The sequence below is a fragment of the Elgaria multicarinata genome, chromosome 13, assembly GCF_023053635.1.
Source record: "Elgaria multicarinata webbii isolate HBS135686 ecotype San Diego chromosome 13, rElgMul1.1.pri, whole genome shotgun sequence".
Lineage (NCBI taxonomy): Eukaryota > Metazoa > Chordata > Lepidosauria > Squamata > Anguidae > Elgaria > Elgaria multicarinata.
The window spans coordinates 23,440,754-23,582,213 of record NC_086183.1 but is presented as its reverse complement, the minus strand read 5'-3'; the positions used below and the strand labels follow the sequence as shown (position 1 = coordinate 23,582,213).

Genomic DNA, 141,460 nt, shown 5'->3' with positions numbered 1-141,460 from the left:
GCCCTTTGCTTTTACCCGTGGAAAAGTTACATTGCAGTAAAATTACATGCAACTGTTAGGGAAATTCCCCTCACCTGATAGTGAAGGAACGACTTCACAACCAGTCCAGACACAGAGATTCAAACAGATGGAGAAAAACTCTCTCTCCATCATTCACGTCAGCATACTTTTATACTCATCAAAGTGTCTGTGATGAAGTCACACTTTTCCCTCCTGTGACTGATCACAAGTCTCATACATGTTCCATAAACAGAAACCCATTCTTACATAAAAAATGCCATATTTTGGCAGCCTATGACCAGTACAAAATGTGCATTCTGTTCTTTATAAGCACCTCAAGGAGAAATAGGAATTTCAGAGTATGCTCTGACCCTTCAGAAATGCCTAGTCAGAGGGATCTAGATGGTAAATAAATTAAACAATGCACGTCCTCCAAGTCTATGTTGCTCAGCCTGGTTCCTAAACACAAGTGGAGTGCTTATGCAAAAAGTAACACGTAATCCTGGCAGATAAGCATCAAGAGATCAAGACAGCCTTGGAGCTTTCAGTATCTTGTTGTCTTTAAAGGCACGAGGGTGGGGGCTAGAGGGAAAGTGTCAGGAGTGTTTTTGAGCAATTTATTCACATTAAATTGAGGGGCTTCAATTTGGGGCATTTTCAGGATTCCCATTCACAACTTTTCCAAGTTTGAATATGGGGCAGGAACCCAACAGGAATGCAAGGTCCTGTTGATAGGGCATTTCATGTGATCCCTGCCAAAAAATCTCTGTAAAATTTTAAAGTGAAGTTTCAGTTGAAATCTTCTTTTTACGACAGGAGAGATGGAACTCTTTCCACCTGCACGTCCGAATTGCAATATCGGAGAAGTTCTCACACCTCACATTCTGGTGGTGGGCAGGAACAGAAGCAAAGAGGGATGGAATGAAGGGTAGAGGGGCAGAACCAAAACTACATGTTGTAACTGGTAGCTTCAGGATTTCCAGTTTATAATCTTCTTTTATTGTGAAGTACTCCCATACATCCTGCTTTAATTGTGCTATAAAGCCAAAAGATGTGCAATATCTAGGTGCAGGGAAAGTCTGGTTCTTCAGGGCATGCAAAAGCACATCGCTCATACTACAGCATGTACTTTCATCCCTTGTTTTGAATCCGGTGTTCTGTGGGTGTATTTTCAAGGGGCAGAATTGCTGATGAATGAAAGGGGTGTGTCTTGTCTCCAGCGGGTGTTTTTAATTGCCAATTCAAATCCTTCCTACTCCTCCTTCCTCCATCTTAACTCATCCATTCTCACTTTAAAAGAAATGTGGGAAATGCAACCTCCTTGCCAGCAGCACCCTCATTTTTAAAGATAAAGAAATCCAAATTGGCACAGTAGTAGGTATTAAGGAGAGGTTTTAGCATGCCGAATTTGAACCAGATTGGGTCATCCATTGATTTGTTAATGTTTTTTTTTACATTTCTTCCCTCAAATCCGTTGGAGTTTATATTCTGTTAGCGCGGAGGAACTTAGGATCACATTTCCATGCCTTTGAACATCCGAAACTGTGCATCTTCATTGTGATTTACTTTACTCAAAAGTAAATCCCATTGATTTCCACTGCTTACATAACCTGCTGCCCCTTGGTCTGTGCTTGGAGGGGAGAGAAACGGTGAAGGGTGGTGGAAAGATTTCCCTTCTTTCCACACCTGGGAGCTTTTCATAAGCAGGAGCCATGGAGGTAGGGAGGGAGGGATCCCCCTCTTTCTGCGCCCTTTTCCTAAGCACAGACCAAGGGGCAGCATGTCATGTTAGCAGCTGAAATCAATGGGATTTGCAGCAGCAACCCTCACCCACATATATACAAATCCAGTAGACTGGACAATGAGGGAGGAAAGGAAGATCGGGGAGGAAGATACTCTTTAGTGTTCTGCGTTTTGTTTTGTTTTGTTTTTACAATGGGGGGTCCAGTTTTTATTAGGAGCCCCCACACGGGAAAGGATAGCTTAATCCTCTCACTAACTGTGATTTCCCTCTCAATTTCTCTGTCATTGGAGGTCCTGGCACTGCATTTGAAGTCTCCTCCTCCGTACCCTGGGAGTTGAGATGGCCACTCCCTACCTCGCTTCACTCCCCCACCCCAGCCACCCACCCCATTTCCCCCCTTTTTAAAGTTGCAAAAATTAAGATTGCAATCCAAGGGGCTCTAATTTGGAAATGCATTCCATTGAACTCAATGGGATTTATTTACTGAGTAAGCCTGCAAAAGAGTTGACTGCAGTCTTATGTAACGTTCTATTTTGGTGTTCAGTAACAAGAGAAGCAAAATCCAATCCCTGTTAGAGGGGGAGTTGTCCCCACTTCAAACAACCAATAAACAGTAGGAGGAGGTACAAAGAAGATCTGGGGGGTGGGGATAAGAACTTGTGTGAGTGAACTTCAATGGATCTCCCCAATGTGCTACAGCAGAGGTGTAAGTTTACAAGTTTTCATATGCTATATAAGCACTATATAAGCAAAATGAGATAACAACTCGAATTATCCCCTACAGCGCTAAACTGGCGTTGTTGTTGCTAAATCACACCCTGGGTAGCGGCTCTCCTAAGATCCGTTGCAAAGGGTTTAAGGGGGGAAATGTAAAAAAACATTAAAAATCAATGGATGATCCAATCCGATTCAAATTTGGTATGCTTAAAGCTCTCCTTAATATCTATTACTGTGCCAATTTTGATGTAAGCATTTGTTTAATTTTTCTTTAAACATATCACATTCTGCCCCAGTGGCCACTCGGAAAACAACAAATGATTTATCCAAAAACTACTAGCAAAATTTCTCGATTCTTTTCCCTTCATAGCACAATTAAAGCAGGATGCATGGGAGTACTTCACAGTCAAAGGAGATTATTACCTGGAAAACTTCAGAGTACTTCACAATAAAAGCAGATTATTAGCTGGAAAACTTTGGAGTCCTTTGCACGCAATTCACAGTGATTGCACAGTATAATGCTGGTGTGATGTAGCTCTGAAAGTTCTTCCTGCTAGTAGCCTCAGGAGAGGCATTTTTAAAGTTTTTGAAATGAGAGGAAAACTGCAAAAACGGGGAAACTCACAAATAACTAGTGGCGAGGGGAAAGGGGTGGTGGCCTTCTGGGGAATTGCTGAGGACAACAGTGGGCTTCTTGCAGGGACATATTTGGTCCTCGGGACTACTTTTGGAAGAGTTGGACAGCCATGCTCAGCAGCAAGTCCTATGACAGTACCTGCAGGCGAGATCCCAGGACAAATGTCCACCCCAAGCATTCATGTAGAGCTCTATCAGACAAGTGTTTTAATGCATGCTTGTTACTGGGCACTCTCGGATTTTTGTGGGTCCCTCTCAAAACGCTGTCTACCTCCCACGTGCCTCCCCACCCCTTTTAGCCTTTTTCACGTAACAAAAACACATCCCAGTAAGTCTGACTTGATTTTAAAGGTGGAAGTTGCCACTGCTGTGTGCAGGAGAAGCAGTGGGATCAAAGCGGCCCACTGAATGGGCCACATGCAGGTTGTTTACTTCCTCTTTCAAAAGAGGAAATAATGAGGGACAAATGCGCAGGCGGAGAAGCAATGGAATGGGATTTTCCTCCTGTGTGATGATGCTCATAGTCAACTTGCCCATCTGGGCCTTGGACTTCTTTGCTGTTTTTCCTGTAGTGGCAAAATTAAGATAAAGCTTGGAATGCACAACAGAAAGGTGCTAAGAGGTAATGAAAAGTCGAGACTCAGTGTGGCCACCCATTGCTACCCGGACACTGCCCGCACCACCAAGAACAGCTGTGCGAATTTCACTGTTGACATCATGATGCTCAAATTGAACAAACCTGTGAAGTACAGCAAGTTCATCGCTCCTCTCCGCCTGCCCACCGTCTCTGTCTCCGTGGGAGCAAAATGCAGGGTCCAGGGTTGGGGCACAACCACAGTTCCTAACAGTAAGAATCATCAACAGCTCATAATTCTCTGCACACTCAGGCACATTGTCTCCATAGATGTGGAAAGCGCTCCATGAAATGTTGCCCTTTGGCTGGTGGGCACGGTTGGAATTTTGAGACTGTCGTAGGTGCTCTTACAAAATGGCTGCCATGGGGAGGGCCCGACCATTTATAAAATGGCTACTCTGGTGGGCATCACCCATCACAAAACTCTAGTTTACCAGAAGGTAAACTGGTGGAACTAAAATAAAATAAACTAGTCCAAGAACCGAATTACAAGGCAGAGGTGGGGTCTGAGCAACAAAACGTTAATCCATTCTTTTACATCCAAATAAACATGGTGCTGGAGATCAACAGCTCATTTTGCATCATAACAGACTCATTGTTTAATTTTTAAAGCACTTAAGAAATGAAATAAAAAGCAGGAGGGGCACAGAGCATGGTGGGTGCATGCAGAACAGGGGCTCTTCCGCTGAGCCATAGCCCTCTCCCAGGTTCAGTGGGGCCACTCAGCAGGACTTCCTTAAAGCTCACCAAAACGCTGGAAGGGGCATTGCACAAGGCCAGATTTTTTCACACAGCTGCTCCCATACACAGCAAACAAGACCCCTTGCAAGCATCTTACTGGACCGTCTCGCCCTTTCCTTTTGGTTTTCAGTGACTTATCCTGCAGTTCCTCATTGCGCTGACGTCAACATACAAGAGAAACGCTTGTGTGTGAAGGCTCACCCAGGGTGGAAAATGACTGAACACATATTATGTGCAGGAACTTGGAAAGGATGCAAAGGAACATGCTGGGTAAGGAGATTTTTCTGTGGTCGGAATTCCTTTCACCAAGCCCAAAATTGCAACCAGGTTACATTGGACCAGGCTGAAGACTGATGCATCATCCATAAAGACAGCAAAGGATGGCACCAGTATGCATATGCAAATTGTATATAAATTATATGTAAATTAGCATATGCATAATAAAGTTTAATACATTCTAAATTCACAGTGTACATAGTTCAGCGAAGTCATATGTTCTGTACACATACATAATATACACAAAGTGTAACATTTAAAATACAGTTGTACTTGCATGTGCTACCCTTCGCATAGTACATGCTAAACTAGCATTGTACACAATATGATAAATTCCAGTAAATTACACACTATTGAATATTGTAAAGAGTATATGTTTCTGTACATACAAACCTTTCTTTAACAAAAACAACAATACAAAGATGGTGGAAGGGAACCTAAAACCCTAGGTTGTTTGTTTTCTTCTTCCCCTGCCCACTCCCTCCTCATATCCCAGATGCCTTTGTGGCATTACAATACTAACCACCCTTTTCCATAACCTGGAGAAACAACCCATGAACAACCCACAATTCTGGACTCACATGTAATGACCATCCATGATTGAAACAGCCTGTCGTTCACAACCAGACATGAAACCACAGGTTCTCTTCCTGGGTTGTTTGTGGTTGACAAACCATGGTTTGTTAGCCTGACAGAGTTCACACACCATGACAACCCAGAATTTAACAACTCATACGATGAATAAATTATGGGTAAGCATTACCTGCAAGCCAGGTCACTATCGAAGTCGAAGCCATAACTATATATTTTGTGTTTTGTTCTTTCAATAGGGTGATTCTGGTGGACCCCTTATCTGTGAAGGACAAGTCCAGGGTATTATATCTTATGGTGAACCAGTTGGGCCTCGCATAAATACTAAGGTCGACAACTATCTCAACTGGATCCGTGGTTTTTATTGACAAAGCACAGATAGACCTGCTCCCTCTGACAATGGATTACTAGTAGAACTCTCTTGAGGCACATCAGTGGGAAGGTGGTGGGGAAGCTACTAGCTGATATCTTTTTTCTTCATTCCTTAGGCCACAAATGTAGGCACACATTTTCCTGACAGTAAGCTTCATTGAGCACAGTGGGACTTTGTTTGGAGTACATGTGCATAGGATGGCACTGTGCAATGCCATGGTTTTGCATCCTCAAATCCCAATGGGATGCATGTTTACTTTGAATAAGTCTCACTAAACAGAATGAGTGAACAAGCATAGGTTTATGCTCTGAATTATGTCTAACGAGATTCTTAGGGTGGCTATTTCCTGCCAAAGCACTAGAATCTTGAATCCTCTGATTACACAATAGTTTCCCTGTGAATTCCTACTCTGAAAGCTAATAACTGAAAAAATAAAAATAAGAAAGAGACTCCAGTATTTCTAACATCTCATTGTATAAACACCTACCTCTTGTCTTCTTATCCTGTGGGCTTGACAGTACTGGCAAGGAGCAGCTCAACTTCACCTCCAGCAGTCGAAACAGGCTCTTCCAAAAACAGGACGTGAATTGTGAGCCTCTATCAGAAACTATTCCCTCCAACAAACCATGCAAATGGAACATGTGCTGTATGAACAACTCCTCCGAGGCCTTGGCTGTCGGGGTGCCTGTGCATGGTATGAAATGAGCCATTTTTTAGAACAGGTCTACCACCACCAGAATGGTGGTATGCCCTTCCGATGAGAGCAAGTCTGTAATAAAATCGAGGGACACAACCTTCCATGGTCCTGACAGTGTGGGTAATGGGCACAACAGTCCCACGGGCCTCCCTGTCTGGTGCTTCACCTTGCAGCACATCTCACAGGACTGTACGTACTGCTCCACATCCGCATGCACCCTCGGCCACCAAAAATACCAGGTCAGGAGGTGAAGGGTTTTGTACAGCCCAAAGTGTCCCGCTGGCCTACTGTCATGGCATTGGTGCAGGATCTGTGCCCCCAGCAGTCCTGAGGGTATATACATCCGGTTCCGGTGTAACAGGATGCCATCCCGCACTGAAAAAGGCAATGAGTGCTTTGCCCCTGCCCAGACAACTTTCCGTACATGCACTTGTGCAAAATGATCTTGCCCCTGCTGTTGCTGTAGTTGGGGTAGCACTGCAGGGGGCAATAGGGCTGCCAGAAAGTTTTCAGTTTTCAGCCATAACAGGGTCGAAAACGGATCCTCCTGCCTGGAATCTGCATGTTCCGGTTTTCTGGAGAGTGCATCCGCCTGCCAGTTCTGAGAGCTGGGGATAGATGTCACCTTGAAGTGGAAATGTGAGAAAAAGAGGGCCCACCGGATCTCACGCTGTTTCAGTTTCCGTGCTGTTTGTAGATTCTCCCAATTCTGGTGATCCGTCAGCACTTCTACAGGGTAACGGGCCTCCTCCAGCAGGTGATGCCATGTTTCAAAGGCATCCTTGATGGCGAGCAGTTCCTTTTACCAAATCGTGTATTTCTGCTCTGCCGGGGTAAGTTTGCGGGAATGGAACGCACAAGGCAAAAGGGTCTCCCCTTCCCCCAGTCTGCAACAAAACTGCCCCAACAGCCATATCTGATGCATCGGCCTCCACCACAAATGGGGTCTGCTGATTCAGGTGTTGCAGGATGGATTTCGCAGTGAACTGATTCTTCAGTCATTGAAACACTTGCTAAGCTTCTGGACCCCACCGGAACTTTTTCCGACCACATAGCAAACACGATCGGGGCCACCTCCCAGGCAAACTCAGGAATAAAACGGTGGTAATAATGGGCAAACCCCCAAAATTGCTTAACCTCCTTTGCCAAGACACGATGGCTGACATCTTTACGGAGTCCATCTCTACGCCCTTAGGTGATATCCAGTGCCCCAGGAAGTCCACCATTTCTAGATCAAAAGCACATTTCTCCAACTTGGCGTAGAGATGGTTTCCTTCAATTTTTGCAGTAGAGCTCACACATGGGACTCGTGAGCCCAAGGGCTAGCTGAATATATTAAAATGTCATCAAGGTAGATAATGACAAAGCGGTCTAGATAATCTCGGAATATATCATTCATAAAGTGCTGAAAAATTGCGGGCACATTGCATAATCCAAACGGCATGACTGTATATTCAAACTGGCCATATCTGGTCTGAAATGTCAACTTTGACTCATCCCCCTCTCATACTCATGTTAGACAAGTTCTTTGCCCTTAGGGACGAGATCCAATAAAGCTCCCAAGCACGACTCCACACTTTCAATGACAGAGGGTTCAAAAGCGCTTTATTGATTTTAATCAAGATCAGAGTGTCTTGAAAGCGAACAGTCAGACAGAGAAATTGGGAATTCAGCACAGCATTTCAAGCCTGAAAGGGGCAGTGCCCTGCAGAAGTATTAACCAATCAGAACGTAACAATAGAGCTTTCTTATCTTCTGCTAAACAATCCCTTTGCTTACAGTAAGTTACAGTAAGCTAACTTTATGCCTGGAGCCGAGGCCACTGTTTTAGTTAGATAAGACAGATACAAGAAGACACCCTTGAAAACGCCCTCGGGTACCTGACACTTCGCCTGGTGTATAATGGCTACTTCACAGCTTCCTTTGGAAAATGGAGGCACCTGTGCTAACATTTCACCCCTTTAAAGCAATTTAAAACTCAAGCTTGCTAACTTCTTCTAGGTCATCCATGGCTAAGGCTTCATAATGCAAATACATTTGCTGGTGGATTACAGATTTTGCAAGATTTTTCAAAAGAGACAAAATACAGGGAAGACAAAAAGCAAGGATAAACAAAATCATTACAATCAGGCACAATGTAAGAAATCCTTCTTTTAACCACTCCAGATTGGGTAACCAACTAGTGAGCCATCCAAATAGATCATTAGTGGGTGGTTATCCAGTTTTATTAAAGACTTGTACTGCTTCTTTTATTTTCTTTACATCTGTTTCAATTTTACTCTGTTCATTTACATAAAAACAACAAGATTGGTTAAGCACAGCGCACACACCATTTGTTGAGCTAATAATAAATCTAAAGCCATTCTAAGTTAGCTAACTGTAACTTATTGTGAGCAAAGGGATTGTTTAGCAGAAATAGAAACTATTCCATCTGACAAACCATGCAAATGGAATATGTGCTGTATGAACAACTCCTCCGAGGCCTTGGCTGTTGGGGTGCCTGTGCATGGTATGAAATGAGCCATTTTTGAGAACAGGTCTACCACCACCAGAATGGTGGTATGCCCTTCCAATGAGAGCAAGTCTGTAATGAAATCAAGGGACACAACCTTCCGGGGTCCTGACAGTGTGGGTAATGGGCACAACAGTCCCACGGGCCTCCCCGTCTGGTGCTTTGCCCTGTGGCACATCTCACAGGACTGTACGTACTGCTCCACATCCGCATGCACCCTCGGCCACCAAAACTCTTGAAACACTTGCTGAGCTTCTGGACCCCACTGGAACTTTTTCCAACCACATAGCAAATGCGATCGGCGCCACCACCCAGGCAAACTCAGGAATGAAATGGTGGTAATAATTGGCAAACCCCAAAAATCACTAAACCTCCTTTGCCAAGACGTAATGGCTGACATCTTTACGGAGTCCATCTCTACGCCCTTAGGTGATATCCAGTACCCCAGGAAATCCACCATTTCTGGATCAAAAGCACATTTCTCCAACTTGGCTTAGAGATGGTTTCCTGCAATCTTTGCAGTAGAGCTCACACATGGGACTCGTGAGCCAGAGGGCTAGCTGAATATATTAAAATGTCATCAAGGTAGATAATGACAAAACGGTCTAGATAATCTCAGAATATATCATTCATAAAGTGCTGAAAAGTTGCGGGCACATTGCATAATCCAAACAGCATGACTGTATATTCGAACTGGCCATATTTGGTCTGAAATGTCGACTTTGACTCATCCTCCTCTCGTATCTACACCAAATTATATGCTCCCCATAGATTGAGTTTGGTGTATATAGTGGCATAACAGAGCCATCCTAGGAGTTTTGGGATAAGCGGCAGTGGGTAGCTTATCTTAGCTGCTGCTTGGGATGTAGATGGCCAAATGAACCCCTGTTTTAGGTTCTTCTCCAGGAAGTCCCTCAGAGCAGCCAACTCCGGTTCAGACAGGGCATAAATATGGCCCGCTGGTATCCTGGCCCCAGGAAGCAAGTCGATGGCACAATTGTACGGCCGATGGGGTTGCAAGTAACCTGCCTCCCTTTTATTGAATACGTCTGCAAATTCCTGGTACTTGGCTGGCAGTCCCTCAAGCAGGTCCTCCTGAGGCCCTTTGAGAACAGCACTCACTATCCCCAACCAACAATGAAGGCTGCAGCAGTTCAATTCAAAGACGACCTACCCTTAAGGCCACATGATGCAGGGGTCCTGCAGGGGTCCTGCAACATCAACTATGTCATTCCAAAGACCACCAGAAAATGAGCTAGTGCCACCACCAGAAACCAAATGTGCTCCTGGTGTTCCTGGATCTCCATAAGGGCTCCATAAGTTCCATACCCATAAGGGCTCGGGCTCATGCGTCACCAAACCTGAAGCTAAAGGCCTCCCATCAATCATCTCTATATTGAGGGGCATGGCCAGTGGGTACACTTGAAATCCCTGTTGCTGTGCAAAGCCCATGTCCATGAATGTGCTGGAGGCCCCTGAATCCACCACGGCCATGGTCTGGACCGGGGGTTGGCCTGGCTGATACATGGTCACCAGCAGAGCTAGGGGCTGACAACAGTGGTGAATTGGAGTCTCAACTGATGGGCCGCCTTTAGAGCTGGGGTTGCCGGTTTCCCGACACTATGAGGCGTGGCCATCTGGCAGGGCAGGTTTGAGCAAAATGCCCCTCCTGCCCCCAGTAAAGACACAGGCCTCCCTGTTGCCGACGCTCCTTTTCCTGCACCAAGAGGCAGGGCTGGGCCCCACCCAGCTGTATAGACTCCTCCTCCCCAGACTGGAAACTTGGTGCTGGCATGACTGCTGGCTGCCCACGGCCTGCAGGGGTGACTGACTGGATGGTGCGGGTTTTTTTTTTGCCAACTTACGGCTTTCTAGGTGCCCATCAATGTGTAGACACAAATGGATGAGTTCCTTCAAATTCCCATGCCGGTCCAAACTTGCCACTTCATCCAGTGCAACCCTTCCTGAAATTGGTCCATCAGGGCTGCTTCATTCCAGGTGAGATCCACGGCCAGTAACCAGAAGTGTCTGGTGAGCCATCAAACTTCTCCGGCGGGGCAATAGGACACTTATGAGAAAGTGCCAGAGCCGGAGGAGGTGGAGAGGGTCGTGGCTCTATCTGCGATACCTGTGTTTGCAACGCCATCACCATAGCAGCCAGTTGGTTAGTTTGCTGCCTTAACACTTGGTTTTCATCTGCAAGTGCCTCCTCCATTTTTTTGGCTAGCGAACACGATCAGGAGGCAAGGCGTGGAGACACAGTAGCTACTGGAGGGATGAAAGGTGTTCGCTACACCAGACCAGCGGTTGGCTTCTCCCTTTTCAAGCCCTGCAAGTATGACCCCACCAAGATACCGGCTGTGCCTCATTCCTCTACACTTTGACCCAACCCCCTACTAAAGCTCAGCGACTTTTCCCTGCCTGTTCTGCAGGTGCATACTTCGTCTGACCACCTGCATCTGTTCTGACCTTTTCCTACATCTCCTTTTGTGGGGGCTGGGTGGAGGAAGAGACTGACTAGCCTGTGGCTCCTCCACGGGACCTGCATCCGCCTCCATTGCACGATGCCCTTCCATCTGTGCTTCGGTCTCCAACCCGGCAGTGGGGGAGGAAACACCCTCTACCTCTTATAAGTTTGCCTCCTCCTCTGAGGAGGCTTCCTCAGGTGCAACTCTAAAAGGTGCACAGAAAGTACGGTTCTTCCAGTCATGCGAAAGCACATCGCTCAAACTGCAACATGTACTTTCATCCGTCGTTTTGAATCCGGTATTCTGTAGGTGTGTTTTCGAGGGGCAGCTAATGGCAACTACTATTTATTTTTCATCAGACCAGTTTAACATGTTCTAAAGTTTCTGTTGCATTTCAGAATCATTTGACATTCAGGATCATTGAGGTTTATGCAGCGTTAATACCTCTGCAGTTCTAGTACCTTAGCCTTAAGTGCTATAAGTGCATACAGTCTCTTCCTTTAGCCCTTTCTGCTCAATTGTGATCATCTGATTGTACAGGCAATTAGTTTGCTGTTGGCATAAAAGACTTCAACGTGGAGGTCTTTTCCAATAGGAACCACAGTATTTGTGGATATTATTGCAAAAGGTATGTTTCATTTCTTCTATATATAAAAGCTGTTAATTTATATTTACTTATACCTTATAGATGAATGATTTGGTAGAGTGGTGGTCCTGTCCCCCGCCACAGCTCCCATTTAGTTTTTCAAACTTTCACAGGTTTTCTTTATTACTGAGCAGTGGATTCAATGATGCAGATATTTAAAGGCTTTTTCTTTGGGTTGCTTTGATTAAGAAGGGGGACCATATGGAAAGGAGGAGTATCTTTAATAGTTGAATAGAAAAGGGAATTTCAGCCGCGTCATTTGTATGCATGCAGCACCTGGTGCAATTCCCTCTTCATCACAACAGTTAAAGCTGCAGGAGCCCTACCCTCTTTTGTAGAGTGACCAGGGAGGAAAGAACTACCCTTCTTCCTACATTGCTCCTTTAAGAGCAAGCTCCGAAAAATTTTTAACCAAGTTATCTGCCCAAGGCTGTACAATAATTGTGGCATGATCTTCTTTCGGAATACCTCTTCTGTGGGAGCAACCAAGCTCCCTCCATGACATCTGGAGAACCGTAATAGAGAGTGAATAGAGTGGGAGGATTTCAACTTCACTGTAAGCAAGTGTGGCTTTCAGGACAATTTTGAATTAAAGTTCTTAATATATGTTAATGTGATTTTTATCTTCATATTCCAATTGTGTTCATTATTTTACTTTTACTTTATATTATCCATTTTTAACCTATTTAACTTATTTATTTTAGCTTATCCTTTTACATATTTTTATTATGTCAAATTGTGATGTCTTATCACTTTTTGCAATAAAGATTTCATAAAACAATTAGCCCCAGGCTGTAGGCATTTTCTGGTGTAAAGGTACTAGCGAAAAAGTCCAGTGAAGGATTGAGCAGCTGTGGACACTATTTCTTCTTGGGCATTTGGCAGAGACAAACTGTGGATGGGATTGGGGATTATTTACCTGCCCCACATCACTCTATTGCCTCATTGATTTGTGAGAAGTTCAGAGTGCCTGACATTTGGGGAACGGCGAGGCCAGATCAGACAATGTGAAGAGAGGAACCCTAACCCGGTCCAGAAAGTGGGGATTGTTTATCCAAACCAAACAAAGACAAACTAGAGAAAATTATCACCAAGAACCTCGGTTTGATTAAGCAATGCTGTTTCTCATGTTTGCCTGGATTTGGGGAAAAGAAGGCACTGGGAATGATTGATTGTATGCATTCTCACAGGAGATGCCAGATTGGCAGACATGAGTGTGTCAACCCATGGGGGATATAATAAAGGAGTTGAGATTAGCATTTTGTGCTCTGTTGTCTTAATCGCTGAACTTATTCTGCACTTCTAAACTACGTAGGGACACTTCGCCAGGCACATCTGCTGCTATGGAACCTTCCAAACTGCTGGCTTTCTTTCTGTTGCTGCTGCCGACTTTTGGTAAGAGCTGGCATTTTGATGCAATCTGACCAGAAATTTTGGAAGGCTGGGGGATAGTGGGTATGCATCAGTTTGGCTTCCACTTCTAACTGCATTTGTGTTAGATGTGTAGCAGTTCTCTCTTTATGTGTGTAAGTCACCTGTATTGTTGTCTGAAGAGCATTGCATGTGACTCGTTACATTCTGATTTTCCTTTTCTTGCGCATGATATGGATGCAGATGGGCTGTTGTGTGCAGCTTATGCTAGAGAGATGTGTAAAGTGTAGTGCTGAAACATATTTTAAACTTCTTCAACACTGAATGGTCACACAGCAAACCCACATGTGAAGTAGCCTCTCTCCTTAAAGAATGAAAGGGATAATTGAGTTATTTGGGAGAAGTGATTTTGGAGGTATTGCTATCTCTGTTGAACAGCATTGGTGCCCATCCCAGTGGGACAGTGAGCTTTCTTGGTCTGTGTTGCAGTGTCAGCACACCGTAAGCGGGTCCTTGGAGGCGAGGAATGCAGTGAGACTGAACATCCATGGCTTGTGCTTCTCTATACCTCTAAAGGCCCCTACTGTGATGGAATATTGATTGATTCTAACTGGGTGCTCAGTGCTGCTCATTGCTACGAAAGGTGAGGAATATCATGTCAAGGCACTGGTGAATATGTCTGGGATCCAGTTTCAGATCTTGGGCATTGTTTAAGGTTCATTCATCCATGACCAATAGTGACCATGGTGTGTGTTCTGAAGAGCTCTGGCCTTGAATGCAGCCTTTTGCTTTTACCGGTAGAGAAGTTACATTGCAGTAAAATACATGCAACTGTTAGGGAAATTCCCCTTACCTGATAGTGAAGGAATGACTTCACAACCAGTCCAGACACAGAGATTCAAACAGATGGAGAAAAACTCTCTCTCCATCATTCACATCAGCATACTTTTATACTCATCAAAGTGTCTCTGATGAAGTCACACTTTTCCCTCCTGTGACTGATCACAAGTCTTATACATGTTCCTTAAACAGAAACCCATTCTTAAATAAACAATGCCATATTTTGGCAGCCTATCACCGGTACAAAATGTGCATTCTGTTCTTTGATAAGCAGCTCAAGGAGAAATAGGAATTCCAGAGTATGCTCTGACCCTTCAGAAATGCCTATTCAGAGGGCTCTAGATGGTAAATAAATTAAACAATGCACGTCTCCAAGTCTATGTTGCTCAGCCTGGTTCCTAAACACAAGCGAAGTGCTTATGCAAAAAGTAACACGTAATCCTGGCAGATAAGGATCAAGAGATCAAGACAGCCTTGGAGCTTTCAGTATCTTGTTGTCTTTAAAGGCACAAAGGTGGGGGCTAGAGAGAAAGTGTCAGGAGTGTGTTTGAGCAATTTATTCACATTAAATTGAGGGGCTTCAATGGGGGCATTTTCAGGATTCCCTGTCACAACTTTTCCAAGTATGAATCTGGGACAGGAACCCAACAGGAATGCAAGGTCCTGTTGATAGGTCATTTCATGTGATCCCTGCCAAAAAATCACTGTAAAATTTTACAGTGAAGTTTAAGTTGAAATCTTTTTTTATGACAGGAGAGATGGAACTCTTTCCACCTTCACACCCCAATTGCAATATCGGAGAAGTTGTCACATTCTGGTGGTGGGCAGGAACAGAAGCAAAGAGGGATGGAATGAAGGGTAGAGGGGCAGAACCAAAACTACATGTTGTAACTGGTAGCTTCAAGCTTTATCACACCAGCGTTATACTCTGCAATCACTATCAATTGCGTGCAAAGATTTCCAGATTATAATCTGCTTTTATTGTGAAGTACTCCCATACATCCTGCTTTAATTGTGCTATAAAGCCAAAAGATGTGCAATATCTTGGTGCAGGGAAAGTCTGGTTCTTCGGGGCATGCAAAAGCACATCGCTCAAACTGCAGCATGTACTTTCATCCCTTGTTTTGAATCCGGTGTTCTGTGGGCGTATTTTCAAGGGGCAGAATTGCTGATGAATGAAAGGGGTTTGTCTTGTCTCTAGCGGGTGTTTTTAATTGCCAATTCAAATCTTTCTACTCCTGCTTCCTCCATCTTAACTCATCCATTTTCACTTTAAAAGAAATGTGGGAAATGCAACCTCCTTGCCAGCAGCACCCTCATTTTTAAAGATAAAGAAATCCAAATTGGCACAGTAGTAGGTATTAAGGAGAGGTTTCAGCATGCCAAATTTGAACCAGATTGGGTCATCCATTGATTTTTTAATGTTTTTTTACATTTCTTCCCTCAAATCCATTGGAGCTTATATTCTTTTAGTGCGGAGGAACTTAGAATCGCATTTCCATGCCTTTGAACTTCCGAAACTGTGCATCTTCAATGGGATTTACTTTACTCAAAAGTAAATCCCATTGATTTCCACTGCTTACATAACCTGCTGCCCCTTGGTCTGTGCTTGGGGGGGGGAGAGAAATGGTGAAGGGTAGTGGAAAGATTTCCCTTCTTTCCACACCTGGGAGCTTTTCCTAAGCAGGAGCCATGGAGGGAAGGAGCCTCCAGGCAGGGTTAGGGGATTAACTTTACTCAAAAGTAAATTGCATTAATTTCAACTGCTAATGTGACCTGCTTCCCCTTGATCTGTGCTTGGAAGGGAGAGAAACGGAGGGAAGGGGGGATGGAAAACTTCCCCTTCTTTCTGCGCCCTTTTTTCTAAGCATGGACCAAGGGGCAGCATGACATGTTAGCAGTTGAAATCAATGGGATTTGCAGCAGCAACCCTCACCCACATATATACAAATCAAGTAGACTTAACAACGAGGGAGGAAAGAAAGATTGGGGAGGGAGAGACTCTTTAGATCTGTGTGTGTTTTTAACCATATTCCACTATAAAGGAACACGTTCCGTATGGTAGGTCTGTCAGAGGTGCTCTTCAAAGGCTGGTAAGTTTCACCCAAATGTCTTGTCAGTTTCAAGCAAAGTCCTTTGGCTGCTTCTGAATGAAGCATGTGCGTGTGTGTCCGTCCGCTTGTCCTTTCCATTGAGTATGTAAAATTCAGTAGGGGATGGCAGGAGACACAAACAGGGGGAAGCAGAGATGGAAATGTTCTCCGGGGAGGGGAATCCTGCATCTCCCCACCTTTTCCTTTTCCTTTTTTTTTTTAACAATGGGGAGTCCAGTTTTTATTGGGTGCCCCCATATGGGAAAAGATAGCTTAATCCTCTTACTAACTGTGATTTCCCTCTCAATTTCTGTCATTGGAGGTCCTGGCACTGCATTTGAAGTCTCCTCCTCCATACCCTGGGAGTTGAGATGGCCACTTCCTACCTCGCTTCACTCCTCCACCCCAGCCACCCACCCCATTTTTCCCTTTTTAAAGTTGCAAAAATTAAGACTGCAATCCGAGGGGCTCTAATTTGGAAATGCATTCCATTGAACTCAATAGAATTTATTTACTGAGTAAGCCTGCAAAAGAGTTGACTGCAGTCTTACGTAACATTCTACTTTGGTGTTCAGTAACAAGAGAAGCAAAATCCAATCCCTGTTAGAGGGGGAGTTGTCCCCACTTCAAACAACCTATAAACAGTAGGAGGAGGTACAAAGAAGATCTGGGGGGTGGGGATAAGAACTTGTGTGAGTGAACCTCAGTGGATCTCCCCAATGCGCTACAGCAGAGGTGTAAGTTTACAAGTTACAAACTGGCATTGTTGTTGTTGCTAAATCACACCCTGGGCAGCAGCGGTCCTAAGATCTTTTACAAAGGGTTTAAGGGGGGAAATGTAAAAAAACATTAAAAATCAATGGATGGCCCAATCCGATTCAAATTTGGTATGCTTAAAGCTGTCCTTAATATCTATTACTGTGCCAATTTTGATGTAAGCATTTGTTTAATTTTTCTTTAAACATATCACATTCTGCCCCAGTGGCCACTCGGAAAACAACAAATGATTTATCCAAAAACTACTAGCAAAATTTCTCGATTCTTTTCCCTTCATAGCACAATTAAAGCAGGATGCATGGGAGTACTTCACAGTCAAAGGAGAGTATTACCTGGAAAACTTCAGAGTACTTCACAATAAAAGCAGATTATTAGCTGGAAAACTTTGGAGTCCTTTGCACGCAATTCACAGCGATTGCACAGTATAATGCTGGTGTGATGAAGCTCTGAAAGTTCTTCCTGCTAGTAGCCTCAGGAGAGGCATTTTTAAAGTTTTTGAAATGAGAGGAAAACTGCAAAAACAGGGAAACTCCCAAATAACTATTGGCGAGGGGAAAGGGGCGGTGGCCTTCTGGGGAATTGCTGAGGACAAGAGTGGGCTTCTTGCAGGGACATATTTGGTCCTCGGTCTGCTTTTGGAAGATTTGGACAGCCATGCTCAGCAGCAAGTCCTATGACAGTACCTGCAGGCGAGATCCCAGGACAAATGTCCACCCCAAGCATTCATGTAGAGCTCTATCAGACAAGTGTTTTAATGCATGCTTGTTACTGGGCACTCTCGGATTTTTGTGGGTCCCTCTCAAAACACAGTCTACCTCCCACGTGCCTCCCCACCCCTTTTAGCCTTTTTCGCGTAACAAAAACACACTCCAGTAAGTCCGACTTGATTTTAAAGGTGGAAGTTGCCACTGCTGTGTGCAGGAGAAGCAGTGGGATCAAAGCGGCCCACTGAATGGGCCACATGCAGGTTGTTTACTTACTCTTTCAAAAAAGGAAGTAATGAGGGACAAACGCGTGGGCGGAGAAGCAATGGAATGGGATTTTCCTCCTGTGTGATGACGTTCATAGTCAACTTGCCCGTCTAGGCCTTGGACCTGTTTGCTGTTTTTCTTGTAGTGGAAAAATCGAGATAAAGCTTGGAATGCACAACTCAAATGTGCTAAGAGGTAACGAACAGTCGAGAGTCAGTGTGGCCACCCATTGCTACCCGGACACTGCCCGCACCACCAAGAACAGCTGTGTGAATTTCACTGCTGACATCATGATGCTCAAATTGAACAAACCTGTGAAGTACAGCAAGTTCATCGCCCCTCTCCGCCTGCCCACCGTCTCTGTCTCCGTGGGAGCAAAATGCAGGGTCATGGGTTGGGGCTCAACCACAATTCCTACGGGTAAGAATCATCACCAGCTCATAATTCTCTGCACACTCAGGCACATTTTCTCCATAGATGTGGAAAGCGCTCCATGAAATGTTGCCCTTGGGCTGGTGGGCACGGTTGGAATTTTGAGACTGTCGTAGGTGCTCTCACAAAATGGCTGCCATGGGGGGGACCCACCCCTTTATAAAATGGCTACTCTGGTGGGCATCACCCATCACAAAACTCTAGTTTGCCAGAAGGTAAACTGGTAGGACTAAAATAAAATAAACTAGTCCAAGAACCGAATTACAAGGCAGAGGTGGGGTCTGAGCAACAAAGCGTTAATCTATTCTTTTACATCCAAATAAAGATGGTGCTGGAGATCAACAGTTCACTTTGCATCATAACAGACTCATTGCTTAATTTTTAAGGCACTTAAGAAATGAAATGAAAAGCAGAAGGGGCACAGAGCGTGGTGGGTGCATGCAGAACAGGGGCTCTTCCGCTGAGCCATAGCCCTCTCCCAGGTTCAGTGGGGCCTCTCAGCAGGACTTCCTTAAAGCGCCCCAAAATGCTGGAAGTGGCATTGCACATGGCCAGATTTTTTCACCCAGCTGCTCCCATACACAGCAAACACGACCCCTTGCAAGCATCTTACTGGACCATCTCGCCCTTTCCTTCTGGTTTTCAGTGACTTATCCTGACGTTCCTCATTGCGCTGACGTCAACATACAAGAGAAACGCTTGTGTGTGAAGGCTCACCGAAAGTGGAAAATGACTGACCACATATTATGTACAGGAACTTGGAGAGGATGCAAAGGAGTATGCTCGGTAAGGAGATTTTTCTGTGGTCGGAATTCCTTTCACCAAGCCCAAAATTGCAACCAGGTTACAGTGGACCAGGCTGGAAACTGATGTATCATCCATAAAGAGAGCAAAGGATGGCGCCAGTATGCATATGCAAATTGTATATAAATTATATGTAAATTAGCATATGCATAATAAAGTTTAGTACATGCTAAATTCACACTGTATATAGTTCAGCGTAGTCATATGTTCTGTACACATACATAACATACACAAAGTGTAACATTTACAATACAGTTGTACTTGCATGTGCTACCCTCCCATAGTACATGCTTAACTAGCATTGTACACACTATGATAAATTCCAGTAAATTACACACTATTGAATATTGTAAAGAGTATATGTTTCTGTACATACAAACCTTTCTTCACACCACGTACATACATACACCATAATGCAAACCAAACTAACACAGAAGAAAAGGATAGCAAACTGAGTGCCGATTCTTATGTAGCCAAACGTCACCATCCATGTCCTTGTGGGGAAGTTTCAGCCGTCTTTGGGGGACCAGAAGTTTGCACACACAAAAAATTAACAAAACCAACAACACAAAGATGTTGGAAGGGAACCTAAAACCCTAGGTTATTAGTTTTCTTCTTCCCCTGCCCACTCCCTCCTCATATCCCAGATGCCTTTGTGGCATTACAGTACTAGCCACCCTTTTCTATAGCCTGGAGAAACAACCCATGAACAACCCACAGTTCTGGACTCACATGTAATGACCATCCATGATTGAAACAGCCTGTAGTTCACAACCAGACATGAAACCACAGGTTCTCTTCCTGGGTTGTTTGTGGTTGACAAACCATGGTTTGTTAGCCTGACAGAGTTCACACACCGTGACAACTCAGAATTTAACAACTTTTGAGATGAATAAATTATGGATTAGCACTGGGTGCAAGCCAGGTCACTATCGTAGTCTAAGCCATAACTATATATTTCATAGTGTGTTCTGTTCTCTCAATAGGGTGATTCTGGTGGACCCCTTATCTGTGAAGGAGAAGTCCAGGGGATTGCTTCTTTTGCTGACGAAATTGGGCCTCGCATACATACCAAGGTCGACAACTATCTCAACTGGATCCGTGGTTTTTTTTGACAAAGCACAGTTGGACCTGCTCCCTCTGACAATGGATTACTAGTAGAACTCTCTTGAGGCACATCAGTGGGAAGGTGGTGGGGAAGCTACTAGCTGATATATTTTTTCTTCATTCCTTAAGCCACAAATGTAGGCACACATTTTCCTGACAGTAAGCTTCATTGAGCACAGTGGGAGTTAGTTTGGAGTACATGTGCATAGGATGGCACTGTGCAATGCCATAGTTTTGCATCCTCAAATCCCAATGGGATGCATGTTTACTTTGAATAAGTCTCACTAAACAGAATGAGTGAACAAGCATAGGTTTATGCTCTGAATTAGGTCTAACGAGAATCTTAGGGTGGCTAGTTCCTGCCAAAGCACTAGAATCTTGACTCCTCTGATTACACAATAGTTTTCCTGTAAATTCCTACTCTGAAAGCTAATAACTGAAAAAATAAAAATAAGAAAGAGACTCCAGTATTTCTAACATCTCATTGTATAAACTAGGCATGTGCTCCGCTCCGATTAGAATCGGAAAATCAGAAGCGAATTGGCCTGCTCCGCCTTGCCCAGAGGCAGAGTAGAAGCGGACCTCAGACTCTTAGAAGCACGGTGAAGAAAAGCGCCCATAAGCGGAGCGCCTCTCTTTTCACGGCGCGATCCGATCCCCATTTTGGAAAATTTCATCCATAGGATTGCATTGCGGAAAAGAATAGGGGATAACTGTGTTGTTTTTAAGCTATCTTTCTGAAACTACTTGTGCTTATAGAGTCATGGCTGGGGGTCATTTTGAGCCTACTCTCAGCTCTCTGCATTGTGCAGTTCACTTGCTATATTTTTTTTAAAAAATCGGGTTAAAAAACCGGTAGAGGTAGCTTTTTGAAGTGCTGAAAGGCAGAGTCATGATCACATTATCCCAAAGTTGGAGGAGGGGATAGGGAAAACGGGTAACTTGGAATACTGGGAAACTTCTCTTTCTTAGTCTGAATGGACTTTTCCCAGTGTTTTTAAAAACAGTAGCCCCGAATGCACAAACGCGACCTGAAATCATATACTAAGCAAATAAATAACCGATAGGAAACAGAGCACTGCTACCCACCCTAACCTTGGTGAACAACTGAACAGATGTGGTGCAAGGGGATGAGGTCCCCTAGGGTATGTGGACATGCTCAGTGGACACTCCTGCCCTTGGAGGATCATCAGAATCCTCCAAAGGTTAACCACTGGAGACTAATGCCTGTCATGAGTTGAAGTGGCAGGTCGCTTCTTAAAGAATGGTCCCTAGACAGGGCCAGTCAAATTGGCACAGTTCCCCCTACCCCTGGAAACGTCCAATTTCCTCTTACTGGTAAAAGACAGATATAGCCCTTTTTAAAAAATTCTTCTTGTTGTTTATTCAGCAACACTGCTGCTTTTAATTCCACCCCTCCTTTGTTTATTTGTTTATTTATTTATTTATTTATTTATTTATTTATTCCAATTTATATTTACACCCCAAAGCCCAAGCTCTCCTGGCTTTTCCTCTTCAATGAAGTCAGGCAGGCTTTCATTGTGGTTCAACTCCTTGTTGTAGTTGTTGTTGTTGTTGTTGTTGCTATTAATATTAATTAGTACTGCTATTAACATTATTTTGTTGCTTAATAATGGCTGTGATCACAGTGCAGTCAATCAACTCTGAAGCAAGGATCACAAAGCTTTACTCTTATCCTCCTAGCCTCCTAGTTATGGGATGCAAAAGAAAAGGCATATCTCTGTGCTGCTCCCACCTCACAGGGATGGTTTGCATTACTGGCTTTGAAACTATCCTTGGCTCACTTCCTTATGCCCCCAGAAATGTCTGCTGCCTGCTTGCCTTCCCTCCCTCTTCCTCTGCCCGCCTCGCAGGGATAGTTTGTGTGTGTCTTGCTTGTGTGTGATGGTTTGTGTGTCATGAATTGTGAGCCTCTATCAGAAACTATTCCCTCCCACAAACCATGCAAACGGAATATGTGATGTATGAACAACTCCTCCTAGGCCTTTGCTGTCGGGGTGCCTGTGCATGGTATGAAATGAGCCATTTTTGAGAACAGGTCTACCACCACCAGAATGGTGGTATGCCCTTCCGATGAGAGCAAGTCTGTAATAAAGCAAACAGATGGCACAATAATACGGCCGATGGGGTTGCAAGTAACCTGCGTCCCTTTTATTGAATACGTCCGCAAACTCCTGGTACTTGTCTGGCAGGCCCTCAAGCAGGTCCTCCCGAGGCCCTTTGAGAATGGCACTCACTGTCCTCTGCCAATAATGAAGACTGCAGCAGTTCAATTCAAAGACGACCTCCCCTCGGAGCCACATGATGCAGGGGTCATGCAGGGGTCATGCAACCTCAACTACATCATTACAAGGACCACCAGAAAATGAGCTAGTGCCACCACCAGAAACCAAATGTGCTCCTGGTGTCCCTGGATCTCCATAAGGGCTCCTTAAGTTCCATACCCATAAGGGCTCGGGCTCATGCATCACCAAACCTGAAGCTAAAGGCCTCCCATCAATCATCTCTATATTGAGGGGCATGGCCAGTGGGTACACTTGAAATCCCTGTTGCTGTGCAAAGCCCATGTCCATGAATGTGCTGGAGGCCCCTGAATCCACCACGGCCATGGTCTGGACCGGGGGTTGGCCTGGCTGATACATGGTCACCGGCAGAGCCAGGGGCTGACAAGAGTGGTGAATTGGAGTCTCAACTGATGGGCCGCCTCCCTGCCCCAGTCCTAGGACTCCCTTTAGAGATGGGGTTGCCGGTTTCCCGACACCATGAGGCGTGGCCATTTGGCAGGGCAGGTTTGAGCAAAATGCCCCTCCTGCCCACAGTAAAGACACAGGCCTCCCTGTTGCCGACGCTCCTTTTCCTGCACCAAGAGGCAGGGCTGGGCCCCACCCAGCTGTATAGACTCCTCCTCCCCAGACTGGAAACTTGGTGATGGCGTGACTACTGGCTGCCCACGGCCTGCAGGGGTGACTGACCGGAGGGTGCGGGTTTTTTTTTTTGCCAACTTACGGCTTTCTAGGTGCCCATCAATGTGTAGATACAAATGGATGAGTTCCTTCAAATTCCCATGCCGGTCCACCCTTGCCAGTTCATCCAGTGCAACCCTTCCTGAAATTGGTCCATCAGGGCTGCTTCATTCCAGGTGAGAGCTTTCTAGGTGCCCATCAATGTGTAAACACAAATGGATGAGTTCCTTCAAATTCCCAGGCCGGTCCACCCTTGCCAGTTCATCTAGTGCAACCCTTCCTGAAATTGGTCCATCAGGGCTGCTTCATTCCAGGTGAGATCCATGGCCAGTAACCAGAAGGCACTGGCATAGGTGGAAACACTATCCTGACCCTGGTGGAGGCACCGGATTCTCCTATTGGCAGTTTCTGCCTTTTGTGGGTCCTCATATGCAGCCCGGAATTCTTTAACAAACTCCCCATGGTCTTGGAGAAGTGGGCTTTTCTGCAATAGCAAGGGAGTTGCCCATTTGGCCGCAGCGTCCGTCAGTAAGCTTATCAAAAAACCCACCTGAACTTGAGCTGTAGGGAAGTCCTGGGGCCGCAGCTGCATGTATAGCTCACACTGTGCCAGAAAGGCTGCAAATTTGTCTGGAGAGCCATCAAACTTCTCCGGTGGGGCAATAGGACACTTATGAGAAAGTGCCAGAGCCGGAGGAGGTGGAGGGGGTCATTGCTCTATCTGTGATAACTGTGTTTGCAACGCCATCACCATAGCAGCCAGTTGGTTAGTTTGCTGCCTTAACACTTGGTTTTCATCTGCAAGTGCCTCCTCCATTTTTTTGGCTAGCGAACACGATCAGGAAGCAAAGCGTGGAGACACAGTAGCTACTGGAGGGATGAAAGGTGTTCACTAGACCAGACCAGCGGTTGGCTTTTCCCTTTTCAAGCACTGCAAGTATGACCCCACCAAGATCCCAGCTGTGCCTCATTCCTCTACACTTTGACCCAACCCCCTACTAAAGTTCAGCGTCTATTCCCTGCCTGTTCTGCAGGTGCATACTTCGTCTGACCACCTGCATCTGTTCTGACCATTTTCTACATCTCCTTTTGCGGGGGCTGGGTGGAGGAAGAGACTGACTGGCCCGTGGCTCCTCCACGGGACCTGCATCCTCCTCCATTGCACGACGCCCTTCCATCTGTGCTCCGGTCTCTATCCGGTAGTGGGGGAGGAAACACCCTCTACCTCTTGTAAGTTTGCCTCCTCTGAGGAGGAGGAGGCTTCCTCAGGTGCAACCCTAAAAGGTGCACAGAAAGTACGGTTCTTCCAGTCATGCGAAAGCACATCGCTCAAACTGCAACATGTACTTTCATCCCTCGTTTTGAATCCGCTGTTCTGTGGGTGTGTTTTCAAGGGGCAGCAAACGGCAACTACTATTTCTTTTTCATCAGACCAGTTTAACATGTTCTAAAGTTTCTGTTGCATTTCAGAATCATTTGACATTCAGGATCATTGAGGTTTATGCAGCGTTAATACCTCTGCAGTTCTAGTACCTTAGCCTTAAGTGCTATAAGTGCATACAGTCTCTTCCTTTAGCCCTTTCTGCTCAATTGTGATCATCTGATTGTACAGGCAATTAGTTTGCAGTTGGCATAAAAGACTTCAACGTGGAGGTCTTTTCCAATAGGAACCACAGGATTTGTGAGTAATATTGCAAAAGGTATGTTTCATTTCTTCCATATATGAAAGCTGTTAATTTATATTATACTTTATAGATGAATCATTTGGTAGAGTGGTGGTCCTGTCCCCCGCCACAGCTCCCATTTAGCTTTTCAAACTTTCACAGGTTTTCTTAATTACTGAGTAGTGGATTCAATGATGCAGATGTTTAAAGGCTTTTTCTTTGGGTTGCTTTGATTAAGAAGGGGAACCACATGGAAAGGAGGACAGGGCTCATTTGCATCAGTCTGACTTCCACTTGTAATAGTTGTATAGAAAAGGGAATTTCAGCTGTGTCATTTGTATGTATGCAGCACCTGGTGCAATTCACTTTTCATCACAACAGTTGAAACTGCAGGAGCCCTGCCCTCTTTTGTAGAGTGACCAGAGAGGAAAGAACTACCCTTCTTCCTACATTGCTCCTTTAAGAACAAGCTACAAAAAGGCTTTAACCAAGTTATCTCCCCAAGGCTGTAGGCATTAGTGAGAAATTCAGTGTGGTTGTCATTTGGGGAATGGCAAGGCCAGATCAGACAAAGTAAAGAGGGGAACCCTAACTGGGGCTAAAAAGTGGGGATTGTTTCTCCAAACCGAAGACAAACTGGAGAGAATTCTCACCAAGAAGCCAAGAGTGTCCTATTGGGTTTGATTAAGCAATGCTGTTTCTCGTGTTTGCCTGGATTTGGGGAAAAGAAGGCACTGGGAATGATTGGTTGTATGCATTCTCAGAGGAGATGCCAAATTGGCAGAGATGAGTGTCAACTCATGGGAGATATTAAAAAGGAGTCAATATGAACATTTTGTGGTGCATTGTCTTAATCACTGAACTTATTCCCCATTTCTAATGTACATAGGGACACTTTGCCAGGAAGAACTGCTGCTATGGAACCTTCCAAACTGCTGGCTTTCTTTCTGTTGCTGCTGCCATCTTCTGGTGAGAGCCCGCATTTCGATGCAATCTGACCAGAAACTTGGAAGGGCTGGGGGATAGTGGGTGTGCATCAGTTTGTCTTCCACTTGTAATTGCCTTTGTGGGAGATGTGTAGCTGTTCTCTCTTTATGTATGCAAGAGTCCTGTATTATTGCCTGAAGAGAATTGCGTGTGACTTGTTACATTCTCATTTTCCTTTCCTTACACATGATTTGGATGTGGATGGGCTAGAGAGATGTGTAAAGTGTAGTGCTGAAACATATTTTAAATGTTCTTCAACACCAAGTGATCACACTGCAAACCCATATGTGAAGTACCTCTTGGCCTCTCTCCTTAAAGAATGAAAGAGATAATTGACTTATTTGGGGGAAGTGATTTTGGTGGTATTGCAATCTTCTGTTGAACAGCATCGGTGCCCATCCCAGTGGGACAGTGAGCTTTCTTGTGTGTGTTGCAGTGTCAGCACACCGTAAGCGGGTCCTTGGAGGCGAGGAATGCAGTGAGTATGAACATCCATGGCTTGTGCTACTCTATAACTCAAATAGCCTCATCTGCTCTGGAATATTGATTGATTCTAACTGGGTGCTCAGTGCTGCTCATTGCTACAGAAGGTGAGGAATATCATGTCAAGGCGCTGGTGAATATATTTGGAATCCAATTTCAGATCTTGGGCGATGTTTCAGGTTCATTCATCCATGACCAATAGTGACCATGGTGTGTGTTCTGAAGAGCTCTGGCCTTGAATGCAGCCCTTTGCTTTTACCCGTGGAAAAGTTACATTGCAGTAAAATTCCATGCAACTGTTAGGGAAATTCCCCTTACCTGATAGGGAAGGAACGACTTCACAACTGGTCCAGACACAGAGATTCAAACAGATGGCGAAAAACTCTCTCTCCATCATCCACATCACCTCTGTGTGTGTGTGTGTGTGTGTGTGTGTGTGTGTGTGTGTGTGTGTGTTTGTTTATTAGCCACAGTTACAGTGAAAGGAGAGAGGGAAAACAAACAAATATCGAATTATACAATCAATACAGTATTTCCAATAAAAAATTGGAGCCCACTTGCCACACAAAGCATTATACATAAGTTTAAAATTATAGTTAAAATAAACATTCAGAAGTGGGAGTAAAGATGTTTGCAGGCACAGGGTTATTAAGCAGAGCAGTTGGCCTCTAGGTCTCTTCTGATCTGGGCTGTTTTTACAGCAAACCTAGCTATGCTTATCATAACAGGCCTTAGAGTATTTGACAGTAGGTATGTGATTTTATCAGCATCATTAGGTTTGCTACTGGTGCCAGATGGCTCTTTAAGTATCTGTCTCTTGGGATATTATACAGATTGCAGTAGAGCACATAATGAATGGTATCCTCCACCACTTGCATACAGCAGATACAGAAGCATTGTTGTCTGGGAATGTTCTTATATCTCCCATCTGTAAAGATGGTTCTCATTGTTTGAAATCTAAGATTTATATAGGCTTTGGGTAGAAAAGGGGACATAGTCTCTGAAAGATATTTCTCTACTCCATGGTGGAATTTTAGAGAGGGGAAGCTGGTGGAGAATCTAGATGACTTGATTGCTTCCATATCCAGCTTGGCGTGATGTTCCTGGAGCCGTGCTTTGAGTGCTTTGCGGGACTGTTGACATACTTTTATACTCATCAAAGTATCTCTGATGAAGTCACACTTTTCCCTCCTGTGACTGATCACAAGTCTCATACATGTTCCATAAACAGAAACCCATTCTTACATAAACAATGCCATATTTTGGCAGCCTATGACCGGTACAAAATGTGCATTCTGTTCTTTGATAATCACCTCAAGGAGAAATAGGAATTCCAGAGTATGCTCTGACCCTTCAGAAATGCCTAGTCAGAGGGGTCTAGATGGTAAATAAATGAAACAATACATGTCTCCAAGTCTATGTTGCTCAGCCTGGTTCCTAAACACAAGAAGAGTGTTTATTCAAAAAGTAACATGTAACCCTGGTAAATAAGGATCAAGAGATCAAGACAGCCTTGGAGCTTTCAGTATCTTGTTGTCTTTAAAGGTACAAAGGTGGGGGCTAGAGGGAAAGTGTCAGGAGTGTGTTTGAGCAATTTATTCACATTAAATTGAGGGGCTTCAAAAGGGGCATTTTCAGGTTTCCCTGTCACAACTTTTCCAAGTATGAATCTGGGGCAGGAACCCAAAAGGAATGCAAGGTCCTGTGATCCCTGCCAAAAACTTTACTGTAATATTTTACAGTGAAGTTTAAGTTGAAATCTTCTTTTTATGACAGAAGGGATGGAACTCTTTCCAGCTGCACTCCACAATTGCCCCAACTACAATATCAGAAAAGTTCTTCTCGCCCCCCACATTCTGGTGGTGGGCGGGAACAGAAGCAAAGAGGGACGGACCGAAGGCTAAATGGGCGGAGCCAAAACCACATGTTGTAACTGAAAGTTCTTCCTGCTAGTAACTCAGCCTCAGGAGAAGCATGTCAAGTATTTGAAACGGGAGGAAAACTGCAAAAACGGGGAAACTCCCAAATAATGAGTGGTGAGGGGAAAGGGGGGATGGCCTTCTGGGGAATTGCTGAGGACAAGAGTGGGCTTCTTGCAGGGACATATTTGGTCCTCAGGTCTGAGGTTCCCCACCTTTGCTTTTGGAAGAGATGGACAACCATGCTCAGCAGCAAGTCCTATGACAATACCTGCAGGTGGGATCCCAGGACAAATATCCACCAAAAGCATTTATGTGGAGCTCTATCAGGCAAGTGTTTTATTGCATGCACATTACTGGGCACTCACAGATTTTTGTGAGTCCCTCCCAAAACGCTGTCTGCCTCCTGCATGCCTCCCCACCACTTCTAGCCTTTTTCGCATGACAAAAAAACAAAAAAAACACAAAAACAGTAAATCCAACTTGATTTTAAAGATGGAATGGGCCACGTGCATGTTGTTTACTTCTTCTTCAAAAGAGGAAGTAACGAGGGCCAAATACGTGGGCGGAGAAGCAACGGAATGGGATTTTCCTCCTGTGTGATGGTTCAGATAGTCAACTTGCCCATCTGGGCCTTAGACCGCTTTGCTGTTTTTCCTGCAGTGGCAAATTCGAGATATGGCTTGGAATCCGCAACAGAAAAGTGCTAAGAGGGAAGGAAAAGTCGAGATTCAGTGTGGCCACCCTGTGCTACCCTGATACTGAAAGCACCACCAAGAACAGCTGTCTGAACTACACTGCTGACATCATGATGCTCAAATTGAACAAACCTGTGAAGTACAGCAAGTTCATCGCCCCTCTCCGCCTGCCCACCGTCTCTGTCTCCGTGGGCGCAAAATGCAGGGTCCAGGGTTGGGGCACAACCACAGCTCCTATACGTAAGAATCAGTACCTGCTCATAATTCTCTGCGCACTCAGGCACATTGTCTCCATAGATGTGGAAAGTACTCCCTGAAATGTTGCCCTTGGGTTGGTGGGCATTGTTGGAATTTTGAGACTGTTGTAGGTGCTCTCACAAAATGGCTGACATGGGGAGGACCTGCCTATTTTAAAATGGCTACTCTGGTGGGCATCACCCATCACGAAACTCTAGTTTGCCAGAAGGTAAACTGGTGGGACGAAAATAAAATAAACTAGTCCAAGAACCGAATTACAAGGCAGAGGTGGGGTCTGAGCAATAAAACATTAATCCATTCTTTTACATCCAAATAAAGATGGTGCTGGAGGTCAACAGTTCACTTTGCATCATAACAGACTCATTGTTTAATTTTTAAAGCACTTAGACAATGAAATGAAAAGCAGGAGAGGCACAGAGCGTGGTGGGTGCATGCAGAACAGGGGCTCTTCCGCTGAGCCATAGCCCTCTCCCAGGTTCAGTGGGGCCACTCAGCAGGACTTCCTTAAAGCTCCCCAAAATGCTGGAAGGGGCATTGCACATGGCCTGATTTTTTCACCCAGCTGCTCCCATACAGAGCAAACATGGCCCCTTGCAAACATCTTACTTGACCATCTCGCCCTTTCCTTTTGGTTTTCAGCTAATTTGCCTGCAGTTCCTTACTGTGCTGACATCAACATACATGAGAAACACTTGTGTGTGAAGGCTTACCCAGCGTGGAAAATGACTGAGCACATATTATGTGCAGGACTTCTGAATGGATGCAAAGGTGCATGCTTGGTAAGGAGATTTTTCTGTTGGCAGAATTCTGAAGGAAAGATGTTCGGTTCCTAAAGCCATGAAAAAGCCCTGGCCAAGAGGTTCAGCTGGTGACCTTTCACCAATCCCAAAATTGCAACTAGGTTACAGTGGCCCAGGCTGGACACTGATGCATCATCCAAAAAGAAAGCAAATGATGGTACCAATTTGCATATGCAAATTGTATATAAATTATATGTAAATTAGCATATGCATAATAAAGTTTAGTACATGCTAAATTTACACTGTATATAGTTCAACATACTCATTACAGGGAACACAGCAGTGTTCCATGTGTTATAGGTGGTCAGTGAATAGAGCTTTCCACCATGTTAAGGCCGTAATTGGGGGGTGGGTCATTCTAGCATTCATAAAATGGAAAATGTTTCACCAATCTTTCTGAAAAGTAGACCTGCCAGAAAGAAATGCTGGTTTTACATATCCTGGGATTTTCAAGAAGATTGGTGAAATATAAGGGAAGGATGCCAGTTAAAAGAACAAAAGGGGGAAAACCTCTCTGAATGAAAATGGCACTCAAAACTTATGTTGGCGACCATTTTTTGCACATGAAAGGCTCCAAATTGGGACCCTTACCCTCCAATTCATTGGTGGGATCGTGTTCCCCTGTCCTTCTCATTGATGGAACGGCCTTTCTTTTTTCAAAATTCGCTTCCGTTGATTTTTAATGAATATTTCTTTGCCCCATTTTGCCCCATTAAAGTCAATGAAGGTCTCATAGAGCAGAGCATGCTCAGTAGTGTGGCTCTCCCCCCTCCCTCCTGTCTCAGATAGATTTTAATGTTGGGAATAAGATGGCTGCCTGGCTCATCTAGCAGCCATTTGCTTATGCAGTTGGGCCAAGGCTCTGTCTGGGCCCTCTCCTTCCCCACAGTGCTGTGGAGGCCAGGGAGGGAGAGAGAAATGATTTGCCTTGCTTGGAGGGAGGCCCTTCCCTAACTTCCAAGGAAAAAGAAAACCTGGCTGGCTTGGGTAGGGCTTTGATAGAGGGATTGACTTTGTTGTGTGTCTTTATTTCACGTACCCGAGTTGGCCTCCAGAGGCTGCTAAACAGAACTATTGAATATTTAATAACCAATAAGCTGGAGATAAACTACAAGACCAAAATTATGGACTTTGCTAATAGGTGGTCCCCTCATAAGTGGACCTGTAAGGGTAACAAGATCGAGCAAGTGTGGTGGTTTAAATATCTGGGAATTATGTTTCATTATAATCAGGCATGGTCCTGCCACCGCCGTGCAGTGGAGAGTGTGGCTAAACTCTCAGCATCAGCGATTTCAAGGTTTTATTACTCCCAGGGTAACTGCTATGTACCAGCAGCCATTATGGTCTATAAAGCTAAGGTGGTTACTCAAGCCCTGTATGGTATTCCAGTATGGGCCAAGGCATTGGGCCCAGCCTTGGAACGTGTTCAATCGGTCTTTCTACGGAAGATCCTAGGCATGCCGTGCTGTGTTCCGTATGCTGCTCTGTGCCTTGAAACTGGACTTGTAAGGCTAAACACACAGGCCTGGTTGAGGATTGTGAAATATTGGATTGGCATCCTCTATAAAGCGGATAGTGGTAGCCTGATTTTTCAACTCCTCTCCGATTCAGTTATGTGTCCAGGGATGTTAGACTTCTATGCCAAATTAAACTTGCTTGGTCTAGATCTTTTAAATCTGGGTATGTTAAACCAAACTGAAGCTTTAAGGGTCATTAGAGAAAGAACTTTAGATGTCGAGTATCAGGAACTCAACAGTGTAGCAAATACCTCATGCTCCCCACTACATTTCCATCTGCCTGTTAAGCCTGGTAAAATGGCACCTTACTTACAGCTGCTGTACAATCTGCAATTGAGAAGAGCGTTTATGTTAGCTAGGTGCAATGCCCTTCCCTCTGCATTACTAACGGGGCGGTTCAGAGGTATACCATATTCAGCCAGGTTATGTTTATGTAGTGGGGGTTGTATTGAGACCCATGAACATATATTTTTACACTGCCCTCTCCACGTATCCCAACGGAAGAGATATCTGGGAAAGATATCCTGGTTGTGCTTTTTATATTGTATTTTGTATTTGTATTTTTAACTTGTTGGTTGTTTTATGATGGTTTTAATTTTTGTGAACCGCCCAGAGAGCTTCGGCTATTGGGCGGTATAAAAATGTAATAAATAAATAAATAAATAAATAAAAGATCCTATTAAATTGTCAAGGATCCGCGGGGTCTGACACTCTATGGTAGGGTGACCATATTTGGGAAACCAAAAAAGAGGACACCTAGTGTGTGTGTGGGGAAGCAGCTTTCAGAGTCCTGCAGAAAGTACGTTATTCCCCCACCACCTTAAAGAACCCGATTGGAGTGGAGGAGGGGAAAGGATTTCATTCTGCACCACCACCATCCACTCCAATTGGGGCCTTTTCTATAACGTTCACGAATGACCCACTTTCCCCTTTAAGACCTCAGTTGGAGCTCAGGGTGGGGGAATGATGTGCCTCAAGAAAGCATGTCATTCCCTCCTGCCATGCTAATGGCAGCCTTAAAGGGGAAGGTGTGTCATTCCAGGACATTATTGAAAATTATAGAAAATCCCCCCTGACACCATGGAAAGAACAAAAAACAGGACAAATCTGGGGAAATCCTGACAGTTGGTCACCCTACTCTACGGACCCTATTATCTGCCGGGGGGGGGGGGGGGAATGCTTGAAAATGTTGTATTATTTGCCCATTAGGTAATGACCTATCAAAGACTGGGAGCTACACCCAGAGGCATGGTGGAATAGTCAGCAGGGAGATTAGTATCCCTAAAACAGTATATATTTCTGTACATACAAACCTTTCTTCACACCAGGTACATACATACACCATAATGCAAACCAAACTAACACAGAAGAAAAGGATAGCAAACTGAGTGCCGATTCTTATGTAGCCAAACGTCACATCCATGTCTCAGTGGGGAAGTTTCAGCAGTCTTGGGAGAACCACAAGTTTGCAATTTTTTAAAACAACAACAATCACTAAGGTGGTGGAGGGGAACCTAAAACCCTAGGTTATTTGTTTTCTTCTTCCCCTGCTCACTTACTCCTCGTATCCCAGATGCCTTTGTGGCATTACAGTATTAGCTGGGTTTTTTTGACCACCCTTGCCAGCCTTTTGTGTAGCCTGGAGAAGCAATCCATGAACAACCCACAGTTCTGAATTCACATGTAATGACAACCCATGGTTGAAACAGCCTATAGTTCACAACCATACATGAAACCACAGGTTATCTTCCTGGTTTGTTTGTGGTTTACAACCTATGGTTTGTTAGCCTGGCAGAGTTCACACACCATGACAACCCAGAATTTAACAACTCATGGGATTAATAAATTATGGATTAGCATTAGATATAAGCCAGGTCACTATTGTAGTCTCAGCCATAACTATATATTTCATAGTGTGTTCTGTTCTCTCAATAGGGTGATTCTGGTGGACCCCTTATCTGTGAAGGACAAGTCCAGGGGATTATAGTTCATGGTCAGCCATTTGGGCTTGGCATCTATACCAAGGTCGACAGCTATCTCAACTGGATCCGTGGTTTTTTTTGACAAAGCACGGTTGGACCTGCTCCCTCTGACAATGGATTACTAGTTGAACTCTCTTGAGGCACATCAGTGGGAAGGTGGTGGGGAAGCTACTAGCTGATATATTTTTTCTTCATTCTTTAAGCCACAAATGTAGGCACACATTTTCCTGACAGTAAGCTTCATTGAGCACAGTGGGACTTTGTTTGGAGTACATGTGCATAGGATGGCACTGTGCAATGCCATAGTTTTGCATCCTCAAATCCCAATGGGATGCATGTTTACTTTGAATAAGTCTCACTAAACAGAATGAGTGAATGAGCATAGGTTTATAGTCTTTATGATGTCCAACGAGAATCTTAGGGTGGCTATTTCCTGCCTAAGCACCAAAATCTTGAATCGTCTGATTACACAATAGTTTTCCTGTGAATTCCTGCTCTGAAAGCTAACAACTGAAAAAATAAAAATAAAAATGCAGAGTGCAGTATTTCTAACATCTCTTTATGTAAACATCTACCTCTTGTTTTCTTATCTTATGGGCTTGACAGTACTGGCAAGTGAATGTAATATAGGGCTTTTCCCTTCTACCGATGGCTTGATCTTTAAGAAAATAAGCTTGATAAAGGAAGAATCGTCATCTCACATACAACAGAGCAGAGTTATGTCATGAAGTGGAATGCTGAAGTCAAGGATTAGTGGGTTACATCCAGCTGACATGGGTTTCCCAGAGGGCTCCACCACTTTACCTGGATGTTTTCTGTAAGAGTTTTAAGTTAAAATATATAAATTTGGTGTTTTCTGCCCACCCCTTTTGCCTTTGACACCACCCACCACCGGGAGCCCCTCCAAAATTGATTGTAGCCCTTAATTTGATTGGGGTTCAACAAACCTGGCATAACTCATATGCAGCACAGCCCTATGCATTAGGGCTGTGTATCGACCCCTTGATCTGCTCTGGTTCCCAATCCGCAGCTTCCAGGTTGGGTCCGCTCTGCCTCATGTCGATCCGCCTATGGTCCACTCCACTGCGGAGCTCCAGATCCGAATTGGAGGTCTATGGCGGTGGTGCCAGGTAAGGCCTCCCTACCCCCTCACAACTTACCTGCCTTCATCGTTGTCTGGCGGCGGCTTCAACTGAGGCTGTGGACTCAAACCAGTTTGAATCTTCGGCCTCAGTTGAAGCTGCCAGCAGACCACGATGAAGCTAGGTAAGCCCACCTCCCCCCTGCCCCTTACCTGGCTCTGTCACTGTCGCCACATGGACTGTGGCAGCGGCAACACCAGGTAAGGCCCCCTCCCTCCTCCCTCTCACCTGGCTCCATTGTGGTCCGGCTTCAGAGAAGTGACTTCGGAGTGGCCTGATTTGCCTCTGGAAAAGGCGGAGGCGGATCGGTTTGGGGGGCTGCAGATCAAGGCGAAGCGGATCGCCTCAATCTGGAGCTCTGGACGCAGGTAAGTGGGGGGGAGGGGGACTCATCTGGCGATGCTGCCGCCACCTCAGTCCCTGCAGTGACAGCAATGGAGCCAGATAAGGGGGCAGGGAGGAGGGAGGCTTACCTGTGTCCGTCACAGGCTTCAATTGAGGCCCTGGCACGGACTGCGACGGGTGGACTACAACAGACACAGGTAAAGGGGTGGGGGGGTTAACCTACCTGACGCCACCACCACTGCTGCCCACGCAGTGACAGCAGCTGCAGAACCATGTAAGGAGGCAGGCAGGAGGGAGGCGACTGTCATGGGCTTCAATTGAGGCCCCGGTTGAAGCCAGAAGTGAAAGCTGTGGTCTCTTCTGGCTTCAAACCAGGGCCTCAATTGAAGCCTGTGACAACAGACGCAGGTAAGGGGGTGGGGGGTTGGCTTACCTGGCGGCACCACCGGCACTGTCCATGTGGCGATGGCAGCAGAGCGGGGACAGGTGGATTGACCCAAAGTGGTTCGGGCCCAATCCGGAAGTTCCGGATTGAGCCATGAAGCGGTTTGGGGGGTTCCGTGCACAGCCCTATCAACCACTGCTCCCTGAAGCAAGGGCCTCACTCTGCCTTATTGTAGAGCTGGCCCTGATGAGCTCCATCACATTCCAAAGGCTCTGCTGCTCCAGCTGAAAGTCAAAAGACTCTGCACCATATTAATAACACAACAAGACCCATCTCTTTTCCTGCAATGGTTCTGAGCTTCCCTTGGATAGGACTCTGCTCTGAGCATGCTGCCATGTTCATAAGATGGCTGCGGGGTCTCTCTATCCTACACCAGTCTTAAAATCTCTTCACTAGCTGCCAATTAGTTTCCGGGCGAAGTATATAGTGTTGGTTATTACCTTTAAAGCCCTACATGGTTTGGGTCCAGGTTACCTGGGGGATCGCCTTCTCCCATACAATCTGCCACACACACTCAGGTCCTCTGGGAAAAATCTGCTTCAGCTAGCAAAAACTAGATTAACAACTGTTATCCAGAGGTCCTTCTCTTCTGCTGCTCCCAGACTGTGGAATGGCCTGCCAGAGGAGACTCGTCAACTTGACAGTCCATTAGCATTCAAGAAAGCTATAAAGACTGACCTCTTCCCAGAGGCCTAACCAGTGGAATTTTAAGATGTTTTTAGGATGTTTTTAACAATGTATATTATGCTTTAATTCAGTTTTATGCATTTATATTTCTATTGTTCTCTACCTTGATCAGAATGGATAGGTGGGTAAGAAATTAATTTATTATTATTATTATTAGTAGTAGTAGTAGTAGTAGTAGAGGGGTCATTTTTTATTTTTTTATTTTTCGGGTTGTCTCAGAACATTGCCACCGACAGGAAGACAAACCGTGATCATGGTCATTGAGCTGATCCCCGGCAGGGGTTAATCCCACCCTATAATTCTGAGATCCTACCCCATCTCTCCCTCTGGGGTTATTGACATCGTGAAGAAGACAAACACATTTGTGCCACTTACTTCACCCAGCTACATGCAGTAACCCTGTGTTCAGACATTCTTAAAATACATTGCTTTTCTTCTCTCCTTAGCATAGATGCTCTCAAGGGTTCACAAATAGTAGGGCGGTAGTTTCGCTGACAGTCTAGCAATACGACTTCTTAGTCATCCCTCTCCCGTTTGGTTAACAGTGTTGTCAAAGGCCTATGGTTGGTACATAATTGAAATTCATGGCCCCTTAGACATATCCTCCACTTTTCTGAAGCCCAGGGGCCGATCTGCACCAAGCAGGATATAACACTTTTAAAACAGTATGAAAACGGTGTATGCAATGTGTTCTGGGCCTGCACAGTTGGCCTTGCCATTTCCTAATTGACAAGCACACTGAATATCTCACAAATCACATGTGCAATGCACTGACCAAATTTAAAAAGGTTCTTAGATTCACAGAATAGTAGAGAGGAAGGGTCCTATAAAGCCATCTAGTCCCACCCCCTGCTCAGTGCAGAAACCCCATTAAAGCATAATTGTACTTCATCTGGATGATCTGAATCTACCACCCCTCCTATAGAATGATTTCAAGAGCCAAACTAGATCACGGGGCAATTCATGCATATATATTATATGTGTGTGTGTGTGTGTGTCCATGTGTGTCCCCTGAAGGATTAGAACGCCAGTTTCCAGCTCTATAATCACTTGCCCCTCTTCCACACAGACAAAAATTCTTTGGGGTGGGGTGACATAAGGTTGTTCAAACACTGTCAGGTGTAGCTTTCATTGGTCTACACCACAAAGTTAGATTTTCCATACCTTCATATATCCCATCTCTGGGGAGCCATCATGCCAAAACACATATTAGATGCCATGAACCCCATCATGTATTACAGGGTTATTTGGGCCTTACAGAGGAAACAGCTGTCGAATTCAGCCTGTTCTAAAACTGTCCCCCACCTTTTTCAGAAGATGATCTGAGGTTGAATGGTGAAACAGTTGATGGTTCATAGTCCTGCACTTGCATTGATTCATCCTGTATTATCTACAATTGTCACAACCGATGTGTCTGATTATGGAGTGGGAGCCAAACTTACGGAGTTCCATGAGGATAAAATTGAGCGGACTGTAGCATTGGCATCAGGACATTCTTTAGGAGGGGTGGCTGAGAGGAAATCTTGACCCATTGAAAAAGAAACACTTTGGGCAGGATCTACACTACTGCTTATAACTGTTTATTATTATTATTATTATTATTATTATTATTATTATTATTTATTTATATAGCACCATCAATGTACATGGTGCTGTACAGATAACACAGTACATAGCAAGACCCTGCCGCATAGGCTTACAATCTAATAAGTTGTAGTAAACAATAAAGAGGGAAGGAGAATGCAAACAGGCACAGGGAAGTGTAAACAGGCACCGGGTAGGGTAAAGCTAACAGTATAGAGTTTGTTCTGACTCTATACTGTTAGCTTTACCCTACCCGGTGCCTGTTTACACTTCCCTGTGCCTGTTTGCATTCTCCTTCCCTCTTTATTGTTTACTACAACTTATTAGATTGTAAGCCTATGCGGCAGGGTCTTGCTATGTACTGTGTTATCTGTACAGCACCATGTACATTGATGGTGCTATATAAATAAATAATAATAATAATAATAATAATAAACAGTTATAAGCAGTAGTGTAGATCCTGCCCAAAGTGTTTCTTTTTCAATGGGTCAAGATTTCCTCTCAGCCACCCCTCCTAAAGAATGTCCTGATGCCAATGCTACAGTCCGCTCAATTTTATCCTCATGGAACTCCGTAAGTTTGGCTCCCACTCCATAATCAGACACATCGGTTGTGACAATTGTAGATAATACAGGATGAATCAATGCAAGTGCAGGACTATGAACCATCAACTGTTTCACCATTCAACCTCAGATCATCTTCTGAAAAAGGTGGGGGACAGTTTTAGAACAGGCTGAATTCGACAGCTGTTTCCTCTGTAAGGCCCAAATAACCCTGTAATACATGATGGGGTTCATGGCATCTAATATGTGTTTTGGCATGATGGCTCCCCAGAGATGGGATATATGAAGGTATGGAAAATCTAACTTTGTGGTGTAGACCAATGAAAGCTACACCTGACAGTGTTTGAACAACCTTATGTCACCCCACCCCAAAGAATTTTTGTCTGTGTGGAAGAGGGGCAAGTGATTATAGAGCTGGAAACTGGCGTTCTAATCCTTCAGGGGACACACATGGACACACACACACACACACATATAATATATATGCATGAATTGCCCCGTGATCTAGTTTGGCTCTTGAAATCATTCTATAGGAGGGGTGGTAGATTCAGATCATCCAGATGAAGTACAATTATGCTTTAATGGGGTTTCTGCACTGAGCAGGGGGTGGGACTAGATGGCTTTATAGGACCCTTCCTCTCTACTATTCTGTGAATCTAAGAACCTTTTTAAATTTGGTCAGTGCATTGCACATGTGATTTGTGAGATATTCAGTGTGCTTGTCAATTAGGAAATGGCAAGGCCAAATCAGAGAATGTGAATAGAGCAAAGATTTAGATCCACAGACCGAGGATCTGATCCCGGGCCAAAATGTGTGGATTGTTGATCCAACCCGACCCAAAACAAACTGGAGAAAATTATCACCAAGAAGTCAAGAGCCACCTATGAGGTTAGATTAACCAAAGCTGTTTCTCCTGTTTGCCTGGATGTGGGGAAAAAGAAGGCTCTGGGAGTGATGGATTGTGTGTATTCTCACAGGTGATGCCAGATTGGCAGAGATGAGTGTCAACCCATGGAGGATATAAAAAAGGAGTTGAGACAAACATTTTGTGCGGCGTTATCTTAATCGCTGAACTTATTCCTCGCTCCTAAAGTACGTGGGGACACTTTGTCGGGCAGATCGCCTGCTATGGAACCTGCCAAATTGTTGGCTCTCCTACTTTTCTTGCTGCCGTCTATGGGTAAGAACTGACTTTTCAATGGGATGCAAATCTGGGAGGCCTGGGGGACAATTTATATGCATCTGTTTTTCTTGCACTCGCAATTGTATGTGTGAGAGCTGTGTAGTAGCTCTGTTTGTGAACCGCCCAGAGAGCTTTGGCTATTGGGCAGTATAAAAATGTAAAAAATAAATAAATAAATAAATTGTGTGTGGGTGTGTAAGTGACTGGTGTTATTGGCTGAAAAGATTTGCATGTGACGGTTACATTCTGATGTTCCGTGACTTGCATATTTTTCAGGTGCCAATGGGCTGTTGTGTGCAGCATATGCTAGGCAGATGTGTAACTAGCAGTACTGAAGCACATTTCAAATGTTCATATGGGACGTCTCTTACTCTTTGCTTTTATCTGTGTTGTTCAACACCAAAAGGGTGACATAGCAAACCCACATGTGAAATATCTCTCAGCCCATCTTCTTGGGGAGTGAAAGAGATCATTGACTTACTTGGGGGAGCGATTTTGAAGGTATTTCAATATCCTACTGAAAAGCATTGGTGCCCATCCCAGGGGGACAATGAGCTTTCTTGGAGCGTAATCACCGGGGCGGGGGGAATCACATTTCCTTTCCATCGCTTCTCCGCCCCTGCTTTTGTCCCTCATTACTCTCTCTTTCTGCCCGGAGGAGAAAGAAGAAGTAAACAAAGATCATGTGGCCCATTTAGGGGGGTGTTTTTATCATGCCACTTTTTCTGCGCACAGCAGGAGGTCACAGCACATTCCATTAAAAAAAAAAGTCAGATTAAAAGGGGTCTGTTTTGCAATGGAAAATTGGGTGGGAGGCGTTCGCAAGATGGACGTCATCATCTAAAGGATGTGTGAATATCTGTAAATTGGCAGTAGCGAGTGTGCGATAAAACACTCGTCTGATGAACCTCTTGGTCTGTGTTTCAGTGTCAGCATACCGTAAGCGGATCCTTGGAGGCCAAGAATGCAATGAGGCTGAGCACCCTTGGCTTGTGCTACTCTATCAGTCAAAAGAGCCGTTCTGCTCTGGAATATTGCTGGATTACAACTGGGTACTCACTGCTGCTCATTGCTACGTAAGGTGAGGGATGTTAAGGAGTCAGTGAATACCTGTAGAAAACAGCCTCCGATTTTGGGCAAGGATTCAGGTTCAGTCTTTCATGACCATTAGCAATCATGGTGTGCGTTTCAATGGGATCCTTCACTGAGTACAGTTCCTTGCTTTTCCACGTGGAAAAAATTACACTGAAGTCAATGTCCATATACCTTTTCCAAACATGTATGTGGTACAGGCACCCAACAGGAATGCAAGATCCTGCCCATGGGATCTTTCCCAGAAAAGTTACGTGGGTGAAAAAAGCTGATGTAACTTTTCCTTACAAAGGCACTCGTCATGAGTCTGCATTGCCTCTTTCGCTGTGAATGTTTAGCTGGAATCTTCTTTTTACTACAGGAGTGTAATGTCATTTCAGAGGTACTGTCAGGGGCCCACATTCTGGTGGTGGGTGGAGCCAGGAGCAAAGGGCGATGGATCAAAGGCCAAAGTGGTGGAGCCAAAAATTATCCCCATAATGCCAACACGTTGTAACTTAAATCTCTAATTGCCAGTAATTGGGCCTTAGAAGAGGTGTTTCAATCTTTTAGAATTCCGGGGGTACCTCTGCTCTAGGAAGAGATTGGCAGAAATGCTCAGCAGCAAGTCCCATGAAAACACGTCCAGGCCAATGACCAGGAGCATCTCTACATTAAGAGAAATCACTTTATTTTAACCTCTTCTCCCTCCAATAGCAGGGGAAGTCCTTCCTTGGCAAGTTCCTAGTGCGATGCCAGCTTTACATACTGCCAATTTTGCACTATTAAGGCTCTATTCCGGCTTGTCTCTGATCTTTTTTAAAATGGAATAAGGGGAGGAAACAGTAGGAGAGGTCCTGTTTGTTGACAAAGTCATGAAATTGACCTACAAACATCTGTGAGTGGCCAGTCAAGCTCAGGCTATAAATCGCTCATTCAAAGACGCCCTAGGACAAATATCCATCCCGAGCAATAATGTAGTCCAACTTGCCCATTTGGGCCTTGCTTTGAGAGGCCTCTGAGCAATTTGCTGTTATTCTTGTAGTGGCTAAATTGAGATAAGGCTTGGACTGCACAACCGAAACGTGCCCAGAGGGGATGAACAGATGAGAGTCAGTGCGGCCACCCTGTGCTACCCTGACACTGCCAGCACCACCCAGAACAGCTGTGCGGACTTCACTGCTGACATCATGATGATCAAATTGAACAGCCCTGTGAAGTACAGCAAGCACATCGGACCCCTCCTCCTGCCCACTGGCTCTGTCTTCGTGGGAACAAAATGCAGGGTCATGGGTTGGGGCACAACCACAACTTCTAAAGGTAAGACTCACCGCTTGCACAGGCGAAACGAGGACCCAGATCCACCTAAAATGTGCAGATGCTAATTTACATGTGTAGGTGCCTGTTTTGAAGGAATTATTATGGTTCTTTCAACCAGGCTTAGGCTGGGTAGGCCTTCAAATAGGGAGTACCTTGAAACGGAGTACTGCCCTCTGTAAAATAGGACACAAGGGCCTTTTCTACACCTCCCAGCATTCCGGAAGGGAAGGGGGAGGATCTCACAATAGTCTGCTCGCAAGATCCTCCCCTAAGTCCACACATGAGCATGACAATCCGGGAGGAAGAAAGGCTGTCGCGCTCGCCATTTATTTATTTTTTAAAAAATTAATGGAGATGAGCGCACATGTGCTCCAACTTTGGTCCCCCGCCACCCCCGATGGGCACGGAGCACCTGAAGAGCTCCGTGCCCATTTCCTGCCTCCTCGTGTTTATGTGTGAGGAGGTGGGACGAAGCCAGGACAGGTGCCCATAAACCTCCCATGGTCTCAGGATGATTCCAAGACTGAAGGAAGAATCGGGTGTTTCCTGGGAGTTCCTGTGCATCATTTGTCACAGGGACTTGGCCGTGACAAGCCCAGATTTTCGGGCTGGTGTAGAAACTAGGGCTGTGCACGGACCCCCCGATCCGCTCTGGTTCCTGATCCTCAACTTCTGGATCAGTTCCGCTCTGCCCCATGTCGATCTGCCTATGGTCCGCTGCAGAGCTCCAGATCTGAATCGGAGCTCTGTGGCGGTGGCGGCGGTGCCAGATAAGGCCCCCCTACCCCCCAGAACTTACCTGGCTCCGTCGTGGTCTGGCAGCGGCTTCAACTGAGGCTGAGAACTCATACAGGAAGACCAGGCCACAGTGGTAGCCTGGTCTTCCAGTTTGATTCCTCAGCCTCAGTTGAAGCCACTGTCGGAGTGCGACGGAGCCAGGTAAGCCGCCCTCCCCCCTGCCCCTTACCTGGCTCTGCCGCCGTCCCCGCACAAACTGTGGCAGCGCCAGGTAAGCATCTCGATCCGCAGCTCCCCCTACCCAATCTGTCTCCACCTTTGTCAGAGGTGAATCAGGCCGCCTCGATATCGCTTCTCCGATCCGAAGCAAAGCGGAGCACAGCCCTAGTAGAAACGGCCAAGGCCACCCTAACAGAAATACAGCAAATATAGGAAGCTTCCTTCTCCTGAGTCAGACTCTGGATCCATCTAGCCCAGTATTGTCAACACTGACTGGCAACAGCTCTCCAGGGTTTCAGGCAGAATTTTTTCCGGCCCTACAAGAGATTCTGGGGATTGAACCTGAGACCTTCTGCATGCAAAGGAGGGGCTCTGCCACTGAGCCATAACCCTCTTGCAGGTTCAGTGGAACCACTCAGCATGCCTTTCTTGAAGTTCCCAAAATGCTGGAAGGGGCATTGCACATGGGCAGATGTTTTAACACAGCTACTCCTCTACAGTGCAAAAACGATCCCTTGCAAGCATCTTACTGGACCATCTTGCCCTTTCTTTTTGGTTTTCAGTGACTTTACCCATTGTTCCTCATTGTGCTAACATCAACATACTCGAGAACCACGTTTGTGCAGCTGCTTATCCATTTTGGAGAATGACTGACGACATGTTATGTGCAGGAGACCAGAAAGGATGCAAAGATTCATGCCAGGTAAGGAGTTTTCCCCTGTGGGCAGGATTCCGAAATGATTATTTTTTTTTAAAGCAAGTTTTATGAAGCATTGGGATGACATTCTGTACTGATTACAAACATATATTCTATCCACTTCTGCATGTACAAACTTTCCTTCATACCACAATAGAAACCAGACTAACACAGAAGAAGAAAACTTTATATATTAATAGCAAACTTATTATCTGAGTGCTGATTCTTATGTAGCCAAACTGCTGAAGTCTCTGCAGTCTTGTGATAATGTCAAGATTTGAAAAAAATAAATAAAAATAAAAATCCTGAGGTGGGTGGTTGTATTTCTTTTCTTTTGCCCATTCCTTCCCTGTATCCCAGATGTCTTTCTATCACTGCAGTACTGGCATGTAGAGTGGCTGGGGTTTTTGACCACCCTTGCCTGTCCCAGTATATCATGGAGAAACAACCCATGAACAACGCCTGTTTCTGGGTTGTAATGAAACAACCTAGCATTCACAATCTTTCATGAAACTATGTGTTCTCTTTCTGAATTGTTTGTGGTTGACAACCATGGTTTGTTAGCATGGCTACATTTGCACATCATGACAACCCAGAATTCTACAACCCGTGGGATGAATAAATTATGGATTAGTACTAGGTGCTAATTATAGTAGTCCAAGCTATAACTAAATATTTCATAGAATCATAGAATAGCAGAGTTGGAAGGGGCCTACAAGGCCATCGAGTCCAACCCCCTGCTTGATGCAGGAATCCACCTTAAAGCATCCCTGGCAGATGGTTGTCCAGCTGCATCTTGAAGGCCTCTAGTGTGTGAGAGCCCACAACCTCCCTAGGTCATTGGTTCCATTGTCATACTGCTCTAACATTCAGGAAGTTTTTCCTAATGTTCAGCCGGAATCTGGCTTCCTTTAACTTGAGCCCGTTATTCCATGTCCTGCACTCTAGGAGAATCGAAAAGAGATCCTGGCCCTCCTCTGTGTGACAACCTTTTAAGTATTTGAAGAGTGCTATCATGTCTCCCCTCAATCTTCTCTTCTCCAGGCTAAACATGCCCAGTTCTTTCAGTCTCTCTTCATAGGGCTTTGTTTCCAGACCCCTGATCATCTACAGTGCAAAAACGATCCCTTGCAAGCATCTTACTGGACCATCTTGCCCTTTCTTTTTGGTTTTCAGTGACTTTGCCCATTTCATTGTGTGTTCTCCTTCTCTCAATAGGGTGATTCCGGTGGACCCCTAATCTGTGGTGGACAACTCCAGGGGGTTGTATCTATGGGGGCCTCCCCAGGGCCTGGCATCTATACTAATGTTAACAGCTATCTCAACTGGATCCTGGAATTTATTTGACAAATTACAGATGGTCCTGCGCCCTCTTACAATGGATTACCAGTAGAAATCTCTTGAGTCGCATCAATGGGCTACAGGGCAAGCTACTAGCTGATGTCTCTCTTTTTCTCATGCCTACGGCTACAAATATAGGCATTTTCCTGATAATTAGCATTTTTCAACACAGTGGGACTTAATTAGGAGTGCGTATGCATTGGCTGACACTGCGCAACACCATAGTTTTGCATTCTTAAATCCCGATCAGATGCATATTTACTTTGAAGTATCACTAAAAACTTTTCTGCTATATGCCAGTAAAAGTTGCTCTAATAAATTTCAACCTAATGACATAAAAGATTTTTTTGATGAGGAATTGAATTGTTGGACTAGTGTGGAATTATTTCTGTCTGGTAGAAGTCAAATGTGTAGCCAAGTAAATGATCTTTAAGTCTGGAATCCAAGGGTGGCTTTGCCTGATATTTTTTTCTGGACTAGTGCAAATCCTGTGTTGCCATAAGGACTAGTAGTCTGAGAATGATTGGATAAAAATACATTTGCCTGATTTCCAGGCATATGAACAATTTTACACTTCTAAAATAAATGTACTACAAATAAATCAGCAAAGGTGAAAACCAAAAAAAAAGCTCTTTTCAAAAAGATTTAAACATTTCTTGAAGTTTGAGGTTGAAAACACGTGATGTAAGATTTTTCTCTCTATTCTCCCTCCGGTCGGTATCATAATTTCACAGCAGAGTCGGCATTGTCGGGCCCACATTTCAGCAAGGGGCCCACTACTACCTCCTAGAGCCTTTGGCCTTGCTACTCTGCTCATTGTGCCATTCCTTCCTGCCCTCTTGCACTGATGGGAGAAAGTCTCCGAGTGACAAGGGGAACAAGAAGGAGATGGAAGCTCATTTGCCTGCCATTTCCCTCTGGGTGGGGTGGGAATTGGGGCCAGAAGAAAGGAGAGGCTGAGCGGACAATGGTGGGGATGAAGGAGGCAACGGAAGCATCCTGCTTGTGGATCCCCCAGAACCTAGAACCAGCAGTGAATAGTTTTACTTTCTTGTTTTGCACAGGAGAAACTGCCAGAGTGGAAACTGTAAAAAATAAATACATAAAAAAATAAAAAGGGCCGTGCAAGCCATTGAGTTCACCAATATATATAATAATGCATTTCTAAAATAAATTATTCATTTCCCCCCTCTTCTTCATGGAAAAAGTGTTACTTTTTTCTTGCATATTGTGGGGAGACTCAAAGCGTGTGTGTGTGTGTGTGTGTGTGCGTGTGTGTGTGTGTAGGGGTCCCATTCCTGATCCCAGCAGAATCAGGGATGGGATGCAGGCAGCTCACGACAGTGTAGGAAGCAGCCAGATACCAGGTCTTGGCGCCTCACTTGGGACAGCCTGCCATGAAGTCCCCGGGGCAATGGGCATGTGGGCCAGAAGCAAGAGGACTGGTTGTGAAGGGAGTTGCAGGTCTGGCACCAAAGAGGAATCTGGGAACAAGAAGTAGCAGCCACAGGCATGGTCAGACTGGAAATGAAATATTGGATTGGACAGATGCTGAAGTAGAGAAAAATGAAGCTGTGTAAGGAAGGGTTCTGGTTTGCCGATGCTGGTTCCACGTTTTCGAGGGGCCTTGGGCAAGGCACCCTCAAGGGATCCCAGTGCTGCTACCAAAATAGTTAGGGTGAAAACCCAACCAGAAGGGAGGGAACAGGAAAACCAGACAAGTCCAGAGGCAGTGACCATTTCTTTATTGAACTACACGTGTAGGAGGAAACTCACCCTCGACGGATGGAAGACGAGTTTCTCTCCCCTTCATCCACAACCAACATCTTTTATGACATTCCCTGCCCCTCCTGATGAGCTCATGGTTCTTCCCTCCTCCCATCCCTTGTTGATTGCAGAGTTATACATTTCCCAGAAATGAAACTATTTCTAACAGCTAACAATACATAATATTGTGACAACGATGCCCTGTTTATGCAACTCACTGTACCAGAGAAGCCCCCCATGCAAGGGCGAGAGAAGCTGACTTTGCTGACCATTGGGGTGGTTTTCGTGATAACAAGGAGCAGTGTGCCGAACTGTCTGGGATCATGGCAACTTGGATCTGGGATCCAAGCCTTAGCAGCTGTGTTTTTGAAAACTGCTACATTTGACCAGCCAGATTAGTGGCATGCTCTGCGGGGTTAGAAAGTGCAGAACAACTTTGAGCAACTTGCCAACCGCATTCTGATGGCTCTTTATTAAGGAAACGGGGAAGGGAGGGGTCTGGTGGTAGAGCCTTGAGTGCTTGGTGTACACTTTCCCCCCAGAAAGGGGTCTTTTGACCACCCTAACAGAACCCTAGGGCCCAGGTTTCTCCAGCATAGCAAAAAACAACATCTGTCGTATGAGACCATCTAAATTGAATGTCACTAAACAGGGAACTTAAATGCCCCCCCCCAAAAAAGTAAGGGGCTATTGTCCTATGTGGTGCGGAGTAGTGGTCTGTGACTTGGTTGGTGATGCTGTGTAATCCGTCTTTTCGGCCCCATACCTCAGTGGTAGAGAACATGCTTTGCTTTCAGAAAGCTCCCTGGTTCGGCTGCTGGCATTTCCAAAGCAGCTCACCTTGCCTAGAGCGCAAAAAAGCCTGGCACCAGCCCTGGGTAAATCCCCTTCTTTTTCTGCTGCTGAAAAGTTTTTATTTAGACCGTATTCACATTAGACTTGAGAATTTTAAAGTCACCAAATGGCAACGACTATTTCTTTTTAATCAGACCAGTTCAACATGTAATAAAGTTTCTGCTGCATTTCAGGATCATTTGAAATTCAGCATCTTTGAGGTTTATGAAGCGTTAATACCTCTCCAGTTCTAGAACCTTAGCCTTAAGTGCTATAAGTGCATACAGTCTCTTCCTTTAGCCCTTTCTGCTCAGTTCTGATCATCTGATTGTACAGGCAATTAGTTTGCAGTCGGCATAAAAGACTTCAACGTGGAGGACTTCTACAATAGGAACCACAGCATTTGTGGATATTATTGCAAAAGGTATGTTTCATTTCTTCTATATATGAAAGCTGTTCATTTATATTTACTTATACTTTATGCATGAATAATTTGGTAGAGCGGTGGTCCTGTCCCCCGCCACAGCTCCCATTTAGTTTTTCAAACTTTCACAGGTTTTCTTTATTACTGAGCGCTGGATTCAATGATGCAGATATTTAAAGGCTTTTTCTTTGGGTTGCTTTGATTAAGAAGGGGGACCACATGGAAAGGAGGACTACCTTTAATAGTTGTATAGAAAAGGGAATTTCAGCCTTGTCATTTGTATGCATGCAGCACCTGGTGCAATTCCCTCTTCATCACAACAGTTAAAGCTGCAGGAGCCCTACCCTCTTTTGTAGAGCGACCAGGGAGGAAAGAACTACCCTTCTTCCTACATTGCTCCTTTAAGAGCAAGCTCCAAAAAGGCTTTAACCAAGTTATCTGCCCAAGGCTGTAGGCATTTTCTGGAGGAAAGGTACTAATGAAAAAGACCAGTGAAGGATTTAGCATCTGTGGACACTGTTTCTCCTTGTGTGTTTGGCAGAGACAAACTGTGGATGGGATTGGGGATTATTTACCTGCCCCACATCACTCTCTTGCATCATTGATAAGTGAGAAATTCAGAGTGTCCGTCATTTGGAGAATGGCAAGGCCAGATCAGACAATGTGAAGAGAGGAACCCTAACCTGGGCCAGAAAGTGGGGATTGTTTATCCAAACCAAACAAAGACAAACGGGAGAAAATTATCACCAAGAATAGGGTGACCATGTGAAAAAGAGGACAGCGCTCCTGTATCTTTAACAGCTGCATAGAAAAGGGAATTTCAGCAGGTGTCATTTGGATATATGAAGAACCTGGTGAAATTCCCTCTTCATCTCAACAGTTAAAGCTGCAGGAGCTATACTAGAGTGACCAGATTTTTAAAAGGGCAGGGCAACTGCAGCTTTAACTGTTGTGATGAAGAGGGAATTTTGCCAGGTTCCCCATATATACAAATGACACCTGCTGAAATCCCCTTTTCAATACAACTGTTAAAGATACAGCAGCCCTGTCTTCCTTTTCATGGAACCAAGAAACCAAGAGTGACCTATTGGGTTTGATTAAGCAATGCTGTTTCTTGTGTTTGCCTGGATTTGGGAAAAAGAAAGTGCTGGGAATGATTGATTGTATGCATTCTCACAGGAGATGCCAAGTTGGGGGATATAAAAAAAGGAGTCGAGATGAACATTTTGTTCTGCGTTGTCTTAATCGCTGAACTTATTCCCCACTTCTAAAGTACATAGGGACACTTCGCCAGGCACATCTGCTGCTATGGAACCTTCCAAACTGCTGGCTTTCTTTCTGTTGCTGCTGCCTCCTTTTGGTAAGAGCTGGCATTTCGATGCAATCTGACCAGAAACTTGGAAGGGCTGGGGGATAGTGGGTGTGCATCAGTTTGTCTTCCAATTGTAATTGCCTTTGTGGGAGATGTATAGCAGTTCTCTCTTTATGTGTGTAAGTGACCTGTATTGTTGTCCAAAGAGAATTGCATGTGACTCGTTACATTCTGATTTTCCTTTCTTTGCACATGGATTTGGATGCGGATGGGCTGTTGTGTGCGGCATATGCTAGAGAGATGTGTAAAGTGTAGTGATGAAACGTATTTTAAACTTCTTCAACACCGAATGATCACACAGCAAACCCACATGTGAAGTACCTCTTAGCCTCTCTCCTTAAAGAATGAAAGGGATCATTGAGTTATTTGGGGGAAGTGATTTTTGGAGGTATTGCAATCTTCTGTTGAAGAGCATCGGTGCCCATCCCAGTGGGACAGTGAGTTTTCTTGGTCTGTGTTGCAGTGTCAGCACACCGTAAGCGGGTGCTTGGAGGCGAGGAATGCAGTGAGTCTGAACATCCATGGCTTGTAATGCTCCATAACTCAAAAGTCCCCTTCTGTGCTGGAATGTTGCTTGATTCTAACTGGGTGATCAGTGCTGCTCATTGCTACAGAAGGTGAGGGATATCATGTCAAGGTGCTGGTGAATATGTTTGGATTCCAGTTTCAGATCTTGGGCAATGTTTCAGGCTCATTCATCCATGACCATTAGTGACCATGGGGTGTGTTCTGAAGAGCTCCGTCCTTGAATGCAGCCCTTTGCTTTTACACGCGGAAAAGTTACATTGCAGTAAACTTCCATGCAACTTTTCCAAGTATGAATCTGGGGCAGGAACCCAACAGGAATGCAAGGTCCTGTTGATAGGTCATTTCATGTGATCCCTGCCAAAAACCTCACTTCAAAATTTCACAGTGAAGTTTAAGTTGAAATCTTCCTTTTTACGACTGGGGGGATGGAACTCGTTCCACCTGCACGCCCCAATTGCAGCATCAGAGAAGTTCTCACCCCACACATTCCAGTGGTGGGCGGGAACAGAAGCAAAGAGGGATGGACTGAAGGCTAAAGGGTGGAGCCAAAACTACATGTAACTGAAAGTTCTTCCTGCTAGTAACTCAGCCTCTGGAGAGGCATTTCAAGCTTTTGAAATGGGAGGAAAATTACAAAAATGGGGAAACTCCTAAATAATGAGTGGTGAGGAGAAAGGAGGGGGGTCTTCTGGGGAAATGCTGAGGACAAGAGTGGGCTTCTTGCAGGGCCATATTTGTCTGAGGTTCCCCACCTCTACTTTAGGAAGAGATGGACAGCCATGCTCAGCAGCAAGTCCTATGACAGTACCTGCAGGCGAGATCCCAGGACAAATATCCACCCCAAGTATTCATGTTGTAGAGCTCTACCAGACAAGTGTTTTATTGCATGCTCATTACTGGGCACTCTCAGGTTTTCGTGGATCCCTCTCAAAATGTTGCCTGCCTCCTGCGCGCCTCCCTACCCCTTCTAGCGTGACAAAAAAAACCACCAGTAAGTCTGACTTGTTTTTAAAGACGGAAGTTGCCGCTGTCTCCTGCTGTGTGCAGAAGCAGCGAGATCAAAGTGGCCCACTGAATGGGCCATGTGAACATTGTTTTCTTCCTCTTTCAAAAGAGGAAGTAATGAGGGACAAATGCACAGGTGGAGAAGCAATGGAATGGGATTTGCTCCTGTGTGATGAAGCTTGTAGTCAACTTGCCCATCTGGGCCTGGGATGTCTTTGCTGTTTTTCCTGTAGTCGCAGAATCGTGATAAAGCTTGGAATGCACAACACAAACGCGCTAAGAGGTGACGAACAGTCGAGAGTCAGTGCGGCCACCCTGTGCTACCCTGACACTGAAAGCACCACCCAGAACAGCTGTGCGAGCTACGACGATGATGATATCATGATGATCAAATTGAACAGACCTGTGAAGTACAGCAAGTTCATAGCCCCTCTCCGCCTGCCCAACGTCTCTGTCTCCGTGGGAGCAAAATGCAGGGTCATGGGTTGGGGCTCAACCACAGCTCCTAAATGTAAGAATCATCACCGGCTCATAATTCTCTGCGCACTCTGGTACGCTGTCTCCGTAGATGTGGAAAGCGCTACCTGAAATGTTGCCCTTGGCCTGGTGGGCATTGTTGGAATGTTGAGACTGTCGTAGGTGCTCTCACAAAATGGCTGCCATGGGGAGGGCCCGACCATTTATAAAATGGCTACTCTGGTGGGCATCACCCATCACAAAACTCTAGTTTGCCAGAAGATAAACTGGTGCGACTGGGACTAAAATAAAATAAACTAGTCCAAGAACCGAATTACAAGGCAGAGGTGGGGTCTCAGCAACAAAACGTTAATCCATTCTTTGACATCTAAATAAAGATGGTGCTGGAGATCAACAGTTCACTTTGCATCATAACAGACTCATTGTTTAATTTTTAAAGCACTTAAGAAATGAAATAAAAAGGAGGGGCACAGAGTGTGGTGGGTGCATGCAGAACAGGGGCTCTTCCGCTGAGCCATAGCCCTCTCCCAGGTTCAGTGGGGCCACTCAGCAGGACTTCCTTAAAGCTCCCCAAAACGCTGGAAGGGGCATTGCACATGGCCAGATTTTTTCACACAGCTGCTCCCATACACAGTAAACACGACCCCTTGCAAGCATCTTTCTGGACCATCTCGCCCTTTCCTTTTGGTTTTCAGTGACTTATCCTGACGTTCCTCATTGCGCTGATATCAACATACAAGAGAAACACCTGTGTGTGAAGGCTTACCCAGCGTGGAAAATGACGGACCACATATTATGTGCAGGACTTCTGAACGGATGCAAAGGTGCATGCTGGGTAAGGAGATTTTTCTGTGGGTGGAATTCCAAAGGAAAGATGTTCGGCTCCTAGAGCCATGAAAAAGCCCAGGCCAAGAGGTTCAGCTGGTGACCTTTCACCAAGCCCCAAATTGCAACCGGGTTACAGTTATCCAGGCTGGATGCTGATGCATCATCCAAAAAGAGAGCAAAGGATGGCACCAATTTGCATATGCAAATTTTATATAAATTATATGTAAACTAGCATATGCATATTAAAGTTTAGTACATGCTACATTCACACTGTATATAGTTCAGCACAGTCATATGTACTGTACACATACACGTAATATACACAAAACATAACATTTACTATACACTTGTACCGCAACGCACTACCCTTCCCATAGTACATGCTAAACTAGCATTGTACACAATATGATAAATTCCAGTGCATTACACACGGTTGAATATTGTATAGAGTACATGTTTCTGTACATACAAACCTTTCTCCACACCATGCACATATATACACCATAATGGAAACCACACTAACACAGAAGGAAAGAATAGCAAACTGAGTCCTGAGTCCTATGAAACTACATGTTCTCTTCCTGGGTTGTTTGTGGTTGACAAACCATGGTTAGCCTGACAGAGTTCACACACCATGACAACCCAGAATTTAACAACTCATGAGATGAATAAATTATGGGTAAGCATTACCTGCAAGCCAGGTCACCATCATAGTCTCAGCCATAACTATATATTTCATAGTGCGTTCTGTTCTCTTAATAGGGTGATTCCGGTGGACCCCTTATCTGTGATGGACAACTCCAAGGGATTGTAACTAATGGTGAGCCACCTGGGCTTAGCATCTTTACCAAGGTCGACAGCTATCTCAACTGGATCCGTGGTTTTTATTGACAAAGCACAGATGGACCTGCTCCCTCTGACAATGGATTACTAGTAGAACTCTTTGAGGCACATCAGTGGGAAGGTGGTGGGGAAGCTACTAGCTGATATCTTTTTCTTCATTCCTTAGGCCACAAATGTAGGCACACATTTTCCTGACAGTAAGCTTCATTGAGCACAGTGGGAGTTAGTTTGGAGTACATGTGCATAGGATGGCACTGTGCAATGCCATAGTTTTGCATCCTCAAATCCCAATGGGATGCATGTTTACTTTGAAGTAACTCTCACTAAACAGAATGAGTGAATGAGCATAGGTTTATAGTCTTAATGACGTCTAAAGAGAATCTTACGGTAGCTATTTCCTGCCAAAGCACTAGAATCTTGAATCCTCTGATTACACAATAGTTTTCCTGTGAATTCCTACTCTGAAAGCTAATAACTGAAAAAATAAAAATAAGAAAGAGACTCCAGTATTTCTAACATCTCATTGTATAAACATCTACCTCTTGTCTTCTTATCCTGTGGGCTTGACAGTACTGGCAAGTGAATGTAATATAGGGCTTTTCCTTTCTACCGACGGCTTGATCTTTAAGAAAATAAGCTTGATAAAGAGGAATCGTCATCTCACATACAACAGAGCAGAGTTATGTCATGAAGTGGAATACTGAAGTCAACGCTTGGTGGGTTAAATCCAGCTGACGTGGGTTTCCCAGATGGCTCCATCACTTCACCTGCTGTGTTCTGAATTGTGATCTATTCAGGTCCCAGTCAAAGTAGATTCTTTGGATTACCAAGATGAAACTAGATCACTTTTGAAAGGAGTGACAATTTATTGATAGAAAATGGACGCCAAATAAAAATATAAAGAGCTCAAACATCTCTTCAGCCCACGGAGCTGGCAGCTCCCAAAGAGCTGGCATTTCCTGGGGCCCCAATCAATGGCAAATCAAGATCATTCCTAGAACCCCAAATTCTCCAGGTTGGTGTGCACTTTCCCCCTGGAGCGAAGCCAAATTAGTTAGGCCTCAGGTCAATATTTTATACCCTTTTCTGATAGTACATGCCTCACAGGCAGGTAATGTGTGTAACCTGTCCTATGACTAATGGATCCCAATATTCCAACATGGAGCGTGGTGAAGAAACCCAGTAAAGCAAACAGAGGAAATTAGTAGGGATGTGCTCCACTTCTAATCAAACCGGAGAAGCAGGAGCGGAGTGGGGGGCTTCCCCTGCCCTTAAGGTGGAGGCGAAAAGGATTGGGGGGCCGGCGGAGTGTGGCGAAGAGGATCAAGGTGAAGGCGGATCCTTCGCCTCGATCCGGAGCTCCGCCGGAAAGGTAAGTGGGGTTTACCGGGCCCTGCCGCTGTCGCTGTCGCCCATGCAGCGACGGCGGCAGGGCCCGGTAACCCCCCTCCCCGCACTCCTCTCCCTTACCTGCCTCCGTCCGCGGTCCGTCGGCGTCTTCAATTGAGCCCGCGGTTCCACCAGGAAGCCTGGGCCGCTTGCGGCCCAGACTTCCTGGTGGAACCACGGGCTCAATTGAAGACGGCGACGGACCACGGACGGAGGCAGGTAAGGTCCCCCTCTCCCTTGGTCCTTTACCGGGCTCTGCTGCTGGGACTGCCTTGAGTCTTGGCATGCGTATGTGTCCCTGGACAAGCTATCATGGTGGCGAGTTTGAGGTTTCTAAAGTGCAAATTGACGGAGCTATGGAAAGGGGTGTGAATGGGGTGCCTGGTTTTCATAAATTCCCCAAAAATCAGGGGATGATGGGACTGCCTTGCGTCTTGGCGTGCATGTGCACCCCTGGATAAGCTTTCATGGTGGCGAGTTTGAGATTTTTAACGTGCAAATTGACGGAGCTATGGAAAGGGGTGTGAATGGGGTGCCCGGTTTTCATAAATTCCCCCAAAATCAGGGGATGATGGGATTGGCTTGAAACTTGGTGTGCGTGTGTATACTCCCATGAGGTGTCATGGTGCCAAACTTGAGGTTTCTAACTTTCACAGAAAAAAAGTTGTATACTTTTTTAGCTTAATGCAAGCCTATGGGGGGGGGAAACGGAGCTCCGATCCGGATCCGGAGCTCTGATCCGGATCCGGAGCTCTGAGCGGAGCGGAGTGGACATAGGCGGAGCGGGGGCGGGGCGGAGCGGCCCGATCCGCAAATCGCGGCTCTGGAAGTGAAGTGGAGTGGGGGGTCCGTGCACACCCCTAGAAATTAGGCAGCTGCGTTTTTGACCTGAGGATTACTGCCTGGCCAATGTTCCTGTGAAAGAAGCCTACAGCGTTGTCCAATATATCTCAAGCCTACTCTAAGATCAAGAAAATTGTCCTTTAAACAGGCCTTTATACATTTGATATACAGCATATAGGACAACTGTGTCAGTTCAACACCTGATCTGACTCCTCGCCATTTCTTCTGGTGTCAAGCTCACTGTATTTGCTCCCACTACTGATCATTTTGATGTAAAAATCTAGAATGCCCATTTCCCCTGACGCGTGTGTACACATGCACCCCCTCTAGGACACCCCACCAGGAGCCCACCTGGGGACATCTGGAAAAGACGAATGGGTGCAACAGGGCAGGGAAGGGGAGTAGCCAGATGCCCCTCCCCCCATGCAAGTGGCACGCAGGCAACTTCCAAGCCCCTTTCTTGCCAGACGATATTGATTAAGTTATTCCTGCTGAATACACATTGCTGGTTAACTGCCAGGACAACACCATAGGTCAGTTTCAAATGAAACTGACCAATGAAGCCCAGCCTAGTCCTTGTGACTGCCCTCTAGCCACATCACCAGTAGGGGAGGGGCTACAGATGCAAAGCACATGGCAATTTCAGCTGTAATTCCCCTTCTGACCACTACATGGAAGTATATAAGCTATTGTCCTGCCTCAGCACAGTGTGACCCTGTATTTTCTGCGTGAGCGCCAGGTCATCACCTTTTCTCGAGAATAAACGTTTGGAGCCCAACGCCTTGCCTGTGATCTTTCACGAGTGTCTCAATATTCTATTTGGGCACACTTGGATTTGGCATAATCCCGCAGGGGACATATGTATGAATTGCCCCATGATCTGGTTTGGCTCTTGAAAGCATTCCATAGTAGGGGTGGCAGATTCAGATCATCCAGATGAAGTACAATTATGCTTTTAATGTGGATTCCTGCACTGAGCAGAAGGTTGGACTAGATGGCCTTATAGGCCCCTGCCGCTCTACTGTTCTGTGATTCTAAGTACTAGTTAAAGTGAAGGCACTTTTTAAAATTTGGTCAGTGCATTGCACACATGATTTGTGAGAAATTCAGTGTGCTTGTCAATTATGAAATGGCAAGGCCAGATCAGACAATGTGAATAGAGCAAGGATTTAGATCCACAGACCAAGGATCTGATCGCAGGCCAAAAAGTGGGAATTGTTTATCCAATCCAGTCCAAAACAAACTCGAGAAAATTGTTACCGAGAAGCCAAAAGCCATCTATTAGGCTGGATTAACCAATGTTTCCTTTTCCTGTTTGCATAGAAATTAAGGTGCTGGGAATAATCGATCATATGCATTCTCAACTGCTAATGCCAGAATGGAATAGATGGGCATCAAGTCTATATTGGAAGAGACAACAAAGAGAGTGGTAAAATGTGATGACCCAATCAACTATTATAAACAGGGAACTTCCCCCCCCCCCCCGAAATTGTCCTATGTGGTGTGGAGTAGTGGTCTATGACTTGGTTGGTGATGCTGTGTAATCCATCTTTTCGGCCCCATAGTTGAGGGGTAGAGAACATGCTTTGCTTTCAGAAAGCTCCCCGGTTCGGCTGCTGGCATTTCCAAGTTTAAACTGTCAGTCATTGTCGACTATTCTGATCAAGATGGACTAATAGCCCAACACAGAGGAAGGTGCTTCGTATGTAACCTAGCCTTAGTCACTGCTGCATCAAAGCACTGCTGAAATTGACGAGTATTTCTACTCACTCTTCAGCCAGCCTTAAGAAGCCTGGAGAAACTTGCAACTGGGAAACCTTTGTCAGTTTCATCAAATGTGTTAAAAAAGAAATATCACTGTGCACTCAGGCATTAGTTCTCTAGCATTCCTTAAAAACTATCTCGTTCTCAGAGCAGGTTCCTGCTTTGCAAATAGCATTCTGGTATCTTGCAGTGAAGGAGCATCAACTGGCAACTTGGACTACGAGTCATTCACAGCCAGTGCCCAGCACAATGGTTCTAGACCAGAAGGACTGAAGAGGACGGGGATTTTTCTGATTGGGCAGGACATGAATTTGAACAGAGCCACAGCCTTTCAGAATTACAAAATGGGAAAGTTTCCAGTCTTGCAACCCCAAGTTGCAATTAACACTGTCTACTGGGGCTGGGTGGGGTGGTTTGAAGAATGCTTGGAAGCTTAGGTCAGTGCCACATGTAGAGTGTCATTTCAGGTTTTGGTGGTGGCAGGGGATGGACAGTGACATTTCAGTCAGGTGGGAGAGATTCACAACAGCCCTTCAAGGCCTACCCTTAGATAGAGGGAGAAAAAGAGGGGTAAATCCCCTGCTTTTTCTGCTGCTGCAAAGTTTTTATTTAATCCGTATTCACGTTAGCCTTGAGACTTTTAAAGTCAGCAAATGGCAACTACTATTTATTTTTCATCAGACCAGTTTAACATGTTGCAAAGTTTCTGTTGTATTTCAGGATCATTTGAAATTCAGGATCTTTCAGGTTTATGAAGCATTAATACCTCTCCAGTTCTAGAACCTTAGCCTTAAATGCTATAAGTGCATACAGTCTCTTCCTTTAGCCTTTTCTGCTCAATTGTGATCATCTGATTGTACAGGCAATTAGTTTGCAGTTGGCATAAAAGACTTCAACGTGGAGGTCTTCTACAATAGGAACCACAGTATTTGTGGATATTATTGCAAAAGGTATGTTTCATTTCTTCTATATATGAAAGCTGTTAATAAGAGTGACCATATGAAAAGGAGGACAGGGCTACTGTATCTTTAACAGCTGCATAGAAAAGGGAATTTCAGCAGGTGTCATTTGAATATATGGAGAACCTGGTGGAATTCCCTCTTTATCACAACAGTTAAAGTGCAGGAGCTGTACTAGAGTGACCAGATTTAAAAGAGGGCAGGGCACCTGCAGCTTTAACTGTTGTGATGAAGAGGAAATTTCACCAGGTTCTCCATATATAAAAATGACACCTGCTGAAATCCCCTTTTCAATACGACTGTTAAAGATACAGCAGCCCTGTCCTCCTTTTCATATGGTCATCCTATGTTAATTTAATTTCCTTATACTTTTTTCATGAATAATTTGGTGGAGTGGTGATCCTGTCCCCCCACCACAGCTCCCATTTAGTTTTTCAAACTTTCACAGGTTTTCTTTATTCAATGATGCAGATATTTAAAGGCTTTTTCATTGGGTTGCTTTGATTAAGAAGGGGGACCATATGGAAAGGAAGACTATCTTTAATAGTTGTATAGAAAAGGGAATTTCAGCTGTGTCATTTGTATGCATGCAGCACCTGGTGCAATTCCCTCTTCATCACAACAGTTAAAGCTGCAGGAGCCCTACCCTCTTTTGTAGAGTGACCAGAGTGGAAAGCACTACCCTTCTTCCTACATTGCTCCTTTAAGAGCAAGCTCTAAAAAGGCTTTAACTAGTTCTGCCCAAGGCTGTAGGCATTTTCTGGATGAAAAGTACTAGCGAAAAAGACCAGTGAAGGATTTAGCAGCTGTGGACACTGTTTCTCCTTGGGCATTTGGCAGAGACAAACTGTGGATGGGATGGGAGATTATTTACCTGCCCCACATCACTCCATTGCATCATTGATTTGTGAGAAATTCAGTGTGCCTGTTATTTGGGGAACGGCAAGGCCAGATCAGACAATGTGAAGAGAAGAACCCTAACCCAGGTTATACAATGTGTAGTGAGGAAGGTTTCAGAAGTATAGACAAAGGATCTGATCCTGGGCCAGAAAGAGAAAATTATCACCAAGAAGCCAAGAGTGATCTATTGGGTTTGATTAAGCAATGCTGTTTCTTGTGTTTGCTTGGATTTGGGGAAAAGAAGGCACTGGGATGATTGATTGTATGCATTCTCACAGGAGATGCCAGATTGGCAGAGGTGAGTGTCAACCCATGGGGGATATAAAAAAAGGAGTCGAGATGAACTTTTTGTGCTGTGTTCTCTTAATCGCTGAACTTATTCCGCACATCTAAAGTACGTAGGGACACTTCGCCAGGCACATCTGCTGCTATGGAACCTTCCAAACTGCTGGCTTTCTTTCTGTTGCTGCTGCTGTCTTTTGGTAAGAGCTGGCATTTTGATGCAATCTGACCAGAAACTTGGGAGGGCTGGGGGATAGTGGGTGTGCATCAGTTTGTCTTCCACTTGTAATTGCCTTTGTGGGAGATGTGCAGCAGTTCTCTCTTTATGTGTGTAAGTGACCTGTATTGTTGTCCAAAGAGAATTGCATGTGACTCGTTACATTCTGATTTTCCTTTCCTTGCACATGGTTTGGATGCTGATGGGCTGTCTTGTGAGGCATATGCAAGAGAGATGTGTAAAGTGTAGTGCTGAAACATATTTTAAACATTCTTCAACACCGAGTGATCACACAGCAAACCCACATGTGAAGTACCTCTTAGCCTCTCTCCTTAAAGAATGAAAGGGATAATTGAGTTATTTGGGAGAAGTGATTTTGGAGGTATTGCAATCTTCTGTTGAACAGCATTGGTGCCCATCCCAGTGGGACAGTGAGCTTTCTTGGTCTGTGTTGCAGTGTCAGCACACCGTAAGCGGGTCCTTGGAGGCGAGGAATGCAGTGAGTCTGAACATCCATGGCTTGTGCTACTCTATAACTCTGAAGGCCCCATCTGCTCTGGAATGTTGATCGATAATAACTGGGTGCTCAGTGCTGCTCATTGCTACAAAAGGTGAGGAATATCATGTGAAGGCACTGGTGAATATGTTTGGGACCCAGTTTCAGATCTTGGGCCATGTTTCAGGTTCATTCACCCAAGACCATTAGTGACCGTGGTGTGTGTTCTAAAGAGCTCCCCCCTTGAATGCAGCCCTTTGCTTTTACACTCGGAAAAGTTACATTGCAGTAAATTTCCATGCAACTTTTCCAAGTATGAATCTGGGGCAGGAACCCAACAGGAATACAAGGTCCTGTAGATTGGGCTTTTCATGAGATCCCTGCCAAAAACCCTACTGTAAAATTTCACAGTGAAGTTTAAGTTGAAATCTTTTTACGACAGGAGGGATGGAACTCTTTCCACCTGCACGCGCCAATTGAAATAACAGAGAAGTTCTCACCCCCCACATTCCAGTGGTGGGTGGGAACAGAAGCAAAGAGGGATGGAATGAAGGCTAACGGGGTGGAGCCAAAACTATCCCCAAAATGCCATCATATTGTAACTGAATGTTCTGCCAGTAACTCATCCTCAGGAGAGGCACTTCAAGCTTTTGGAATAGGAGGAAAACTGCACAAAACCCGGGAAACTCCTAAATAGTGGTGAGGGGAAAGGAGGGATGTCCTTCTAGGGAATCACTGAGGACTAGAGTGGGCTTTTTGCAGGGCCATATTTGGTCCTCGGGTCTGAGGTTCCGACCTCTGCTTTAGGAAGAGGTGGACAGCCATGCTCAGCAGCAAGTCCTATGACAGTACCTGCAGGCGAGATCCCAGGACAAATATCCACCCCAAGCATTCATGTGAAGCTCTATCAGACAAGTGTTTTATTGCATGCTCGTTACTGGGCACTCTCGGATTTTCGCAGGTCCCTCTCACAACGCTGTCTACCTCCCACGTGCCTCCCCACCCCTTCTAGCCTTTTTCACGTGACAAAAACACACCGTAGTAAGTCCGACTTGTTTTTAAAGATGGAAGTTGCCATTGTCTCCTGCTGAATGGGCCACGTTGTTTAATTCCTCTTTCAAAAGAGGAAGTAATGAGGGACAAATGTGCAGGCAGAGAAGCGACGGAATGCGATTTTCTCCTGTGTGATGACGCTCATAGGCAACTTGCTGTTTTTCCTGTAGTGGCAAAATCGAGATGAAGCTTGGAATGCACAACAGAAACACGCTAAGAGGTGATGAACAGTTGAGAGTCAGTGCAGCCACCCTGTGCTACCCTGACACTGCCAGCACCACCCAGAACAGCTGTGCGAGCTACACCGATGATGATATCATGATGATCAAATTGAACACCCCTGTGAAGTACAACAAGCACATCGCCCCCCTGCTTCTGCCCACCGCCTCTGTCTTTGTGGGAGCAAAATGCAGGGTCATGGGTTGGGGCACAATCACAGCTGCTACAGGTAAGAATCACTGACCACACATAATTCTCTGTGTACTCAGGCATTTGCTAGGATCCAGATCAGGCTTAGGGTCTCATGGTGCCCGGGTGAAATGCTGTCTCCATAGATGTGGAAAGCGCTCCATGAAAGGTTGCCCTCTGGTTGGTGGGCACGGTTGGAATTTTGAGACTGTCGTAGGTGCTCTCACAAAATGGGTGCCATGGGGAGGACCCGCCCATTTATAAAATGGCTACTGTGGTGGGCATCACCCATCACAAAACTCTAGTTTGTCAGAAGGTAAACTGCTGGGACTAAAATAAAATAAACTAGTCCCAGAACTGAATTACAAGGCAGAGGTGGGGTCTCAGCAACAAAACATTAATCCATTCTTTTAAATCCAAATAAGGATTGTCCTGGAGATCAACAGTTCACTTTGCATCATAACAGACTCATTGTTTAATTTTTAAAGCACTTAAGAAATGAAATGAAAAGCAGGAGGGGCACAGAGCGTGGTGGGTGCATGCAGAACAGGGGCTCTTCCGCTGAGCCATAGCCCTCTCCCAGGTTCAGTGGGGCCACTCAGCATGACTTCCTTAAAGCTCCCCAAAATGCTGGAAGGGGCATTGCACATGGCCAGATTTTTTCACCCAGCTGCTCCCATACACAGCAAACACGACCCCTTGCAAGCATCTTACTGGACCGTCTCACCCTTTCCTTTTGGTTTTCAGTGACTTATCCTGACGTTCCTCATTGCGCTGATATCAACATACAAGAGAAACGCTTGTGTGTGAAGGCTTACCCAGCGTGGAAAATGACGGACCACATATTATGTGCAGGACTTCTGAACGGATGCAGAGGTGCATGCTGGGTAAGGAGATTTTTCTGTGGGCAGAATTCCGAAGGAAAGATGTTCGGCTCCTAGAGCCATGAAAAAGCCCAGGCCAAGAGGTTCAGCTGGTGACCTTTCACCAAGCCCCAAACTGCAACCGCGTTATAGTGGCCCAGGCTGGACACTGATGCATCATCCAAAAAGAGAGCAAAGGATGGCACCAATTTGCATATGCAAATTGTATATAAATTATATGTAAACTAGCATATGCATATTAAAGTTTAGTACATGCTACATTCACACTGTACATATTTCAGGACATTCATATGTACTGTACACATCCAAAATATACACAAACTAACATTTACTATACAGTTGTATTGCATAGTACATGCTAAACTAGCATTGTACACAATATGATAAATTCCAGTGAATTACACATGGTTGAATATTGTATAGAGTATATGTTTCTGTACATACAAACCTTTATTCACCCCGTGTACATACGTATACCATAATGGAAACCACACTAACGCAGAAGAAAAGGATTTTTTTGTAGCCAAACGTCACCATCCATGTACCAGTAGAGAAGTTTCAGCAGTCTTGGGGGAACCACAAGTTTGCAAAAACATTTTTTTTTAAAAAAAACCTTAAGATGGTGGAGGGTGACCTAAAACCCTAGGTTGTTAGTTTTCTTCTTCCCCTGCCCACTCTCTCCTCGTATCCCAGGTGCCTTTGTGACATTACCGTATTAGCTGGGGTTTTTTACCACCATTGCCAGGCGCCTTTTCTATACCCTGGAGAAACAACCCATGAACAATCCACAGTTCTGGATTCACATGTAATGACAACCCATGGTTGAAACAGCCTATAGTTCACACCCATACATGAAACCACAGGTTCTCTTCCTGGGTTGTTTGTGGTTGACAAACCATGGTTTGTTAGCCTGGCAGAGTTCACACACCATGACAACCCAGAATTTAACAACTTATGGGATGAATAAATTATGGATTAGCATTAGGTGCAAGCCAGGTCACTATCGTAGTCTAAGTCGTAACTATATATTTCATAGTGTGTTCTGTTCTCTCAATAGGGTGATTCTGGTGGACCCCTTATCTGTGATGGACAACTCCAGGGGATTGTATCTCATGGTAAGCCACCTGGACTTGGCATCTATACCAAGGTCGACAGCTATCTCAACTGGATCCTTGGTTTTAATTGACAAAATGTGGATGGACCTGCTCCCTCTGACAATGGATTACTAGTAGAAATCTCTTGAGGCACATCTGCAGTATGGTAGTGGGAAAATTACTAGATGATTTTTTTTTCTTCATTCCTTAGGCCATAAATGTAGGCACACATTTTCCTGACAGTAAGCATCATTGAGCACAGTGGGAGTTAGTTTGGAGTACATGTGCATAGGATGCACTGTGCAATGCCATAATTTTGCATCCCCAAATCCCAACGGTTTGCATGTTTACTTTGAAGTAAGTCTCACTAAACAGAATGTGTGAATGAGCATAGGTTTATAGTCTTAATAAAGTATAACGAGAATCTTAGGGTGGCTATATCCTGCCTAAGCACTAGAACCTTGAATCCTACACAATAGTTTTCCTGTGAATTCCTGCTCTGAAAGCTGACAACTGAAAAAATAAAAATAAGGAAGAGACTCCAGTATATAAACATCTATGTCTTGTTTTTTTATCCTGTGGGCTTGATGGTACCGGCAAGTGAATGTAATATAGGGCTTTTGTGGGTTTCCCAGATGGCTCCATCACTTCACCTGCTCAGTTATTCTGAATTGTGATCTACTGTATTCAGGAACCAGTCAAAGTAGATTTTTTGGATTACAAGATGAAACTAAATCACTTGTGAAAGGAGTGACAATTTATTGATAGAAAATGGATGCTGAATAAAAATACAAAGACAGCTCACACATCTCTTCTGCTCAATATTCCAACATGGGTTGTGGGGTAGAAACCGAGTAAAGCAAATAGAGGAAATTAAGCAGCTGTGTTGTTGACGTAAGGATTGCTGTCTGGCCAACCTTCCTGTGAAAGAAGCCTAGACTGATATATCTCTAGCCTACTCTAAGATCAAGAAAATTGCCCTTTAAACAGGGGTTTATACATTTGATATACCACAAATAGGGCAACTGTGTCAGTTCAACACCTGATCTGACTCCTCACCATTTCTTCTGGTGTCAAGCTCACTATGCTTGTCCCCACTACTGATCATTTGGTGCGTCCCAGTGTTTGCACGTATCCCCCCGCCACTTCCAAAAGGTTGAAATGCCTCCTCTAAGGCTCAATTGTGGACAGTAAGAGTTTTAAGCTAAAATAAACAAATTTTGGTGTTTTCTGCTCACCCCTTTTACCTTCGACACCACCCACCACTGGGAGCCCTTCCAAATTGGTTTTAGCCCTTAAGTTGAAAGGGGTTCAACAAACCTGGCATAAATCATATGTGTGTTTACTTGGAAGTAAGTACCTCTGTGTCCTGTTGGACATGCTTCTAGGTCATTATCCATAGTAGGGAGCAATGGCAGGTGGCCACCTTGAGGCTTTGGGGTCAGCTGACTACAGCTTGGCCAGTGCTGCAGCCTGGAAAGGATCCTTGTCCTGACAGTGTTTGAACAACCTTATGTCACCCCCTAAAGAATGTTTGTGTGGAAGAGGGGCAAGTGATTATAGAGCTGGGAACTGGAGTTCTAATCCTTCAGCGCGCGCACACACACACACACACACACACACACACACACACACACATATATGCATGAATTGCCCATGATCTGGTTTGGCTTTTGAAAGCATTCTATAGGAGGGGTGGCAGATTCAGATCATCCAGATGAAGTACAATTATGCTTTAATGTGGATTCCTGCACTGAGCAGGGGGTTGGACTCGATGGCCTTATAGGGCCCTGCCGCTCTAATATTCTGTGATTCTAAGTACTAGTTAAAGCGAAGTCACTTTTTTAAAAAATACTATTTTTATTGATTTTCAAGTAAGGACAAATACAATAAACACACAGAGTAAAAGAAAACACTCAACAACAATATAAATGTTCCCACAGCACCACTATAAAAAAGCATGGGTGTTCATTCCTTCAATAAGCACTTGGTACAGAAAAAGATGCAGGTTAAGTTAGAACCTCTGACCAAAAGGATTCCTGAGTCATTGGGGGTCTAGGTTCGCCAGGATTCACATTAATAAAAGTGAAAAAGTCCAACCAGTTTTCCACAAATATGTCTGATGTTATTTCTCCTCTTGCTAACCTGCTATGTTGTGTCAATTTATCATTTAAAGCTAGTTTCCAAATCTTATCAAACCAGCGTTGATGGTCAAAAGGTCTGTCGCTTTTCCAGAATTGGGCAATTTCCCACCTGGCTGCAACCAGCAAATGGGTGACCAAGGCTTTGGGAATAATGTTTCTATTGGCATTCCCAAAAATAGAAAGTAGAGCCAGTGCTGGGTCAGTTTCTACTTCAACATGAATAATGTTTGTAATGGTTTGGAAAACCCTAAATTTGGTCAGTGCATTGCACATGTGATTTGTGAGAAATTCAGTGTGCTTGTCAATTAGCAAACAGCAAGGTTTGGGTGGTCAAAAGACCCCCACCAAAAGACCCCCTTTCTGGGGGAAAAGTGTACACCAAGCACTCAAGGATCTGCCACCAGACCCCTCCTCCTTTCCCTCTTTTCATTAATAAAGAGTCATCAGAATGCAGTTGGCCGGTTGCTCAAGGTTGCCCTGCACTCACCACCCCCAGAGCAGGGTTTAGTCTGCTCAGCAAATGTAGCAGTTTCCAAAAGCACAGCTTCTAAGGTTTCAAACCCAGATCCAAGTTGCCATTATCCCAGACACTTTGGCGCACCGCTCCTTATCACCCGAACCACACCCCCATTGGGCAGCAAAGTCAGCTTCATCCGCCCTTGCATGGGGGGGCTTATCTGGTACGGTAAGTTACAAAAAAAGGGCATAGTTGTCACAATATTATGTATTGTTAGCTGTTAGAAATAGTTTCATTTATGGGAAATGTATAACTCTGCAATCTACAAGGGGAGGGAGGAGCCATGAGCTCATCAGGAGAGGCAGGGAATGTCATAAAAGATGTTGGTTGTGGATGATGGGGAGAAAAGCTCGTCTTTGATCCGTCAAGGGTGAGTTTCCTCTTTCACGTATAGTTCAATGAAGAAATGGTCACTGAATCTGGACTTGTTTGGTTTTCCTGTTCCCTCCCTTCTGGTTGGGTTTTTTACCCTAACAGCCAGATCAGACAATGTGAATAGAGCAAGGATTTAGATCCACAGACCAAGGATCTGATCCCAGGCCAAAAAGTGTGGATTGTTGATTCAACTAAACCCAAAACAAACTGGAGAAAATTATCACCAAGAAGTCAAGAGCCACCTATGAGGTTGGATTAACCAAAGCTGTTTCTCCTGTTTGCCTGGATGTGGGGAAAAAGAAGGCGCTAGGAGTGATGGGTTGTGTGCATTCTCACAGGTGCGGCGTTGTCTTAATCGCTGAACTTTTTCTTCGCTCCTAAAGTACGTGGGGACACTTTGTTGGGCAGATCGGCTGCTATGGAACCCACCAAATTGTTGCCTCTCCTACTTTTGTTGCTGCCATCTTTGGGTAAGAACTGACTTTTCAATGGGATGCAAAGCTGGGAGGCCTGGGGGACAATTTATAGGCATCCGTTTTTCTTGCACTCGCAATTGTATGTGTGAGAGCTGTGTAGTAGCTCTGTTTGTGTGCGGTTGTGTAAGTGACTGGTGTTATTGGCTGAAGCGATTTGCATTTGACAGTTACATTCTGATTTTCTATGACTTGCATATTATTTGGGTGCCGATGGGCTGTTGTGTGCAGCGTATGCTAGGCAGATGTGTAACTAGCAGTGCCGAAGCACATTTCAAATGTTCATGCGGGACGTCTCATGCAGTCATTACTCTTTGCTTTTATCTGTGTTGTTCAACACTGAAGGGTGACATAGCAAACCCACATGTGAAATATCTCTTAGCCCATCTTCTTGGGGAGTGAAAGAGATCATTGAGTTACTTAGGGAAGTGATTTTGAAGGTATTTCAATATCCTACTGAAGAGCGTTGGCGCCCATCCCAGGGGGGCAATGAGCTTTCTTGGAGCGTAATCACATGGGGGAAAATTGTGTTTCCTTACTGTTGCTTCTCCGCCCCTGCTTTTGTCCCTCATTACTCTGTCTTTCTGCCCGGAGTGGAAAGAAGAAGTAAACAAAGATCATGTGGCCCATTCAGGGGGGCTTTCTTTTATCGTGCCACTTTTTCTGCACACAGCAGGTCACAGCACATTCCATTAAAAAAAAAGTTAGATTAAAAGGGGTCTGTTTTGCAATGGAAAATTGAATAGGAGGCGCCCGGAAGGTGGACGTCATCTTCTATATAGGGTGACCATATGAAAAGGAGGACAGGGCTCCTGTTTCTTTAAGAGTTGCATAGAAAAGGGAATTTCAGCAGGTGTCATTTGTATGCATGCAGCACCTGGTGAAATTCCCTCTTCATCACAACAGTTAAAGCTGCAGGAGCTATACTAGAGTGACCAGATTTAAAAGAGGGCAGGGCACCTGCAGCTTTAAATGGTGTGATGAAGAGGGAATTTCCCCAGGTTCCCCATATATACAAATGACACCTGCTGAACTTCCCTTTTCTATGCAACTCTTAAAGATACAGGAGCCCTGTCCTCCTTTTCATATGGTCACCCTACTTCTATAGGACATTTGAACATCCGTAAATGGGCAGTAGCGAGTGTGTGATCAAACACTCATCTGATGAACCACTTGGTCTGTGTTGCAGTGTCAGCATACCGTAAGTGGATCGTTGGAGGCCAGGAATGCAATGAGGCTGAGCACCCTTGGCTTGTGCTACTCTATGAGTCGAAAAGGCCCTACTGCTCTGGAATATTGCTGGATCACAACTGGGTACTCACTGCTGCTCAATGCTACAAAAGGTGAGGGATGTTAAGGTGTCAGCGAATACCAGTCTCCGATTTGGGGCAAGGTTTCAAGTTCAGTCTTTCATGGCCATTAGCAACCACTGTGTGCATTTTGATGGGATCCTCCACGGAGTACAGTTCCTTGCTTTTCCACGCAGAAAAAGTCAATTTCCACAGGGGTGACAATGTGGATCCTGCTTTTCCCCCACAGCTCCTTTAAACATTTGAATTGTGGGAGCGGCTCCCTCTCTCCCTGGCACGTGTGCAAAGGGGGGAGCCTTGTTTTCATCTGCTGCATTCTGCAACCCTCGGCACACTTACTTGGGAGTAAGCCCCATTGAACATAATAGGACTTACTTCTGAGTAGACACATGGGAACTACTATCCCAAACCAACAGAAAGAAGAAAAAATAATTAAAAAGAGTCACATTGGATTTAAACCCAGCACAACTATAATCATCATAATGAAAGGTCTTGTTCTTGTGGTCTTATAAAACCCTCTATGTCCCCATGGCACACTTACTTGTGAGTACACCCCATTGAACTTAAGCAGGTGATATTGATGGGGGGGATCAGATCTGCCTCCCTTTGTTGCAAGGAGGCATTTTACCCTCTTCTCCCTCCAATAGCAGTGAAAGTCCTCCCTCATCAAGTTCCTAGTGCAATGCCAGCTTTACACACTGCCAATGTCAAGCTATTAAGGGTTTATTCCAGCTTATCTCTGATCTTTTTAAAATTGGAAGAAGGGGAGGAGAGTACGGGAGGTGTCCTGTTTGTTCACATTGGACTCCCTTACCCACAGTCCCTTTCACATGGGTTTTCACTGGTTTTCACTTCCATTCCATCCCGCCCCTTCTTCTTCAGTTCATTGGTTGTGGTACTCTGATGGGCGTGGGCTCCTCCCCACTCCCTGCTCTGGCTTTGTTATCTAGCCATTACTAATGTAAGGTTTCATCTGGGCTCCGTTTCTGCAGGCAATTTGGAGGGGGGGAGTTGGAGCACTAAAAAGTCCATTCAACCGACTAACAAGTCCCTCTGACAACATGCCGGAGGAGGAGAACCTCCCTGCAATCCCCTTTCATCAGCAAGACTCCATTAACACACGCCCCCAGAAAAAGAAAAAAGCGAGAGGGGAAAATAATCTAGACTTTCCCCGCACCAAAATAAAATGCAACAAGGGGGGAAGAGGCGAGATGAGTGCAGGACAGGGATGGCGTCGTGTGAGTCCCGCGCTGCAAATCCACATACCAGGAATAGTGAGTGTGTGATAAATCGCTGGTGTGATGGAGCTCAAAGTCATAAAATCGACCCACAAACGTCTGTGAGTGGCCAGCCAAGAGCAGGCTATAAATTGCTCGTTCAGAGACGCCCTAGGACTAATATCCATCGCGAGCAATAATGTAGTCCAACTTGCCCATTTGGGCCTTGCTTTGAGAGATCTCTGAGCAATTTGCTGTTATTCTTGTAGTGGCGAAATCGAGATAAGGCTTGGACTGCACAACCGAAACGTGCTAAGAGGGAATGAACAGACTAGAGTCAGTGTGGCCACACTGTGCCACCCTGACACTGCCAGCACCCCCCAGAACAGCTGTTTGGATTTCAGTGCCGCCGACATCATGATGATCAAATTGAACAGCCCTGTGAAGTACAACAAGCACATCACCCCAATCCTCCTGCCCACCGCCTCTGTCTCCGTGGGAACAGAATGCAGGGTCATGAGTTGGGAGTCAACCACAATTATCAAAAGTAAGACTCACCGCTTGCACAGGGGAAACGAGGACCCAGATCAACCTAAAATTTGCAGATGCTAATTTACATGTACAGGTGCCTGATTTGAAGGAATTATTGTACTTTAAATAAAAGCACAATTCAGCCCGCTATAGTGGGGGAGAGTGTGACCAAGTGACCCATGTGTCTTGCTCATTCAGCTGTCCAGGTGCTAACGTCAGGGCCCCTTCCTGCTCTCCCTTCCCTGTGGTTCTTTATCTTTCAGCTAGGCTTAGGCTGACAGGCCTTCAAATAGGAAGTCCCTTGAAACAGAGGACTACCCTCTGTAAAGTAGGACACAGGGCCACCCTAACAGAAACATAGCACACATAGGAAGCTTCCTTCTTCTGAGTCAGACTCTGGATCCATCTAGCCCAGTATTGTCAACACTGGCTGGCAGCAGCTCTCCAGGGTTTCAGGCAGAATTTTTTCCAGCCCTACGAGAGATTCTGGGGATTGAACCTGAGACCTTCTGCATGCAAAGGAGGGGCTCTGCCACTGAGCCATAACCCTCTTGCAGGTTCAGTGGGACCACTCAGCATGCCTTTCTTGAAGTTCCCCAAATGCTGGAAGGGGCATTGCACATGGGCAGATGTTTTAACACAGCTACTCCTCTACACTGCAAAAATGATCCCTTGCAAGCATCTTACTGAACCATCTTGCCCTTTCTTTTTGGTTTTCAGTGCCCATGGTTCCTCAGTGCACTAACATCAACATACTCGAGAATCGTGTTTGTAATGATGCTTATCCAGCTTGGGGAATTGATGACGACATGTTATGTGCAGGAATCCAGAAAGAATGCAAAGATTCATGCCAGGTAAGTAGTTTTCCCCTGTAGGCAGGATTCAGAAGGAAGGGAGGTCGGATCACAGAGCCATGAGATGTTCAGCTGGTGACTCCTTCATCACGCCCAGAACTCCAGCTGAGCTACAGTGGCCCAGGCTGGGCCCTTACGCATTAACAAAAAAGCATAAATGCATCACCCCCAAAAAGAGGGCAAAAGATGTCACCAATGTGCATATACTAATTTAACATAGTGCATGCTAAATTAGCATACTATACATTAAATTAGAACAGCGTATGGTAAATTAGTATACTACACTAGATTGCCATAGTATATATTTCAAAAATACACAGGAGGAACCCTCACAAGGTGAATACAATGAAAGAATGTACAAGGACGTTGTGCATTAATTGCCAAACTGTATTAATTCTAGAAATTCATGCTATTATAGCTGGATAATGTGTACATTTATTGAAATAATGCGCCCTATGGGTTACACTATAGGAGAGATCATTCTGTACTGTATCATATAAACAATTCAAAAAGAACAACTCAAAAAACAGCAGCATGGCCCCAGTTGCTTTTTCCTAAATGGACATATAATTAACCCAATTGCTACAGGAAGAAAACAGGTTATGTCAATAAGGTGCACACTATCCAGCTATAATCGCATGAATTTCTAGAATTAATACAGTTTGTCAATTAATGTATAGGGTCATATATATATTGGCATAGTAATATACTGTAAGTATGCGCAATATTCATAAAGTAACAGATATACATATGTATAGCATAGATGCTAATTTACGTATAGTATAGATGCTAATTTAGAAATAATCATTAGAATTTAAATAGAAATACAGCTCACCCTAATGGGGAAAATTGACCAGGTGAGCTATGTGCCTCCTCACTCCGTTGTTCAGTCAAGGCCCCTGCCTATTCTCCCTTCTTGTGGTTCTTTAACTTTAAACTGGACCTGGAATGGAGAGCCCATCAAATAGAGGACACATTAAAAAACTGGACAATCTGAGAACCCTTCAAAAAGAGGACTGTCCTCTCTAAAGTAGGACACTTGGTGCCATATTTTTCCTGTACAAACTTTCCTTCACACCACAATGGAAACCAGACTAACACAGAAGAAGAAAACTTATATAGTAATGAGTGCCAAGTCTTACGTAGCCAAACTGCTGAAATCTCAGCAGTCTTGGAAAAATGCCAAGGTTTGAAAAAAAAATCCTGAGTTGGTTGGTTGTATTTCTCTTCCTCTGCCCACTCCTTCCCTGTATCCAAGATGTCTTTCCATCACTGCAGTACTGGCAGGTAGAATGGCTGGGGTTTTTGACCACCCTTGCCTGGTCCATTGTATCATGGACAAACAACCCATGAACAATGCCCGTTTCTGGGTTGTAATGACAACCCACAATTTGAACAACCTAGCAATCACAATCTTTAATGAAACTATGGGTTCTCTTCCTGAATTGTTTGCAGTTGACAACCATGGTTTATTAGCATAGCTACATTCACGCATCATGACAACCCAGAATTCAATAACTCGTGGGTTGAATAAATTATGGATTAGCACTAGGTGCTAATTATAGTAGTCCAAGCTATAACTAGATATTTCATTGTGTGTTCTGTTCTCTCAATAGGGTGGTTCTGGTAGATACCTTATTTGTGAAGGACATCTCCAAGGGATTGTAACTTATGGTGAGCCATCTGGGCTTGGCATCTATACCAAGGTCAACAGCTTTCGCAACTGGATCCGGGAAGTTGCTATAATAAATTCAACCTAATGCCATAAAAGAATGTTATTGATGAGGAATTGAATTGCTGGATTGCTGTGGAATTATTTCTGTCTGGTAGAAGTCAAACACTTAGCCAAGTAAATGATCTTTACTTCTGGAACCCAAGGGTGGCTTTGCCTGATATTTTTTTCTGGACTAGTGCAAATCCTGTGTTGCCATAAGGACTGGTAGTCTGAGAATGATTGGAAAAAATACGTTTGTCTGATTTCCTGGTGGAATGAACAATTTTACACTTCTAAAATAAACGTACTACAAATAAATCAGCAAAGGTGAAAACAAAAAAAAATCTCTTTTCAAAAAGATTAAACATTTCTTGAAATTTGAGGTTGAAAACACATGATGTAAGATTTTTCTCTCTCTTCTCTTTCTGCTGTTCTTTTATTTATTTCTCCTCCTCTTTTATTCCTCCTATCCCATCACCAACTGACTTTTGTTCAGCCCCTTTCCCAACATTAAGCGCCCCTCCTTTCATTGGCCCAGGACTCCAAGAACTCACAGGAGTAAACATAATTACAAGTGCATTCACATAATGTGTCACATGTTACTTTACTAGCACCACGTGGGGCATAACATTAACCCCCCCTTTGCCTCATCCCTCCCCTTTCTCCCATCCTGAGCTGCCCAAAGCTCAAGCTTTAAACTTTTCTGAAGTTTCAAAATTTTCTTCTCATCTACACTGCTCAAGCTTTGGTTTAAAATAAAAAATGAGCAAAATTGGTCAGGTAGATCTCAAGTAATAAACCTTACACTACTGTATTCTTATATAAACTTCTGTATCATAATTTCATGGCGGGTATCAGGAGTCGCCATTGTTGGGCCCACAACTCAGCAAGGGGCCCACTACTACCTCCTAGAGCCTTTGGCCTTGCTATTGCTCATTGTGCCATTCTTTCCTGCCCTCTTGCCCTGGTGGGAGAAAGTCTCCGAGTGCAAAGGGGAACAAGAAGGAGATGGCAGCTCATTTGCCTGCTATTTCCCTCTGGGTGGGGTGGGAATTGGGGCCAGAAGAAAGGAGAGGCCGAGTGGACAAGGGCGGGGAGGAAGGGGGCAGTAGAAGCATCCTGCTTGTGGATCCCTCACAACCTGGAATAGTTTTACTTTCTTGTTTTGCACAGGAGAACCTGCCAGAGTGGAAACTGTAAAATAAGAAGAAAAATTAAAAAAGGGTTTTGCAAACCATTGAGTTCACAAATACAGATCTCTCTAAAATAATCCATTTCTAAAATAAATTATTTGTTTCCCCCCTCTTCTTCGTGGAAAAAAGTGTTACTGTTTTCTTGTGTGGTGTGGGGAGTCTCAAAGGCTGGTGTGGGTGTGGGTGTGGGTGTGGGTGTGGGTGGGTGGGTGGGTATGGAGGGGTCCCATTCCTGATTTCTACAGAATCAGGGATGGGATGCAGGCGGCTCACGACAGTGTAGAAAGTGCAGGTCAGGCACCAGATCAAGCAAAGAGGAATCCGGGAGCAAGAAGTAGCAGCCACAGGCATGGTCAGACTGGAAATCAAATATTGGACTGGACAGAAGAGAAGTGAAGCCATGTAGGGAAGGGCTGGGCTAGGTGAAGGTCTGTGTTGCTGCCTTATGAGAGATGTTGCCGGTGCTGTTTCCACATTTTGGAAGGCCCTTGAGCATGGCACCCTCAAGGGACCCCCTCCGCCTTCTCACCATTGTCACCAGCTGTTCCTCTTTCTCTTTCTCAACATCGCTACCATTTGCTTGCTTGACAGGCAGAGAGCCAGGGAACACGTAGGCAGGGCCACCTTCTGCTCCTCCTTCGCACCTCCATTGTTGTCCGGGCCAGAGCGAGAGGCAGCTGAACACTGCAAGTGTAAGGCAGAGGCGTAGGTCCAGAGGGCTCTTGCCAGTGTGGGCCCTTGCTGGGATGTGGGCCTTCAACCTGTACCCAAGTCTGCCTACCCTTGGCTCCAGCCCACTGAGGTGCCTTAGGATGGCCACTTACACGTCTCCAAAACCAGGGCAAAAGCTTGCATAAATTCTGCATCGACGAACATTTTTAAAAGAGCTAAAATTTAAATATAAAGACAATCCATTTCACCATAGCAGGGCATGGGGGATTGCAACCCGGTGGCCTGTATACCTGCTCAGTCTGTTATCCGGCTGCTCACTGCAATGTCAAGGCTCCAGCTCACTCTTGTCCAGGGTTTTTCCCCCCTCTGCTTTACTATATATTCCACTATAAAACCACTAGGTGGCAATGTGGCACAGCGGAATTGTGCAAATACACGAGGGTGCTATAATACAATTCAGAAAAAAATACCACCCTTTTGTAATTAGTGGGGGGGGGGCCTGCAATAATTGTTGCAAAGCTCAGAAGAGGCCTTAGAGTAGAAGGATGTCATATAAATGACTTGCAAGCTACTTAGCTTCATCACACCACGGTTATACTGTGCAATCACTGTGAATTGCACGCAAAGGACTCCGAAGTTTTCCAGTTTATAATCTGCTTTGACTATGAAGTACTCACATGCATCCTGCTTTAATTGTGCTTCATATATAAAAGAACCAACCTATTTAACTACCTCTTTAGGAGCGAATCTTTTGCTGTTCTCCGAGCGGCCACTGGGGGAGCAGGAGGAGGATTTGCTATGTTTAAAGTACAAATTAAACAAATGCTTACATCTGTGTAAGTTTTAAAGATAAAGACATCAAAATTGGCACAGTGATAGATATTAAGGAGGGCTTTAAGCATATTAAATTTGAATTGGATTGGGTCATCCGTTGATTTTTTAATGTGTGTTTTTTTTACATTTCCCCCCTTAAACCCTTTCCTGGTATGCAAAGGATCTTAGGAGTGCTGCCGCCTGGGTGTGAGTGGGGTGTGTGTGATGATTTAGTTAACAACAATGACAGCTTTATGCTATGGGGATAATTTGAGGGCAAAGGGTACGTGGGATGAAGCCCACTGTGAGTGAGCAATCATGAGCGCACATTAAAAGCTTGGCGTAGAAAGGCTCAATGTCAGCTGACCACCTTCAAGCTTTAGAGTCAGCTGACAATACTTTGGTCAGTACTGCAGCCTAGAAGGTACCCTTTCTCTAAAATGCCTGGCCTGGCTGGCTGGTTGAAGGCTCAGAGTGCCAATAATGCGGAGGTAAGGTGCACAAGGCTGGCCACTGATGGTTCTGGTTTGAGATCTCCCCTTAGTACCTTTCAGAAAGTTTGTCATCCCAGCTAATAAGAAATTGAAGGCTTAGTTAGTTATGTGCCTTCAAGTCAGCTTCGACTTATGGCGACCCTATGAATTGGCGACCTCAATTCACATCTGATGTAAACCAGCCTATTCAGATCTTCTAACTTCATGTCCATACTAGGGGTGTGATCCGCTCCGATTAGGAGCGTAGAAGCAGTAGCGGATTGGCCTGCTCCGCCTTACCCAGAGGCGGAGTAGGAGCGGACCGCAGACCCCTAGAAGCAAGGCGAAGAGAAGCGACCATTTTTCGGAGCTCCTAGTTCAGGCGGAGCGCTCCGGTCGCCATCTTGAAAACATTTCGCCATAGGATTGCATTGCGGCAAATAATCGCGCATAACTAGGTTGTTTTTGAAGCTATCGTTCTGGAAATTCTTGTGCTCAGAGAGTCCTGGATGGGGGTCATTTTGAGACCACTCTCACCTCTCTGCGTCGTGTGGGTCGCGTGCTATATTTTTTTGAAAATCGGGTCAACCGCGCGGCTCAAACGGCGTTTTCGGCTTTTCGCCCATAGGATTGCATTGAGGGAAAGACTCGGGCATAACTGGGGGGGGGTTAAGCTATCGTTCTGAAAATTCTTGTGCACAGAGAGTCGTGGATGGGGGTCATTTTGAGACTACTCTCAACTTTCTGCGTCGTACAGATCGCGCGCTAGAAGTTTTTAAAAAATCGGGGGGGAAAATACCTTTTTCAAAGGGCTGAGGGGCAGAGTCAGCTCCCGGTCATGATGATCCCAAAGTTAGAGGAGGGCATAGGCAAAACAGGTAACTTGGGATTCTGGGAAACTTCTCTTTCTTCATCTGAACGGGCTTTTCCCCGTGTTTTTTAACACAGTAGCCCCACCAAATGCACAAACACAACCTGAAATCATATACTAAGCCAAGAATAAGAGATAGAAACACAGCACTGCTCCCCACCCTAACTTTGGGGAACAACTGAAAAGATGTGGTGCAAGGGGATGAGCTCCCCTAGGGCATCTCATTGTGGACGTGCCCCCACTCTCTCCTGCACTGGAAGGCCATTAGAGCCTTCCAAAGAGAGTAAAACGGTGGAGCAATGCCTATCATGAGTTGAAGTGAATGCTCACTTTTTAGTGGTGGAGCGATGCCTGTTATGAGTTGAAGTGAGCGTTTGTTTCTTAATCTCAGAGCTGTTGGTGGCTGTCTTGAGTTGAACTGGCAGCTGCTTCCCCCTCCCCCGGGCACGTCCCCCTATTGCGGGTAAAAGACAGATATAGCCTTTTTTAAAAAAATCTTCTTGCTGTTTATTCAGCAACACTGCTGCTTTTAATTCCACCCCTCCTTTGTTTATTTATTGATTTATTCCATTTTATATGCATTACTGGCTTATCCTTGGCTCACTTCCTTATGCCCCCAGAAATGCCAGCTGCATGCCTGCCTGCCTTCCCTCCCTCCTCCCCTGCCCACCTCGCAGGGATGTTGTGTGTGTGTGGCTTTGACTCAGGGGAGAAGTCCTTCCTGCGCTCACTTGGAGTTTTGGAAGTTCCAAATTTTGCAGGTTTAAGCCCCGCCAAAAAACAGGGGATGATGGGACTGCCTTGAGTCTCGGCGTGCGTATGTATCCCTGGATAAGCTTTCATGGTGGTGAGTTTGAGGGTTTTTTTTAACGTGCAAAATTGACGGAGCTATGGAAAGGGGTGTTGGATTTTCATAAATTCCCCAAAAATCAGGGGATGATGGGACTGCCTTGAGTCTCGGCGTGCATATGTATCCCTGGATAAGCTTTCATGGTGGCGAGTTTGAGGTTTCTAATGTGCAAATTGACGGAGCTATGGAAAGGGGTGTGAATGGGGTGCCCGATTTTCAAAAATTCCCCAAAAATCAGGGGATGATGGGATTGCTTTGAAACTTGGCGTGCGTGTGTATACCCCCATGAGGTGTCATGGTGCCAAACGTGAGGTTTCTAACTTGAACAGAAAAAAAGTTGTATAATTTTTTAGCTTTCAATGCAAGCCTATGGGGGGGGAAAACGGAGCTCCGATCCGGATCCGGAGCTCCGAGCGGAGCGCAGCGGAAGTGGGCGGAGCGGGGGCGGGGCGGAGCGGCCTGATCCGGAAAATGGCAGATCTGCAAGTGAAGCGGAACGGGGGGTCCGTGCACACCCCTAGTCCATACCTTCCTTTACGGAGTCAATCCCTCTCTTGTTTGGTCTTCCTCTTTTCTTTCTACCTTCTGTTTTCTCTGCATTATTGTCTTTCTAATGAATCATTGCTTCTCATTATATGTACAAAGTAAAGAAGGGAAAGGAACCTCTCGTACAAGCACTGAGTCTTTACTGACTCTTGGAGGGACGCCAGCTTTCGCTGACGTTTTCTTGGCAGGCCTTATAGCGGGGTGGTTTGCCATTGCCTTCCCCGGCCGTTATTACCTTTCCCCCAGCTAGCTGGGTACTCATTTTACCGACCTCAGGAGGATGGAAGGCTGAGTTGACCTGAGCCGGCTGCCTGAAACCAGCTTCCGCCGGGATCGAACTCAGGCCGTGGGGAGAGTTTCAGCTGTAGAAACTGCTGCTTTACCGTTCTGCGCCACACGAGGCTAACATAGCCTCAATTTCAACATTTTCACTTGTGAGTTCTGACTTAATTTATTCTAGAATCCACTTGTCTTTTTTGCAGTCCACAATATTCGCAAAACTCTCCCCCAACACCACATTTCAAATGAGTTGATGGTCTTCCTATCCACTTTTTAAAAATCTCATTATACAGTATGTCCAATAAAAGGCTTGTGTGAGTTCATATTTGTACGGAGAAACTTCCTCAAGGAAGTATTGCAATTGTGCTAGATGTGGTAACTTTGCTGAAGCAAGTAAGAATGATAGTGGAGTGTGAATACTGATATTTTTTTTAAAGGAGGGTGAGAGATTAATTCCCAAGATTCTTCCCCAAGAATTCAACCCAACAGTTACAGGTTTTTACAGGTAAAGTGGGCAAGACCAGTATGCTGAAAAGATCCCAAAACTTGCAGACCCCAACCTCCCAGAGTGATGTCTCAATGGGTTCTTGAAGGTAGCATATACCACACATGGTTCAAAATCTTGCCCAAACACCACTTTGATTAGCTGACTGGGAAGAAAGCCCAATTTGGATCCAACCTTGTGATGTAGACCAATGAAAGTTACACCTGATACTGCTACAGCAAAGTTATGTCACCCCAAAGATATGACTACGTTTGGTGGTGGGTCAAGTAATTATACCACTGAGAATTGGAATTGCAATGCCCCAGGTGAATGACAGATGGATTTGCCTCATAAATACATTCTTTAGGAGGGTTGGTAGATTCAGACCATCAAGATGAAGTGCTAGTTAAAGCGAAGGCACTTTTTAAATTTGGTCAGTACATTTCACAAGTGATCTGTGAGAAACTCAGTGTGCCTGTCATGTAGGAAATGGCAAGGCCAGATCAGGCAATGTGAAGAGAGCAAGGAGCTAGATCCACAGACCGAGGACCTGATCTGAGGCCAAAAAGTGGGAAATTGTTTATCCAATCCAGTCCAAAACAAACTAGAGAAAATTATTACCGAGAAGCCTAATCCAACCTACTAGGCTGGATTAACCAATGTTTCTTTCTCCTGTTTGCATAGAAATTAAGGTGCTGGGAGTAATTGATTGTATGCATTCTCAACAGCTAATGCCAGAATGGCAGAGAGGGGCATCAAGACTAGGCATGTGCTCCGCTCTGATTAGAAGCGCAGAAGCAGGAGCGAATTGGCCTGCTCCGCCTTGCCCAGAGGCGGAGTAGAAGCGGACCGCGGACCCCTAGAAGCAAGGCGAAGAGAAGCGCCATTTTCGGAGCGCTTCTCTTTCCGCGGAGCGCTCCGATCGCCATCTTGAAACATTTTGCCCATAGGATTGCACTGCAGAAAAGAAAGGGGGATAACTGTGTTGTTTTTGATGCTATCTTTCTGAAAATTCTTGTGCTTAGAGACTTGTGGATGGGGGTCATTTTGAGACTACTCTCACCTCTCTGCGTGGTGCGGGTCGCGCGCTAGAATTTTTTTAAAAAACGGCGGGGAAAATACCTTTTCCGAAGGGCTGAGGGGCAGAATCAATTCCCGGTCATGATCACATGATCCCAAAGTTGGAGGAGGGGATAGGCAAAACAGGTAACTTGGGATTCTGGGAACTTCTCTTTCTTAGTCTGAACGGACTTTTCCCAGTGTTTTTTAAAACAGTAGCCCCACCAAATGCACAAACACAACCTGTGAAATCATATACTAAGCCAATAATAAGAGATAGAAACACAGCACTGCTACCCACCCTAACTTTGGGGAACAACTGAAAAGATGTGGTGCAAGGGGATGAGCTTGTGGACGTGCCCCCACTCTCTCCTGTACTTGGAGGGCCATTAGAGCCTTCCAAAGAGAGTAACCCGGTGGAGCAATGCCTATCATGAGTTGAAGTGAGCGGTCTACTTCTCTTAGTGGTGGAGTGATGCCTATCATGAGTTGAAGTGACAGTTCCACTTCTTAGCGGTGGAGCAATGGCTTTCATGAGTTGAACTGACAGCCTTGCTTCTTAAAAGACTGGTTGACCACCAGTCAAATTGGCAGCTGCTGCTTCCTCCTCCCCTGGGCACGTCCCCCTATTGCTGGTAAAAGACAGATATAGCCTTTTTAAAAAAGTTCTTCTTGTTGTTTATTCAGCAACACGGTGGTGAGTTTGAGGTTTCTAATGTGCAAATTGATGGAGCTATGGAAAGGGATGTGAATGGGGTGCCCGATTTTCATAAATTCCCCAAAAATCAGGGGATGATGGGATTGCCTTGAGTCTTGGCGTGCGTGTGTATACCTCCATGAGGTGTCATGGTGCCAAACTTGAGGTTTCTAACTTTCACAGAAAAAAAGTTGTATACTTTTTTAAGTTAATGCAAGCCTATGGGGGGGGGGGGGAAACGGAGCTCCGATCTGGATCCGGATCCGGAGCTCCGAGCGGAGCGGACAAGGGCAGAGCGGGGGCGGAGCAAAGCGGCCCGATCCGCAAATCGTGGATCTGGAAGTGAAGCGGAGCGGGGGGTCCGTGCACACCCCTAATCAAGACTAATAACCTTCTCTATATCGGAAGAGACAACAAAGAGAGTGGTAAATGATGACCCAATCAACTGTTATAAATTGTGGATCTTTCTTCCTGTGTGTACGTAGTAGAGTGATAGGGCTGTAGCTGTTATTCCTTACTCCTGTTATTCCTTACTCTTGCCTGAACTGAAGGCTGTTTCCCTGGGGTTTTGCCAACAAGTGATTTTGATACCAGGGTCCAAGGCTGTACAGCAAGAGGCACCAGTCAAGGATAACTCAACCACTATGTCTGTCTGTCTGTCTGTCTGTCTGTGAAAGACAAGTTGTTGGGTAGAAATAATCATCCCGTGGTGTTAAGGGGCTTGTATGAACATCACTGGGTTGGGTAACAAAGACCAAGACCAATAGACAAAGAACAGTAGACAAGCTATGTTTGTCTATTCCTTGGAATCTTGCAAATTGCTTGGTCTGTGGAATAGAAAAATACCTTTCAGATTTGTCAGGGCAACACTGCTAGAAGATGGAATGATTCCCATATAAGGAGACAGAATGGAGTCTGTATGGAGGAGGAGTGTCCCATTATTATTATTATTATTATTATTATTATTATTATTATTATTATTATTATTTCCCACTTTTTCCCCAGTACTGGTACCTGTACAGTTTAAATGTAGTGGTGTCACCTATATATGAGCCCAACTGAGTACTGGAATATTTGATAATGACCGATGATGAGTTTGCATCTTATCCTGGAATATAACATTTTGGGAAGATGAAAGCACATCCTAACCATCCAGGCAAGCAGGTTGCTGTAATGTTTCCTATTTATGCACATCTACATCGAATTATATGACCATTGAGTGAATTAGGGAGCTGTCTTCATGGAGCCGAGCTAATGCCACCTTCCCCCCAAACCCTGAGATATTATTTACCCCGTCTGGTGATCATCCGGGTACTGGAGCTTCCCCCCTGTTCTTTTCCTGGTTTCCAGCGACCAATCGCCGGTCACCTTACTCCAGGACTGCTCCCTGGATCAGCCCTGGAGCGAGATCAGATGGCGGAAGAGACGTATTGACCTCGCTCCCACAGAAATAGTCAGGCTAAGTCCCAACTTTTTCTCTACACAGCTTTGGTGGCTGTGAATCTGTGGCTGCGTCATATCAGGCCCCCTTTTCCAATTCAGTTTGTGGTAGTAACTGAGTGGCAACGGTAGATGCCTCTTCTGCTTATTTGATGGTGTATCTGTGTGCTTAGCAAAGTGTTTACACCTTCTGACAGGAAGGTATGAAATACCCATTCAAATCCAATCTGAACCACCCAGAGAGCCCCGGCTATTGGGCGGTATAGAAATGTAATAAATAAATAAATATGAAGTGAAAATCACCTTCCTTGCACAGAACTGCAAGGATGGCCGAATGAATGGAAGATTCAATGGGTATTCCATATTCCCATTATCCCCAACCAGTGGGGTTCAATGAAAAGATGAATGGCCTGTTAAAGCAATAACACTGAAACCACCAACAGCAGAACATATTCTGAAAAACGTGGTGGGGGGAGCAATTTTAGAGAAGACTGAATAGGAATTCAACAGTCACGCTCTGTGTAAGAGCCAAACAACCGTGCAATTCGTGATGTGGTTAGTGGCACCGTGTTGTATGTTGTGGGGAGGGGGCAACCAGAAATAGACTATCTGGATGGTTGGAACCTTCAGTTTTTAGAGGAAAGGCAATTGATTATACCACTGAAATAGGTATTGTAGTTCCTTCGAGGAGGTATGGGTGGATTGCCGCATGGTCTCATTGGGCATTCAGATGTTAATAAGGGTGCTGGGTTCAGAACATCAAGATGAAGTAGAAGTACTAGTTTAGAGAGAAATCATTTCTTAAATATGTTTGGGGCATTGCCCAATTGATTTGTGAGAAACTGAGTGTGCCTGTCACTTAGGAAACGGCAGGGCCAGATCCACATTTTCAGGAAAGATGATCCACAGGCCAAGGATGTGATCCCAGGCCAAAAGGTATGGATTGTTGATCCAAACCAACCCCAAACAAACTGGAGAAAATGGTCCCCAGGAAGCCAAGAGCCACCCATTAGGTTGGATTAACCAATGCGGTTGCTCCTGTTGGCCTGGATGTCGGGAAATGAAGGCGCTGGGAATGATTGATTGTATGCATTCCCACAGGTGGTGCCAGAGATGAGGGTCAACCCCACTCATGGCAGGTATAAAAAAGGAGCTCAGATGAACATTTTGTTTTGCATTGTCTTAGTGGCTGGACAAAGTCCGTGCTTCTAAAGTACATAGGGACACTTCGCCAGGCAGATCTGCTGCTATGGAACCCACCAAATTGCTGCCTGTCTTGCTGTTACTGCTGCCGACTTTTGGTAAGAAGCAGCATTTTGATGCGATGGGACTGCAAAGCAGGGAGGGCGCGGGGACCGTCTATGTGCATCAACTATTGCATGTGAGAGAGCGGTGTGGCAGCTGTGCTTGTTTGTAAATGACCTGTGTTACTGCCTGAAAAGGTTTGCACCTGAATGTTACATTTTAATGTTCCTTTAATTGCATATTAGTTGGGTGCACATTTACTGTTGTGCGCGACATGGGTTAGACAGTCGTGCTGAAACTAATGCTGTGCTCAAATGCTACTGGCCCTTTTAGGCATCCTTTTTGTTAGGGCTGTGCACGGACCTCCCCCTCGATCCGCTTTGTGGCCCGACCTGGAAAATCCAGATCGGGCCCAATCCTCTTCGCGCTGCTCCGCCGGTCCCCTGCTCCACTCCGCGGAGCGAGATCTGGCTTCGCCACCATCGCCGCATGGACGGCGCCGGCGCCGGATAAGCCACCCCACCCCCTTACCTGTGTCCGTCATCGCGGGCTTCAATTGAGGCCCTGGCTTGAAGCCGGAAGAGGCCTCGGCCTTCAATTGAACCGGGGCCTCAATTGAAGCCCATGATGGATGCAGGTAAGCCTCCCTCCTCCCTTCCCCCTTACCTGGCTCCATTGCCATCGCCGCAGGGACTGTGGCGCCGCCGCCGCCAGTTGAGTCCCCCTCCCCCCCACTTACCTGCATCTGGAGCTCCGGACTGAGGCGATCCTCTTCGCCTCGATTCCCAGCCCCTCCGACTCTCTTCACCTCCGCCTTTTCCAGAGGCGAATCAGGCCGCCTCACTCCTGCTTCTCCGAACTGAAGAGAAGCGGAGCACAGCCCTACTTTTTGTTTCCCTGTGAAGAGGCAGTTGGGAATTTCACAGAAATTTCTCCAGCTTCAGGGCTTACTTTAAGCTTCATCCCACCTACCTGCTTCCTTCGGATTATCCCCGTAGCGCTAAGCTTTCGCCATTGTTGTTGTTTTTGCTACTGGGAGGCAGCGATCCTTTGCATACCAGGAAGTGAGTTTAAGGGGGGAAATGTAAAAAAAATCATAAAAAATCAACGGATGACCCAATTCAATTCAAATTTGGTATGCTTAAAGCTCTCCCTAATATCTATTAATGTGCCAATTTTGGTGTCTTTATCTTTAAAGCTTATGCAGATGTAAGCATTTCTTTAAAATCCTGCTCCTGCGCCCCAGCAGCGGCTCGGAAGATACGCTCAACAAGTAGGGGCTAAATACGGCGAATCTTTTTGCTTTGAAGCACAATTAAAGCAGGATGCATGGGAGTATTTCCCAATCAAAGCATATTATAAGGTGGAAAACTTCTGAGTCCTTTGCATGCAATTCGCTGTGATTGCACAGTATAACGCTGGTGTGATAAAGCTCTTTGTTGGCAAGAGGTGGACAAGCCCCTAGTGATGCATATGCTTGTGCCCTTAACTGTGAAATGCAGGCATTATATTGAACTGTGTTCTTCAACGCCAAACGTTCAAAATGGAAACACACATGAGTTATTTGGGGGAGTGATTTTAGAGGTATTGAAGTATCCTATTAAGGAGCGCTGGTGCCCTTCCCAGATGGACAGTGAGCTTTCTTGGGTCTGTGTTGCAGTGTCAGCAAACCGTAAGAGGATCATTGGAGGGCAAGAATGCAGTGAGACTAACCATCCTTGGCTCGCGATACTCACTAGCTCCAGCGGGTCCTTCTGCTCTGCAGCATTGCTCAACCACGAGTGGGTGATCAGCGCTGCTCATTGCTACGGAAGGTGAGCGGAGTGGTTTGTAGGGTAGGGAGGCTGTTTGGCTTGCAGAAGGTCCCGGGATGTTTTTCCAGGTAAGGCTGGAAAAAAATCCTGCCTGAAATGCCAGGGAGCTTTTGCTGCCAGTCTGTGTTGACTATACTGGTCTAGGTGTACCAGTGCCCTCACTCGGTAAAAGGCAGCTTCCTATGTTCCTGTGTTAAGGTCCCAACAAATATGTTTAGAATTCTGTTTCAGATCTCGCACAAGATTTTAGGTTCAATCAGCTCTTTACTTTTCCATGTGGAAAAGTTACATCAAAGTAAATTTCTGTATAACTTTTCCTGATACAAACCTGGGGGAGTCACACAACAAGAAGGAAAGGTCCTGCTAATAGGGTCTTTCCCAGACATGTTACAATCCCAATTTAACTTTTTCACATAGAGGAACTCATGACATCACTGTCAAAAATGTTGCATGTTTAGCAGCGAAGGTTATGTTGAAACCTTCACGACCCAAGTGGTGGATTGCTTCCACACTGCAATTTCATAGAGGCTCTTGGGACCCACATTCTGGTGGGGGGTGGGGGCAGAAGCAAAGGGGATAGGTCAAAGGTTAAGAGGTGGAGCAAAAATACACACACACCCCAAACAGCATGTTTTCGCCTACAGCTTTTACTGCCAATAATTTAGCCTTAGGAGAGGCTTTTCAACCTTTTAGAGCGGGAGGGAAAATATGTGCAAAGGTTGGGGAACTCCCAACCACTGGGTGATTAGGGCAAAGGGGAATCCCTGTGGATCTCAGTGGGACTGCAGTAGGGCCAGATTTGGCCCTCAGGTCTGAGGTTCCCCACCCCCAGTGCAGAGGGAGGATGCACAGCAGAGCATCTGATGACACCACCTCCAGGCCAGACACCAGGAGAAATTTCCACCCCAAGCAATAATGTAGTCAAGTTGCCCATTTTGGGCCTTGCTTTGAGAGATCTGAGCTCTTTTTTGTTGTTCTTGTAGTGGCAAACTCAAGATAAGGCTTGGAATGCACAACTACACAGCGCCAAGAGGGCATGAACAGCTGAGAACCAGTGTCAGAGTAATATGCTACCCTGAAACCAACAATAGCAGCACCAACTCTGTAATCAAGGACATCATGCTGGTCAAACTGAACAGACCTGTTGACTACAACGAGTACATTGCTCCCATCGACCTGCCCAACACCCCTGTCCCTCTAGGAACAGATTGCACTGTGATGGGTTGGGGCTCAATCACACCTGCTAACCGTAAGAACAACAGCCCATGCATGGTTGTCTGCACATGGAGGCATTTGCCAGAAACCCGACCAGGCCTAAGGTCACGCTGTGTCGTGCTAGAAAGCTCTGTGTTGGATCATCATTGCCCCCCTAGAAGTGGAAAGGACTTTTTGAGGTGTTGCCTTTGCCTCACCCAAGGGGTCCCCAAACTGTTTTGGGTTGGTGGGCACTTTTGGAATGGGGGAAGACTCCAAAACAGAAATCCACACTTTTGAACCCAAACGAAGATGGTGCTTTGCAACATAGCAGAGTTGTGGCATTGCACATGGCCACATTTTTTAAAGTGACACTGCTACTCCCTTACCCAGAAAAAAACACACTATCCCTTATATTGCTAGACCATCTTGCCCTTTCTGTTTGTTTTTCAGTGATTTTCCCCGTCGTTCCTCATTGTGTTGACATCCAGGTATACAACAATTCCATGTGTGATTATGCGAATTATTGGTTGCCAGTGACTGACAGCATGTTATGTGCAGGAGTCCTGCAAGGAGGCCAAGATTCATGCCAGGTAAAGCATTTCCCCCTCTGGACAGGATTCTAAAGGAAGGGAGGTCGGCTGCCAGAGCCATGAAAGCCACGTGGACCAGGATGTTCAACTGACAATTCTTTCATCAAGCCCAGAATTCCAACTGAGCTACAGTGGCCCGGGCTGAGCCCTTACGCATCACCAAATGAGAGCAAACTTGTGGGGGTTCTTTTAGATCCATCATTGTCACTTGAGGCTCAGGTGACCTCAGTGGCAAGGAGTGCCTTCCACAAACTCTGGTTGGTGGCCCAGCTACTCCCCTATCTGGACAGGGATAACATGGCTTCAGTTGTCCATGCTCTGGTAACCTCCAAGTTAGATTACTGCAATGCACTCTACGTAGGGCTGCCTTTGAAGACGGTTCGGAAGCTGCAGCTCGTGCAAAATGCAGCGGCCAGATTGATTTCGGGAACCAGAAGGTTTGACCATATAACACCTGCTCTGGTCCGCTTGCACTGGCTGCCTGTATGTTTCCGAGCCCAATTCAAGGTGCTAGTTTTGACCTATAAAGCCTTACATGGCTTGGGACCACAATACCTGACGGAACGCCTCTCCCGACGTGAATATACCTGGTCACTACGTTCAACTCTAAGGTCCTCCTCCAGGTGCCTACTCCAAGAGAGGCTCGGAGTGTGGCAACGAGGGACAGGGCCTTTTCGGTGGTGGCCCCCAGACTATGGAATGATCTCCTTGATGAGGCTTTCCTGGAGCCAACACTGCTATCTTTCTGGTGGCAGGTTAAGACTTTCCTCTTTGTTCAGGCATATGGCGGCACATCTTAATCACCCACATGTTTAGTTTTTTAACAGTTTTTAATGCTTTATGTGTGTATGTTTCTGTGTTTGGGCATTTTTAATTTTGTATACTCGTTTTTATCTTAATTTTAGAATTTCTGTAAACCGCCCAGAGAGCCCTGGCTATGGGAGCGGTATATAAGTGTAATAAATGAATGAAAGAATGAATGAATGAATGCTAAAGTAGCAGAGTTATTTTAAACAGCAAATTAATATAGTAGGCTAAATTAGCTCTGCATACATTTCAGCATAATACATATGATACAAGTGCATAATATACATAAAGCACAATAACATCTACTACACATGTATGTATAGTATAGATGCAAATTTGGAAATTCTAATAATAATTTAAATAGAAATACTCCTCACCATAATGTGTAATTTGTGTACCTCCTCAGACTGCTGACATGTGCTAAGTTTTGATGGGCAACTTCAAGAGCGCTGCTGCTCTTCCTTCTTAGAGTCCTTTATTTTTAAACTGCGTTTGGACTAGAGATGTTCAAAGAGAGGACACTTTAAAAAAAGAGGACTGTTTTCTTCAAACAGAGGAATGTCTTCTGTAAAGTAGGCCACCCAGCCACCCAACTCTGGCCCCATAATATTCTTGTTACAAGAAACAGTCCCGAAGAGAGAAATAGACACACGAGTATTAAACACGGCAAGAAGTTGTTGCTTTCAGATGGCGGTTAAGACAACTGAATAGTTATCTGGAAAATTGTTGGACTAATTCATCAAAAGGGAGGAGAGGACAATTACTAAATGTTAAAAAGCAAACGCTTCATGAAGCATTGGAAAGACATATACTCTATATACTTCTGCATATACATTCCTTCACTCCATATACATACATACACAATGGAAAACAGATGAACATAGATGAAAAACCTTATATACTAGTAGCTGCTGCATTAACCTTGTGCCGGTTCTTATGTCCAAGCCAGGTCACTACTGTAGTCCAAGCCACAACTACATATTTCAGAGTGTGTTCTGTTCTCTCCATAGGGTGATTCTGGAGGACCCCTTGTCTGTGGTGGAGAACTCCAGGGGATTGTATCTTTGGGGGGCTTTCCTTGTGCTAAACCAATGGAGCCCGCTATCTATACCAAGGTCCACAGCTATCTTGACTGGATCCGGAGTATTGTTCAATGAAGCACAGATGGCCCTGGTCCCTCTGAGAATGGATTACCAGTAGAAATTGCTTGAATCGCATCAATAGCAAGGCAGGGCGCACGCCACTGTCTTTTTCTTCGTGCCTTAGGCCATAAATCTAAGCACACTTTTTCTTAGAAATAAGTATTACTGAAATTAGTGGGACTTACTCTGGAGTACATGTGTGCAGGACAACATTACACCACACCATGAGCTTTTCTCCATGAGGCTTTATTGTGCACTCATAATTCCTTACTCATAATGTTATGAGACCCTCCAGTTTCACTTCCGTTTTTAAGAGCACTTTTTTTAAAAAAAGGAATGCGGGAAATGGAGTATTATTTCTCAAAGTGAAAGAACTGTAGTTTCCTACTTGCGTAATTATGTTATTCTGCTATACAACATCGGCGTCTAGAGGATATGTAACAGTACAGCAGGAATGGAAAAGCTCTTGTGTTGAGCTTGGATCTCAATTCGGCAATGAAAACAAAAGAAGATACAAGGGATTAATAGCATCGTGGACAAAAGCTCCAGATTATTGCATTCTTAAATCCTGATAGGATGCATGTTTACTTCAAAGTAAGTCTTACTGAATTGAATGAGAGGCCTATTCCCAAGTGACTGAGCAGAGGTTTGTGGTCTTACTGATGTACGAGAACTTCGGGATGTCCATTTCCCACCTAAGCAACAGAATCTTGACTCTTCTGATTACATCATAGTTTTCATGTGAATTCCAAGTACTGAAAATTAAATAAAAGCATTACTAAAATCGCAAAATTTAAGCATCTACCTTCTGTTTTCTCACCCTGTGGGCTTGACAGTACTGGCAAGTGAGTGTCATAATAAGCTTCCCCCCCCCCCTTTTCTGGTGCCATCTGTGCCGGGATTGATCTTCTCTTTAAGAAGATCAATTAATGTTTAAACATCTCTTTAATGTTTCATGTCTGTATGTATGTTCTGTGTTTTAGAATTGTAAATTTTGTATACTTGTTTTTATCTCATTTTAGAATTTCTGTAAACCGCCCAGAGAGCTCTAGCTATGGGGGTGGTATATAAATGGAATGAATGAATGAATGAATGAAAGAAAGAAAGAAAGAAAGAAAGTTAGTTTGATAAAGGAAGAAGGGCCGATTACTCACCTTGCCTATAAACAGAGCAGAGAGCCTGGCGTCTCTCTCGGGAAGAAAGTCATGAACAGAAGGGCTTTGTTTAGGGATGGTTCAATCCTGACCCAGCAGGACAAATCCAGCCCAGGTGGCCTCAGCCCCTCCACCTTGTCAAAGCCTTAGGCCCTGCTTGTACGCAACGCCAAGCCACCGTAGGTGAATTTCTCTGTGGGGCTTAGCAGAGTGTGTCGGCCATCATTTCGAATGCACAAGCGCCAGTGGTCGGACACTTGCAGCTTCCTGAGTTTGGGGCAGGATCTACACTACTGCTTATAATTGTTTATAAGGGTTATGACAACTGTTCAGGCCCAGGACTCATTACATATACTGTTTTCATACCGTTTTAAAAGTGTTATATCCTGCTTGGTGTAGATCGGCCCGCAGAAACCTGGAGTCATGGATTGTTCGAGGGTTAGCTGATTTGAGAGTATCTAAAACACAAATCCGCTCTTTTGAACCCAAATAGAGATGGTGCTGGAGGGTGGCATTTCACTGTGCAGCATCTGTCTTAATTTTTAAAAATCTTAAAAATGTGCCCGAGAGCCACTTTAACTAAAAAGAACAGAGTAGAACAACTGTGAGATACTATGGGTTGTTGTTTTTTTAAAGATGGAAGAGGCTGGTTGGGAGTGCACTGGCCATGATGTCATTCAATGCGAAGGATCTCACAATGCACCCCAGCCACAGGAAATCCCTCGTGAAGACATCCCCCAGGTAAAAAGGAAGGAAAGCAGGGAGCCGTGACTAGGGGAGGGGAAGCACCCACTGATGGTACCCTTCTCGGGCAAGCAGGGAGCTTAGTCATTTCAACAGGAAGGAGGCTAGTCCTTCAGTGATGTCAGCAAAGATCCCTTCCTCTGGAGGAGAGGCTCAATGGTTTTAGCAGCTAGTGGAGGGGTCAGGCAACTTAGTGGATTCAGCAGCATGGCCCCAAGAAGGGGCACACTTGGTATCCAGCACATTCATGTTTGGCTTCCATTTTACTCCCACCTTGGCAGAATGCATTTTAGGAAAACTATTGGAAACTGAATTGCTTGACCTAAGGGCAACTAAAATGATTAAGGGGCTGGAGCATCTCCCCTATGCGGGAAGGTTACATCAACTGGGATTGTTTAGCTTGGAAAAATTATGCATGGTATGGAGGAGGTGGATAGGGAGTCATTTTTCTCCCTCTCCCATACTACTAGGACCCAGTGGGGTCATCCCTTGAAGCTGATTGGTGGGAGATCCAGGACAAATAAAAGGAAGAACTTCTTCACACAGCACATAGTTAAATTATGGAATTCACAACCACAAGATGTAGTGGTGGCCACCAATTTGGATGGTTTTAAAAGGGGGTTGGATAAACTCCTGGAGAAGGCTATCAATGGCTACTGGCCCTGACGGTTGTGCTATCTCCGGTATTCGAGGGAGTGAGCCTGTGTGCAACCAGTTGCTGGGGAACATGGGTGGGAAGGTGCTGTTGCACCATGTCCTGCTTTGTTGGTCCCTGGCCGATGGCTGGTTGGCCACTGTGTGAACAGAGTGCTGGACTAGATGGACCCTTGGCCTGATCCACAATGGCACTTATGTTCTTAATCTTACATGATTGCTCTCCACCCCCATTCCTGTGCCTTTCTTTCCCCTTTGTGGAAGCTAGGGATGAACGCTACACCTGAGAGTGCTAGAGCAACCTTACAGAACCCCAAAGATGGCTTTTTAGAAGGATTTGACAAATCCACAGAGGATAGGCTAGCATTCTCCCTTATTTTTCTCCTGCTCACATATTACAACCATCTGGTCATCCCATGAAACTGATTGGTGGGAAATTCAGGACAGATAAAATGAAGTACTTCTTCACACAGCACGGAGTTAAATTATGGAATTCACTACTACAATTCGTAGTGACGGCCACTAGTTGGTTTTATAAGGGGATTAGACAAATTCATGTATAAAGCTATCAATGGCTACTAGTCATTATTGGCAATATGCCTATGTATACCAGTTGCTGGAGAACACAAATAGAAAGGTGCAATCATATTCAAAGGCTACTGGTGGGGTTGTCACAGCCAGCCAGTTGGTGACTGTGTGAATAGAGTGCTGGACTAGATGGACCCTTGGTCTGATCCAGCAGGGCTGGATCTATTCTCTATTCAGCCTCTATTCGGCCCTGGTTAGGCCTCATCTAGAGTATTGTGTCCAGTTCTGGGCTCCTCAATTCAAGAAGGACGCAGACAAGCTGGAGCGTGTTCAGAAGAGGGCAACCAGGATGATCAGAGGTCTAGAAACAAAGCCCTATGAAGAGAGACTGAAAGAACTGGACATGTTTAGCCTGGAGAAGAGAAGATTGAGGGGAGACATGATAGCACTCTTCAAATACTTAAAAGGTTGTCACACAGAGGAGGGCCAGGATCTCTTCTCGATCCTCCCAGAGTGCGGGACACGGAATAACGGGCTCAAGTTAAAGGAAGCCAGATTCCGGCTGGACATCAGGAAAAACTTCCTAACTGTTAGAGCAGTGCGACGGTGGAATCAGTTACCTAGGGAGGTTGTGGGCTCTCCCACACTAGAGGCCTTCAAGAGGCAGCTGGACAACCATCTGTCAGGGATGCTTTAGGGTGGATTCCTGCATTGAGCAGGGGGTTGGACTCGATGGCCTTGTAGGCCCCTTCCAACTCTGCTATTCTATGATTCTATGATTCTATTCTTTACTTACAAAATGGGAGTTGAGTGCCAGTCTTTATTTAGCCAAAACAGTGCCACCCAAGCACCTTCTACTCAGAATATGGTGAGGCTGATGGGAAGAGACAAGACATGGAAACTCTACAGAAGACACAGGAGCTCCAGACCCTGGTGGGAGAAAGACCCTTTATTCCATGTGCTCATCCACGGATATACACACACACTGAAAGTTTTACACAAACAGAAGCAAAAGCTAAAAATCCAGCCATCTCATACAAGGCAGGAGCGCAAGTTACAACACGGCAGGACACTGAAGAGTTTCAAAACCTTAAGATTCCACAAATGAGAGTTTAATACAGCAATATAAACCTGGGGTGTGAAGGGGGAGGGAGAAACTGAGACCCTTCTCTTACCACCCCATCCCTCAACTCGGCTGCTAAACCAAAGCCCCGTCTCAAGCATCTAAAGGTACTCACCATCCAGCCGCCTGACCAAATCATGGTCGCTTTGGCTCACAAATTAGAACTGTCTGTGCCGGACACAGTGCGGTTGCTGTTCAAAATGCTTCTGCTTGGCCAGGCACCATGTGGGGGCCAAAACCCCGGCTGCCCGAGTGGATCTGCCTGACAAGTCTCCTTACCAGCATCTCCAAGAGGGCGTGCAAGCAAGAGCAGGGGGACTTCCCGCAGGCTCAAGCGGAAGCCCATCAGCAACAGCGTGCCGTAAGACAGGCAATCGCATGGAAGCATTTGCCAAGCATACAAAGCAGTCCTCAGGTGGCAAGAGTTGATGGAGGCAGCCGAGAGGTAGGCATGTGGCAGAATCCCAGCATTCGTCGCTGGTCACTGATGATCGGAATTGTTTCGGAGTGGCAAAGAAGTGACTTTTCAGGGTTCCCCACCCCACAACATGCACCAATTTTCCCAGAAAGCGAAGGAAGGGCAGACCCATCCCCTGTAAACTAAAAGGCATCCCTCTGAATACAAGGAAAGGGGGTGGGGGAAGCAGAACTGACCGTTATCTCGGCCGTCATGAAAAATGCTGATATGTAGGACAAGGTGGATGTACAAAATTATTTGGGTGGGAACGAACCCAGAAACATAACCCATTGTAGAGCATTACAAAAAGCTGGCTGAGATGCCTCGCACCCACCTGAGCAAGACTGGCATGTATCATTGGTTTCCTTCATCACAAGACCCTTCCCTTCCTCATCCAATCAGAACGCGCATGTACACATACATTCCGCAGTGTTCTCAACCCCACCCCAATTTTACAAACAAATCAAGCTCCCTCCAGAACTCGCTTTTGTCCTTGCTCCAACCTATTCCCGCGGTGCTGGTGCAGGAGACATTCTGTAGGATGCAGTGAGGACTCAGCATGTTTTGGCCAGTCATTCTTCACACAACATTCCTCCATGCACACACACACACACACACAAACACACGGTGAAATATAGGTTTCCCTCCAGGTAATAGCCATCCTGCAGGGAAAGCCTTGTTGACATCTTTTCATGCTCAATAAGTGTACTGTAGTTTTTGATTCCCAGATTCTTCTTGCCCTTCTAGGTTTCTCTTCATTTTTGTAGATAACTAGGTCTTTGAATCTCTCAGTCTGCAAGGAAAATCAAGGACTCATCAGAAACAGGAAAAATAAACCAAGGAAACTTGCCGTTCATAGTTTCACATGGAATTCCAGAAGTGCCCCAGTGATAGAAATAGCCACGGGCGTTTAAAGCAGCCTTCCAGGTGTGTTGAACAAGTCCCATCGTTCCCAGCTAGCATGGGCAAGGCCGATTTAGAAGCTTGAGGAAGAAAGCCCATATTATGTGCAAAATGGAACTGAAAATATAATAACAGAAGCACTGGCAATATGCTACCTGGGATAGAAAGCCTCACCCTGTGTAGTGGTAAGCAATCCCACCCCACATACCCCGAATACAAAGCATTTTATAATGCCTTCTTTATAATGCCTGCTTGACCTGTATTATTTTACGCGCTGCCCTTTCTCCAAGGTCAGGGCAACATACAATATCCTCACAACCATCCTATGAAGTAGCTAAGGATGAACGTTAGCGGCAGGCTTAAGGTTACCTAGTTAGCTTCATGGCTGCATAGGAACTAAACCTGTGTCTCCCCTGTTCTAGTCCAATACGCTAACCCGGGGTAAGCAACCTGATGTCCTCCAGATGTTTCGGACTCCAGCTTCCATAATCCTCGGCCATTGGATGGGGTTTACGGTGAGGTATGAAGTGAGTTGCAGTCCAACATCACCAGGAGGGCACATTCCCTATCGTCCCCCTCTCACACCCCGGAATAGCCTGGTCCTCTTTACCATCCTGGGAAGCGGGAGAGAGAATTCAGCACACACAACGGAGCAAAGCAGCTGCCTGAAATCACCCTTAGCATCAAATTGCTGCAGACACGGTACGAAGCCCACAGTGGCAGGGACAGTCCAACAGTATTGCTAATGCCCCCACCCCAGCACAGATTTTTTTCTATTTAGCAGTACAACAAATATGCATCTTCCCTGCTACTTACCGATAACCAGTCCTGCCTGCTTGCTCTGGGGACTTCAGCGGAGCCAACTCCTGGCCGAAGCGCGCTGCTTCGCCCTCTCCGGGAAGAGGCGTCTTCCAGGCTCGGGATGCAGAAACTGGTAGTCTTCTGCCAGGGCTACAGCCTCATCCCCATTTTCAGGGTGCCGCTCCCGCACCCAGCGCTGGACGTCCTCGGGGAGGAGGTTCAGGAACTGCTCGAGAACCAGCTGCTCAACTATCTCCTCCTTGCTGCGGGCCTCCGGCTTCAGCCACTGAAACAACAGTTCCTGCAGTCGCTCGTAAGCCACCTGGGGCCCTTCAGTCTCTTTGTACGCAAAGCCCCGGAAGCGTTTGCGCTGATTTTCGGTGCCCATGTTGGAGAAGCAAGGGATAGCTTGCTCCACCTTCGCACAGCCGCCGGCTCGGCTGGCGTCCAGGCTGCCGTGGGCATGCTGAGCCTCCCCAAAGAGATCAGGCAGGAGCATAGCTCTTCCCGGCTCTCTAGCATCCTGGCACACGTCGGGCATTTCTTTAAAAGCATCAGCTTCTCCATCATCCTCCATCATCCGTTTGGCCCCTTTGCCTTCACCTAAAGGCGGCACTGGGACCGGCACAGCGACCTCCACCGGAGGGGGCACCAAGGCGTTCTCAGCCTTCGGCTCCTCTTCTTGTTTGCCCGGCAAGCTCGCTGCTTCACACCGATCCGTGGACCTTGACGGCACCTCTGAACGTTCAGCTCCTGCCCGCGAATGTTCTCCAGCTGCCTCGGGCTCGCCTCCATCCAAGCCCTGAAGCTGAGCTACGATGCTGCTACCTGGATCCCCCTCCTCCACGGGGTCAGTGCAGGAGGCCTCCAGGCTCTGCGCGTGCCTTTCGGTGGCCATTCTTCGCGGCAAGGCTGTTTGCTAACCTTACAACTATGCTAGGATATTTGGGGAACAGAAGCCCCTCGCAGGTGCTGCGTTTTCTTGCCTTCGAGAAAACTCTGCAGGGGGGAAGGGGGAAACACAAGAAAAGGAGGAAGCCTTGAAGTACAGACATTCATATTCCGGCTATGCGTGGTTAGAGATCACCTGTTAAGACACAGCAGCATGAGTAGCATCAGGCCCGGGAGGGAGGCCTGTGCAGTTCTTCAAACCCATGCCAAGCCCTGTCATGTAGACCTCTGCCCAATTTGATTCATGTGAAAAAGGGAAATTGGTTACAGAGCTTTACACACATGAGGAAAGAGAATGCTTTAAAATGCTTTACACCCACTTGAAAATCACTGCACTGGCTACCAATTAGTTTCCCGGCGAAGTATAAAGTGTTGGTTACTACCTTTAAAACCCTACATGGTTAAGATCCAGGTTACCTGCAGGATCGCCTTCCCCCATACAATCTGCCCTGAAGGATGATAGGCGTTGTGGGTGAAAACATCTGTAGAGACGTAGGCTAGGAATTGCATGCCAGTGAGTGAGCAGCATGACAGCGGAGGAATGAAGCACTCTGTCCCTCCTTAACCCAACATAGAAATGCCACAGGCTGGTACAGGAGAGATGGAGCTCTGTGCCCCATCTCCACCAGCTCTCAGGAGGCTAGGTTTTTTGCAGTCAGTGTGCTGTAGTGGTTAGTGTTGAAGTAGGAGTGGGGAGACCTGGTTTCTAATTCCCACTCTGCCATGAAACTCACTGGGTGATTTTGGGCCAGTCACTGATTCTCAGCCTAACCTACCTCACAGGGTTGTTGTGTGAATAAAATGGAGAGGAGGAGAATCATGTAAGCTGCCTTGGATTCCTTGCAGGAGGGGGGGGGGGGAGAATCAGGATATAAATGTAATAAAATAAAATAATAGTAACAGTTGTGGATCTATTTAAAAGGCTGCCTTAAGGCCAGTCAGTTTTAATGCCTTTTTACAAAAGTACAAATAGACTTTAATCCTACTACACTCAATGGGGCTTATTCTCACATAAGTGTATATCACATTATAATTATCATCTGTGATTACATTTATTGCATCTGTAGCTGTATTTTTTTAAAAAAATGCTTGCCTTTAATCCCGCACAAACTTTAATAAAATCGTATATCCTTAAAAGGAGATAGTTTTATTAAAGCTTGCGCAGAATAACTTTCAAAATGAATCCCAAAGAGCCAAGAACCAAACAATTAAAAGCATCCAGCCAAAAACCAAAACACAGAAACAGTTGAGCAGAACTCAAGTGGACAAAAACTCACAGCAACAATAACCCCTGTTTCAAGCCACGGTCTCTAAAATACCACAGCCCCATTTCTAAGGACTTCCCCTCCAAAATAAATCCCAACGGGATTTATTATTCCCAGTAGGGATAATTCCTAACTAAATGCACTCCGGATTAACGTGCGTCTTGATGCTGCACAACAACAAAAGGAAGAGCGCCATTTCCTTCCGTGCTTTCCCCCCCAGGGAATACGACACAAACGTTGCCTGCCTGCCTGCCTTTCCTGTCCTCTTCGCGCCACGTCTGAACGCGGTTTACTACGAGGTCCTATATCCGTATTTACGCAGAAGCCAAGCCCCACAGACTTCAATGGCGCTTACTGCCGAGTAAGGGTCTTTAGGATCGCGGCCCCAAAACGTGGGCCCTTCGCAGAGAAGCCTTTAAAGACCCTAAACTGGGCCAGAAATGGATGCGTGAAAAAGCAGCAGCAGCAGCAGAAAAACTGCACCATTTCATGCTTTCTTTCTGTTTTCCCATTTTTCTTTCTCTGTTAATCCAACATGCACCCGAGGAGAGCCCATGGAGGTCTTCGCAAGACGAGAACTTCACACTCGGGGGTGGGGCGACGACACTCGAACCAATTTAAGCGTCTCTCCGTGTAGAACACCTTGATTCGAATTTGAATTCGAATTCTGCCCTCCCCACTCCAGCAACAAAAGGTAGAAAGGTCGGTGCTGGTTTCAAAAGGAAAAGAAGCGGCCGGCCCTCTTCTTTCTACCCACCCACTAGCTCTCCCGCGGGGGGGGGGACGGGGACAGACGCCTCAACCGCCCCCTTCCCTTTGTTTGGGTACCAACCACCAGCTCCGCTTCGCAGCAGCGCCTACCTGCACCCAGCCAAGGCCTGGTTCTAACCCTCTGGGCCCGCCTCCGGAACTTCAGGAGCCATTTCCGGGGAAGGGGAAGAGCCAATCAGGACTACAGTTTGTGGTTTGGTACCCATGAGCCTCAGCAAGAGGACGTGGAGCTATACTTATATAGAAAAATTGACTTGTCTGTAAAATGTAGGGTGACCATATGGAAAGGAGGACAGGGCTCCTGTACCTTTAACAGTTGCATAGAAAAGGGAATTTCACCAGGTGTCATTTGTATATATGGAGAACCTGGTGAAATCCCCTCTTCATCACCACAGTTAAAGCTGCAGGAGCTATACTAGAGTGACCAGATTTAAAAGAGGGCAGGGCTCCTGGAGCTTTAACTGTGGTGATGAAGAGGAAACTTCATCAGGTTCTTTATATATGAATGACACCTGCTGAGATTCCCTTTTCAATACAACTGTTAAAGATACAGGAGCCCTGTCCTCCTTTTCATATGGTCACCCCAGAAGAATGGAGCATAGACAGACAGGAAAAAGGCGATTTGGAAGACACAGAAAGGTCGCCTTTGGCCGTGGTATCGCTGGGGCGAACTGCATTGTGGGGAAAACGCGTTCAATTTTAGAGCTGAAGTGTCAAGAATGACTTTAATAAGTGTGTGAAAGAGTCTATAATTTTCTATCTCTATGGTCACAGGCACCGTAAGGATGCTTCCGGTTATCAATGGAGCGTGCTGGTTGGGGTAGACGTGCAACAACAGTCTTGTGGTGCCTTAAAGGCTTAATATTTATTTTATTTATTTATTAAACTTATATACCGCTCCCATAGCCAGGGCTCTCTGGGCGGTTTAACACGTTTCATGGATGAATAGCCCATTTTTATCAGACGCATGAAATGTTACCCAGAGTTTCAGGGATATGTGCAGGATATATGGTAGAGGGGAGAATTGTAAACAGTGAGGTCAGAAAGACATTAAATGCAGAAGGTACTGGCAATGACAATCACAACATTAACAGGAGCGATTCTCGAAACAGCTGCTGCTGCTGCTGCTAACACAAATATCCCGGCACTTGGGAAGCCAGCAGTCTCCAACCTGATGTCCTCCACGTGGTCTGGATTACAACTCCCATAATCCCCATCCATTAGTCATGCTGGCTGGTGCTGCTGAGAGTTGTAGTCCAAAGCATCTAGAGGACACCAGGTTGGGGAAGGCTGAGGTGGGTCAATGAACATATGCAGTGTGATCAAAATCCTTTATCCCGATCCAAGCCTCTGGTGATAGAATTGAATCTGCTGAGGAATTTTAACTTAGCAGTCTCTATGGGTGCAGGTGACGCACACAAAGAAAGGACAAGGCAACATGGACCTTCTTCATTTTGCATTCAGCCCATCCACTTCCGGAAGTAATATATATTTGCAACTCTCATTTCACTCTACCTTGCTTAAGATGCTCGAGTTTCAGAACAATACAATCCCACAATGATAGGGTGGGAGCGCTGGAGAGAGATCAGCATGGTTGCCAAATCAAAGCTGGAGGGGCGGGACTTGGAAGGTTCAGTCGCAAGTTGGAATGGCCTGGCAGTATGCCAATCATTGGAAGGGGCAGGACTTGCAAATCCCTCCAACGTGAATCAGTTCTGGGTGCATTTGATGGGCATGCCTGCTTTTGTGGTTTGGTTGTCCAAGCAAGAGGTACACAGTAGGGAAAGTGGGCAATACTTGGGCCTAGTTGAAAGCATGAATACAAAGTACATAATTTCGGCATATATAGATATACGATTAAGTACTGGTATGAACTTTACACGTCGCATTTGTGGTAGAGCTGCTGGTGATTACTAGAAACCTATTCGGAGGAGCCTCCTGTCTTTTTTTGCTACTTTCAAATGATTACACAGCAGTGAATAACCGCAGAAATTCATTGATTTAAAATTTCTGAAAGATTAAAAACTACTACATAGAAATGCTATAACTTATTGATTCAACCCTACCGGCTGATGTTTTTTCCACTTTCTGACACATGTGAATGCTTTTGTTGAGCAATGAGGATATTTTGTAGATAGCCATGAATTGAAGTGTAACTGGAATGCGCCTTTCACTCAGGATGGGCTCACATGAACTCCTATACACCTGGGAGTAAGGCCCATTGCACTCATTCCTGAGTCAACGTATATAAGGGGTTGCACTGTTAGTCACTGATGCTCATATTTTCTACCTTGAAGGAACCTTTCCTTTGTTAACATTCCTGCCAAAGAACCCCTCTATGCCTGCTATGGTACCTGTGTGTTATAGAGAATTCTAAGCTATTTTTAGTATGCACACTGAAAGTAGTTCAGGGATGTTTGGGCCAGCCTCACTGCTGCTCTGCAGAGTGCACACTCAACCAACACTCACATGTGGCTGTATGTTACAAGGGAAGATCAGTAGTGGTTGGTAAACTGTTTTTTAGGGAAGCTGATCTACCATTAGGGAGGCATGGAAGGGGTCAACTCAAACATATCTTTATTTCTGCTTTCACCCTCAATCTATATGACTTGTTACTTTCCAAAACGATGGTGGTGGTGGTGGGGGGGGGCTCCCAACCTTGGTCAGGCCCTGCAAGATCCACTGAAAGGCAAAATATTCTCCTTCGGAAATGCAGAAGTATTGAACTCTTGCTTCTGTAATTCATTTCCCTACTATCACGGAAAATGATAGGCACTGATGAAGCCCAATATGCCAAAGAATTTAGCAATCCCAGATCCTTTGGCAGATATTAAAATGAATTATGTGAAGAGAACATGAATCACTGTTACGTACAGCACTTTTGTTTTAAATGGATCCCTGGAATCACATGGTGAATTGTCATTTTATTTGTTTTAAATTGATTAACTGGTGCCTATATGTTTACAAATTGTTGTAAGCTCTTTGGTTAAATAAACAAATTGGTTAAATAAACAAATAAGTGCTCCAATCCACTTTTCTCCAGCTGTCCTGGAATCATACTTTTTGGGAGAGGAGATTTAGCTCAATAGTAGGCTTTGCTGCTTCCCACCCCTACCTCAGCTCTATAGATTTCAAGTAGCAGGACTGGGTAAGGCCCTTATCTGATACCCTAGGGATCAGCTAGAAGAAAGATCAACATTCCAATTTGGCATAAGGCAGCTACATCTATCACAGACAAATGCTTGGAGCACTGATAGCATCAATCCTAGCATCAATCCTTGTTTCTGGAAAAAGTTAGCATTAGAAGCCAGCCTCAGCATCTCAGAGTATGAACTGCAACAATTCTTTGTCCAACTACAAGGCTAAACTGTTGGACTGGGAGTTGGGAGATCCTGGTTCCAGTCCCCACTCAGCCATGGAAACCCACTGGGTGACTTTGGGCCAGTCACAGACTCTCAGCCCAACCTACCTCACAGGGTTGTTGTTGTGAGGATAAAGTGGAGAGGAGGAAGATTCTGTATGCCGCCTTGGGTTCCTTGGAGGAAAAAAGGCGGGACATAAATGAAATAATAAATATGTGTAACTACACTTGTTCCCATGTATCTCTTGCTTCCCTTGGCTATTTTACCCCTCCACTCCACTCCCACACCATTAAACTTCAGACTGGGTGACACTTGGAATAAGGACCTGTTTTGCTTATGCTATCAATCACTGTGTACCGATGATACGTTATTAATAACAGATCTCATTAAATGATTGGTGGTCATTCAATCCATGGTGATTTTAATTATTTTACCTGTGAAAGTATAATGAGAAATATTGCAACTCAACAAAAACTTTAAGACCTTCTTTACCTTACATAAAAGCAGACTAGACCATTCCAAGGCCTTTGTCTATCCCAAGATTCCCTTTGCAGGCCTTTTAAACAGGAATTTTGACATAAGACTTGAATAAGGAGGAGCCTCCACATTCCTTCGGTATTTGTGCCAATTGGCTCAGCACATATGTTATTTATTGTCCACAGACAGTACACAAAGTCATTCCCAGTTGCTTTATTTAGAGGTTTTAGACCCAAGCAGGAAAGGGAAGAAACAACTACTACTGTATAAAAAAACACACACACACAAAGCCTAGAGTAACATTAAAAAGACAAAGTAATGACAATCAACATCTGCACTACAGCAACCAAAGAGCATCAGCTCTGGAGCTTGCTGCAGCCTGAGGAACTTACATGATGTCCTATGAGGGAGGAGAAGGAGGTGGAGGTGGGGGGTGGGGGAATGAATGTAGCAAGGTCAGTTATAAGTCTCAGACAACCAAGAGCTGAGGGCACTTTTTCCCTTTTTAATTCAGGTCCTCATCCTAATGGTGTCAATATTGCTGCTGAATTTCTTGGTGCTGGGGTAAATTCGGCCCATGTGACGTTTCAGAAATGCTAAGGAAGAGGGTAAAAGCTATTAGTAGGTGAGCAAAAGTTTAATGTACATTACATTCTTTTCAGGGAATGAAAACTAAGCACAGGGACAACACTGAAAATGATTGAAGATTTTCTAGAAACAAATGACCCTGTCAGTCCTCAAAAGTTTACAAATTTTCTTCTATCCACCATAAGTAACCAAGGCCAAATATTCTGGTGTGTGTGTGTGTGTTTAAAAAGCACTGTTAAGAAAAAAAGGTAGAATCAACCTGTGAAAAGTTTCCCAAGCTATAACTATGAGTTTGAACAAAGATCCCACCTAATTTAGTGTTACTCACCCTTGTTCATGCAAAATGGGAAGCTACTGGCCATAATCAACAGAAGTGAAAACCACGTACCTGGATGCATTGCACTTGTTCATGAGAGAGCAATTTTCCACTGCTCAGACACATACAAAAATGGGGCTAGGAGAGGCTGTTTGCCCAGGCAACCTCCTGCATTTCCCCTCAATAGCTACTCCATACACTACTTTATGTTCAACGCACTTCTATATCTGACTAATGCTTCACAGTCCTACCCATTGGCTGCATTTGAAAGTCTGTGAACAAGCGTAGCAAACCTTAGGCTCATGCACTCTTCCCCACTTTCTTCCTCTGGCATGGCTCGGAGGAAGCATTCAGAAACTTTTGCTTCTGCTTTACTAAAGTTTAATGTTCAATTGGTTAGAGTTAGTGCAGGATTCAGCTAGTGCAGGCAGCCTCTGAAGGAGACATGTTCTCCAAAACACTGGGAGGGCAAAGCACACAATAAATAGACAATGTTGTGACTTCGTCACCTGTTGTCTTTTCACATTTTTGTTATTAACATTAATAGAGTTTGTTGATCCAGATGAAAGAACAAACCATGGTTAAGCAAAAGCTTCCAAACTCCTCTTTGAGGTTGCTTCTCTAGAAAGAGGGGGGAATGTATGAGCCCGAGGCTCGCTGTGGCTCATTCATGTCACATTAAACTATGGTTTGGTATGGCATGGCATCTGAACACAGCCAGTCTTTCTCATCTGCAAACTGAAGAATCTTATTAGGAATGGAACTTTGGCTTGCCCTGTTCCCAGAAAAATTGCCTCTGAAGCCATCCACTTTGAGCAGTCCAAACTCCAGAGAGGGTGTGAATTATGGATTTCTAGACCAACAGAAAAGGGAACCTTTGGCCCCCTCATTATCAGCTCAAATTAAGAACTCTTCACACTATTAGCTCCTCATGTAGGCATCTGCTCTGGAGTGACAGGGAAACTGCAGGCCCAACCATACAGCTCAAATAACAAAGCCATGTGTTTTGGGATGGCCTTCTACTATTCCCACATCTTTGCTGCTGTGCTCTTTCCTTTTACTAGCCTTCAGTATGGAGAGACATAACATTCCTGGTTTTGAAGAAGGAAAAGTGAAAGCTAGATAATGTGGAAATAAGTTTTGTTTTTAAACATAGAGAGTAGTAAAGAGGGGAGACTTACGTTTCTCTCTCGCCATACTGGCCTACTAGGGATTTCTGTGACATTCTGGGATGCACTTGTTGCTGATGGGGACTTCCTGTTGTTGAGGATGTGCACAACAGTGCCAAGAGCGTCTGATAAGTCTTGTAAAGAGGAACCACTCAGCCCATACAAGGTGGAAGCTGCACAAATTATCACAAAAGACAGAAAAGAAAAGTAGTTTATGGGGCTGTCAACAAACACAGTGATTGCCAGAGAGTCGCTTACAATTCTTGTTAGGTTCTGGAATCTTCTTCCCGCCTCTCATTACAATGCTCACTTTGTGGATTAACTTTTCAAATCCTAGAGACTTGAGTGTAAACCTGTGTATCCCAAACTGTATCTTCGTTCTCATCATTCCAGCTTTCTCTGTTCTGATATCTGTTCAGATGTTCCCTTGTACCTCCTATCATGCCATTCTCTACCTGTGTGTGTTACCCACCGACTGTCTCCCTTCCTTCAGATCTCTGCTCAAAACCCATATATTTGCAAAGCCTTTTCTTGGCCATGATAGAATGACCTCATCTGTGCTTGCTGCCACCAATGAATACTCCCCAATCTCATCCTCACTACTCCCTCATAACATTCTTTGTTTGTGTTTAGATTACAAGCTGGGCTATTTTTATTTTATATTATATAAAACATATTATATTTATATTAAATTTACGTTCTGCCTTTCAAGGCAGGTTATACAGTCTGGCACCATCAGTATTGCTCCCTTTTTGCCAGAACATCTAGAAGCATCTGCTAAGCCACTCATCACCACGTTGCTCACATGGTGAAGGCCGCTGGGTGTTATGAGAGAGGGAATTACTCTGGGGGATGCTGGCTTCAGTGGCATCCCTTTGGGTGGACATAAGGCATAGCCCAGCTATTATTATTCTGGGCAGAATCTATAGGACTTCAGTTCTGTAACGTAACCAGTGCACCTGTGTCCAATGCTAAACAAAAGTAAAATAAGTGACGTCAAGGCATTAACAATTCAAAAGAGGGCTATTGTGCATCACGTGAGGACATAGTCCATGGGTGCTTGCTTGCAAACAAGGCAGAGAAGGACCAAAAGGTTCTCCCGGTGAAGCAGGCACTCCCCACTCATGCCTACAGAGTTACCTTGAGTGAGTCTGAGCTCCGCACGTACAGTATCCAGCTCAGCTTTCAACATGGTGCAGCTGGCACAGGGTGGTAGCATCCTGGAACCAGATGGCCCATTGTGAGTTGTGTCACCACTGCCATTTCCACTCCAGGGAGAATCCAGTAAAATGTCAATGCTGTCACTGAGTGAAGGTCCATCTACCTCAGGAGACATGTGACCATCATTCCCACGTTGGGGGCTGGACAAATTGACATCCTTGTCAAAAACCAATCGAGATGGCCCAAGGCCAGCTGATGCTTTCTGCTCACACAATGTACTGGAAGAGTGTACCCCATTCACAGCTTCTGAAACTCTGCCACTGCCTTCTATTTTGGCTTCCCCCTCAACCTGGTTCTCCCCAACCACAACAACCTCACACCCTGGAACAGATCTTCCCCGCCCTTTTGTTTTCCCAGCTTGCTTTCCTGGCACAGGGGTTGGTTTTTGCTTTGCCTTCTCCCCAGCCTCAGTCGTCTCTTGCTTCTCTAAGCTATTATCCATCTTCCTTTGCTTTGCTGCTGCATCTCCATGTTCTCCATCCTGTTTGGGAGCAATTCGTTCCCTTGGACCTGACTTTGGTCTCTTCCTCAGCCGAAGGTGCACATCTGTACCTGAAGATGGAGAATAAGTTTATCTTGAGAGACCTGCCAAGATAGAAAAATAACAGATGGGCTTGTGGTTAAGGCCCTAGGCTGGGAATCAGAAGTGGGGAACTTGGGTTCCAGGCCCACAGATGTAGAAGGACTCCACTCAGCTCTGGAGGATCAAGCTTCCAGGTTTCTGAGGATACAAATCCTCAGCACAATATTTCCTTTAGGATGATTTGGCAGATGGTTTTAATTAAGAACATAAGGTGAGCCATGCTGATTAAGACCAAGAGCCCATCTAGTCCAGCATTCTGTTCACACAGTGGTGAACCAGTTGCCTGTGGGACATGAGTACAGTAGCTTCCTTCTGTTCATATTCTCCGGCAACTGAGGTACAGAGGCACGCCACTTCTGATTCTGAGGTACAGAGGCACACCACTTCTGATACTGAGGTATCCTGCATATGATAACTAATAGCCACTGGTAGCCTTATCTTCCATGAATCTGTTTAATCCCTTTTAATGCCATTAATCTTAAGGGCCTGACTAACTGCTCCTTTTAGGGTCAGTCAGGGTCCCTTCTCCCAAAGAACAGATTGGCTAGTAACCCTGGGCATATTTTGCCTCCCTCTCAAGCTATTTTGTTTACTGGCTCCTGTCTGCAGTTCGCCTGACCTCCAATTATTATATGGATGGTTTTAGACTAATTGGCCTTTTGCTTCCATCCAACTCAGTCATTTATATTGGAATTACCATTTAAAGTGTCCTTACAAGTGAGGTGCTGAATCAGATTAAGTACATTTTGATCTAGCCTACACAAACTCCAATCACCTCAGTGTGAAGAAGGCAATTTGGCTGGGTCTAAGGTTCCACATAAAACCACTTCTCTTATCCTAAAAAAAATAATAATAACTTGCCAAACCAACCATATTTAAATTCAGAATTTACTAGACTTGCTTGCTCATGAGAAGGCAGTATGGGGCAGTATCTCACAACAGAAGTATATAAAGGAGAAAATGGTTATATACTATAATTCAATTTAGAGAATTTATGGAATGCAAATGAAAACAGGACAGGGAAAGGAAAGAAGTAGAAATTCACTAGAATTATAGCTGCGGTTTTCAAATAACGACTACAGCTAGTAATCTCATGAACGTAGAAAGAACAGGGAAGAGGTCTAAGCTATCAAATCAAAGCCTTAAAGCAATTAATAAGCAAATCCTTACCGAGTAAGCCAGCCCTCCGAGAGTTCTCTTGACTGTCTTTAATGCAAGGCTGTCTCCGATCCTCATCCAATTCTTCTTGAGGGGAATCTGCAACGATGTCATCAGATGTCATCCGTGTCTGGAACAATAAGAATGCCACACCTGCATTCACTATGCATTGCTCAAGTTAACAGGCCCTTCAGTTCCACCAAGGATGCAGGAGTTGTCCCCTGTTATTTGTGACCATGGACAAATACAACAGATTGAGCTTTCTGTCTGTTGCCAGGGGTCTGAAGTTTTGAGCCCTGCTGAGGAAACCTCTTCGTTCTAAATGTGATTAAAAGATTGAATCCTACTGTATTCTGAATCTTTTTAACAAGATTGAATATATTCTACTCACATGAATGTGTTTGCTCAGAATCAGATGTTTTGTACTCATGAGAACTTCAGTTGTTGTTGCTTTAAAAGCAAGTTCAAGTCATCAGATCTGTCAAGAAAAAGTTTGGGTGGCCATGCAGTGTTCACCAAAGGCAGTTGCAGGTGTGGCTTCCATGAATCAGAAGGCAGGTTTCTGTGCCCTGGAGAGCTGCCTGTTGCCCACCTTGGCCCAGAGTTTCTGTCCCCTCCCTTCTTTAAACGGAAGGCCAGAATCTTTCACTGAAAATAAATTAGATTTCTAAGATTCCCACTAGACTCCATTGGCCAAGCAGAAAGATGTGTGAGGTTTCATATCATCCCTTCCCAACCCCAAGGAAGGAAAGGAACCTCTCATGCAAGCACTGAGTCATTACTGACTCTTGGAGAGACGCCAGCTTTCGCTGACGTTTTCTTGGCAGGCCTTGTAGCGGGGTGGTTTGCCGTTGCCTTCCCCGGCCTTCCCCAAGCAAAATTCAAAAATAACTCTCAGCATGATCTTACCTGGTCCCGTTGCCTCTTGGACTCAAAGTGAAGCTGGAACCTCTCTGCCAGGGCCACAGCCTCCTTGCCATTTTCTGGCTGACATTCACGTACCAAGGTCTGGATCTCCTCAGGGAGGATACTTAAAAACTGCTCAACAACCAGCAGCTCCATGATCTGCTCTTTGGTACGGACCTCTGGCCTCAGCCATTGATGGGATAGGTGCCACAGGCACCTGTAAACCTCCTGGGGTCCCTGGGCTTCCTGGTAGTGGAACTGCCTGAAAGACTGACGCTGCGCCTCTAAGTCTATGTCTGTCTCCAGCGCTTTAGCACAGTGGCTGCTACGGAGTTGTTGGGCCTTGCTATGAAGTTGGCCTTTACCACGCAGTCCAGAACTCTGGTAGGAATCGCACAATGGATTCAAAAGAGAGAGCTGTGCCTCTGGATGCTCACCCTTTCTGGTTGCTCCCACATGCCCAGGAACAAGAGGTGGCCTCTGGCCTGTCAGCACCTCTTGACATTGGTCTCCGGGAGACTGCTGAGACAGAAGCCACCTCAGTATCTCTTCAGCAGTCCAGTACTGCACTTCAGGGGGCACCTTCACTGCTCCTCCAAGGGCTTCCTTCACTGCGAGTCTGGTTAGGCCCTTCCCTGAAACTTCAGCTTGCATTATCTGCTCTAGCAAAGCCTGTAGCTGTGATCCAGGACCTGCAGCTGTACCTGCTCCATTCTTTGTGGGCACCTGCAAGGTCTGCAGAGCATTGGTACAGGCTGTGGAGGTAGGACTGGCAGGTGGTCGCTGAGTCAGCACCTGGACAAGCTCAGTTTGTTTCTGAAACAACTTCTCAAAAAGCTGGGCCTGGAACTCCCTATCTTCACGGCGCATCTCCTTGTCATGTTGGATGAAGTCAGCTAAACTTTGTTTCTCTTCTGCTTGGCTGACAACCTGTCTCTGCATTCGCTGCAGCTCCAGCTGATGTGAACGGTTACATTTCTGGCCAGCACCTCTTTGGTAGCCTGACTGCCCATCCCCCTGAGCTTTTTGCTTACGGGTTCGAAGGTGGGGACGTTGGTCAAGCATAGAGATGAGATGTCTTGGTGCAGGTTGGGTATCCATCACTATAGGTGAAGCCACATCTATAATGAAAGCAACAACACACCGTGAATAGCCAGAGAAACCCAACAGCGTGCATACCCCCCCATATATTTTCAAATAGGGAAAAACCTCGGTGACAAAGGAAAAATATCAAGCATATAGAATCCTGCTGAAAAAGAATCAGTGTGGCTTCCACAAAAGGATGTCCTGCCTCACTAACCTTTTCACGTTCTTTAGAGTGTCAATACGTGGACAGGAGCGATACAGTAGTTGCTGGGGAACATGAGTGAGAGATTGCTATTATACTCATCCTACATGTGGGCTTCCCAAGGTAACTGGTTGGCTGCTGTGTGAACAGAAAGCTGGACTAGACAGTCCTTTTGTCTGATCCAGCATGGCTCTTCTCATGTTCTTATGATTGAGAGCCAATTCAAACTTTAGAAAAAACAAATGGCTCAATCCCCACAGGATAAAATTACTTCAGAATGCAGTGACAGAGCAGCATGTGCATGTGCCCATCTAAAATAAGGATTCCCTGCATATGGAAAGCTAGCACTTCAGGAAACGGTGATGAGATTTTTGATCTGGGAGTGCATTCAAACACACAGTGCTTCTGATCTGCATGCTAAAGAGCTACAGCTCTATGAGGACTCGCCATATATATTTTTATCCTGAATGTCTGAATTCGCTTTTAGAAGCCTGATATCAAAAGAGTTTGTTTGTTGTGGGAATCCATTTGTAGGGCCATAGGCAGAAAGCATAACACTTTATACAGAAAGTATCACTCAAACATGTGGTGCAGAATGTAACTGGCCAAGTATTAGTGGGGGCTAGACGGTCAATTCATGTAACACCTATACTTGCCAGTGTGTTTCTTAGTTCAATTTAAAGTACTTGGTTTTAACCTTTAGAGCCTACTATGGATGAGCAACTTGTGGCCCTTCAGATGTTTTGGCCTGCAACCTCCATCAGCCCTAACCATCATAGCCAACGATGAAGGATCATGGGAGTTGTAGGCCAAAACATCTGGAGGGCCACAACTTGCCCACTCCTGGATAAATGGTTTGGGTCCAAGTTATTTCAAGGACCACCTTCACTATATTAATCTTTATATAGGTAGGCCCTTAGTTGCCTACCTTTAAGGGACGTTAGCATGGTGGGTATCACGGAGGGCCTTTTCTGCAGTGGCCCCACACCTTTGGAATTCATTGCCTTCTGGGGTCAGTCAGATCCCTTTATTACTAGGCTTTTAGAAAAGCCCTCAAGACCCATTTGTTTCCTCTTACTTTTTCTTGAATTGCATTTTATTGAACTGTTGATGGTCTTCAGCTGCAAATATATATTAGGTACTATTATTTTCTGGGCTGGATGGTTATTTTATTATAATCATTGGCTTTCTAAATTACTTTTTGAAGGTTATTGTTGTATTGAATTTTATTATGTAAGCTAGGGGAGGCTAGATTGGAATTAACTGATTGATCTCTAGGTGACTTGCAGTGGATTGGACAGTTTTATTTCCCGTTTAACACTAGCAACAACAAAAAGGTTGTTTTGGGGAATACCTGAATTAAGCTGTTGAATCCAAGAAAGCTTATGGTGGGCAGGCAGGGGGAAAACCAGGAGTGAAGTATTGTGTGACAAGACTGCAAGTTCAGTTCTGGTGCTAAAAATAATTTCCTAGGTGAGCATATGCTGAGAGGCATTCCTGTTCCTTTGCTCTAAGAGTATTCCTACTCTCTGCCCAACAGGCCCATTTTGCACCTGGCATTGTTTGGACTTTGGAGTTCTAGTAAAATAACAAAGTAGATCCCAGAAGCCTGAAGTCTACCCTCATGCCCCAGCATAAGCCTCCTTGACAGGGTTTTTACCCTTAAAGGTGGCCTAAAAATATTTTAAAATAAACTGTGTGTTATCTATAGAGGAGGATCCCACAGCCCAAAGCAATGAAGGTCTTAGGTCAAGTGAGCATCAAGATGTGGAGAGAGATGTGGCTACTCACTGACCCCAGGTGGTATCACTGACACCGCTTGCACGGAGGACATTCCTCCAGGACACGTGTCCGATCTGTGCAAGACTGAGGTTTATGTTTGGGTTGCTTAACTGAGGCAGCAAAGAAGGATTTTATGATAGGCACAGAGATTGTGATGAAGGGGGACAAAGACAGCAGATCTTGTGAGGCATCTAGATTGCCTTCTCAGCAGAGCTGGAGAAGAGCCAGTGCTTGAGATATATATGGAGTACCAAGGATATAAGGAAATGCAGGTCAAAGGCATTGGAAGCTAAAGGCCCAATAAAATACTCAAAATAAGGAAATACTTCAAAATCAAAAGAACGGACAAGGCATATTCTACAAAGGATGCCAGCCCCACCTGAGGTATCCTTCAGCAAGACCTCTGTTGACAAAAACCCAAGCAAAATGAACAAGGACGCTTACCCAGCTCAGGTGATATTTCGTCTTCAGATTCCTCTTCCTTCACCTGAACTGGGATGACTTGGATCTCACCAAAGGCATCCTGGGACTCTGCCTGGGCGTAGCTGAATTCATCAGTCCCTTGGCTTTCAGAAGCAGCAGTCTGTGACAACCAGTGCCCAGAGGCCTGGGATCCCCAACGCTCAGAGATGCCAGACTGGGTCCCCCAGGGCTCAGAGATGGAGAGGCCTTCCTGTCTGTCTGCAGTGACACTGGGCCCCTCACCAACCTCCGAGGGAAAGCCTGGCCTGCAGTTTATATATTGTGTCATTATCTGGTCAATCTCGTCATAGAATGGACACTTGATAGGTGGCCGTCCCACCGAGTTATTTTCTTTAGCTTTGCGGTAAGCCACTTTCAGACCTTTCATTTTCTCTCGGCACTGGTCCCCGGTTCGGTAAATGCCCATTTCCGCAAGGCGCTGAGAAATGCCATCATAGACTGCACGGTTCCTCCCATGGGAGCTAAGATCATGAGTAACTGCTGCCTCGGTCCACAGGGCAAGGAGCACCTTTATGTGCTCCGCTGGCCAGCTGGCTGCCCGCTCTTGTGGTCTATCACGCCTCATTGTTATCAAGGAAAACCAAAGTGTTTCGTTGGTGGATGTATATGCACCCAAGGTCAGGCCTACAGGAGTCCAAGCACCAGCGACTTAGATACAAGGGAAGGAAATTTAAATGCGATGACTTTCAGGGTTCCCGGTCTCCATGTAGGGAATGCTTCATGGGTGATGCTTGACCCACCTCCATATGTCATTCACACAGAGGGTGTAGATTACGCAGCCTCCAAACCCAGGAATCTGAACTCAGAGCAGCCACAATAGCTACATCTTTCCACTTATACCATATGTAGAAGATTCCATACAGGGCAGGTCACCAGCTCACAAGAAAATGCAATCAAATACTGCTTCTCCTGTGGGAAGGAAGCTCAGTTTACAAAAATCAGTGTTTAATCCAGTAAACCAGCCTTTGGGCTTGTATATACACCCAGTTACAGGAAAGTAGGACTACATACACACACATTAAATGTCAACTAACTTGCATGATCTCTCTCATTAAAACAGGAAAAGATATGGATCAATACTAGAAAAATCTTGGATGCCCAGATGCGTAAAAATATGATGCAGATGGTACGAATAGTGGCTAAATATTTGTATCCCATCCTTCTTCCAAGAGGTACAGGCAACTAACATGGGAATTTCCCCCTTTTAGCCTTACAACAACTGTGTGAGGAAGGTTATGCTGAGAGTGTGTGACAGGCCCAGTCAACTTCAGAGATTAGAATTCTGACTCTAATCACGGCGCCAGAAGTCTTCAACCCATTTAGCACCCCCCAACTCACCTTTAAGACCAACTTGAAATACAAAATTTAAAAAAAAACTTTCTATAGGCTGCAAAAAAGGTCAATGTGATTTTAGATTGCATTAACAGAATTAGTTCCCCATTCACAAGAATAGTTCCTCTTTATTCCAGACTAGTCAGACTTTATTTGGAGTACTATATCCAGTTTTGAGTGCTGTACTTTTAAGAAAGATGTAGATACACTGAAATGGATTCAGAGGATGGCAACAAAAATGGTCAGAAGTATGGAAAACAAGTCATATGAGGAAAGATTGAAGGAACTAGGTCTGTTTAGCCTGTACAAGAGAGGACTGAGGAAGTACATGATAGCATTCCTCAAATACCTGAAAGGCAGTAGCACAGAAGCTCCTTGATTATTATGGCTAACCAGCTGCTCTATATAACTTGATGCTTCGAAGAAACTCATTATTAATTTACATTGCCACATCAATGTACTTGGCATTTTAGATATCAATAAAGAGAAAAAAAACAGGCCCCTGTCCCCAAGGAGTTTACAATCTAAATTTAATAATGGAGAAAACAACAGAGGGAGAGAAAAGGAAGACAAGGATATTAACAGATGAGTGTGAGCAAATGCAGCTACAAGTTCTTAAGCTTACAGTTAGGGATAAGGATTAAGAGGATACGGCAAAGGTCACACCAAAAGGGAGGGGTTTGAAGGAATGGACGTTTTTCCAGGAAGAGAAAGAAACAAGGGACAAAGAGCATGCCCATTTCAGGGAGCAAGAGGATTTAAGGCAGCTGAGGTTGGCAAAACTGAGAAGTGAAGGTCATAGGCAGGGATATTATGAGAAATAAGGGCAGAGAAATTCTTCCAGTAGGTATTTCCTCTATATAGGTTGCAATCCTATACCAACTTACCTGAGAGTAAGCCCCACTGAACTCAAAGGGACGCTCCTGAGTAGATACGTACAAGATTGCACTGACATGGTCTTCAATTATCTGGAAGCCTTATGGCAACAACTGCCACTTAGAATTTAGAGGAAAAATATCCCAAATTCGTCAAGCTCCAATTATGCGAACAGAACAAATTATCCACATTTTAAAGATTAAAATATTGGGGTGGAGAGGAGAAGGCTTGGTAAATGTGTGTGTGTGGGCGGGGGGTCGTGGTGGTAGGGAGAATAAACCTGAAAAGAAACGAGAGAGAAAATGGCCAATGCTTCATTTACATAGTGGCCCTGTTCAGACGTAATGCTAAACCAGCCTTTCTCAGCCTGGGTGTTCTCCAGATGTTTCACTACAAACCCCATCATCCCCACCTATGAGAGTTGTAGTTCAAAACATTTGGGGAAGGATATGCTAAACCATAACTGAGCTTTACCCACTCCCTTCTCTTCCTCCTCCTCCACACACCAGAGGAGGCGACTGAAAGCATCCACTTCCAGGGTTAAACTAACCACAGCTTGTTCTCATGTGCAAACTGAGAACAGCAGTTAAACAATCCAGGATCAGAAATTGCAGTTTGTTTGTTTGTTTGTTCCAGTAAACTGTAACTTAAACTAATGAATTTGCTGTTGTCTTTTTCTCTGGTATGCACTGGAGGAGGGAAGAAGACTCAAGCAGGCTCATTCACAGGGCACTAAACCATGGTCAAACATGGTTGGTATTATGTTTGAACTGTGCCAGTGACAAACCCCATGTACAATTACCATATGCAGATTTCACATTAATTTCTTTAGAAGAGAGCCTCCTGGATAGATTTTTTCTTTAAATGTGTAAAGTATGAATTGTGTGGCTGAACTGGAACAGTAATACTTAACATTTATATAGTTCTACTGTATTCACAAATCACTTTGTATACATTATCTCAGAAATCCTTACCGTAGTCCTAAAATGTAACTAGTATTTCTATCCCCATAATGGTTTTTAATGCTCTAGATTTGGTTCAGGTCTAAGGGTGTTTTTACATTTGAGCCTTAAATCAATTTTGTTGTTGCTTAAATCAGACTGCAGTGTAAACATCTGTAAATAGCCCAGATTATTGTCTGAAGGCACATGGTGCAATTCAAACCAAAACTGGCCCAATAAGTGGACTCACTGGGAAATGGCCAGGAAACCAGACAAATGTGTCTCATTATAAGATGGGGAATTGTCCAACACCTCCACCCTCACCCCCAAATAAAAAAAACCCAAATAGGTAAGCTGTTCCAAGCTCCTTCAAGAAAGAACAGGGTATCAACGTATTCAGTAATATAACCAACAGCTGCAAAAAATATTCTGTTCATTTAAAAGTGGGTCTCATCTCTTCTATGTTGTATTCCACACTAAAAAAAAAATCATCTATGACATAAACTGCATCTCAAAAACGCTTTGTACAGTCCAATCGTATGCACATCTACTTATAAGCAGATCCCACTGACTTCCACGGGGCGTATTTCCAAATAAGTATGCCTAGAATTTCAGCCAAGCAGCAAAATCTTATTGCATGTTTACTCAGCAGGAAATCTCAGTTGTCAAGTGTGATGGTGTTGCATCCTTACAGCACAATTCCATCCCCATACACTTCCTGAGAAGTCCAACTGTGTGCCATGGGAGTTACCCCCAAGTTTGCATTCATAAGATTGAAGCCACACACCCCAATCCTCTTACACGTTTATTCAGGGTTCACTCCCAAATATGCATGCATACAACTACAGCATTTTTTGTCTATAACTGATATTTTCATGGGACATTTACAATTAAATGCCGTAAGTAGGAGCTCAATTCCTAATGAAAATAAAAACACAAGGTCTACAACATATAAGAGGAGTGTGTGCCGTTTTGTGTGTTTGTGCATATTATGTGTGAACACGTGGCCACACGCGTGTTTAGCGTTGGACTAGGATGGGGGAGATATATCCCCAAATCTCCACTTAGCCACAAAGCTCACTGGGATGACCTTGGGCCAGTCGCTATCTCTCAGCCTGACCAACCTCGCAGGGTTGTTGTGAGGATGAAACTGCATGCGTGAAGAACCCTGTATGTTGCCTTGAATCTCCTCGAAAGAAAGGCTGGATGTAGGTGTAAATACATAAGACAATGCAAATAGCCTTGCAGAAAGGAAGGCCATATATTAACATTTAAATACATTTTTTAAAAAATTGAAAAAGCTAGGGTTGCCAAGTTTTGACTCAGCAGTCAATTTGATGTGCAGAAATGAGCAGAACGTTAAGCTATTTAAAGCTTCACCTGGCTCCTTTCTGCAGATCAAACCTCGGTTAAAGACGCAGGAGGCAGGCCGGGCTTTTCTTTTTCTCCTCCTCCCTCTTTGTCCCCTGGCGACTTGGCAACCCTAAGGCGAGCCCTTTAAATAGGCGCGTTTCTCTACCCCTAAAGCACCCATGTCTGTGTAAACGCGGGCACTGAAAGGTGAGGAGGAACTGGAAGGGATGCTCTTGGATGAAGGGCAAATGGGTACCATCCTCTGCCCAGGGAAGAAGCCCGTTAAGGCCGGCCGGGCGGACAGGCAGTCCCTCCCTCGACCCACAAGCCCGAAGGCCCGTCGCCGCCCCCTCCTCACAGCTCCCTGAGGTAAAAGTTACCTCACGCGGCCTCCTTCCCTGCCGCCTCCCCTCACGGCCGCCCGGGAGGTCAATCCCCTCCCCCACCCCCCTACGGGGCACCCAGAACCACCTCCCCACCTACCTGCTGTTAAAGAACCACCATATGAGGGAAGAGCCGCTCCGGCTCGGAACCCCCCGCCCACAGCAGCCAATGGGAGAGCCGGATGGTCTCGACGGGGAGGAAGTCATTGGCTCGTCGGCTTGTCAGTCCTAAGAAAAGTGGGGCGGGGTCTCCGAGTGGCATTCGCTCCCGGCTACCCGTTCCCGACATATAGAAGCGGTGATGGGAGTGGTTGAGTGCCCTTGTCAATCAGAGGGGCTTGGAGCAAGTCTTCGCTTGGTTTGCAGCGCATGCCAGTCAGACAAAAAGGCGGGAATAGAGCGGGTCTCTATTTCTCCGCTTCCGTTGGAGGGCATACTAGAGATAGGAAAAGGGTAGAGTGACACACGGCTGAATTGATGGTTTCAGTTGTTTTGTTTTTACTCTTCCAAAGCTGCTCATAAAAAGCATGCTGTGATTGGGCAGCCTTCCTACAAAACACAAAAGGTAGCAGCAATGATAGAAGTTCATGTGTGTGTGTTTTCTAATTCACATCTTATTTTGTATGAAATTTGTATTTATTTAAGTTTTTTAACATTGAAGGATGCAACTGTATGCTTGTTCAGACAGAAAAAAGCCCTACGTCTCCCAAGATTCTCTAGCATGTCTGCCTGGGGAATGCTGGGAGTTATAGTTTTTTTTTTACTCTGTAACCTAAATATCTACATGCGAATAGATGCCTCTGAAGATCCTTCGGGTGCAGGAAATGCTTTTTAAAAAATCCCCCGGGCTATTTTTCTCCTTGTAAAGTATTATTTTCTAACCCTTCACATCTCCATAAAGGAGTCAACTAAGCCCAAGACTTCTACAATATTTTCCTTCTTTGTACTAAAGTACAGTTGAGCAGCAGAAGCCGCAGAGCACTGCAGTCACACCCCCAAATACTCAAACTTCCATTTATTGAAGTTAACTCTCCCCCCAGGCTGGGCTATGACTTCCAGAAAGGGGGGGAATACCTCTATGAGTTTGTGTATATATTGCTTGCACACACACACACTGCACATATATATGTAAACCATCCAGAAAGCTTTGGCTATGGGGTGGTATATATGCAACCGACCAGATATAACGGTCATAGACAAAAAAAGAAACACACACGTACCTCATCGACATAGCAATACTGAATGACAAAAATGTTGTTGGAAAGGAAGAGGAAAAGAGAGAAAAGTATACACCATGGCCATGGAAGTCAAAGAACTATGGCAACAGGAAAGGTCATAATTACTCCGTTAGTCACATCAGTCACCGGTATCACATAAAAATATATATACAGAAAACCTTCAGAAACTGGGCCTACCAAAATACATCCATGCCAACATCCAAAAAGCAGTCATAGTTTAAACATGCTCAATTGTCAGGAAATTACTGAATCTGTAAAAGACAGCATGACTTGGCAAAGCCCATCATGTCCGTCTAGAAAAACTGCCATGAGAAAGAAATAATAAAAATAATAGATGATAATAATAAATGCTAATAATAATAATTAATTGGCCCATATACTCCCCAGAGTGTGTATTATATGATGTGTGTTTATACACACACATGCATACACATACACAGTATGCACACACATACACAGTTTTTGGAGGCAAATTGGAGGATGGTGGGTCAAAGAAAAGATGTTAGTAAATTGATTTTGGGAGCTCTAGCAGCAAGTGGTTTGAATTCTCATTGAATCATGATCAAAATAAATTAATGTGGCCAATAAAATCTGTTTAAGTTGTTGGGATGGGGGGTGGGGCAAGGGTGTCTGTCCAGATGGAAAGAATGAGAGTATAGTCACAAACACGCAGACCAGGAGGGAAAGAGACCACGACTACAGCTCCCGTAATCCTCTGCGCCCATTTCCGGGAGCCTCTCCCGGAAGCGCGCCTGGGCTTGCAGCGGTAAAGATGGAGGAGATCGGGATCGTGGTGGAGAAGACGCAGGTAGGGGCGAAAGGGCTTCGGCCGAGGACCGGCTGAGTGAGGGACTGCGGCGGCCTGGCGGGCGAGGGGAGCTCCCGTCCGTCCCCCTTTGCCTTCCGGCTTCTACTGCCGGGGAAGGGAGGCGCCGCCGCCGCCGCCGAAGGGCTGGAGGAAGCGGAGCGAGATGCCGAGTCACTGCTTGCTGGCCGGGCCCCGGCGGAGGCGGCGGGGAGGAGGGAGCGGGCGGGCGGGCTGTGATCGCCAGCTTCTCTCCACACCGGGTGCCGCTTCTGTGCTCCGCTTTCACGAAGAGTCCTGTGGTGCCTGAAAGATGAACACATTTATTCTGGCGTCAGTTTCCCTGGGCTACTCCATCGGAGACACGGAGGGCTGATCTCAGGCTGGCAGATTTATATAAATTTGTAAACCGCCCAGAGAGCTTTTGCTATGGGGCTGTATATAAATGTAATAAATCAATAAAAAATAAATATATACATGCCCGGGGCGAGAGGGGAGGATTTAAACAGATCAGAGGCATTTCATTTCCCTCTGACCAATACACTCTACTTCCCCTCCGCCAGTTGGACATATAAATCTGCCAATTTAAGATCCCATGCATCTGATGAGTAATCCACGGAAGTTTGAGCTAGAATAAACGTCTTCGACTTTCAGGTACTGCAAGACTTTTAACTGTTGTTTGTTGGCTTGCTTGTTTTGCTGCAACAGATGAATGCAGTTTCCTTTCAGGAATGTGCACAACTATGAGCAGGTATTAGTCTTGCATAGTTTTGTTCCCATGAAATGGGTGAGACTTCACGTTAGTTGTGACATCAGTCCCATTTGTGAATGAAATACCATTCGTTTCTGTGGGCTAAGTAGGACTAACACTTGATACCGCCCATGGCTAAGATCATTTCCCTTGTTATGTGAACCCAGCCACCCTTCTGGAATTTGTCCTGATGTCAAATTATAATTCTGGGGGTGAGTCTCTCTGCCCATAGAACCAGAGGAGACTGTTTTAAGGTTGAAAATCTTGATGTGTTCGTAAAGATTTCGGAGCTGAGAACAACAATAGAATAAAAGACTAGAAACAAATTTAATGTATTAAAACATTTAAAATTGCTATTTTTAAAAGCAAGTTCTGATAAAACCACGGCTGGACATTCAAGGAAAGCTTCCTGAAACATCATTTTCAGGAAGCACTGGAAGCAATACAACATGGGCTCCTCCCCATCTCCAAAGGCAGGGAGTTCCAGAGAAAGGGGGCCATCAGGCAGAAGGCTTTTCTCTTGGTGGTCTCCAATCGGACCATAGGTTCATGTGGAACCACCAGGAACATGCCCTCAGATGACCTCAGTCACTGGGCAGGTTGGTAAGGAGAAGGCACTATCTCAGGTATCCTGGTTCCAATGGTCCTTCTTTGGCGAATGCAGAACTGTTCCAGTTGTCCTTCTGTGTGGGATGTGGGTGTTAACAGACGACTGAGCCTCTTTCAGACTGAGGACAGAATTCCATTTTCATTTCAGAGAAGCCAGAAAATTCCTGAACGATTGGCATTTGGGGGAAGGGGGTGTGACCATCTGGGGACTTCCAGAAGGCCAGAGTTGGGCCCCGAGCCTATGGTTCTGTACCCCTAGGCCAGGTCTTCCTTGCCAAATTGTTGATATATGCAGTAGGTGAATCTCTCCCCAATTAATCTTGGCGGGGCCAAGGATGAGATTGCCAGAAGGCTGTATGACTGTGATATTCAGTCATCTATGGCAGCGGTCGAAGTGAGCCGCTCAAATGGGCTCTATAAGAGTATCATTACTGCTCCGGGAAAGGCTCCCCTATATTTAACTTCTGGAATGCCACAAGAGCTGAGATGGCTATTTACTCGGTGCAGGCTAAATTCCCTCTTGCTGATGGAGGTGAAGGCACGCTTTAAAAATCACCCTAGCACCAATGTAGATTGCCCAGAAGGTTGCCCTAAAGCTGAGGATATAATTCATTTCCTAGCTGAGTGCCCAAGGTATGCGGAGCTGAGGAAACAATACCTTGAGCCTTTAATTCCCAGGTTTAATTTCATGACTTCTAAAGGTGTAGTCCTTACTCTTTTGGCTGGTACAGATTATTATATATCTTTTAGGACTGCGAACTTTGTACACCGGGCGATGGAGGCCCGGGAACTACTGATTGTTTCAAACGATTAATTTTAATATCCAATACTATATGTTGGTTAACATTGTAAATATAACCTGGACGATTGTTATCCTAGTTACTCTTATTTGTAGCACTTCCGCTGGCTTGTGGCAAGCTCGCGGTGGGTATGTTATTGTTTTATCTGTTTGCGAATGGCCCAGGTGGCTAATATGCAATAAAGTTATATGAAATATAATCTTGGTTGTCTTTTCTCCATGTGCATTGATTCTAGGATGAGCTTCCTGCTCTCTCCATCTCCAGGCCTCAGACTGGCCTCTCCTTTCTAGTTCCTGAGGCTGAGGATATAGAGGATCTGTATAGTCGTTACAAGGTGAACCACCTGGTTATCATGTTTGGTCCTGGGAATTTAGCCCTGTGTGATTGTAGCACTGGAGGGAGCTGCTGTGTCTGTCCTTCATTCTAAATTTGTCACTCTAAAATGGAGGTTCTACACACACACACACACACACACACACACACACACAATCCTCCATGGGTCTCTTGAAAATTGGCTGAAAGTCCCACAGGGACAGCTTATCAACTTTTTTTGTTCTGCAAATTAAAGCACCTTACTCCTATTTGATTTATTTATTAATTAAAACATTTTATCCTGCCCTAGATCACAAGGATCTGAGAGTGGTGTACGGATAAAATCATACGAACAATATAAAACAATAAATATACACTGCTAAAAACAAATTAAAGCATTAATCCCTTTTCCTCTTCTGAGCAGGAGAAACATTCATATTAAAGGTGGGGCCTGAAAATTCTGCATTGCCTCTGAGACAAGCTAGACTTGACCCTAAACACATCATTAGAAACTGTCCATTTCCCTCCTGTGGGGTGGGATTTCATTGGGACTGCAGTGTGTGGAGAGTGGACCCTTCCATATTCCCATTCTCAATGAAAATTGCACAGTCATGCCTTACGGGAAAAAGCCCCCCCACATAAGATTTTTGACAGGATTGTGAGTGAGGAAGGAAGAGTTAACCCTCTCCTTTCCATATATTGCAGTCCTGTTGAGATACTCCCCCCCCCAATATTAAATAATTCAAAACAAAATAAAACCCTGACATGGTTTAATATGTCAAGTTTGGCCCTGAAGCAGCTGTGAAGACTGGTACGTTCCAGAGCAAACCTTGAGCAAATGCTTTATGTGTGTATGTTCTGTGTTTTAGAATTTTAAATTTTGTATACTCATTTTAATCTTAATTTTAGAATTTCTGTAAACCGCCCAGAGAGCCCTGGCTATGGGAGCGGTATATAAGTGCAATAAATAAATAAATAAATAATAAGCTAAAGCCAGTATAGAATTTTTAAAAAGTAAAACCAATTTAAACAATCAAACTATGTGCAGGCTTGCTGATTTTAGCCATCAAAGACTTTGTTAAAAAGCTATGTCTTAACTAGGCACCGAAATGAAACCAGTGCTGGCACCACTTGGTCCTCCAAGGGGAAGGCATTCCACAGCCGGGGTGCCACAACAGAGAAAGCCCTCTCCCACATCCCACCATAGCATATGTCTCGCGTATTTCAATGACTCTCGTCTTGCCTTCCTAATGCAGTGGATGTGCCTGGGTTTTTTTGTGCACGTGTGAGCAAAACTACGTGAAGTGAGGTGTAAACCACAGGCCCTAGGCCTCATTGGTCTGTGTGATAATCCGTCCCTGGCTTGATCATTCCCAGGCTCCTTAGCTATGTAAAAAGTCTGCTGTAGTTGCAACGGGGAGGGAATACTGATATAGCTGTGCTTGTCTTTTGCCTGCTGCGTCTCATGAGCTGGGATTCTGCTGGGTTGGAAGGAGGAAGCTTAAAGGAGGCCTCCTGTGTGTCTGCCCACAGAAATTGCAGCAAGAGCTAGAGTTCTTGGAGGTTCAAGAAGAGTATATCAAAGACGAGCAGAAGAATCTAAAGAAAGAATTCCTGCATGCCCAAGAGGAGGTGAAACGTATCCAGAGCATCCCGCTCGTCATTGGCCAGTTCCTAGAGGCGGTGGATCAGAACACAGCCATTGTTGGTTCTACCACAGGTACAGCGCTCTCTCCTCTCCTTGCTACCCCTGAGGGTAGGGTGGAAGTCATGATAAGTGTGCTGTGATAGGCCTCCCTCTATTGGTGTCCCCTTCAGGCTTCGTTGCAAATGACCTGTACAAAAAATAAAGGAACCCTATAGTTATTTCTTTGAATTTCTTTGTATAGTTATTACTTTGTATTTCTGGGCGCAAAGATTACTGCAGACGCTGACTGCAGCCAGGAAATCAGAAGACGTTTACTTCTTGGGAGGAGAGCAATGACAAATCTTGATAAAATAGTTAAGAGCAGAGACACCACACTGACAACAAAGGTCCGCATAGTTAAAGCAATGGTATTCCCCGTAGTAACCTATGGCTGCGAGAGCTGGACCATAAGGAAAGCTGAGTGAAGGAAGATAGATGCTTTTGAACATCTATCAATGTTCAAAAATCGGTGTTGGAGGAAAATTCTGAGAGTGCCTTGGACTGCAAGAAGATCCAACCAGTCCATACTCCAGGAAATAAAGCCAGACTGCTCACTTGAGGGAATGGTATTAAAGGCAAAACTGAAGTACTTTGGCCACATAATGAGAAGACAGGATACCCTGGAGAAGAGGCTGATGCTAGGGAAAGTGGAAGGCAAAAGGAAGAGGGGCCGACCAAGGGCAAGATGGATGGATGATATTCTGGAGGTGACAGACTTGACCTTGGGGGAACTGGGGGTGGCGACAGCCGACAGAAAGCTCTGGCGTGAGCTGGTCCATGAGTCGGAAGCGACTGAACGAATAAACAACATAGTTATAAAGTGGGTGTAATTGTCATTGAACGATATTAATATAGTGTGTTTGTTATAAAACAGCGATTACAATTGTTGTAGTTGGGGGAATAGCTATCATTATATCTCCAGATTATATCCCATTTCGTCGCTTCGTCAAAACCAGTGTAAAGCCAAAAATGCCTCCGTTGAAACATTTCTTGCTCATGGGGCAGCTGAGTTCTCTCCCTGGCAGTGGTGGCAGCTACATCAGTCGGGTGAGGGCCACCATTTAAACTTCCCACAATGCCCCAGAGTGACACTATGTCCAGGGCATTGTGAGAAATTAAAATGGCGGCTCAACTCACTCGTTCATAAGGACAGTCTGGCAGTGGGGGATAAAAGAGGCCCCAGGGAAGCTGTCAGTAGTGAGCCTGGCAGGGTGCCGAGGTCCAAGGATGCCAAGTGTTGGCGCTGGCCTGCCCCACCCCCACCTCTTACAGTGCAGGATTGGAAATTGAGCTGGTGTCTCTCACTGAAGGCCTTGTCTTGTGAATGTCTCCATTGCAGGCTCCAACTATTACGTCCGGATCTTGAGCACCATCGACCGGGAGCTGCTGAAGCCCAATGCCTCCGTGGCCCTGCACAAGCACAGCAATGCCTTGGTGGACGTGTTGCCTCCCGAGGCTGACAGCAGCATCATGATGCTTACTTCAGGTGAGACGAATCTCCCTTGGTTGGCCTGGGGCGACACAGGCTCTGAACACCAGACCCGGCCGCGGCTACTCCCTGCTCAAGCCAAGCACCACCGCTTGATACGCCTGAGGCAAGAGATAAAGCCCACCTTCCTCCAAACTATGTGGAGAAAGGGGTTTAAAATGGAGAAGGATTTTAATATATATAATAATGCGCTGTGAGTTATATCTGCTTAGGTGAATGATTGTCAGAGTGGGTGTTAAATGTGTAAACTTAAGATGATAAATGCCAAACAGACACGTGGGATTTTTGTGGTAGTTTAAAAACAAAACAATCAAAATTTATTTTTAAAAGTTCACAAGCTTTGTTTCAACTAACAACATTTTAAAACCTTTTTGAAACCTTTCATCCAATCCTGTCACCCATTCACATTCGCGCTTTCCTCTTTCTCACACAATCACTCTTGAACTTTCTTTATTATCAGTATTGATTAATATACTTCCACTACGTGCACACCACACTCTAAAGACACCACTCACTACACTGACTCTCAAATTTCCCAAAACTTAAGTACCATAAATACAGAGAGCACTACAGACTCTAAGAGTACCTAACAAGTCTCCCTGAAAAGTTTCCCTGAAAAGGACCTTGAAAAGAACTCTCAATCCCTTCAGTCATTCCCTTATATATCACTCCCCCCCCTCCCAAGACCTTCTAACTCCGCCCACTCAGGCCAACATTCTAAAAACCACAGACTTATAAACCGCAGACATACATTTGGAATTGACTTGTGGGGTGTAACGCCACATGGCCCAAGAGGCGACTCCAGCTCTGTGGCTGCGTATGGGGTGGGGGTGTTGCCTTCCGGAAGGTTGCACGGCACTTACGATGATGATGATTCCTTTTTCCCAATACTGGGACTCAAGGCGGCTTTACAAATTAAGACATGTACAGTTAAAACTGCCAAATATTGCTGACGTTAACTGGAAGCAGCTATCCAGGGTTTTGGGCAGGTACAGTAGATGTCAGGGATTAAACGTGAGACCTTCTGCATGAAAAGCAAGTGCTGTAAGTCCTGGTGAAATCTGGTACATGGAATAGAATCTGGACTTTGGTTCTTTTTCCCCCCATTGAAAACGTTCAAGATACAGAATTTCTAGTCCTCATGGTAATGGAGACAACTGAAAATGAGGTATCAGCCCTAGCAGTTCTTATATACTTACGGCATCTCTTTGGATGGCTAAAGAGAATTGACCTTTTGGAATGGAGGCTTGCTTAGCTTTGCTTGTAAGGGGAGCTGCAGCCCTAATCTTCCTCCCTTCCTCTCTCCTCTGGACAGATCAGAAACCAGATGTGATGTACGCTGACATCGGAGGGATGGATATTCAGAAGCAAGAAGTGAGGGAGGCTGTGGAGTTGCCCCTCACCCACTTTGAACTCTACAAACAGGTATCGGCAGCTGACAATACATAGATGGGTATTCAAAATAGTCTGTGGTTCATTGGTTCTTGCATCCCATCTCTTCTTTAGAAAGGTCGCTGTGGGGCTGTTCACACAACACGCTAACCCACACTTGGTGGTTGAGTGTGGGTTGTTTTGAACCGTGCATTGTTTTTGAACAGTGGGTTAGCATGCTGTCTGAATGCAGCCAGGGCAGCTTGTTAATCGTGCAATGTGGCTTCTCTTTCTCGAACCCCACATTCCACTTTTGAATCTCAGGGCGCTTTCCTGTTTGCGGCTGCTGACTCTCCAGTACGAAATACCTGTGCGTTTGGGTCAACGGAGAAAGGCACGCACGCGGTTTGACTTTGTGTCCTTTTCGAATGCTCCGAAGCGGCGCTCTGATCATTCCCGGGTCGCTTCTCCTGTGGGCACCTATGCCTCCTTGCTTGCTGTCACAAAATGTAGCAACAGCATCAATAGATCCCTGAATCTATTTTGCCTTCGAGGCGATGTACCCTTAGAGTTGCAGGGTCTCTCCAAGACGCCGTGCCACTCTCTGGGTGGCTGGTGCGAGATGCCAGGATGATGACCCTCAAAATGTCCTCTTGCGGCTTTTTCAGATTGGTATTGACCCTCCACGGGGGGTACTGATGTATGGCCCCCCTGGTTGCGGGAAGACCATGTTGGCCAAAGCAGTGGCCCATCACACTACAGGTGAGTGGCCAGGCGGCATCGGTTCTGTTGTTATGGGCAGGTTTCATCTCTCCTCCCCCCCTTTCTTCTCTCTGTCGTTTTAGCACATTGTGGCTGCTGGTTATTTTATGTATGGTTGTCAAACGGTGTTTAAGAGTACATTCCTAGACCTTAAAAGAACGCCCTGCAACTTCCAGCCTTCCCCAACCAACATTGGGGAATTGTAAGACATATTAACATCTAAAGATGCATAGGATGGCGCCCTGAGTTACTGTTTTAGCTTTCATTGCCAGCTGCCTTGAGGTCATTGAGGAAAGTGGGGTATAAATGTGTTAAATAAATAAGATAGGGATGGAAGGGCTAGCCATGGCAGATGCAACAAGAGCAGCTGGGAGTCTTAAGAGGTGGGTCTTGGGAGTCCTGTGCCCATGTGCCGGCTGTGTTTGTGTCCAAAGGTGTGTGACTCATTTCCAGCACTTGAGCCAAGGATCCATGTGAGGGTTGCCGATCAGTTTCCCCACCATGAAGATGTACGCTATCCTAAAAAAGAAAAATCTGTGCCAAGGGGAAAAAATGCACTATACAAATTTGCATAATCTGTCCATGTTTTGCTACTTCCCCTAATGTACTCTTTGCCATCCTCCAGATGTTTTGGACTTCATCTCCCATCAGCTCCAGCCACCGTGCCCAATTTTTAAATTACATTTATATTCTGCTTTCTTTCCTCTTGCAAGGGACCCAAGGCAGCTTATATGGTTCCTCCCCCCTCTTCATTTTCTCCTCACAACAACCCTGTGAGGTAGGTTAGACTGAAAGCCAGTGGGCCTGTTCAGACAACACGCCAAGCCATCGTTTGCCACTAACCCTTTTGCAGCAAACGGGTAGTGGGCGTGTTTAAACCAGGGTTATGTAGCCACCATAGTTAAGAATGGTTCACAGAACACTCTTAAGTCATGGATCACATGACATGCTAAGCAATGATGTTCAGCTCAAAATGCTTAACCACTGTGGCTAAGCATGTTGGCTGAACAGGGTCAGTGACTGGTCCAAAGTCATGCAGTGAGCTTCCATGGTTGAGTGGGGGACTAGAACCCGGGTCTCCTGAGTCCCAGGCCAACGCTCTATCCACTACACCACACCGGCTCTCAGTTGCCAGGAATGCTAGGGAAGACTGCTATGCCTGGCAGCAGAGCCCCTCCTGTGGCCGTTGGGGATCTTGTTCAGCTGCCTTTCTGGCGTCTGAGAACTCAGCAGTGTGTCCTGGCGCATGGTCAAGCATGTCTTCATAATCTTAAGGTTTTGAAACTTTCTCTTTCTTCCTTCTTTCTTTGTTAATTAAATGGCAGACTGCTATAAGGACCTTACAATGTAGTTGTTTTCCTGGCTTCTGTGCAGTTCTCCCCACCCCAGTTCTAAAAGACTGAACTGCCTATGCTAAGGCTTAGTTAATGGCAGTGAGACCTTTAAGCTACCAGATGCTGCTATTATTCTTTGTATTTTTGGCCTCTCCCCCTTTGCCTTCATCCCTGCCCACCACTGGTTTGCTCAGCCCCAATAACTTCTCCAAAGTTGAGTCCAGATCTTAGGGTAAAAGAGGTTCCCCAGATTTGCTCCACACACATCCATGTGTCTTTGGGGGTGGCAGCTGAGGGGCCAAAATATAGCACTCAGTGGGCCGGATTTGACCTTTAGCTGCCAGTTTCCGATCCCTGACAGAAGGCCTGGGTTCCGCACAGGGAAGACCTGTTCCATTTGCTTCAGTGCCAGGGAAGGCACCTGAAACGCAGCTCAGTAGCACCCTTGCAGCTTCCTCTAACATTGAGGCAAACAGAGGCCGCAGTTGCTCACCCAGGCTTCCAAAAGAGCATTGAAGCCTTTGGATTGGGGGCAAATGATGAGCAGAAGATCATTGGGAGCTGGGCTCTGACGCTGCCTTCCTGTCTAGCTGCCTTCATCCGGGTGGTGGGATCCGAGTTTGTGCAGAAGTACCTGGGCGAGGGACCGCGCATGGTGCGGGACGTCTTCCGCCTGGCCAAAGAGAACGCCCCGGCCATCATCTTTATTGATGAGATCGACGCCATCGCTACCAAGCGCTTTGATGCCCAGACTGGCGGTGAGTTGGTGACCTGGGGCAGGGGGAGAAGTCTTGTATCTCTTGGGCAATCGGGACGGTTGAGGCAGAAGGTGGAGGAAAGGGTCCTTGAAAAGGGATATATGCTGCAAAGCTAGGCATGGTGTATCAAACACAGGAGCCCAAGGGGCCTGTAGGTGGGTTGCTTAAAATGGATGTGATGTGAGAGGCATTTTAGTGTGGAAAAGTGCTGTGTGGAGGTGGGTACTTAACCCTTTCACCTGCTGTTGCTTCCTCCCCCATCTGTCCAGTTTTCTTATCAGCCGGCCACCTTTCTGGAGGCGGAGGGGAAGTGGTACGATGCTGGCCTGCTGTTTTTTTAATTGTTTATTGCTCTTTTTTATTGTTTATTATTTCTTTGTTTATCACATTTCAATTATTAAGACGTAACCATTTCTTGCACACGTTCAAGGCACCCAAGGGGTTTTGCAATGTTTAAATACTGAAACGAACGAACGTTACCAGGCAAAAAGCCCCAAATAACTCCATCAGAATATAGTTATTTCAAACCAATTCAAGGTCAGTCCTTTCAGGAGGTGATGGGCTGAACTCTCCATTTTATGGAACTTGTGATAATGTATTTTTAAATGTTTGTATATATTGTACTTTAAAGTAATCTCCTTGTGGGAGGGTGGGGGTTACCCTAAAAGGTGGCCTAAAAATATTTAAACAATTTGGAATAATAGTAATAATAATTATAATAATAATGCTATGGCAACAGGAAAAGGTCACAATTATTCTGATAGGCACATCAGTCACTGGCATCACATCAAAAAACTATACCGAAAACCTTCAGAAACTGGGCCTACCAAAATACATCCACACAGTCATCCAGAAAGCAGGCATATACTTAAAACATGTTCAATAGTCAGGAAAGTTCTGAATCAGTAAAGAATAGTATGACTTGGCAAAGTCCATCATGTCTGTCTAGAAAAACCATGAGCGAGAAAAGTGGAGGAGGAGGAGGAGGAGGAGGAGGAGGAGGAATAATAATAATAATAATAATAATAATAATAATAATAATAATAGCAGCAGCAGCAGCCAGCAAGGAGAGTTTTCAGGGAGAAAACAAGTAAGGAAAAGGCTGTCATCCCTCTGCAGTCAGCCATTTCTCTCCCTCCCAATTCACATTAAGCAGCAAAGAAGGTTTTGAGAATTTCGCCTTTACCAGAGTTTTGCTTAAGTTACACGTTAGGGGAGGGCAGCTGCAATTCCTGCTGCCTCCTTTAGGCGTCGCCCTTTCCCTGCATCATCACAATGGGCTGGAACTCCCCCCCCCCCCGCTCCTTCCCAGAATTCTTTTGTCTGTTGGGCGCAGGTTGGCCTATGAGAGCCAAGGGAGAAACCTTAGTCCAGGTGAGGGTAGCGCTTCTGCTGAGTATTTTCGGGGGACGTTCCCTGTGTATTCGACAATCTCGGCCCATCCAAATTCTTCAGCCTGGGCACGAACTGGGCACGTTTCCTGTGAATGCTTCCTTTATTTTGCACAAAGGCGAAGGCTTTGAACACCTGGATTTGGCTAGCAAGGAATAGGATGAGAAGGGGACACGGAAGGAACAGTGGTTTGGCTTTCACCTTGCCGAGTGTTTTCAGTATTTAGGATACCTTTGGCAACTAGTTAACTACCCATAGCTGATCAGTACACTTCAAACAAAGCAAAAACTTTTAAGTACAGTTTTGACCTGGAATTATACAGTCTCACACCTGTACATTACTCAAATAACCCTGCAGTCTAATAGGGCTTTAATTCAGCACTTTCTCTTTGAATGCCATCCAGGTCGTCTTGATAACTGTTTTTTTACGCCAAATTCACTGTGAACCTGCTTGTGGCGTGTCTTCCCTTTAATGCAATTACTATTTTTTCAACTTCTTAATTATTTATCATTAACATCTGGCATTTGCTTTTCATAATAAGACATCTTACTATGTCTTCCAAGAGAGGTGGGTTAGCTTTTTTTCCGAATGGCTTTCCCAGCAAGTCCAATAAAGCACTATCAATGATTGCCTAAAAATCCAGGGCAAAGGGTAGAGCGGATTGCGTGTTAGAAGCTGGGATTAGCTGCTACTTATAGAAAACAGTATACGTAGGGGAAAGCTACTAAATGGTTTTTTCATTTATGTAGAGTTTATTTAGCCTTTCAGACATTTGGAGGAAGATGTCCTGGGGATGGGGCGAATCGAACTGAAACAGGAGCAAGCATATAGTGTTATCCTCATATACTTCCCTTGCTCTTCTGAAATCCTTCCCCATGGAGTATTTGATACTCCTGATAGTACACCCCCCCCAAAAAAAAAACCTTAGGGAAAAAAATAAGGGGGAACTCCCAGAACAGCCCACAGCATGCTGAGTGGACATAGAAAATTGATAGTCTTGGGGGTTTGGGTTGGGCATTAAACCTACTGGGGTGGAGTGGAATGGAGTATCCTGGGAAAGAACAAGCTTGCCTGGCTGGAACCGTGAACAGGAACACTCCATACTGCAACATTTTGTTGCAGCCCGTGCACCTACTTGCATCCCTCTGATCTTTCTCCCCAAACCCCAGATATTATTATTATTATTATTATTATTATTATTATTTTTATTTATTTATTTATTTATTTATATAGCACCATCAATGTACATGGTGCTGTACAGATAACACAGTAATAGCAAGACCCTGCCGCATAGGCTTACAATCTAATAAGTTGTAGTAAACAATAAAGAGGGAAGGAGAATGCAAACAGGCACAGGGAAGTGTAAACAGGCACCGGGTAGGGTGAAGCTAACAGTATAGAGTCAGAACAAACTCAATATTTGAAGGCTATAGGGAAAAGAAAAGTTTTTAGCTGAGTTTTAAAAGCAGTGATTGAGTTTGTAGTTAGATACTGCTAAAAGCCCTGGCAATTGCATTCTCTCTCATCATAAAGGTTGGAGACGGAGCTGTGGTGGGTGGGCTGCATCAATGAAACGCTGAGGCTCTTGGGATGCCTCTTGTGCACCAGGCAAGCGCCTCCAGATATCCCTGAAGATGCGCGGAAGGTGGCCGCAAGCCTTGGCCTGCGGGAAGGTGGGGGGCAGCTCTTTCCTCCGGGGCGCCAGCTGATAGTTCTGCCGGTCTCTCCACAGCGGACAGGGAAGTTCAGCGCATCCTTCTGGAGCTGCTCAACCAGATGGATGGCTTTGACCAGAACGTTAACGTCAAGGTGCGTTGAAGGCTGTGGGGAAGGAAGGGCGCAGCGGCAAAATCAGATGGCCTGGGGAGGCCATTCCTTTTTGTAGCGCTCTCTCTAGACTTCAAGGCATCTCTACTGAGAAGAACTACAGGGGGTTTTTTTTAGTGGAGGGAAGTTAACAATCCAGAGGAAAATCCTTGGGAGCCTGTAAGCTTTCCAATTATAGCTTGGACAATCACAATTAAGGTAGCAAAGTTTGCGGCTGCAGCCCCAAAAATCAGAAATAACTCTCTAAACAAAGTCTGCGTAGATTGTAAGTGGGACCATTTGATTTAATAGTTTTGTATAAACTATCATCAGAGATCTCACCTATCTGATAGTGCCAGATATTGACTGCTAGCATTTTAGGTTATAATGTAATCAATGAAATTATTCTTGTGACTTCGGCATGTATGTCACCATCGTGATAGCAAAGGGTGGGTGCTACAGATAAATGGAGCACCCCTAGAGTTGACCCACTGACTGACTCCTTGGTTGAGAAAGGATTGTACCTCAAATATTTTGAATATTTTAAATAATGTGTGTTGCTATATGTGAGCAATTCTATATTTTGTAATGGTCTTTGTGCTACAAACAAACCATTCATTCTTTCATTATAGCTTGGTCATGTATTGATTTAGTTGGCCTTGATTTAGTCAGTCATGCATTGAATCGTAGAATAGTAGACTTGGAAAGGGCCTCCAAAGCCATCGAGTCCAACCCCCTGTGCAGTGCAGGAATCCACCTTAAAGCATCCCTGACAGATGGCTATCCAGCTGCCTCTTGAATGTCTCTAGGGTGGGAGAGCCCACAACCTCCCTAGGTCATTGGTTCCATTGTCATACTGCTCTAACAATCAGGAAGTTTTTCCTGATGTCCAGCCGGAATCTGGCTTCCTGTGAGCCCATTATTCCATGTGCTGCACTCAGGAGTGATCAAGAAGAGATCCTGGCCCTTCTCTGTCTGACAACCTTTCAAGTCCTTGAAAGGTGGTGACACAGAAGAGGGCCAGGATTGATATAGTTGGCCTTGATTTTTCCTGTGGGGAATCAAGAGGACTAGCCTGTTTGTTTTTCAAAGAACCTGCAGCACGGCGAGGCACTGCTTGGAACATAGAACCGGCGGCTTCGTTTTACACAGCAGCCGGGGAGCTCAAAGAAGCAGGTTTCCGACTTGCGGCCTGCGAGGCGCTCCCGGTTGCCCCAAAGGGTTGAACGAGTGCTGGATTTCCTCCATTTCCTTGTCAAGCTTGAAAGCGCGGTTTGCCTCAATCGACCGTTAATTGTGTCTGGCCTCAAATGCCCAGACATACTAGAGGGGAGACGGACGTAGGGCGTGGAGTTGGAATGCGTTGCACCTGCTAATTCAGTCCTGACCTTCCAATGTCTTCGTTGGTATTTCTCCCCATCTCAGGTGATAATGGCCACCAACCGAGCAGACACCCTTGACCCTGCTCTGCTCCGACCAGGCCGCCTGGATCGTAAAATTGAGTTTCCTCTGCCAGACCGACGCCAGAAACGGTTAATCTTCTCCACCATCACCAGCAAGATGAACCTGTCCGAGGAAGTGGATCTGGAAGACTGTATCCTTCCTGACAGTTCATTGGGGAGTGCTAGGGATTAAAGGGGTGGGGGTGGCTTGCAGAGGCTGAACCCCTCTTTTGGATGACAACTCCCACCCTACACATGCGTGCAGGCACACACTTCTCCAGATGCACCCCAGGAGTTGGTGTTCGGCCATTGCTCTTCCTCGGATGCTTCACTGGCTTGAATAGAAAGGACAGAACAGCTCTGAAAGGCGCTTCCTGGTTGTATAGATCAACCCGTCTCCCATTTGGCACAAAACCCATTTTCTCCACCTCTTTCCTTCACTCCTCCTTCCAGATGTAGCCCGGCCGGATAAGATCTCAGGAGCCGACATCAACTCCATTTGCCAGGAGGTTTGTGGCGTGTGTCTTGGCAGCCCAGTTGCTTTCCTAGGAAGTTAACTTGGAAACAGATGGCCATCAGTAGGGCATCCTTAGGCCTGTTTAGTAGTCTGGCCCCATCCCAACCACTTGGTAATCTGGTACCCTTGACATTTGGGATAATGGAGAGAAACCGTAAGGGAGGGGACGGCAGTGGGCACTTGTGCTATGAATCATGTCTCTTCTGGCCTCTTAAAATGTAAGTAGCAAAGAACCTGAGTTGTGAGCTAGGAGGCTCTGGGTTCAGATTTCACCTCTGCCACAAACTCTGTAGATGGCCTTGGGTGGGTCACCTGCTCCTGGCCATCCTTGATTTGCAGTTTGATCATATGCTTGTATATGTAGCTGCCTTATACTGGGCTGGACTTTTGGTCTAAGTGGCTTTCCACCCTTTTGGCAGAGATTTTTCCCCATCACCAGCTGCAGGGGTGGGGCATGTTTGACTCTCCAGATGTTGTGGGGCTCTAACCTCGCCATCCCAAATTGTTGGCCGGGCGGTTCAGGTTCTCGCCCCTGCATCAGCCTATCCTACTCTAGCAGGGCTTGGGCAAAGTGTGGCCCTCCAGATGTTTTGGTCTCCGACTCCGACAGCTGAGAAGGCCTACAAGACCGTGTGGCATGATGGAGGTTGTAGGCCATAAACATCTGGAAGGATGCCAGTTGCCCACCCATGTTCAGTAAGGCTACTAAGATGATTCATGCTGGCTGTCTCCAACCTGGTGCCCTTCAGATGGGTTGGGTTGCAATTCCCAATGGCCATGCTGGCTGGGGATTATTGGAATTGCAACCCAACCCTATCTGGAGGTTGGCACCAGGTTGGGGAAGGCCAATGTATGCAAACACTTGTAAGCGCTACATCATCGTTAAGTATTGGTTTGCAAGGATGTTATTCCATCCCTCTCTCTGCGCTCTATACAAACACTCACCAAATAATTCAGGGATCTCGCAGAGAGGCTTGTTTCCCTCCTTTCCGGCTGATGCCCTCAGTTCCTGCCTTTTTCAGACCTCTCCTTTCCGTCTCTCCCTTTAAGGCGGGGATGCTGGCCGTGCGAGAGAACCGCTACATCGTCCTGGCCAAGGACTTTGAGAAGGCCTACAAGACCGTCATCAAGAAGGATGAGCAGGAGCACGAGTTCTACAAATAAAGCCGCAGCGGAGACCGGGCGGGTTGTCTCGGTCCATACTTGGGGGGCGGGCAGGCATGGGGTGGGGATGCGTTTTTGTGTGTGCGTGGTACTGGCGAGTGAGATTTATCCTGTGAATAAATAATTCCCCAGGACTCTCGTTGCTCTGTCTTTTGGCGGGCTGGGATTCAAGCTTCTTACATTCCCCAGCCTGGGTCTTGGTGCAGCTCTTGTTTCTTGGCCTGACGAGGAGCTGGGTTCGAAATAGGTTCACTTTCGACAGCAGGGGGTGTGGAAGCTCATTTCCCTACCCCCTTCCCCAGATGTCAACACCATTTATCCTTCATCATTGGCCATGTTGGCTGGGGCAGATGGGAGTTGGGAGCCCCAGAACGTTGGGCAGCGGTCACAGCTTTCCTACTGCTGTTCTGCAGTGACCAGGGTCAATGTATTGGAGAAATCGTAGGCCAAAACATCTGGAGGGCCACAATTCCCATTGGCCCCAGCTGTCAGGGATGATGGGAGTTGTCGATCAGCAACAGCTGGAGAGCCTCGGGTTCCCCACACCAGTACTACAGGGAGTGGGGAGAGGGGATTGCAGCTCAGTGGTGGAGCAGAAGGGCCCAGGTTCAACTTCTCTGGCTTTTCCAATTAAAAAATAAAAATCAGGGAGCCAGGTGATGAGAAAGGCTTTTACCTGAAGTCCTGCGGATCCATTGACAGTCAGAGCAGGGGATAACTGGGTGAGATGGACAAACTGACCTGTCCTAAGGCAGCTTTCTATGTTTGGAAGCAAAGGGTTGAGAACTCATAGCATCAGAGTTGAAAGGGGCCTATAAGGCCATCAAGTCCAACCCCCCACTCAGTGCAGGAATTCACCTAAAGCATACCTGACAGATGGCTGTTCATCTGCCTCTTGAATGCCTCTAGTGTGGGAGAGCACACAACTGGCGACAATGCGCCAGCAGCAGGCAGTTTGTGGCTCTCCAGGTATTTGGGCCTACAGCTCCCAGCCACCTTAACCAGCATCTCCAATGATGAGGCATGATGGGAGTTGTAGTCTTCCAGAATTATTGGCCTACAAGTTTCCCACCCCTGCAGTAGAAAGTGTCATCTGGCCTCAAAAGCTGTTGCCCCCAACACCTTCACATGCACTGGCTCCATATTCCAAAGTCTGTATTAATGTAATACACTGGTTAGGTGAACAGATCACAATAAATGTGCAAGCTTTGAAGATCTGCAGATCTCTTTAATAGGGTGTTACAAGGAGCAGGTCTGGCAGCTGGGGAGGGGAGGAAGAAAGCCTGACTTGATGGTGGAGTCTCAGCACGTTCGTAGTCTGTGTTGTGTGAAGAAGTCCTTTTATGTGTCATGAATCTATCACCGATCAGTTTCATGGGAAGACCCACAGTGTATAGTTAAATTATGGAATTCACTACCGCAAGATGTAGTGATGGCCACCAATTTGGATGGGTTTAAAAGGGGGTTGGATAAATTCCTGGAGGAGGAGAAGGCTATCGATGGCTACAAGCCCTGATGGATATGTGCTATCTTCAGTATCCAAAGCAGTAAGCCTGTGTGCACCAGTTGCTGGGGAACATGGGTGGGAGGCTTCTGTTGCACCGTGTCCTGCTTTGTTGGTCCCTGGTTGACAGCTGGTTGGCCACTGTATGAACAGAGTGCTGGACTAGATGGACCCTTGGTCTGATCCAACATCCGCGCACTTCTTACGTTCTTATGACCCCATTGGGTTCTAGTATTATGAGAGAGGGAGAAAGATGTCTCCCTATCCACTTCCTCCACCCCAGGCATAATTTTGTACATCTCCATCATGTCTCCCCTTACTCTCCCTTTTGTTAACCTGAACAGTCCCAGCCATTGTCATCTTTCATCACAGGGGAAATTATTTTTAAGTTGTCATTTTAGGGTGCAGTCCCAGTCTGACACATCAACATCAGCATCCGGGCATTTGGGACCAAACTAAAATTCCTGGAGGAGAAGGCTATCAATGGCTACTAGACCTGATGGCTATGTGCTACTTCCAGTATCAGTGTATATACACCAGCTGCTGGGGAACATGGGTCGGAGGGTGCTGTTGTACCATGTCCTGCTTTGTTGGTCCCTGGCCAACCACTGGTTGGCCACTGTGTGAACAGAGTGCTGGACTAGATGGACCCTTGATCTGATCCAGCATGGCTCTTGGATTCTTTTGTTATTAAGTTAGATGTGTCCTAGGAGATCTATTCCCCCTTTCTTTTATGGCTAACAATTGATATCCCTCTTTGTGCTGCAAATTGCTACAGGAGATAATTTTAATAATGAAAATGGCACACTCACACCTGCTTTCCTTTGTCCAATAATAGAGGATGCCTTGGAGGGGCGCGGCTGTTGGCACAATGCCAGCATGACATGTTGCTGGTAGAGTATTAACATCTGATAAGCTTGGAGGCAAATCTCAACCTGTGTTTGCTTTGGGTTTATTGGATTGCAAAGCAAACATGGCTCCTTGTGTGCGTTATTATGGGTCGGAAGAAGGTACATGACAAACAGGAGCACAACCAAGATCTTCCTGCCACCCTGACACGTTCAATCCTTTCCCCCTGCTTTTAGGGATTCACTCCAGCTGTCCCCTAATTTAGATCTCAATCAAACTAGGATGTTGATAGCCCATGTATTACGAGTGTCATTTGGTGGCAAAGGTGGCTAATCTATTCTGCTGACAGTGGGTAGAGCTATCACGGCTCCTCCTGCTGCCTGTTGGCTTAGCTGCTCTGATGTCATAGCAGGGTGAAATTGCCATAGGCTAGGCAGCTGATACTAAACGGGTCTTGGGGAACATGATAATCAGAATGTTAAGCTTTATGGGCAATAATAATAATTAATTTCTTACCCGCCTCTCCGATTAGATCAATGATTCCCAAAGTGGGTGGTACCACCCCCTTCGGGGCGGTGGGATTGCATAGGGGGCGTTAAGAGGCAAGGGGGTGGCAGGGGGGCACTCGAGGTGGTCTTTTCCATACCAGGAGTTTTGGTTACAGAAGGAAATTTCCCAGACGTTTGGAAACTGGTATCACTTCATCAAGCCCATCCATCACATTAAGAATTTACAGAATAGTGAGGTACTCTACCCTAGTTACTAAATGTGATATCTAATATTCTTGCTAAATGACTATCAGACTTTGAAAAGATGGTATCACTGGATCAAGTTCATCAATTATGTTTAATTGAATAAACTAAAAAAAATGTAATTAGATTTTGAATAAATATTCAATTAATTGTTACTGTTTTGAATTTTATTGTTAGCATCTTCCCTAGTGGGTCGTTGAAAGTCGCTATTCTGAATAATGATTTTTATAGTGTAGGGTAGGGGGCACTGGGCATGAATTTGTGGAACCAAGGGGGCGGTTACCTGAAAAAGCTTGGGAACCACTGGATTAGATCGAGGTGAGGAACAACAGCAAGCATAAAATACTGATTAAAAACTATTGGCGTAAACTAATCAATAGGCAGTAACACCTAAGGTCTGGAAACCACTGGACATTTTCCATCATTGTCCCTATGCCGCCACCCCCCCCCAAACCTTCATCAGTCTCTGCTGTGTTTACATTTTTAAAATCCTATCTTTATTTATTTGATTTGTACCCCGCCTTTCCACCAAGAAAATGGCACTCAAAGCTTAACAATCATAGAAACTTTTTTTAAAAAGGAGAGAGAAAACTTTGATTAAAAAACATAATAATACATTAAAAACATCGGGCCTGTTCAGACAACACACTAAGCCATGGTTAAACCGGTGAGCAAATGATTAGTGAGCGTGTCTGAAGTCATGGTTATGTCGCCGCCGTGGTTAGGAATGGTTCACATGACATGCTAAGACATAATGTTTAGCTGAAAATGCTTAATCATGGTAGTTTAATGTAGGGGTGTGCACGGACCCCCCGCTCCGCCCCGCGGGCCGATCCGAAAATTTCGGATTGGCTCCGAATCGGAGCTCCGCAGTGGAGGGGAGTGGCGCCAGGTAAGGCCGGGAGAGGAGGGTGGGGTGGGTGGGTTACCGGGCCCTGCCGCCGTCGCCGCCCGTGCGGCGACGACGGCAGAGCCCGGTAAGGGAAGCCGACGGACCGCGGACGGAGGCAGGTAAGGCCCCCCTCCCCCTTGGTCCCTTACCGGGCTCTGCCGCTGTCGCCGCATGGGTGACAGCGACAGCGGCAGGGCCCGGTAAACCCCACTTACCTTTCCGGCGGAGCTCCGGATTGAGGCGAAGGATCCGCCTTCACCTCGATCCTCTTCGCCACGCTCCGCCGGCCCCCCCAATCCTCTTCGCCTCCGCCTTAAGGGCAGGCGAAGCCCCCTGCTCCGCTTCTAATTCGCTGGTCTGATTAGAAGCGGAGCACATCCCTAGTTTAGTGTGTTGTATGAATAGGGTCACAGGAGGGGATGGCAACCTGGCAACCGTAGGCACCCTGGCACTGAACAGGACCCCCAAGTGCACCCACCAGGACCCTGTAATGAAAACAGCATCCAATCCAACAGACCAGCCCAAGTCCTGCTTGAACAAAAACGTTTTTGCCTGCTGGCAGAAAGACAGCAGAGAGAAACCCATCCTAACCTCCCACAGCAGGGAATAGATGCCCCTGAAGGCAGCAGCTCTGAGAAAAAGGCCTCCCCTGAAGGTCTTAAAACCCGGGCATCCTGGTATGGGAGAAGGCAGTAATTATCTTTCACATAATCTGCTCCCAAGCCATATAATCATAACCAACACTTTGAATTGTGCCCAGAAACCAAGCACTAGCCATTAAAGCTGTCATAACAAGGAGTTACATGTTTTCGGACAATTTAGTGCCTATTTAGTTTCCTGTTTCCTACCCATCACATTTTTCTTGTGTATTGATTGTATCTATTAGAATGTAGCCCAGTGAGCAGACACTGTGCTGTTTTTATTCTTTGTACCACGCCTAGAAAACTTTAGGTGTAATAATAATGAATCATCATCATCAGTAAGAATAAACCTTAAAGTATTGCTTACACGTCATGCCTTTTGAATGGCATCTAGCAGCTACAAAACCGAGCAGTAATTAGGGCCTGTCAATATTTTATTTATTTATTTATTTAAAGCATTTGTATCCTGCCCTATATCACTAGGATCTCAGGGCTGCGTACAGATAAAATCATATGATATAAAAAAATAAATATACACAGCTAAGAACAAATTAAACAATGAATCAAGTTAAAACCAATAAAAGCAGTAAAAAAACAATTAAAACAGTTAAAACAATATGCAAACTTGGTGAATTTAACCATTAAAAGCTTTATTAAAAAGCCATGTTTTTACTTGGTGCTGGAATAAAATCAGTGTTGACGTCAGTCGGGCCTCCAAGGGGAGGGTATTCTACAGTCGGGGTGCTACCACAGAGAAAGCCCTCTCCCTTGTCCCATCATAGTGTATGTGTTGCGCTGGTGGGATGCGGAGAAGGGCTCCTCCAACAGATCTCAAGTCTTGGGCAGGGGTATATAAGGAGAGGCGGTCCCTAAGGTATTGAGGTCCCAAGCCAATAGAACTCCAGAGAGATGATACTTGCTGTTTATGATGCAGAATTAGAATCTATTGTCATTGTTTGGGTGAAATCCTAATTGGGCTGATTTTCATCTGCCACTGTCAGCAACCCTTCCTTTGGGTGACCTGAACTCCTTGACAGTCTGAATAACCTTCCGGATCCTCTCAGTCTTCTACCTTTGCCTTTTGGCAGCGAAACATCCAAGAGGTTAATAACCAGAAGTGCCTCCATCTTCGTTGATAAAATCATAGACTTGGAAGAGCAGTCCTCAAAGGTCATCTAATCCAAGCTCATGCTGCTGATGCAGGAAATTTATATTTTATTTATTACGTGTGTTTTTTATACTGCCTAATAGACAAGGCTATCTGGGCAGTTCACAATTAAAAGCATAAAATACAACAGATCAAGACAGATCAAGATTTATAAGTTTAAAAATACCACGTAAAACCAAAATAAACCCAGCGGCAGTTACGGCCCAGGGAAAGCCTGTGTGAAAAGATATGTTTTCAGGAGGTGTTTAAAGATGTTACATTTCCCACCTTCCAAACTGCACGAGGGAGGGTCTTCCAGATGGTAGGTGCTGCTCCAGAGAAGGCCCTGCTGATACAGCACCCTGATAGGTGACCATCCAATCTCTGCTTAAAAACCTCTAACCAACGAGTGTCCACCACCTTCTCAAACAGTCTGTTCCACTGTTGAACGCCTTGTGCACTCAGGAAGTTCTTAATGGAGAGTCAAAGTCTCTTTTTCTGGAATTTGAATTCCCCTTTACTGCAAATGGGAGCTGTGAAAATGGGGTGGAACCTGGATCACCCTTAAAATGACTTGGGGGGGACTCGGGGAGGTGTGAAATGGAATTTACCCCAAGAGTAAATTCCAACGATATGGACCCATTTAAATTAATATTAACATGTTTTAGAAACAAAATAAACTCAAGGTACACACCCCTAAGGTCCCCTTAGTATACAGGTCAAGTTTCCAACATATAGGTTTTGAAGTTTTTGTGGCGCTAACGGAAGGACACGCACCCTCTTTTATTATTATTATAGGATACATCTTACTCGTTCTCTTATATTAAAAGAAAATGGCAAGGTTAGCCATCTAATATTATACTCTTCTACAGCATATATCAGCCTTCCCAACCTGGTGCCCTTGCGACCGGTTGGACTACAACTCCCACCATCCCCAGCCAGAATTGGAATCATGACCCACATCTGGAGGTGCCATGTTGGGGAAGGCTGGCATATTTCCAAAGGTACATAGGTCACTGTTAGAGAAGGGAAACTGACATTTAAAAAAAGACAAAGGAAAAATTAATAAAAGCCCATTACAGCGGTACAATACAGTCATCACTAATACATTTCAAGGTTGCTGAATTTGTGCTTTCC

General features: G+C 45.4%; 9 protein-coding genes and 1 pseudogene across 10 annotated transcripts in view; 8 read left to right on the top strand and 2 right to left on the bottom strand.

Annotated features, from left to right (window-relative positions):
• LOC134408372 (gilatoxin-like) overlaps positions 1-5,707 on the top strand; it is a 6,523-nt gene extending 816 nt beyond the window's left edge. The window contains exons 3-5 of the mRNA XM_063140631.1: positions 3,670-3,944; positions 4,603-4,742; positions 5,579-5,707. Of these exons, the coding sequence (XP_062996701.1) occupies positions 3,670-3,944; positions 4,603-4,742; positions 5,579-5,707 (544 nt within the window). The remainder of the gene's footprint in view (positions 1-3,669; positions 3,945-4,602; positions 4,743-5,578) is intronic.
• A 7,671-nt stretch (positions 5,708-13,378) lies between these two features.
• LOC134408371 (gilatoxin-like) lies at positions 13,379-20,438 on the top strand. Its single transcript, XM_063140628.1, has 5 exons — positions 13,379-13,430; positions 13,896-14,049; positions 18,233-18,507; positions 19,166-19,305; positions 20,310-20,438. The coding sequence occupies exons 1-5, from the start codon at positions 13,379-13,381 to the stop codon at positions 20,436-20,438; spliced, it is 750 nt and encodes a 249-aa protein (XP_062996698.1).
• A 5,557-nt stretch (positions 20,439-25,995) lies between these two features.
• Positions 25,996-33,804, top strand: LOC134408370 (gilatoxin-like). Its single transcript, XM_063140627.1, has 5 exons — positions 25,996-26,047; positions 26,502-26,655; positions 29,131-29,405; positions 30,063-30,202; positions 33,676-33,804. The coding sequence occupies exons 1-5, from the start codon at positions 25,996-25,998 to the stop codon at positions 33,802-33,804; spliced, it is 750 nt and encodes a 249-aa protein (XP_062996697.1).
• Positions 33,805-39,617: 5,813 nt separating this feature from the next.
• On the top strand, positions 39,618-45,064 carry LOC134408273 (gilatoxin-like). The gene is given in 5 exon segments (XM_063140495.1): positions 39,618-39,669; positions 40,600-40,753; positions 41,789-42,063; positions 43,584-43,723; positions 44,936-45,064. Coding segments are annotated over 5 exon segments (750 nt in total).
• A 4,327-nt stretch (positions 45,065-49,391) lies between these two features.
• LOC134408369 (gilatoxin-like) lies at positions 49,392-53,184 on the top strand. Its single transcript, XM_063140626.1, has 5 exons — positions 49,392-49,443; positions 49,919-50,072; positions 51,222-51,499; positions 52,161-52,300; positions 53,056-53,184. The coding sequence occupies exons 1-5, from the start codon at positions 49,392-49,394 to the stop codon at positions 53,182-53,184; spliced, it is 753 nt and encodes a 250-aa protein (XP_062996696.1).
• Positions 53,185-59,421: 6,237 nt separating this feature from the next.
• Positions 59,422-63,517, top strand: LOC134408367 (gilatoxin-like). Its single transcript, XM_063140625.1, has 5 exons — positions 59,422-59,473; positions 59,948-60,101; positions 61,210-61,487; positions 62,195-62,334; positions 63,389-63,517. Exons 1-5 carry the CDS (start codon positions 59,422-59,424, stop codon positions 63,515-63,517), a joined length of 753 nt encoding a protein of 250 aa, XP_062996695.1.
• A 3,362-nt stretch (positions 63,518-66,879) lies between these two features.
• Positions 66,880-88,801, top strand: LOC134408366 (transmembrane protease serine 9-like; annotated as a pseudogene).
• Positions 88,802-92,746: 3,945 nt separating this feature from the next.
• LOC134408037 (SCAN domain-containing protein 1-like) lies at positions 92,747-98,229 on the bottom strand. Its single transcript, XM_063140101.1, has 3 exons — positions 98,174-98,229; positions 95,112-96,095; positions 92,747-94,185 (listed from the first exon to the last, which is right to left on the bottom strand). Exon 2 carries the CDS (start codon positions 95,992-95,994, stop codon positions 95,146-95,148), a length of 849 nt encoding a protein of 282 aa, XP_062996171.1. The 5' UTR covers positions 95,995-96,095; positions 98,174-98,229; the 3' UTR covers positions 92,747-94,185; positions 95,112-95,145.
• A 3,891-nt stretch (positions 98,230-102,120) lies between these two features.
• LOC134408133 (uncharacterized) lies at positions 102,121-116,453 on the bottom strand. Of its 2 annotated transcripts, XM_063140246.1 has the most exons (7): positions 116,402-116,453; positions 111,378-112,325; positions 107,867-108,984; positions 106,970-107,087; positions 105,136-105,768; positions 104,008-104,168; positions 102,121-102,518 (listed from the first exon to the last, which is right to left on the bottom strand). In XM_063140246.1, exons 2-7 carry the CDS (start codon positions 111,979-111,981, stop codon positions 102,510-102,512), a joined length of 2,643 nt encoding a protein of 880 aa, XP_062996316.1. In that variant the 5' UTR covers positions 111,982-112,325; positions 116,402-116,453; the 3' UTR covers positions 102,121-102,509. The 2 variants fall into 2 exon arrangements, with proteins under 2 accessions (XP_062996316.1, XP_062996317.1); XM_063140247.1 differs by lacking the exons at positions 102,121-102,518; positions 104,008-104,168 and having other exon boundaries at positions 105,716-105,801.
• Positions 116,454-118,285: 1,832 nt separating this feature from the next.
• Positions 118,286-134,672, top strand: PSMC4 (proteasome 26S subunit, ATPase 4). Its single transcript, XM_063140764.1, has 11 exons — positions 118,286-118,347; positions 120,740-120,838; positions 122,350-122,536; positions 123,843-123,989; positions 125,308-125,417; positions 126,032-126,125; positions 128,050-128,217; positions 131,342-131,418; positions 132,841-133,009; positions 133,311-133,366; positions 134,425-134,672. Exons 1-11 carry the CDS (start codon positions 118,312-118,314, stop codon positions 134,536-134,538), a joined length of 1,257 nt encoding a protein of 418 aa, XP_062996834.1. The 5' UTR covers positions 118,286-118,311; the 3' UTR covers positions 134,539-134,672.
• Positions 134,673-141,460: the final 6,788 nt, after the last annotated feature.

Bases quoted from the DNA above. Each gene is read 5' to 3' on its own strand.
- LOC134408371 (XM_063140628.1), top strand. From the start codon at position 13,379: ATGGAACCTTCCAAACTGCTGGCTTTCTTTCTGTTGCTGCTGCCGACT. The intron at 13,431-13,895 runs GTAAGAGCTGGC...TCTGTGTTGCAG, and splicing joins GTTGCTGCTGCCGACTTTTG to TGTCAGCACACCGTAAGCGG. The intron at 14,050-18,232 runs GTGAGGAATATC...TTTTTCTTGTAG, and splicing joins GCTGCTCATTGCTACGAAAG to TGGAAAAATCGAGATAAAGC.
- LOC134408370 (XM_063140627.1), top strand. From the start codon at position 25,996: ATGGAACCTTCCAAACTGCTGGCTTTCTTTCTGTTGCTGCTGCCATCT. The intron at 26,656-29,130 runs GTGAGGAATATC...TTTTTCCTGCAG, and splicing joins GCTGCTCATTGCTACAGAAG to TGGCAAATTCGAGATATGGC. The intron at 29,406-30,062 runs GTAAGAATCAGT...TTTGGTTTTCAG, and splicing joins CACAACCACAGCTCCTATAC to CTAATTTGCCTGCAGTTCCT.
- LOC134408369 (XM_063140626.1), top strand. From the start codon at position 49,392: ATGGAACCTTCCAAACTGCTGGCTTTCTTTCTGTTGCTGCTGCCTCCT. The intron at 49,444-49,918 runs GTAAGAGCTGGC...TCTGTGTTGCAG, and splicing joins GTTGCTGCTGCCTCCTTTTG to TGTCAGCACACCGTAAGCGG. The intron at 50,073-51,221 runs GTGAGGGATATC...TTTTTCCTGTAG, and splicing joins GCTGCTCATTGCTACAGAAG to TCGCAGAATCGTGATAAAGC.
- LOC134408367 (XM_063140625.1), top strand. From the start codon at position 59,422: ATGGAACCTTCCAAACTGCTGGCTTTCTTTCTGTTGCTGCTGCTGTCT. The intron at 59,474-59,947 runs GTAAGAGCTGGC...TCTGTGTTGCAG, and splicing joins GTTGCTGCTGCTGTCTTTTG to TGTCAGCACACCGTAAGCGG. The intron at 61,488-62,194 runs GTAAGAATCACT...TTTGGTTTTCAG, and splicing joins CACAATCACAGCTGCTACAG to TGACTTATCCTGACGTTCCT.
- LOC134408037 (XM_063140101.1), bottom strand. From the start codon at position 95,994: ATGGCCACCGAAAGGCACGCGCAGAGCCTGGAGGCCTCCTGCACTGAC.
- LOC134408133 (XM_063140246.1), bottom strand. From the start codon at position 111,981: ATGAGGCGTGATAGACCACAAGAGCGGGCAGCCAGCTGGCCAGCGGAG. The intron at 108,985-111,377 runs GTAAGCGTCCTT...CTTTCATTATAG, and splicing joins CGAAATATCACCTGAGCTGG to ATGTGGCTTCACCTATAGTG. The intron at 107,088-107,866 runs GTAAGATCATGC...TTATTGTTCCAG, and splicing joins CCAAGAGGCAACGGGACCAG to ACACGGATGACATCTGATGA.
- PSMC4 (XM_063140764.1), top strand. From the start codon at position 118,312: ATGGAGGAGATCGGGATCGTGGTGGAGAAGACGCAG. The intron at 126,126-128,049 runs GTGAGTGGCCAG...CTTCCTGTCTAG, and splicing joins AGTGGCCCATCACACTACAG to CTGCCTTCATCCGGGTGGTG. The intron at 133,010-133,310 runs GTATCCTTCCTG...TCCTCCTTCCAG, and splicing joins GGAAGTGGATCTGGAAGACT to ATGTAGCCCGGCCGGATAAG.